Source organism: Eurosta solidaginis, chromosome 2 (assembly GCF_040869045.1).
Source record: "Eurosta solidaginis isolate ZX-2024a chromosome 2, ASM4086904v1, whole genome shotgun sequence".
Taxonomy (NCBI): Eukaryota; Metazoa; Arthropoda; class Insecta; order Diptera; family Tephritidae; genus Eurosta; species Eurosta solidaginis.
This window is the reverse complement of record NC_090320.1, coordinates 188,819,811-188,963,989: the sequence shown is the minus strand read 5'-3', so window position 1 is coordinate 188,963,989 and position 144,179 is coordinate 188,819,811. Positions and strand designations below refer to the sequence as shown.

The 144,179-nt window shown below is 36.9% G+C and overlaps 2 protein-coding genes across 8 annotated transcripts in view; both read left to right on the top strand.

Moving 5' to 3' along the window:
- The window catches only part of LOC137242493 (uncharacterized), an 11,021-nt gene extending 1,112 nt beyond the window's left edge, over nt 1-9,909 (top strand). For 2 of the 5 annotated variants that reach the window (XM_067769778.1, XM_067769775.1), the window contains exons 4-6: nt 1-143; nt 8,197-8,555; nt 8,615-9,909. The exon at nt 1-143 is cut by the window's left edge. Coding sequence is in view for 1 of the 5 variants with exons in the window: in XM_067769779.1 (XP_067625880.1) it covers nt 8,197-8,341 (145 nt within the window). In the remaining 4 variants the exon portion in view is untranslated. Of the gene's footprint in view, nt 509-8,196; nt 8,556-8,614 lie in introns of those variants that run through there. The other 3 variants (XM_067769776.1, XM_067769779.1, XM_067769777.1) reach the window with 3 other exon arrangements.
- A 23,840-nt stretch (nt 9,910-33,749) lies between these two features.
- On the top strand, nt 33,750-122,108 carry VhaSFD (V-type proton ATPase subunit VhaSFD). Of its 3 annotated transcripts, none has more exons than XM_067766609.1 (9): nt 33,750-33,870; nt 33,928-33,998; nt 34,074-34,552; nt 84,645-84,890; nt 92,379-92,513; nt 92,618-92,743; nt 92,881-93,317; nt 121,494-121,607; nt 121,818-122,108. In XM_067766609.1, the coding sequence occupies exons 2-9, from the start codon at nt 33,953-33,955 to the stop codon at nt 121,900-121,902; spliced, it is 1,668 nt and encodes a 555-aa protein (XP_067622710.1). In that variant the 5' UTR covers nt 33,750-33,870; nt 33,928-33,952; the 3' UTR covers nt 121,903-122,108. The 3 variants fall into 3 exon arrangements, with proteins under 3 accessions (XP_067622710.1, XP_067622712.1, XP_067622711.1); XM_067766610.1 differs by having other exon boundaries at nt 33,776-33,870; nt 33,936-33,998; XM_067766611.1 differs by lacking the exon at nt 84,645-84,890 and having other exon boundaries at nt 33,759-33,870.
- Nucleotides 122,109-144,179: the final 22,071 nt, after the last annotated feature.

Genomic DNA, 144,179 nt, shown 5'->3' with positions numbered 1-144,179 from the left:
TGAAACCCAAATGCTGGTGAAACCATTACAGGAATGTGAAAAAACATTTACGTATTCGCTGAAAAAAGCAAAAAGCAACTGTGGCTCGCCAGCTAAAAAGTTTATCAATGGAAAACCTACAGCTGTTGTAACAGGCACTAAAAGTATGCAGGCAAGAGTTTCTATTTTTATAATCATTTGTTGGAATAATCCTAAAGACCTTGTGAAGTCATACCATATCTCATTAAATATGTTGATGTTGTAGCGATAAAGACACTCGAAGGTTTTAGAGAGTGTTAACGATGTAGATGGTCCTTTTTCGGATATAGATGCGTACACTCCGGTAACAAGCACTATTATCCCCAGTGCATTAGGGGACTTAGAATATAGACGCGGCAGGTGTGCCTGTTGGAGGAGGCGACTAAAATACCAAATTGATTCAAGGGGTGGCCAGCGCAATATATAGATACTACAACCCAATTGTCAACTTCCCCTAAGCATGGTGCATCCTGTTTCTTTAACAACTGGAGCTCTGGCGACCTCATAGCATTTTGGTGGGGGGGGGGGGGTGAGAGGGCGGAATGGCCTTGAAGGTTTCATGCTGCTACTTTTAGCTCATCTTGATTGGATTGCCATTTGGAGGCGATAGTTTTTGAGCACAGTAGAGAATGAGGGCATACCCCAACTGCAAGTAATTAAAATAAAATCAACTTTAGCACTGGTTGTTGTTGTTGTTGTAACAGTGCTTCGCCCCATCCAATAGGTCTGACTAATCACAAATTGTCATCAATATCCTCTAACGGGAGTCCAAGGAAACTTGCTGTTTTAACAGGGGTGGACCATAAGGAAAGGGGTGTTAGAGGCGTTGGTTCCACATTACAATTAAAGAGATGGTTGGTGTCATGTGGGGACACATTGCAAGCGGGGCATACATTTTGTATGTCGGGGTTGATTCTGGACAGGTAAGAGTTTAATCTGTTACAGTATCCAGAACGAAGTTGAGCTAGAGTGACTCGATTTTCTCTGGGGAGTACGCGATCTTCCGCGAGTTTTGGGTACTATTCTTTGAGTACTGGATTCACCGGGCAATTCCTAGCATAAAGGTCCGACGCCTGTTTGTGTGGCAGCATTTTGGCAGGCCTGTATTTTCTTCCAGTGAGTAACCTTTAGGCTTGGCGACCATATCGGAGACGCGTACCATGCAAACGTCTATTTATATTTACCCCAAGTATTGCCGATTTATCGAATTATATTAAATGTTTGTTACAGCTCTGGATTTTCGTTACTAGTATTCGTGCTAGTGCATGCTCTCCAAGATGTAGATCCTGATCGAAAGTCACACCCAAAATTTTAAGGTGTAAGACAGTCGGTAGGGTAATGTCATATGGTCGATATTTGGCGCCGCCATGTCTTAAATAAGATCACCGATGATTTGGTTGGTTACAATATCAGGTTTCGCGAGGCGACAAAACTGGAGAGATTGGGGAGATAGCTGTTTATTTTATTACAAAGCTCCTCGGTGTAGGAAACAATAGCATAGGCGTAGAAGCAATAGTGACTCCTGGTGGTAAAGGTAGCTATTGATATGTAGAAGTTAAGCAGAAGTTTGAATATGAGTTTTTTTTTAAGTTATTGCAAAAAAAACGTTGAGGATTTTTAATATCTTATCAGGTACCTTCGTACATGTTTCTAAGAATGAAGAAAAAAACCTATTCAAACTTCGATATACTTTAACATACTGTTACGAATATTAGCAAAACTAAGGAGTGCTGCCAGCTCTAAGCCGATCTAAGCAGCGACGTGAATGCACATCAATAATTCAATCATTATGTATCTACATAAACGAATCAATAATTACGTCTACACATATGTACACATTCCGACGAGCAACATTTACATACAAGGCAGCGAGAGATGAGATGTCACACACCGATGAATTTACTTATACGCTTATGTGTGTGCGGGAGACTGTAAACTACAAACACATGCATATACCTTATCTGAGTTGCCACAAGGGAGAGCAATAATTTGTGCACGTAGTTGTGGCTGGCGATTTTGTAGCCGAAACAACTAGTAACTTCTGGAAATCGAAGAGCCTAGAAGTATGCAGCGTAAACTATAAAAGCGATGCAGGCGAGTAAGAAGAATTCAGTTTGATTTGAGTTGATCAGCAGTTACGACTAAGAAGATATCTAGCGAGCAATACCAGTATTATTTTGATTAGTGGAGTTTCATTTGAGCTATCAGTTTGGTTATTAAGCTATTCGTTGCACAGTTTGAGTGTTATTGTGAAGCATTTTAATAAAGGCCATTTTTCCATTATTCAATATTGGAGTTATTTATTCAACAGTTTAGCGATACGAACCTAGCAAAAGGGGCAAATAAGAGGATTTGCAGCAAATTCGTTACAATTGGTGTCAGAAGTCGGATTGTTGAATAAATTCCAGAGGACAACAAGGACATGGCAAAGTTCGGTGAATTGAAGATCCAGCAACTGAAAAAGGAGTTGGAGAACCGTGGATTAAATACAACCGGCAATAAGATCGAACTTCAAGCACGGCTACGAGAGGTAATGGAGTCGCAAGGAATTGATGTGGACGAGTTTGTCTTTTATCCTGATGGGGACGAAACAACAACAAAAATTGAAGAGAAAAACGAAACATCGCAGACAGTTACGAGCACAGACTTGAACATGATATTGGCTGCAATATCTGCACAAACATCGACAGTAGCATCAATGTCGTCGCAATTGGCATCCCAACTGGAAGCGCAAGAGACACGAATAACATCGAAGATGGAAGAACAGAAGACGTATATGATATCCCAACTGGAATCGCAGGAAACTCGTATAACATCACAATTGGAAGAGCAGAAGACATATATGGCATCCCAGCTGGAATCACATGAGACACGTATTTCAGAAATGTCGACACAGATTACATCAAAGATGGAAACACAACTGAAAGAACAAGAGGCACGTATATCATCAAAACTCGAAGCGCGTATGGACGAGAAAATAACGCAGTTTGAAGAAAAATTCGAGGCAGAGGTGGATGCGTTGAGAGGTCGTATACAGGAATTGCAACTTAATCGGCCGGCTGCTTCAGCGAGTAATCCAAAGGTAAAGACACCATCCTTTGACGGTTCTGTTCCTTTTCAGGTCTTTAAGCTACAGTTTGAGAAGACCGCAGCAGTGAACCAATGGAATGCTGAAGATAAAGTTGCAGCTTTGTTCGTGGCACTGAAAGGTCCTGCTGCCGAAATCTTACAGACTATTCCAGAGTACGAACGGAACAGTTATGACGCATTGATGGCTGCTGTAGAACGGCGATACGGAAGCGAACACAGGAAACAGATATTTCAAATAGAATTGCAAAACCGCTACCAAAAAGCTAACGAGACTTTGCAGGAGTTTGCTTCGGACATTGAAAGATTGGCTCATCTTGCAAATGCGGATGCACCCGTGGAATACACGGAAAGAGTGAAGATTCAGAGCTTTATAAATGGCATAAGGGACGTCGAAACGAAGCGAGCCACATACGCGAACCCAAAGCAAACATTTTCTGAAACGGTATCCCATGCATTGACTCAGGAAACGGCGTCATTATTGAGTAAACCAGCATACAAAGCTCATCGTGTGGAAGTAGAAAGGCCAGAGTGGGTAGATACAATTTTGGAAGCTCTGAAGGGATCACAACAGAAAAATGCCGGAGTTATGAAATGTTTCAAGTGCGGTAACCCAGGTCACATTGCACGTCATTGCAGTAGCAATTCCAATAGTTCCAACAATGTGGGTGGCCGTAAACGCAGAGCTGAAGGAGACGAGCAAATCTCCAAATCCACTCAATCGTTAAACTAAAGCGAGTCAGCCGCAAGGGGCGACAGCTGGCTCCCTCAATTGAATGCCCCATAATCTCTATCTCGCAAATTGGAAGAAGGTCAAGCAATCTTACTGTCGGAGGACATGTGGATGGAAAGGAACGTTTACTGACTGTAGATACGGGTGCATCCCATTCCATCATTCGATCAGATTTAGTCAACAAGAAGATAAGACCATTGCTTGGAGCAAGATTACGTACAGCCACGGGAGAGGACACCCAGGTAATTGGAGAAGTAGAATGTGAAGTAGCAATTGGGAACGTCTCGGTACTTCACAATTTTATAGTGGCAGGTATTGTTGATGAAATCATAATTGGAGTGGACTTCTTAATCAACCAAGGCATCAAGATCGATATGCAAAGTAAGATGATGCGATATAAGAACATGGATGTGCCACTTAATTTCGGCTACGAGAGAGGCTACAGCAGTAAACGAGTGCTGGTGGAAGAGAGTCAGCGAATACCACCAAAATCCGAAGCAGTCATCTGGGCAAAGGTTGATGGAGATTGTGGGACAAACAAATTGTGGGTTGTCGAAGCAGCAAACAAATCAGCACTAAACATACTTGTAGGAAAAACCCTGGCTATGACAAAACAAGATGGACGTATTCCGGTAAGAGTACTCAATGAGTTCAAGTCACCACTCAAACTGACTAAAGGAGCTATTTTGGGAAGATGCCAAGAGGCTGAAGTAGTTATTAACTGTGAACAGCTCCAGGAACACGTTTCAGCTAGTAATACTGATCTTTCAAATGACATCACGGCATGGACACAGGGGCTAGAGGAAGCATTTAAGAGTAAGGCAAAACAACTGCTCCTAAAGTACGCGAACATATTTGACCAGGATGATTCTAAACCAGGCCGCACCAACGTTGTGAAGCATCAAATTGACACTGGAGATGCGAGGCCGATCCGTCAAGCTCCACGTAGTGTTCCACTGGCGAAGCGGGAAGTTGTGAGTCAAATCATTCAAGAAATGAGCGACAGCGGCGTCATCGAACCATCAGCTAGTCCATGGAGCTCACCGGTAGTACTTGTAAAAAAGAAGGATGGGCAAATGAGGTTTTGCATGGACTACCGGAAGTTGAATGACGTAACGAAAAAGGATAGCTACCCATTGCCAAGAATTGATGACACTCTGGACTCGCTATCTGGTACGAAATGGTTTTCCACGCTGGACTTGAAAAGCGGCTACTGGCAAGTGGAGGTGAAGGAGGAAGATAAAGAGAAAACAGCCTTCAGTGTCGGTGATGGTCTTTGGCAATTTACAGTGATGCCTTTTGGACTTTGTAATGCACCAGCTACTTTTGAGAGACTCATGGACCAGGTACTGAAAGGACTACATTGGAAAACATGCTTGGTGTACCTGGACGACATCATCGTATTGGGCAAGAACTTTGATGAACATCTTAAGAACTTAGAGGAAGTTTTCCAGAGAATAGCTGGCGCTGGTCTGAAGTTGAGTCCCAAAAAGTGTGCGCTGTTTAAAAAGGAAGTCAATTATTTGGGTCACAAGGTAACGACAGAGGGCATCTGCACTGCGAACGAAAAAATAGATGCTGTACAGGATTGGCCAAGACCACAGAACCTACATGAATTGAGAAGTTTTCTTGGGCTGTGCACATATTACCGCCGATTTGTACCAAATTTTGCCAGCGTAGCCCATAGTCTCCACGAGCTAACAAGAAAAAACAAAGCTTTTGAATGGAAGAAGGAGCAAGAAGTGGCTTTCCAAACACTGAAGGAGCGTTTGTGCACTGCCCCAATGTTAGCATATCCGATTCCAGGAGCAACATTTATTCTAGATACAGATGCGAGTGGATATGCTATAGGAGGCGTTTTATCACAACTGGTCGATGGACAGGAGAAGGTAGTTGCATATTACAGCCGTTCGATTGGAAAACCAGAGAGGAACTACTGTGTTACGCGGAGAGAGCTGTTGGCATTGGTAGAGTGCATTAAACATTTTCACAAATACCTCTACGGCCAGCGATTCCGTGTCAGGACAGATCACGCAGCGTTGAAATGGCTTCTGCAGTTCCGTAATCCGGAAGGACAATTGGCACGGTGGATCGAGCGACTACAAAGCTATGACTTTTCCATTGAGCATCGAAAAGGTAGTACCCATGGAAATGCTGATGCAATGTCACGAAGACCATGTAGTTTAGAATGCAAGCACTGTTCAAAGGCCGAGGCTAGAGAAGACATTATAGATGTCCGGCTAATGACTATAACGTGTACGGATGAATGGGACAAGGAACAACTAAGAAAGTGTCAGCTAGAAGATACAGATCTGTCACATGTTATGCAAGGGCTCGAACGAAACGAAAGACCAAGCAGAGAGGATATGTCAGCAGAGAGTCCCATTGCGAAGTCATATTGGGCACAGTGGAACAGTTTGGAATTGATATCCGGTTGCTTGCATCGAGTATGGGAGAGTGAGGATGGTCAATGCAAGAAGAAACTGATAGTTGTTCCCAGAAAGAGGATTCCTGACGTGCTCAGCGAGTTGCACAATGGTCCAAGTGGAGGCCATCTTGGAATCACGAAGACACTCGAGAAAATTAAGCAGAGATTCTATTGGGTTGGTTGCCGTCAGTCGGTCACCGAGTGGATTGCCAATTGCGAGGTATGCAACAGAGCGAAAGGGCCCAAAACCCGAAGTCGTGGCCAGATGAAGCAGTATATTTCAGGTGCACCATTTGAAAGGATCGCCATGGATGTCGCAGGTCCATTTCCTACTAGCAACCGCGGAAACAAATACGTACTGGTGGTTATGGATTATTTCAGTAAATGGCCAGAGGTATACCCAATCTCAAACCAGGAAGCAGAAACAGTAGCAGAAGTGGTTAAAAACGAATGGGTTGCACGGTATGGTGTACCAATGGAGTTACATTCTGACCAAGGCAGGAATTTTGAATCAGCTGTGTTCCAAGAACTGTGCAAGAAGTTGGGCATTCGAAAAACACGGACAACTGCATTGCATCCTCAGTCCGATGGTATGGTGGAACGTTTCAATAGAACATTGGAGGAGCATTTAAGGAAAGTAGTCGACAAGTACCATAAGGACTGGGATACACACATATCATTATTCTTGATGGCCTACCGATCGGCAGTACATGACACAACGGGCCAAACTCCTGCAAAGGTAATTTTTGGCAATGACCTTCGACTGCCAGCTGATTTGAAGTATGGGATAGATGCCGATGCGGAGAGGAATGTCAAGAAATCCACTGATGTCTTAGAAGAAGAGCTGAGAGAGATACACGATCTGGTAAGGCAACGAGCAAAGATTATGAGTGACAAGATGAAAGCGAGGTACGATAAAGCAATTAATTCGGAAGGGTTTCAGGAAGGAGATTTGGTGCTGCTATACAACCCACAACGAAAAAAAGGTTTGTCCCCGAAATTGCAGTGTAACTGGGAAGGCCCATACAAAGTTGTAAAACGGATCAACGATGTAGTGTACCGCATACAAACCACTACCAAACCACGAACCAAAATGAAAGTGGTTCATTTGGAGAGATTAGCAGCGTTTAGATCGAGAGATTTGTCTGATCGGGACGATCAGACTTAGGTGGAGGGCAGTGTTACGAATATTAGCAAAACTAAGGAGTGCTGCCAGCTCTAAGCCGATCTAAGCAGCGACGTGAATGCACATCAATAATTCAATCATTATGTATCTACATAAACGAATCAATAATTACGTCTACACATATGTACACATTCCGACGAGCAACATTTACATACAAGGCAGCGAGAGATGAGATGTCACACACCGATGAATTTACTTATACGCTTATGTGTGTGCGGGAGACTGTAAACTACAAACACATGCATATACCTTATCTGAGTTGCCACAAGGGAGAGCAATAATTTGTGCACGTAGTTGTGGCTGGCGATTTTGTAGCCGAAACAACTAGTAACTTCTGGAAATCGAAGAGCCTAGAAGTATGCAGCGTAAACTATAAAAGCGATGCAGGCGAGTAAGAAGAATTCAGTTTGATTTGAGTTGATCAGCAGTTACGACTAAGAAGATATCTAGCGAGCAATACCAGTATTATTTTGATTAGTGGAGTTTCATTTGAGCTATCAGTTTGGTTATTAAGCTATTCGTTGCACAGTTTGAGTGTTATTGTGAAGCATTTTAATAAAGGCCATTTTTCCATTATTCAATATTGGAGTTATTTATTCAACAGTTTAGCGATACGAACCTAGCAAAAGGGGCAAATAAGAGGATTTGCAGCAAATTCGTTACAATACAGTAATTTACCCCATTTTGACACAACTATCATTTTTTGATTTTATTAAATTTTATAAAATGTTTCTTCCTCTACAGTTCAATTTACTTATTAGATGGTAAAGATGGCTTCGCATTATCTCCATCAGTAACTGTGACAAGGTGGCCACAGCGTGACTCGGAGCGTCTCTTCAATAGATCTCTAGTGGTGATGGTAACAGCAGAGAAACCCTACTGTTTATAAATGTTACACTTCAAAAAGAATCAAAATATCTGCCATTGCGTCTACGGCTCAAATACCCACAGTATATGAATGAATCGAACGCACCTAATTGTCTGCCTAACGGAGAGTATACATATTCATCAAATCGAAAATATTGCACCAAACCAACTGGGTCTGAATACTGAAACAGTACACATATTCAAAATCGATGAGGAGGCTGTGATGATGGTATAGGGTGAGTTGTTGAATAACATACGAAAACCACTTTAACCCATCTATATATTTGCATTACAGCTAAAGCTTTACAAACAGCAAAAATTGCTGGCGCCAAGCAATTGGAAAAGGCAGTGAAGCATTCATCACATTGTACGGATGGTGCAAAATTAGAAACTGCTTTTGTAACTGCTGCCACCGACACATCGGTCATCTCTACATCGCCGAGTAGCGGCTCGTCCGACTATCTATCGAAGACAGTATAATCATATCTTTTGCCAACAGAGGTTAGCGATGTGCTTGCACAGGAAAAGATTTCAATTAAACCCAATTAAGAGAGTTTATTTATTATTAAAGTACTTACTTTTCTTTATATCAACAGTATTAATTTAAGTTGCAATTTCATGTACATATATAATAAGGGATGTGATACGATTGCTGTCGGAATTAGATTTGAAACCAATCAATACTCCTGCTATGGGTTGCAGAATTATTGCCTGAATGATTAGATTTAGAACAATAATAAGTCTGACTCAATTACTAATCGTACATTTTTAAGTTCATCAATTACGACAGCAATCGGATTCCACGACACCTTTGAATATTCTTGATCTGAAAAAAAAAGAGTAAATCTAATCTGAATTTCTACTTAGCTTTAAGTTGTAGACTTAAATTGATTCAAATAATTGGAGTTTTTTCTGTTCGCTTGGAAAATATTTCAATTGGAAAAAAAAAACCAATAAGGCGAGTTTATTTATTATTAAAATAATTACTTTTCTTTATATGAACTGTATTAATTTAAGTTACAATTTCATGTAAATATATAATAAGGTATGTCGTGATCCGATTAGACTTGAAACCAATCAATACTCCTGCTAAGGGTTGCAGAATTATTGCTTGAATGATTAGATTTAGAACAATAATAAGTCTGACTCAATCACTAGTCCTACATTTTTAAGTTCATACTTTACTTTATTACTTTCAAATTCAATTACGACAGCAATCGGATTCAACGACACCTTTGAATATTCTTGATCTGAAAAAAAGAGTAAATCTAATCTGAATTTCTACTTAGCTTTAAGTTGTAAATTGATTCAAATAATTGGAGTTTTTTCTAAAGCTTAAAATTATTTTCTGTTCGCTTGGAAAAGATTTCAATTGGAAAACAAAAACCAATAAGACGAGTTTATTTATTATTAAAATAATTACTTTTCTTTATATGAACTGTATTAATTTAAGTTACAATTTTATATAAATATATAATAAGGTATGTCGTTATCCGATTGCTGTCGGAATTAGATTTGAAACCAATCAATACTGCTAAGGGTTGTAGAATTATTACTTGAATGATTAGATTTAGAACAATAATAAGTCTGACTCAATTACTAGTACATTTTAAGTTCATCAATTACGACAGCAATCGGATTCCACGACACCTTTGAATATTCTTGATCTGAAAAAAGAATAAACCTTATCTGAATTTCTACTAAGCTTTAAATTGTAGATTATTCAAATAATTGGAGTTTTTTCTAAAGGTTGAAATTATTTTCTTCTCGCTTAGAAAAGATTTTAATTGGAAAACAAAAACCAATTAAGCGAGTTTATTTATTATTAAGGCACTTCTTTTTTATATGAACTGTATTAATATAAGTTCCAATTTCATGTACATATATAAGGATATTGAAAATAATAATTATTGAAAATTAAATATTTTGGTTGATATTTTATTCATGTGGCTGCTCCAGGTAAAGTAAATCGGCAGGTAAAATTCAAGTTATATGGCGGTTATATAAATGGTAAAACCGCAGTAAACTTTATTGTCAAAAGACTCGAAAATGTAGAGTGAAATGACTGAAGAAATTACCGCCATTTGACGAGAATTGTGCCGTGTGTGAGCAGAACAGTGCTATGCTCAATCCTATAAGTGGGAGCGGAATGCACGATCACATTAATAGGAACGAAACGGAAAATTTAGTCACAAAAGTTCATCACGCCCATGCAAACGTGACTATGAATATAACCACTGCAGAAAGTCACTATGACCGTAAAATGACTAGTCAAATGACGTGGAGCGTTTTTGCAGGGAAGAGTACTTCAAGCTGAGTTGCATTTGATAGTTTAATAAAACTTTGTGGTATTTACAGATGAAATAATTGCATATATTTCCGCGAAAATAAGAATACTAGAAGATTTGTAGCCTGCAACAACGCGGAAACATACGGAAAACAATATTTATTTAAATTAAATCTAAAATATAGAGCGCCACACGTGTAACATGGAACATTTTCAATTCTAAGGCTGTTTACACAAATGCATAAGGCAAAATTATATAAACACTTTGGTCGCTTCAAAGTTTTTCGTATGGCGTTGTCAAAGCGTAGGTACGCAACCAAAGCATTTATGTAAATTTTTCGATACTTTGCCCGACAGATGAATTAATGAATGCAACACAACCAAAGCGTCTGCGTAAATCCGCCTTAATTTTTGTAGCTGTGAAAGTCCCCTGCAAATAAAATGGTGCTGTAAGTGCAAACAAATCAAACTCCTATATGACACTACTTTATTTTCTATGTATTTTTCTTGTATTTTCTCTTATATTTTTTGTCGAGGGAGCCAATAAGGTTTCAGTACTGGTGTAAGTGTGTGAACTATATTTAAAAAAACTAACGCAATACAAGAAAATACAACGTACCGTTCAAAAAACGCGAGTACTCTATAAATAATGTAAGGAATACTCCTTTGGGACTATAGGACTGCTCCAAATCTAAGTACATTCCAAAGTACTTTCACTGTAGGACTCCATGGAGCACCCACAGAGGATCATATGACAAAGTACTAAAGAGGAATTGTGTCGGACAAATTATCGAAGTGAATTTAATTTAAAATGAAAGTAAATGAAGAGGGGCAATACAACTTTTATATTTTATACTACGAATATTCTTATGGTATTTAGCATTTGCGTGAATAAAGAAACTAATATTTCTCTATCATACTATAGTATGTATACATAAAACCAGTGCGCTGTTGCATTTTATCAGAGTTGCCAAAGTAAAATTGTATTTTTAGTTATTTGCATGCAATATTTTACTTTTGGCAACTCTTTTCGATCGTCATCGTGTCGTGATCACTGTCGTTAAAAAACGAGCAATGATCGGCTGATGGTGGTCCGCAAACGCATTGCAAAGGAGTATTTTTAGAGTACTCCAACATGAAGAAAATGGAACACGTAATCCAACAATTTTTGCAGGGTAGTTCATTAAAAACAAACAAGCTAGTTTGTATTTCGATAGGGTTTTTTGACATTTGTCCGCTTTTTCTTTATTTTTTCTGACAAATGAAAATTTTGTTTTTAGTTTCAAAATTTTGTACATAAAAGCACAACTAAATTCAAAGTGTAAATTGTGTCTGCAAATGTGTGAGTTTTCAATAAATGTACATTTTTCAGTTTTTCATAGTTAAGGAATTGACCTGCAGATTCTTGTGTTACACAAATATAGTGAACTTGTGTACAGAAATTCAAATTAAAAAGTTTTTCACAATAATTTGGAAAACTACGTTTTCTCAGCTTTTTATACTTAAAGGAGTAACCCTCCGTAATAAATTAAACTTTTAATGAAAATCAATAACTCTGAACTGAACACTTTTCGCCCTGATATAAAATTAAAATGCTGTGGAACAGGAGCAACACTTTTGTGGCTACATAAACCATCCCTTCAAAAAACGCGAGTACTCCATAAATAATGTAAGGAATACTCCTTTGGGAGTATAGGATTATTCCAAAACTAATCTATATTCATACAAAAAATGTGCTCCAATTAACATTGCGATGTCCTAGGAGAGGAGTAGGTGATCCCACTCTCGCTTTGTTTTTGAGTATTCCATAGAGTACATACGTGAGAGTACTTTCCAAAGTACTTTCATTGTAGTACTCCATGGAGCACCCACAGAGGATCATATGCCAAAGTACTAAAGAGGAATTGTGTCGGAAATAATTATCGGAGTGAATTTAATTTAAAATGAAGGTAAATGAAGAAAGGCAATACAACTTTTATATTTTTTACTACGAATATTCTTATGTTATTTAGCATTTGCATGAATAAAAAAACTAATATTTGATGTATATTGGAACGATTTTCCGTCATCCCTTGTCAAATTTGGTTTTGAAACAAACCGGTTTCGGCGTTGTGCCATCGTCAGTGTCGATTTTCGTTCTCTACTAATATTTCTCTATACTATAGTATGCATACATAAAACCAGTGCGCGGTTGCCTTTTATCAGAGTTGCCATAGTAAAATTTTATTATCGGTTATTTGTATGCAATATTTTACTTTTGGCAACTCTCTTCGATCGTCATCGTGTCGTGATCACGGTCGTTAAAAAACGAGCTATGATCGGCTGATGGTGGTCCGCAAACGTATTGAAAAGGAGTATTGTTAGAGTACTCCGACATGAAGAAAATGGAACACGTAATCCAACAATTTTTGCAGGGATGTTTCAATCTTTTTCGTCTCTGCACAGAACCCTAATTGACCGTTTTAAACCGAAACAACAATGGCAACCCAGATTTTCCCGTTATGCCCACTTAAGCGAGTGCCTGTCAGAAAGAAGTCAACACACTTGTACTTGTACACTATGGGGCAATTCGCTAACTGTAAAATGTAAAGTTATTGAAAAATTATTTACACTTTAAATTTTCATGGGATTGTGTAAAGTGATGTATTGTGCACATTGTTTTGCTGAATGAGCGCTGAATTTAAAAGTCGCATGTCAGTGAGAAAATCTTTAACTAAAATTTATTCTGCAACAGTGCGTATGAGTTTTGAATGTAACTGTAGTGTACACTGGTTGCCAAGTAAACTCACGAATTTTTTACCAGTGAGTTTTTTTGATCACAGTTTGCTTTACCTAATCAGAATTTCAAAGCGTACACTATTTATTGTGTACACTTTAAAACACACAGATAGTGAAAATGGCCCAGGAGCTTCTTGACAGCCAGTGTACACTACTGTGACGTTCAAAACTCATACGCACTGTTGCATATTAAATTTTTTTTCATAGCGTTTGATTAAATATAGTTTACACACTTACACCAGTACTGAAGCCGTGGGAGTGGAGGGAGTGCGGCAAAAAATTTAAGCTAAAATACAAGAAAAAATACACGAAAATAAAGTAGTGTCATATAGGTATTATCAAAACTTTTAAAAGTTGCGACCTTATTAGGATAGGTCGATATGTAAGTAGGTTTTCCATAATTAAGGTACAGAGAAGCGCTACAGCATGTAGGTATTATTCATTACAATAAATCTGCAAATATATTTGCGTTTGCGTCTATCTTTTGTAACAATAACTATTATTTCAACAAATACTAAAACCTTTTCCCAATATGGAATTTATAAAGTGAAATGCGATGAGAAAAGGTTCTCTACTACTCTGTTTTAGGTTACTAAGTAATATATAATTTCCATATACTATGCATATGGGAAACAACTAGGAGCGTATTGGTTCGTTACCAATATGTAAGATATATTCTTTACTCTAGTATTTATTTCCATTTCCACAAACGTGGCAAATGGTTTATGAATATTTTTTGTATTAAAATAAATAATACATGTAGTATGTATTAAGATTAAAGTAGAAAACGTAATTCACGAAGTGTACATGTATATAACCAAGGCACCAACCAGCAGATTTTTCAAAACTACAGTTTTCTCAGATTCTGAACGAAATTTTTTTAATTTCAAATGACGTATAAATTTAATTGCTGAATTGTAATTCCAAGCAGTCTCGATTGAAAAGATTTTTAAATATCCAAAAAGGAATATTCCGGGTATTTCCCTGGTATTTACCTATAAAAATGGTATATACCCGGACAATCCCATCTCTACATACAACCTATTGTTCAGATAAGAGATTCATGGTACCAGCTATGTATCTCATCGTTCTCTATATACTACATATTGTGACGAATATTAGCATCACTATGCTGTTAGTAAATAATCACAACAACAAATACAGTAAGCAACCAAACTTGTGTACATGCACACACATAACTAGCAGCTCACATACACACATGTAGTCATCAGCCGAAGTTGTTCCTCTCACCGACACACGCATATAGCAAACTAACCAAGTATGCGATGCAACTGTTCTCGAACAGATTTCGCGAAATTACTAGACCTTAGGAGAAACACGCTTTTAGTGAGGTATAATTGTACTACTACCAAAGTCGTCTAAATAAAGACCATTTTGAAATACTGAATATTGGAGTTATTTATTCAACACTTCAGCGATTCGAACGTTAGTAGAAGGTGCAAAATAACACTGGTTTACAGCCAAAATGCACCAGAGACGCCATTATGAAATTTCTATGTAAAATCACCCCCTGATTCCGAAAATCCAAGGTTATTTTTAATTCTTGGTAACGTGTTTGAGATATTTACAAATAACCGTTTTTTTCAAAAAAAAAAAAAAAGAAAGGTCCACTTAATCATGTATATCTCAAGAACGACTTGAGCAATTCCACAACGTGAAGCTTTTAAACGGTAATAAAATTTGCTATAAACTGTGCATACAACACTTTTTGCTAGGCCCTGCAGATTCACAGATAACGAATAATCATTAGGGATTTTTTTGTAAAAACAAAATTTGTACTTTGCGAGGAAGGACCTCGAAAACTTTTTATTTTTTTGCAGATTTGTTTTTTTTTTCTCTCTAAGTTCTGTACTATTAGAAAAAAAATTTGCTTTCATTCAACAAATTGGATGGAATAATACAAAAGTTATAACCATTCAAGTAAATATATCCATTTATTACTTAAGTACCCTACTGGTACATATGTGTTAGTATTCGTATATCTATGATAACTAACAGGTAGATTTTCGAAGGGTTATTAGATACAAACAACTGTTAGTGTCGTTTTCTCAAACCCAGGTACTTTTCAAGCGAGAGCATATTTTTAAGGCAGACAGTGTTTTCTTTGTAGAAATAGGGGACCTTTTTGTAAAGGTAGGCTTGAATTTTTACTTGAACTAAGTATAAATAATAGTACATGCGCCTTGTTCCTTCATAATATATGTAGGGTTTTCAATAAAACACAACCGATTGCGTATGTAATTTGAATGTTTAATGGAATTCATTTCGTTTAAAAAACTGTACATTTGGATTTATTAACGTATTACTACGCGCCCATATTAGCGTACGGTCGTTCCGGTGGTTACATTAGAAAAAAAAAACTTAACTTAATCGCCGGTATTGTTTAAGCCTGCCAACCGACGCCTCGATATTACTTCGACCAGTTACAAGGTTATCACTTCTCTTTATTTTCGGCACCTTTTATCAAAGTTGCCGCCTTTAAGTATTTTACTCTCTTCTATTAATCCTACTCTTATTACTATTCCTACATATCTGCAAGGCTCGCTGGATACTGTTCTGTTTATAATTGCAGTTTATAAATCGTCATTTACTTAAAAATATAATATGAAGAAAAGGGTGCGAGAGTTTGATTGTGCAAATGATCCAGATATGTTGTTTCATCTGCGGTCAATTTATCGTTAAAAGAATGCGATGTGTGTTTTCAAATCCTTTGAAAGTTACATACTGTAAGTATTTTGGAATTGAGCCTAAAAACAATGAAAAACCATGGACACCGAATACTGTGTGGACCACATGTCGAGGCGAATTGATTTTATCGGAAACCGAAACAGAAAGGTGCGTTGTAAAAATTAGGAATTTGCTCCCTTTTAATGCATAGCTGACTAATTTCTGAAACTATCTATTTAGGCGACATATGAAATTTATTATACCAATGAAGTGGAGGGAACCAACTTGCCATTCAACGGACTGCTATATTTGTACTACAAAAGTACTTGGGGTTGAAAAGTCAAGAAAAGTAACCTATGCGAGCGTATCTACAGTGTCATTACCAGAACTAAATTCAACGGAAGCTACATTGTCAAAATCAAATTTAACTTTAGTTTCGAATCCAGTTTCATTGTCAACAGCAGTATCTGATTACGCGGCATCATGTTGTACTGGATTTGAACCGGAAAACGAGGGAAACTCTTTGTCACAAGCGCAACTCAATGATTGGATAAGGGATTTGGAATTGTGAAAGGAAAAGGCCGAACTACACGCCTCTCGTATGCAACAATTTACATTTGTTTCATCCGATGTTAAGGTAACATATTATAGAACTCGTCTTGAACAATTTTCCAAGTACTATACGAAGGAAGACAGTGTTTGTTACTGCAAAGACGTTGTTGGTCTATTCAAACAGCTTGGTGAACCATATCATTCAAAAGAGTGGCAATTGTTCACAGACGGCAATAAATTAAGTTTAAAGGCCGTGTTATTGCATATTGGCAACCAAAGGCCATCTATCCCGATCGCGCATAAGGTAAATACGAAGGAAACCTATGGGATAATGCAAAAATTGTTCAAATTAATCAAATACGAAGAACATGATTGGAAAATATGTGCCGATCTTAAAGTCGTTGGAATGCTATGTGGTCTAAAAGTGGATACCCAAAATACTGTTGCTTTCTATGCAAATGGGATAGCCGAGCTCGTCAAGACCACTACATCATAAAGGATTGGCCAGAACGAATCCAGTTTCAAGTTGGGGTGGATAACATAAAATACTCCCCACTTATAAAGAAGGAAAAAGTAATTCTACCTCCGCTCCACATCAAACTCGGCCTTATCAAAAACTTTGTCAAGGCTTTGGACAAAGAAGGCGAAGCTTTTCATCACTTGAAGACACCAGTGGAGGAAGCAGCGTGGGATTATTTTGAAAAGGTCGTTACTTCTTTTTTAGGCAAACCCAAAAGTCCTAACTACGAGATGATAATGAACGACTTAATCAAGAACTATGCGGAAATGGGTAAATAAAGACACATATTTAAGACCGTTTTCTCAGTTAACTATAAAACCTATCTGCCCGATAAACAAAAAATGTGTATTACAATTTTTAAATTTACATGAGACTATATAGCCCTAAATCTGAATTCATTGTCCAGTTCCGAACAAACAAGAAAGAGAAAAATGTAAACAAAAAATTTGTTCTGAATTGAAAGATAAATCCAGCCTAAGAAAATTATATACTAATGTGTCACCTATGTATTTATCTAATTTACTTTTTTGTTTTCTTTCAGGGGTAAATATGTCTTTAAAAATTCATTTTCTACACTCCCATCTAAATTTTTTACCGCAAAATCTTAGCGAAAGGTTTCACCAGCAAATGAAAATGATTGAAAGTCGGTATCAAGGATTCTGGGATATCGCTATGATGGGTGACTACTGTTGGTTTCTCATAAGAGAAACGGATCCTAATCTAAATAAGCATCAAAACAAGACACATAACTTTTTCAATTATAAAATAAGCTCATAGAGTTAAGACAGAATCGTATGTACATATGCTATTATTTGTAGGGTACTTAAGTTTTACTGTATGGATATATTTGTTTGAACTCTTATAACTTTTTTATTAGTTCATCGATTTTGTTGAATGAAAGCTTATTTTTTTTGTAATAAAATAGAGCTTGGAGAGAAAAAAAATCTGCAAAAAATAAAAAGTTTTCGAAATCCTTCCTCGCAGAGAAAATTTTTTTTTATATGTTTACAAAAAGAATTGAAAAAATTCGTAATGATTGTTCGTTATCTTTGAATTTGCAGGACCTAGCAAAAAGTGTTGTATGCACAGTATATCAGTTTATAGAAAATTGTATTACCTTTTAAAGGCTTCAAACCCTTTTGGAATGGCTCAATTCGGTTTTGAGATATATATACCCTTTTTTTTTTTTTTTTTTTTTTGAAAAAATGGTAATTCATAAATATCTCAAAAACGTTACCATAGACTTAAAAATAACCTTGACTTTCGGAATCAGGGGGTGATTTTACATAGGAATTCCATAATGGCGTCTCTGGCGCAGAAAAAAAGTTGGAATTTGTGATCCAGTGTAATCAGAAATACCCATAATTCATTACAATCGGTGTCAGAAGAGGAATTGTTGAATAAATTCCAGAGGACGACAAGGTCATGACCAAGTTGAGTGAATTGAAGATTCAGCAACTGAAAAAGTAGTTGGAAGCCCGTGGATTGAATACTACTGGCAATAAATCTGAGCTACAAACGCGAATAAAGGAAGCTATGGAATCGAAAGGAATCGACGTCGATGAATACAGTTTGGCAACTGTTGACACTAACGCGATACTAGCAGTGCTGGAGCAAATATCGTTACAAAAATCAACCGATATGCCAGCACAGCTCGAAGTACAGAAGACATATATGACATCACAACTGGAATCGCATGAGACACGTTTAACATCCAAGATGGAATCACAGGAGACACGACAATAGGCACGTTTTTCAGAAATTGCGTCATAAACAGCATCCAGGATTGAAGTACAGGAGGAACGTATATTCGAAATGTCGGGACAAATTTCAGCACAGGTATCATCAGATCTCTGCAAAACTTGAAGCTCGAAGGTAAAAACTCCATCTTATGATGGCTCTGTTCCTTCCCAGGTATTTAAGCTTCAACTTGAGAAGACGTCAGCAGTGAATAACTGGAATTCTGAAGATAAAGTTGCTGCACTGTTCGTGGCTTTGAAAAGGCCAGCAGCTGAAATTGTACAGACTATTACAGAGTACGAACGGAACATTTATGAAGCATTGATTTATGATGGCTGCTGTCGAGAGACGTTATGAAAGGACAGATATACCAAATTGAGTTGCAACACCGCAGGAGTTTGCGTCGAATGTTGAAAGATTGGCTCATCTCACCAATACGGACGCCTCCGTGGAATACACCCAGAGAGTTAAAATTCGGAGCTTTATAAATGGAATACGGGATGTCGAAACTAAAAGAGCTACATATGCGAATCCAAAACCAACATTTGCTGAAACGTTATCACATGCACTGACTCAGGAAACAGCACGCCGTGTGGAAGTAGAAAGGGCAGACTAGGTGAACACAATCTTGGAGGCACTGAAAGGATCGCAAAAGCGGAGTGAAAGAGTTAACAAATGCTTCAAATGTGGGAAGCCAGGTAAAATTGCGCGTCATTGCGGTATTGATCCTAGTGGTTCCAATAGCATGGGTGGTCTTAAGTACAAAGCTGGAGGAGTTGAGCAAGAGCGAGCCAGATGTAAATATCGAGAACTTGCTCCAGCTATTGAATGTCCTGTGATAATTGTATCACACATCGGAACGATGCTCTTATGCAAAGCCAATCTGCCAAGCTCAAGCTCTTCGAAGTATTTCAGTGGCCAAAGAACAGAGTGTGAGACAACGAACTATGATAATGAGTAGTAATATGAAACACAGGTACGACGAGAACAACAATTCGGAAGGTTTCTTGGAGAAAGATTTGGTACTGTTATGCAACCCTCGCCGGCGGAAAGGTATTCCATCAAAATTTAAGTGTAGCTGGGAAGGCCCGTACAAAGTTGTGAAGCGGATCAGAGATGTCATCTGCACGGATATAGCTAACTAACCAAGTATGCGATACAACTGTTCTCGAACAGATTTCGCGGAAATTACTAGACCTTAGGAGAAATGGTTGAACGAGAAAACCGAGAGTATAAAAGCAGTGCAAGCTGAGAAATCAGTAATCAGTTTTATTTTAACACGCTTTTAGTGAATTACGCGAGTAATTAAGTTGCGAAGTATAATTGTACCACTCCCAAAGTAGTCTAAATAAAGACCATTTTGAAATACTGAATATTGGAGTCATTTATTCAACAGTTCAGCGATTCGAACGTTAGTAGAAGGTGCATAAATAATCAGAAATATCCATAATTCGTTACAATATCTTATTCAGTAGATTATTTGGATATTACGAATCGGGTAAGATTATTGATCAGCTCCATTTATGAAAGTCTTCCGCACGACCTGTTCTTACTTGTTATATATAAATAGAAGCCAAGGTGGCACGTCAATGAAGTTTATATGTTGCCAACTTCCTAGGCCAAAAGGGGCAAATACAAAATTTCAGCCGGCGCACAGTGGCGCCTCTGCCGTTAAAGCACGGCAAAAATCAAAAAAATCATGAAAGCGTTCGCTGAATCAAATAGAGAACTTTCCAGGGATCAAGAATATATAACTGTTTTTTTCACAGAAGATTATCAGGTAGAGCCGCTCAAAATTTGCCATTTTTCAACATTGGGAAAAATTTGAAATTTTTCTTCTTTTTCGTTGTATTTAAAATAGTTTTGTGAGTAAATAAGGCGGCTGGTTGTCGTTTTCTTGTATAGAAATTAAAGATAATTTAATTTAGGATTGAAATAAAGAAAAAAATGTTTTTTTTTTTTGGTAAATGTTGGCGGATATACCTGTTTTTCGAAATACCTATTTTTAGGCCCTTTTTAAAATTTTGATGGAAAAAAAAATGTTTAAATATGTGCTCCGTCAAATTAACAGTACTTATTTGTGATATATTCAGTTACCTAAATTAATAAAGTCTACCTGCGTCCAGCTGCAACTTCACTTTTTACGTCAAATAAAATTAAACAACCTTGGGCATAAATACGCGCCTGAGCAGGTATATATAATTCAGTACGGCCGTAAGGTAATTTTTGTTATTGGAACTTGCTAATAACTAACATTTTTTTAGTTACGAATTGTATACCTGAAATTCATTTTAATAATTTGAGTAGGTATATAAAGCTATCCATCATACAATGCACATTGTCATTCGTCTTTTGGAGATTAAGGAACTAAGTATTCTGTTTACTTAAATAAAGTGAATAGTATTTTTAAATATAGTTACAGTTTAATATTTAGTCAGATACACTCGAAGCCAATTCTAATATGTATCTAGAAAACTCGAAACTATTTGCGGTGTTTAAATCTACAAAGTCAAGACGGGACTTCGTTGAGGTTATTATGAGAGAATTAGCGAGTGAACCAAGCATTAAAGAAAAGGAAGGCCTGGAAGAAAAAGTTGGTTTACAATACATTATGATAGAAAGAAAATGGAAGGACGTCTATCGTAACAATTCAAAATTTCTAAGTAAGCATGAAAAGTGGCTATCTGACAAAACTTTTTTGGACGAAGCAACGCCTAGCACGTCAACCAATCCAAGTAGAGGAAGACCAACAAAATCCATAGAATAGTGTTCTACCTACACAAGGAAAAGGAAGCTGTCTGATACCACAAAAGCTATGGCCACGACTCATCTTTCAGAACCACTGGCTATTAAATATAAAAAAGACAAAGATAACGTGAAGTCTCATATAACAGAAGCAGTTGCGGTAGCAAGTCCAGTGCGACTGATGAGGATCAAAAACAGCATTCCCACACCACCAAATGCGCTACCTAGGAAATACGCTCCCGAAGAAGCTTTGGCGCTGTTTATAGATCTCGGTTTAACGAAGAAAAAATATATTATATTGCGTAAGTCATTATTGCAAGGTAATGTCGATATTTGACCTGGATACAAAAAAATTACTCAAGCCAAGAAAGAAGCAGTTCCTCCAAGTCCCAAAATAACCGAAGTATCAGCTGAAATTGAGCTACAAAACTTAATGGATCATACGTCTACACGACTCCTTCAAAGTTTTACTGAAGAAAAGTTGAAATCACTGCCAAAGGAGCTAGCATTGATAACTAAGTGGGGCTGTGATGGATCATCATTACAAAGCGCATATAAACAAAGAATAAATGTAGACGATGAAACAATTACAGATAGTAATATGTTTATGGCTTCTATTGTTCCATTACGACTAAAAGATGAAGCTTCAGAATATTGGAAAAATCCATGTCCGTCATCAACTATATTGTGCCGCCCGATATTATTTAAATACGAGAAGGAGTCTTCGGAACTCATAAAAGCTACAGTGTGTGATATAAAACATCAAATTGCCAAATTAGAACCAACAATAATTGAAATTGAAGAGGGGAATGTTATTACAATAAAGCATGATTTTCTTCTAACAATGGTCGATGGAAAAGTTTTGAACTTAATAACAAATACGACATCTACAATGAAATGTCCAATTCGTAAGAAGAGCCAAAAGGACTTTGAAAATCTTGATGATTCCATAACTGACGAACTAAATTTTGAGTATGGAATATCTCCTTTGCATGCTAGGATAAGATGTATCGAATTTGTTTTGAAGCTGGCTTATACACTACCACAACAAGGAGAAGTTTTTGACGACAATACAACATGTAAGGAGAAACAAAACAGGAGAAAAAAAAGAATTCAGGATGCATTCTATAAAGAGATTGGCCTTAGAGTTGACTGTCCAAAGTATGGATACGGAAATACAAATGATGGTAACTCCTCAAGAAAATTTTTTGAAAACGATGAAGTGACTGTTCGCATAACAGGAGTTGATAGAGATATTGTGAAAAGATTGGGAGTAATTTTAAATATTTTAAACTGCCATGAACCAGTTAACGGACCCAAATTTGGAGAATATGCATCTAAAACTACAAAGTTGCTGGATCAAAAGTATCCTGAGAAGAAACTTACACCAACTGTACATAAAATTTTAGCGCATGGAAAAGATCTAATAGAGTAACAATGCTTACCATTAGGAGAATTGCCTGAAGAACCTCAAGAAGCTAAGAACAAGGACTACAAAGATATAGATGTATGAACACCTGCCAAGTATCACGAGTTAGACAAAACGAAGACCTTTTCAACATGTTAGCTATCTCTTCTGATCCAGTCATAGCATCTATGAGGTATGTAAGAACACAAAAAGATCTTACAGCTCAGAAATGGTTGCTTTGTTAGATATATGTTCCAGTGACGATGACTATGTTAAGATAAAATAAGTTTCTCAATTCTTATCACAACAATGAAGAAGAGATTTACTAATCAATTTTGTTACTTTATTGAAAAATAAGATATCTATGTACAATTTAATTTTTTATTTCAAATAAAAGAATTAATTACTTTAGTAATTTATAAATATATACTAAAAGTTTATCAAATTTGTTTTAAAGCTTAGGCATTTTGCCTTCAAAAGAGTATTAAATTTTTATAGAAATCAATACGTCTATCGAGTTTGGTTCAAATTGGTAAAGCGGTTACTAAGATCAAACTTTTTAGCATAAATGGGCAGTGCCACTCCCCTTTTCCAAAATTCGTTGGGTGTTTAATCTTTAGCTCAAAAAATTTCATTGAACCACTTTCAATAACTTTTAGTTATTAATAACATACATATTTGGCTGGTAAATTAAAAAAAAAAAACAAAAAGTAAAATTTTACGATGAATTTTGAAGCTCCCTGTTATTGTAGCTCCAAAAACGGCCTTTTGATTTTATAAGAGTATTGCCATTTAAAAGAAACAATACGTCTTTTGATTTTGGTAGTTATTGATTACGTGACTACTTAGATACAACTTTTTATCATAAGTGGGCAGTGCCACGCTATCTTATCGAAATCATTAGTTTATCTTATTTAATGCTTAAATACGTCATTATAAGACAAATCTAATTTTTTTTTTTTTTTCTAATAACATTTTGTTTTTGCATTTTTCGAAAAATTTTAGACTTTGACGAATTGTTTTGAAACACCCTGTATCTGTTTTTAACACACTAAAACTTCAAATAATTAGCTTTCATTTGCATTTTAAATTTTTAAAATATCTTCATTGGTTCAAGTTATGATTTTTGCAAAGAAAAAACTCAAAAGGCGCCACTGTGCGACGTTTAAATGTTTTTTCATAAATTGTGTGGGGAGGCACATTTTGTGAGTATGGTAACTAAATGTTTTTTGAAAATCATAGCGAAAAGCTAGCACAGAGCTCCACATTTTTCAGTGTGACGAAGTGAGTTTCAGTCAATGTAAATTCATACATGTGGCGAATGTTTGAAAAAAACCGTTCGCAAGAGTAAACAGCCTGGATCACCTGTTAAAACGCTGGTCGATTACTTAAATCATTTGCCCAAGAGCGTTTTTAAAAGATGTTTGTAGATGACTGGTACATTGCATTATTTGCATATTTTAAAATGTTTGCTTGACTAGCTGATCATATTTTCTCTATTAACTAGATTTCATAAATGAATATAAATATAAAGTCTTTTTTATTATACCCAGCTGTAATTGTACACAGGGTATTATAAATTTGATTGTTGGTTGTACAGGTATAAAGAAATCGAGATAGATATAGACTTCCATATATCAAAATCATCAGTATCGAAAAAAAACTTGATTGAGCCATGTCCATCCGTCCGTCTGTCCGTTAACACGATAAATTGAGTAAATATTGAGATATCTTCACCAAATTTGGTACACAAGTTTATCTGGACCCAGAATAGATTGGTATTGAAAATGAGCGGAATTGGATGATAACCACGCCCACTTTTATATATACAACATTTTGGAAAACACAAAAAACTTGATTATTTAGTAAATTATATACCTACACGTGTGCACTGATATTGAGATTCTTGATAAAAATTTGAAAAAAAAATTTGAAAAGGCGCGGCGCCGCCAACTTGTGATAAAATCAATTTTACAAATATTATTAATCATAAATTAAAAATTGTTAAACCTATCGCTACAAAATTCGGCAGAGAGGTTGCCTTTACTATAATGCTTTGAAGAAAAATTGATGAATTCGGTTAAGGACCACGCCCACTTTTATATTAAAGATTTTTAAAAGGGTCGCGGACGAATAAAATAAGCTATATCTTCGCAAAAAAGAGCTTTATATCAATGGTATTTCATCTCCCAAGTGGATTTATGACAATAAATAGGAAAAAATTCAAATTTTAGAAAATGGGGTGGCACAGGGGCGTAGCCAGAAAATTGCCTTGCGAGAGTTCAAAAAAAAAATAAAAAAATAAAAAAAATGTTGTCTTTAGCATTAACTTTAAAGTACGTGTATTTAGAATATGATATGAAAAAAGCTACATTAAAAACTCAAGCGCATGCGTTGGCTTTTCTTTGCCATTTCATCTAAAATTTCATCAACGGTAACAATTCGATCACGGTGGATGCTTAGTGATGCACAGCCATTCAATCGATTTTCACTCATCGTGTTTCTCAAATAGTTTTTAATCAGCCTAAGTGTTGAAAAAGATCTCTCGTTCGTTGACGTTGTTACTGGAAGCGTACACAAGATTTTAAACAACATGTGAACAATAGGAAAAGCCACATAATCACATTTCTGTAATATTAATCATAGATAAATTGATAAAAAAAAAACCGAAGTACATCCTTCAGGAATAAGTAGAATTCATACTTTTTGAGCCTATGCATGAGATCTAACGTATACGTATATAGAATTCAAAAGAAACTGATCGAGTAGAAAAAAATTTTATTTAAAAAAGTCATATCTACACGGAAAAAACACTAATATGTTTTTTACATTTTAAAATATGAAAAACACATTATTTTTCCATTTATCAAATAATTTGAATTTTACATTTTTGAAATGTGTTTTTGATATGAAAAAAAATGTAGATATTACATTATAATAATGTTTTTCCACATGGAAAATAATTCAAATTTGCATTATATTTCAAAGTAGGAAATGTGTACTTCGAAAAAATGCTGTAAATTTAACATTATTTAAATGTGGAGAATAAAATCAAAGCACGAGAATTAGTATCGTTTAGTTCGGCAAACAAAAAGAACCGTAAGCAATGTTTATATGTAGCTTATCGCCGGGACGTAAGGACAGAAGAATCATGCAAATATTCAGACGCATGGAGTTTTCATATTTGCCTTTTCATTCCGATGAATGTAATCGCGGTTGAGGCAAACGAGCAAACGCCTGAATTTTTGAACGGGCAGAAAAACTTAGCACCCGTGTTTGTATTCTTAATACTGGAATAACTAGGCGTCCTCATATACTCCAATTCAAGACTTTTGTATAATTTTCTGTAGGGCCCATATAGGTGCACTAGATTTTCATACTAAATTCGTTAAAAAAATTTACCATCACAGCAACCCATATCTAATATTCCGCTCCCTTTTTTGTTTCCCTGCGTCGCTTTCCACGACAGCAACCCCGGTAATTTTAACACTTCGTTCAGTGTCAAACTATTGTGGATAGAGTTGTGCTTTTTCGTTCATTTCAGAGATTCGAATCTTTCGTTCATTTTCTGATGAACGAACAAGTTGTTCTTTTTGTTCATCTGTTCTTTTTTTCAAGCAAATTTGATCACTGCTGCTCGCACCCGCGAAAAAAGCCAACAAGGTATAGATGGGGGTGTGTATGCAGCAATGCTTTGTGTACGTATATTTAAATGAGTAATGAATAAATAAGTTTATATATATGTATAATTAACTTCAAAAAAACTTACAAATTTTTGAAGATTCAGGAAATTGAAAGAGTACAGACACAAATTGTACATAAATATGAACTTTTCAAGTTTAATAAATGTAATAATTAGATTTTTACAAAACATGTTTTTCATAAATAGTCCATACATACATTGTTTTAGCAGTGCCACACACAAAGATGGCCACACATATCTTTAGTGTAAGTGGCATCGTCGACATTCGTGCTCACTGTGAATTTCTGCGTATATATGTATGTATGAATTTACAATGTTCGCGAACAAGAAGAGAGAAAGAATAACATTAGATAAAACGAACTAAAAGAACAAATGAACTAAAAGAACAAAAAGAACCGAAATCGAAGATCTAGTTCACTTGTTCAGTTGAGAGACCCGGTCAATTGAACAAGTTCAGAACGAAACGACCCAACTCTAATTGTGGAACTCAGTGGTACCTGCGTGGAACAATCGACGTGTCAAACGGCAGCATAGCGGAATAATACAGGTGGCAGCATGGTGACATACCTACAAATATAAATACAAATTCCATGTACTTTGTTTTTGTAAATTCGATGGACAAATGTCAAAATCGTACTGCGCCGGAAGTTGATGTATCAAATCAAATAAAAAAAGTTTGTAATCAGCTGTTCCATGCTGCCACCTTGTATCGTTGCGCCATGAACGGCAGTATGTTAGAAAGAGAAAGGAATTGTTTCCCTCTCATACATATCATACTTGTAAACCTGTTCTATGCGTACGGCATACGTATACGTATGTTACACACGTCGGTGGGTAACTACGGCTTGAGAGTGTCATGCTTTCGCACCACAAATCACACAAACAAGATTGCGCATTGCGGATGTAAACAAAAGATCAGGTGTTTTTTATGGGTAATTTTTACGTCATTTTCCTTTAGCTCTTGTTTTTTCCCTCTTTCTTTAATTCGCTCAAGCAGTGAAGTGTGAATCTACGTCAATGAAGCTATTTTGAACTCGTGAATGCGCAATCGCACAAATCACACACACAAGATTGCGCATGTAAAAAAAAGATCAACTGTTTTTTAAGAGCAATTTTTACGTAATTTTCTTTTAGCTCTTGGTTTTTTCTCTCTTTCATTCGCTGAAGCAGTCAAGGTGACGTAGGTGCGCAGAACGAAGCAATTTTGAACTCGTGAATGCGAAATCTTCAGTGTGTGATTTGTGATGCTTTCGTATAGAACACAAATCGCACAAACAAGATTGCGATTTGCGCATGTAAACAAAAGATCAGCTGTTTGTTAAAGGCAATTTTTACGTCATTTTCTTTTAGCTCTTGTTGTTTCTCTCTTTCTTTCATACGCTCAAGCAGTCAAGTGTGACGTAGATGCGCAGAACGAAGCAATTTTGAACTTGTGAATACGCAATCTTCTTTGGGTGATTTGTGGTATAGAATCACAAGCCACACATAGAAGATTGTGCATTCACGAGCATTGTGAATGATGACTAAGTGTGATATCTTATGTCAACTGCCTGACAGGATGTTTAATATGGCTACTTTTTAGCGTTTTGACAGAGTGTTCAATATGGCGCGCCTATCTTCAGCGGGTGATAGAAAGAGATACAGAATGAGATAGCGATAGGCAATTACAAATCAGGTGATCCAATCACTTTGGAATTTTGACGTCTATGCAGAAGATATCACACTTAGTTATCATTCACAATTTTCACGAGTTTAGAATTAGTTGGTTCTGCGTATCTACGTCACACTTGACTGCTTCAGCGAATGAAAGAAAGAGAGAAAAAACGAGAGCTAAAGGAAAATGACGTAAAAATTGCTCATAAAAAACAGCTGAACTAATGTTCACATGTACAATGCGCCACCTTCTTTAATTCCGTCATGGTATAGAATAACCAAAGTTTTGGTAGCATTGCTTCGCTTTGACGCTTCGACATTATTACATATAACCTCGTGTTCCAATGGTACATGAACCAGATATGGATAGAGATTTAACATGCAAAAGCAACAACAATGTGAAGCGTCTTGCCGCTATCTTCGCTTTGAATCCACCAAAGAGCTAACGTAAATAGCAGAGCTGTAAATTGTGCAATCATTTGAAATTTTAAATCATTGATTTAAGAATGCTTTTTCTTCATTCATTCATTCCTTGCTTAGAAATGTGGCTCAAAAGTCAACCCATTCATCATTCAGTAGTGGAAAAAAATAATGCACTCCTTAACTCATTCGAAGAAAGAATGAAGCAATTGAATGAAACACAATCATTTTTCAACACAGAATAAGCATTCAAATGAATGCAGCCTTTGCTGAGTGTGCACATACTTTTCTAGTACCAATCAATTATGAAAAATTTCGTACATGCACAAAACCCACTCAAATATCACATGGTTGCATTTAATTAAAGCCACTTCAAAATATCAACACGAACAATTATTTATTGTCCTGATGAGCAGTTTTTTCCATATTTAAATGACAATAAAGTACGAAGAAGTTAACTGGAAAATTATTCGTATTGAAATTTTTCTAAAAATTTAATAATAAAAAAAGCAAATTACAAATATTTCAACATCTCTGTTCCGAAAATTATTATCGTTATAAATAAGTGTTGCCAATATGCCATATAAAAGGCTTGCATTAAAAAGTACTAGCCTACATTTGCAAGTCCTCAATTGGTGACTAAACAATTGAAGAAAAGGCAATACATTATAAAAGCACTTAAGTTCCTCCATATATTCTTCCTAGCGGTAAAAGGTCAAATACTGTATCTATAATGGTTTGTGAGTTGCAAATTGCAATAGCATTATCCTATTTTCTAAGAAAAATATTCTTGTAAACACAGTAGTTTGTAATTACAGTCATTTAAAGTAGGCTCTATAGGTAGTTGTAGCTTTTTTGAAAGCAAGGAAATTAACTTTGAATAAAAATCTGCTCAAGTAAAATAGAATTCAACCAAAACAATTTCAATGTTTTAGCTATGCCGTGCAAATGAGCAGAGACTATTCTTAACCACTCGAGTCCTATATTTATATTCCGTCAAACACTGTTAAAATATCAGCAGTAAGAAAATTGTAATCCGATGGAGCCAGTCAATAACCTCTGACGAGTTTCTCCAAATGGAGCATTTTTTTGGCACAGATGAAGGAAAGCGGGGAAAGTGAATCAGGTGAATAGAAACGCCTGAATCACCGTAGGATGATGCCTTGAAAATATACATATGTTTATCGAAATTCTCGGAATTAGGAAGCTCCAGCGAAATCGCCGATGGACCTATGCACTTTAATGTATTTAAATGACTTAAACTTAATTATCTGTTTTTGTTATATTATCGACAAAAAATATCCACAATTTACTCTATTTGGTCAATGCACAATGTGTTCATTTACAAAATCCATTTTATAACAATAGCAAAATAAGTATGAACATTTTGACATATAGCAAGAAAGTAATGGATTGTCTTTGCGAAGTTTCAGTCATATTCGACTATATCTTCATGTCTTTTGAATACTTTATATAATCAAGAGCCCTATGGTTTTATGTAAGCGAGTTATCCGCGAGATTTACCTAAAAAGGAAACCAATCAACTCACAAGAGCCTGACATTTTTTGATCTCACACGATTAATTTAAAAAAAAAAATCAACCCAATTACGAAGTATACAAAATCTGCTATGAAGTGCTATTTCTTGTATGTCTTATGTTTGGACATCATGAAGATGATTTAAGACTTTCCTGGTTTATAATTAACTACTTGTTTGTTTTCGAAATGGTACCATCGCAATATACCAGTAAATGCTTTTTTCTTTTCAGTTGCTCTTAAGCAAACATAATAATTGATATTCAAAGCACTGGTTTACAGCCAAAATTCACCAGAGACGCCATTATGAAATTCCTATGTAAAATCGCCCCCTGATTTCGAAAATCAAGGTTATTTTTAATTCTATGGTAACGTTTTTGAGATATTTACGAATAACGGTTTTTTCAAAAAAAAAAAAAATAAAACATTTGATCAACTTAATCATATATATCTCAAGAACGAATTGAGCAATTCCAAAACGATTTGAAGCTTTTAAAAGGTAATAAAATTTTCTATAAACTCTGCATACACCACTTTTCGCTAGGCCCTGCACATTCAAAGATAACGAACAATCATTACGGATATTTTCCATTTTTTTTGTAAAAATATAAAAAAATGTGTACTTTGCGAGGAAGGATCTCGAAAACTTTTAATTATTTTTTTCCCTCTAAGCTCTTTTTTAATAAAAAAAAAAAATAAGCTTTCATTCAACAAAATCGATGGATTAAGACAAAGTTATAAGCATTCATGTAAATATTCCAATTTAATACTTAAGTACCCTACTAACACATATGTGTGAGTATTCGTATATCAGTTATTTTTTGCAGATTTTTTCGTTTTCCCTCTAAGCTCTGTTTTATTAGAAAAAACATAAGCTTTCATTCAACAAAATCGATGGACTAGTACAAAAGTTATAAGCATTCAAGTAAATGTATCCATTTAATACTTAGGTATCCTAATGGTACATATGTGTTAGTATTCGTATATCAGTTAGTTAGCGAATATTAACAGATATGTACCAGTAGGTACTTAAGTATTAAATGTATATATTTACTTGAATGCTTATAACTTTTATGTTAGTTCATCGATTTTGTTGAATGAAAGCTTATTTTTTTTTGTAACAAAACAGAGCTTAGAGAGAAAAAACAGATCTGCAAAAAAATAAAAAGTTTTCGAGATCCTTCCTCGCAAATTACAAATTTTTTTATATTTTCACAAAAAAAAAATGGAAAAAATCCGTAATGATTGTTCGTTCTCTTTGAATATACAAGGCCTAGCAAAAAGTGGTGTATGCACAGTTTATAGAAAATTTGATTACCTCTTAAAAGCTTCAAACCGTTTTGGAATTGCTCAATTCGTTCTTGAGATATATATCATTAAGTGGACCCAATTTTTTTTTCTTGAAAAAGCCGTTATTCGTAAATATCTCAAAAACGTGAATAATTAGAAGGGACTATTTTTCCTATTGACCAATTTTACGCATTTTTTGCACCCAACTCCTAAATTGATTAGCATATCTGATGGCAATGTAAGTATACAAAAAAATAACCTTGGGGAAAAAGTATTTAGTACTGAATGGAAAAAAAAGTGTGTATTAATTTCAAGTTTACATTCATTAAGGATTGAGAATGGTTCCTACATTCACACTCTATATTGAATTATATTTTACCAATCAATAACAAACACACTTTAGCTTTGAGTTAAAGTATTTTAAGCCATTCAGGAACGGAGATTTATAATATGCACCCAAAAATTCACAAATTTTTAAAAGAATGCTGAGAGAATGCACACTCAATTGATTAAATCTTTTCACAGCTCTGCCGTTGGATATTAAAGGTAAATTAAACTTCCTTAACCCCAACGCCATAGTCTTAACCATACCCATATCCATAACCATCTCCAATGTGATCGATTAATGGTGCCTTAACCTAAAAATCGTGAAAATTTCATAAAAGTGAAGAAAACGCAAAAATTACAAACGTATTCCACAAAAATTAAATCTCTTACTCATTACGTATCCAAAACAATGAATAAAATCTACAAATTAATGGTGCCTTAACCTAAAAATCGTGAAAATTTCATAAAAGTGAAGAAAACGCAAAAATTACAATCATATTCCACAAAAAGAAAGCTCTTAGTTATTACGTATCCAAAACAATGAATAAAATCTACAAAAAGTTATTAAATTCAGCAATTCAGTTATTTTTAGGTTATGGATATGGCGAAAAAACAAAAACCAATTGGTTGGCTAGGCTATGGTTATGGCGTTAGCGTTATGGTAACGCACCATTAATCGATTACATTGATTTCCATAAGCAGAGAGGATAGATATAATAAGAGACGTCATTTCAATTTTTATTTGACATTACAAATAAATTTCGCAAAAAGTATGAAATTACGTCTCTTATTCTAACTATCCTCTCTGCCATAAGGTAGGTTCGATCAGCTTTTTTATCTGGTTATGGTTTTATGGTTATAAGTCACCATTAATTGGCCCATTAGGGCTGACTACATTCACGACGGCGGTGTAACCGCCACAGCTGTCATATTATTTTTACACATGTTCATGGTTCAATTATGTACAGGTTGGCTCATCTCATCAGCTGATTTTATTTATGTCATTGCATGGTCGAAGGGATTGTCAAAAGGAGATGGCAAACTCAAAATGAAACCAACATATTGGCAACATTTTACTTACACATACAAAAACTGCTAAGTTTTATGTTTCCATTCCATATCATTCGGACCAACACCAATACACAGATTTTGACAATTTGAACAGACATATTTTGTTGCTTTACAGATGAGCCAACCTGTATATAGTTGAACCATGCACATGTTCTTATGAGCGTCGTTATTTTCGGCGCGACAGAGTAGCGCGAAAATCAATCACGAAAGCTGTTGTAGCCAGATTAAACCTAACTTTAATAATTCTATTTTTGGGAGGCGAAAGTGAGTGGCGTCCTTTTTATTTTGTCAATAAAAACTAAAATAGAAATAAATAACAGATAATAAAAGTTAAAATCATTCTTTTGGACATTTTTGAACATAATTAATATTATTTTCTAAATTTTTCGCTACTGTTTCCTGTAATTTTCATTGGTGGCTGCCGCTTTTAAAGTAATAAAAAGCCAATGCTACGGTTGTCATCAAGCTGTGATTTATTGTGGTTGTGGGCATTAGAAGCGGTGTTGAATGTGATCAGCCCTTTTACCTGAGCCGTCAAAAAAGTGACGGCTGTATTAGCTACATACCTTTTTATGCAACCCCACTAAATTGCTTAGTTCTGCGCAACTACGCCACAGTTGACTGCTTGAGCGAATGAAAGAAAGAGAGAAAAAACAAGAGCTAAAGGAAAATGACGTATGAATTGCTCATAAGAAACATCTGACCTTTTATTTACATGCGCAATCTTCTGTAATGATTTGTGATGCAACCCCATTTTTCTGGGTCTTGTGACTTAAGACAAAATTTTGTCAGCTGAATACTTTATTCCTGGGTAAAAGAAAAAGTGAAAAACTGGTAAGAAAATTTAAAAAAATCAATCGATTTTTAATATACATAATTCAATTTGTAAAGTATTTTAGAAACATCAATCAGCAAAATGGCAGACGTAAAAGATTTAATAAATTTGCCAGATGACAATATTGGTAAGTTTAAATCGTTAATGGAAATGAATTTTATGCAAAAGCTGGTCACAAATATAATAAGAATCACATTTTTAGATATGATTGCTGCCACTTCGGTCTTGCAACAGCAAGCTGCTGACATACGTACAAAGACCATTAATTGGGCTTCCTATATGCAATCACAGATGATATCACAAGAAGACTACAATGCTATTAGTGCTTTAGACACAGCTAAAGCAGCCTATCTTCAAAAGAACTCCGCTCAGGCAGTGAAAACTTTGTTAAACCTCCTTGCCCATGTCTCCAAAGATCAAACAATACAGTATATACTTGTAATGATTGATGACTTACTGCAAGAAGAACGTTCACGTGTCGACTATTTCCATGAATATGCTAAACACCACAAGGAGTGTGTCTGGGGACCTTTTCTTAACTTGCTAAACCGCCAGGATGGTTTTATCGTTAATATGTCATCCCGCATCTTAGCCAAATTGGCTTGTTGGGGTCACGAACTCATGCCTAAGTCGGATTTAAACTTTTATTTGCAATTTTTGAAGGACCAGCTGACTGTGAATGTAAGTATAAAACGCACGTTTACATATCTTCCTATGTTGGGATTATCGTCCCGTATTGATAGCTCTTGAGCACTTACTGTAGTTGTGAATGTATATGAATTTGATAATTTGCATTTCTCATATTTATTTCATCGATAATTCAAATCATTGGTCTTGGAAAGCATGTTTTTGTTAAAAATTTTGCATGCAAATTCGTATAAATCTGCTATCCCAAAAATAATACATCCTCCCTATTTATGGAAGTCGTAAGTTAATTTATTCAGTCTACAGACTAGGTACTACCTTATGTAAAGAGTAAATCAATCGAAGACTTGAATGTTTTTGTGGACACGGAAAAATAAGTATTTACTCTTGTTGATAGGTTATTTAATTCAGTGGGAGCGCGAAAGATTTGGCTTAAATTATAGTAATTGGCCCTACTAGCACACAAATAAAAAGGTACGATAGCGCTGAAGTTTATTTGCGGCACATTAAACGATATCTTACCCAGAAAAGTTGGACCGTCCTGCGAACCAACGACTAGGTCCTAGACAACCATAACCAAATGCACCGTTCTCCTCGTTTCCAGTGATTGCAGATGGGTAAATTTGCAACGAAAGGAATGAGATGGCAACGGATTTATTAAAACTCTATATATTAAACACGCACAGGAAAAATCACATGCAAGGTGATGTTGTTGTAGCGATAAGGTTGCTCCCCGAAGACTTTGGGGAGTGTTATCGATGTGATGGTCCTTTGCCGGATACAGATCCGACACGCTCCAGTAACAGCACCATTAAGGTGCTAGCCCGACCATCTCGGGAACGATTTATATGGCCACATTAAACCTTCAGGCCATCCCTCCCTCCCCACCCCCAAGTTCCATGAGGAGCATGGGGTCGCCAGAGCCTCGTCTGTTAGTAAAAAAGGATTCGCCGAGGATAAGCGATGTTGACAATTGGGTTTGGAGAAGCTATTTATTGCGCTGTCAACCTGAAGAGTTGCGCTACACAGCCCCTTGAATCTGCTATTTTAGTCGCCTCTTACGACAGGCATACCTACAGCTGGTATATTCTGATCCCCTAATCCGCTGGGGTCTCTGCAAGGTCATCTTCTGTAGATATATATAATCAGCTTTACTAAACCTTTTGCAACTGCATCTCTGATAAAATGGTGCTTTATATCAATATGTTTGGCTTTTCTTGATTAAAATGTATTCGTCATTACAATAAAGCCTCTATTGTCTTCAAATATTTCAACTGGTTGATTATTGACTTGTTGCAAATCATTCAGCAAACCATGTAACCAAATAGCCTATGTTACAGCCGAACTTAAGGCAACATCCTCTGATTCGCTTGAGGAGAGAGCAACAGTTACTTGTTTTTTGCTTGACCATGAAACAGTACACCCATATACTTAAAATATATATCCGCTAACTATCTGCGTCCGCAAATCCAATAAGAGGTTTATCTGAAGTTTTCTTAATTACCGATTTTGTGTCCTTTACTTCCTTTAAGATGTCTTAAAATCCTTTTAGGACATTACCAATGTCCTTCCGTTGGGTTTTGTCATGTATCCAACAGAAGAACAGACATTAGGTCTTGCGCCCATCATTATATACGTAAGGCTTCCCAACATTTCTTTATAAGGTTTATTGAGATTATCTGGCTCATTGTTTTGTAATAGCTGAAATCCTTTTTCCATTGGACTTTGTCAATACTTGCGCTTTCTGATAACTCAATATGATCGCTGAAATTTTCAATCTTTATGCCAAGGAAAAATTTCAGTTCTCCACAATCAGACATTTCAAATTTCTCGCTTAATGTTCTTTTTAATCATGAGGAAATCTCTTTTTCAGCAATAAGTAGATCATCAACATACATAATAATTATTAGGTAACAATCACTAGAAAATTTGTGTATAGGCAATAATCATGATTTGACCTTGTACAGCCAAGCTGCAGCAAGTATTTGTTATACTTCTGATTCCGACATCTTGGAGCTTGCTTTAACCCATAAAGAGATTTTCTGAGTTTGCACGCCTTACCTGACTCTGCCTCAACCCCTTCTGGCATTGCCATATACAAATCTTCATTCAAATCACCATGTAAAAAAGCAGTTTTTACATCTAGTTGGTGAAACAATAATTTTTCTTTGACACCAACTGCCACTACAACCCGTATCGTAGCGCAACTTTGATATCATCCTCATTTATTGCATTTTCAAATGAATCGTTGGCTTCTGCTTTTTCATGATCAGATTCAACCTGGCTTTCATCACATATTAAATTTTCAGAAATTGTAGTTGCATTACTTAAAACTCCATCTTCTATGAGGACGTCATTATCTTCATCCCCTTCCCGCTGATGGCTGCGTCTGATATACAATTGTTTCTTTTGTGTCTCCTTAGATATTTCTTTTTCAAACAGGAAAAAATTCTCGTCAAACTTTACGTCACGAGCAGTGAAAATTTTCTGCGCATTTATGTCCCAAAGTCGGTATCAATTTGGAGCATACCCAACCAAAAATTGTTTACGGCTTTTAAAATCTAATTTATGTCGTTTTTGACTAAACCAAAAATTCGCAATTTACTAACATCCGGCTTAGTACCATACCACATCTCCGAAGTCGTTATTGACTTATCCAATGATTTTGTATATTGTGTATTTGTATACACAGCCTCACACCACAGCCGTTTCGGCATATTGGCTTCAAACAATAACGATCTAACTTCTTCAACTAATGTTCTGTTGAAAGGTTCCGCAACACCATTTTGTTGAGGACTATACGTAACCAAGCCTCTTGTTTTTTTCGAACAATACTCCCGTCCTTGATCAACAATTAATTTCGAAATTGAAGCGTCGAATTTTGCTGATACTATTGCTTCGTACTCCTTCATTGACTTAAAAACGTCCGACTTTAATTGCATATACAAAAGTAAAATGTGTGTAATAATCAATGAACTTTAAGAAATATCTTGACCGATTCCATGCAACTGGATCGATTGGTCCACAAACATCTGAATGAATTCTCTCAAGTTTCCTCTTACTTCGTTCCTGATGTCCGTTAAATGGATCACGACTATGCTTTGCTTCTACACACACATCACAAAATTTGAGTTTCTCTGCTTTTAAGTGCAATCCCAATACCAGTTCTTTATTTACTATTTCATCAAATGCTCGCTGTCCAATGTGTCCAAAACGCTTGTGCCATAACTCAACTTTGTCTACGTTACACATAAATGCAAAGGCAAATTCCATATGTACTTCCATTTCATATAGTCCATCTCGTAAATACGCAGTTGCTATCAGTTCTCCATCTTTTATAATATTTGCTTTATTCTTGCAGAATATTACCTCCACAACGGCATTCATTAGTTTCCTCACTGATAGCAAATTGTTGCGCAACTCCGGGACATACAACACATCATTCATAAACAGTTTTACTTCTTTGTTACTTACTCCACTTATTTTTCCTGAATACTTTGCAATCAAGCACTGTCTTTAACAACATTTATGAATATTAAATTGTTCATTTTCAAAATATCTTGAAAATACCATTTCTCTTTCACCAAATGGTCACTTGCACCCGAATCCAATTTAAATTTATTTTTCCGATTGTCCTTTTCTTGGGTATCATTTCCCCCGTCCGCAACAAAGCAAATACCTTCAGTCCTATTTTTTTCGGAAGCACTCCTAGCTTCGATTGATTGCTTGGAATCTTTAGCTCTATGTGCAAATTTACCACATTTAAAACATTTGCCTTGGAATTTAACTTTTTTTTTGAAAATTTTCTTAGTAGAGAACGCTGTGTTCTGAATGTCATTACTTGACGATCCGGCATTTTTATTTCTTCAGCCAATATCCTTTCTTTAACAAAATTTAGATTCAATTTATCTTCGTTAAAGTTTTGTAATGCGGTTACCAGCGGATCATATTTTTCAGGTAATGTCAAGAAAAATTGAGCTAATAATTCATCTTCACTTACTACAGCGCCCGCGGTCTTCAACTGCCTGACAAGGTTTTCAAACAATAATGTGATTGCTACAGACTCGTCTTCTTTCATGCGAAGCGTTGCTAGCTGCTTTCGCACCAAAAGTTGGATTACAATCGATTTTTTAGCAAACACCATATTCAAATTTTCCCACATTTGTTTTGCTGTATTTTTGTCCGGGATATGGCCTAAGCAATCGTTATGCACAAATTCTACCAAGCGATCCTTAGCTCTCCTGTCTTTTTCCAAAAAATTCTGCCCTTTCGGTTGCATCTTTTGGAGGATTGTTTGTTAAAACTTCGGCTTAGTTTAGCGCTTCTAAATGCATGACCACTCTAAACTGCCAATTATCGAAGCCGATGACCACGAACTGCGAAATACCATTGTCTTTCAAGTCGCCCATAACCTATTAAAGTTCTAGGTATTTCGTAGTAAACGCAGTTAAAATTTATTACATAAAAAATATATTAAACACGCACAGGAAAAATCACGTAATGAAATGATATGACAATATATTTTCTCTAGTCAAAAATCAAAAAACAAAGATTGCTATAATTTCAACAGGATTATCAAAATGTATGGAGCATAAAGCAGAACGGACGAACTTTCTTCGCATTCTTTCTATTCTGGCCGTGTGTCGCTGTAAATGGGGTTACAAACATTGAAAGCATATAGTAGTTTAGATCGCACCAAAGATACATATAGAGCTTTCATGATATACGGATCCTTAAAGTCTGCGAAGGAAGGCATGGTTTCTGTAGGCCATTGGGGACACACTCCTCAAACAGGCGCCCTACCTTTATGCCAGGAATTGCCCGGTAAATCCAGTACTCAAAGAACAATACCCAAAACTTGCGAAAGAGGAACGCACACTCTCCAGGGAAACGCGAGTCACTCTAGCTCAACTTCGATTTGAATACTGTACTCTTACCTATCCAGAATCAACCCCGACATACAAAATGTAAGCCCTGTTTGCAATGTGTCCCCACATGACACCAACCATCTCTTTAATTGTAATGTGGAACCAGCGCCTCTAACACCCCTCTCATTATGGTCCACCCCTGTTGAAACAGCAAGTTTCCTTGGACTTCCGTTAGAGGATATTGATGACAATTTGTGATTGGTTGCACCTATTGGATGGTGCGAAGCACTGCTACAACAAAAACAACAACAACGCCTAGAACAACATATTCGGTAACTGACGCCAACAGGCCGCCTGAAATAGCATACGATGAAGAATAGGAACTAGTGGATTTCGAGAAAGACATAATTAAAGCTTTTAACATTTAGGAAAAGATTATTGGTGCGACTCCAATAAACCAGATTATTAAGATCATTTTGCAGAAGGCAGGAATCTGATGGGGCACAAATTCGATGGAAGAGCTTGAGATCGTCAGCATTTAGCAGAAAACTGGAGTTTTTGAAGCAGGAGGAGACCAAGAATGCTGACCAGATGTTGCGACAAATGGGCGGGATTTAAGATTTACGATTTTGACACAGAAGAGTCTACTCTTCTGGTAGCGTAAAAACACAGTGTAACCCAAAGCACTCAGTTTGTGTAAGGGGATCTGGTGAGAGACTTTGTTGAAGGCCTTCGAAAAGTCCGTGCATATAGCATTAATTTGAGATCCATCTTTGAATGTGGAGATACAAAAAAAAAATGCCAGGCTAGTAACAGTAGAGTGTCCGGCAACAAAACCATGGGTTCAACAATGGTCATTGACTATAAAAGATAGTTTCAGTTTTATGATTTTTTTTAAAAGTTTCGAACAAACAGTGAGTTTCGCAAAAGGCCAATAGATTGAAACAGACCTGTTAAATAGTGATTACTAATGAATGATTAGGCGTTCCATTGATTATTTTCTTCAAACGCCATTTAATGATTACTTGCCTTTACTGATCAATGATTACCTTTCAATTGATTAAAAAAATTATCAAAAAAAATCATGAATTTTTACAATTATTGAAAAATCAAAAATAATCAAAAGTCATCAAAAAAAACAAAATAAATTAAAAATAATCAAAAGTAATTGATGAATTGAATCAAAAGTAATTCATTATTTTTTATTTTTATTTTTTGATTATTTCACCCCACACACATTTGTATATATTCATTAATTTACTTTGAGATGGCATTCAAAACTAAAGTTTTATATAACTTTAAATAATGCCTTACTTTTCTTTCATTCAATTTCAATGTATTAATTTATGTGGCAATTTTATTTATGTAAACATGTAAAAATTATTGTTTGATTTGAAAGAAAATAAATAAATTCAATCTAAAAATCTAATCTAATCTATTTTTCCACTTTGCTGAAAGAAAAATTTTCATTTGTTGCATGCACGGGATAATTTCTACATACAAGTACATTTTAGGATGCAATAGTAAATCGTAAGCCCTTTGCGAGGCGTGTATATATTCGCAACACATAGGAGGGAAGTATATACACATGCGCATTATTACATTCATTATATAAAATAATAATGGTTTCATCCTTAAGTCAAGCCAATTTTGTTTTGTATCCAAAATTAATATATCCGCTATTTTGGATTAAGTTATGCACTGATTGTTTTGTAATCAAAGTTTATCATGTTGTTCGCTTTATTTTAGTAATATTGGTTTCATATCATCGCCAATATGTGATTGTTCTTCGTCCCATTTAGGGAGCTTTATCATAAATAAGCATTTTTTTGTTAGTATCTTTTGAACGACTCAAAATTTTTGTTTTCCGCCTTCGGATTATTAATATTGAGGTCAGGCCAAGTCTTTTAGGACACGTATTAGCAGTCGACCCCAGTTATAGACTTTTACAATATATATATATATATATATATATATATATATATATATATAAATAAATTTGGCCTACCTGCATACATTTTAAAAGGATTTTCCGTCTAACTCTGCCCTCCCCCTCTTCACTTTTTCCTAATCCTTTCATTCACTCCTCCCTCCGTCGTTTTCGCTTCATCTATCTCTATCTTCGTCTCATTCTATCTCTCTCTCAGTCTATCTCTTTTGTTCCAGTCCCAGTCCCACTCCGAGTCTCAGTCTCAGTCCTAGTCCTAACCCCAGTCCCAGTCCGCCTCTGGTCGGAAAAAAGGATCGTAAACACCAATATAGGCAAATTTATATACCAAATTTCAGGCAAATCAAATAGAACGTATGTAAATATGTATGTGGGTATTATTAATTCATGTCTCTATTTCGGCTTCGCATGCATATTTATCAGTTTTGCCAGGTTGATGCGGATAAATCGTATATCACAATGAAAATTACTTTAGAGCTCTCAGCAACAGCTTTCATTTGATATCCATATTACCCACACATTCTAGGGGTATCGGGGTCTACGTTTTGGCCTATATCTCGACACCCTAGTCACCCAGCGGTATAATATATTACTCTGTACTAAAGTACTCATCAACAGCTTTCATTTCATATCCATATTGTATAAACACTGTCTAGGCATTCACGGGCCCACGTTTTGGTCTATATCTCGAGACCCTGGTCACCCAGGGGTATGAATATTACCCTCTACTAAAGCACTCATCAACAGCTTTCATTTGTTATCCATATTCTATAAACACATTCTAGGGGTACCCTGGTCCACGTTTGAACAAAATCGACTGACGCATCTCTTCAAACACCGGCGACCAACTAAACACATTTGAGCCTTTCCTTTTATATATATAGATTTTTATTTTTCACACTTCACTATAATATTAAAATGAAATGCAGATATTCATTGCTTTTGAAGTTCGGCTTAAAAATTGCCCATGGAACAATTAAAGACCATTCTGAATTTAAAAAAAATTTCTGAGAAATCTGGGATATAACAACCTTTGGTTAGACAACTGATCATGATGATGAATGACAACTTAGAGGATCGCTCCAGTTGGAAGTGAAGCTATCAACCTAAGTAGTATTACTCATATATATTGTTTGAGCATATTGTTTTGTCGTAAAACAATACGCACTCCCCCGAAAGGTATTCGTCGGATACATCTATAGACACGATAATTTATAGGTAGGTATGTATGTACCCATATGCCTAGATAAGCGCTCATGATATACCGTTACATACACCAATGTACTTGTATGTACAAAATAATCAGTGCATAGCCATAACGTAATCCAAAATAGTGGTTATATTTATTTTGGATATAACAAAATTGGCTAGACTTAACGGAAACCATAAAGGATCATTGCTAAATGAAAGCTTTTGGACGCCTATGAATCCAAAATTTTTTTTACATATTATGCGCGTGTGTGTATACTTACCGGAGAATATGTTTAGATCAACGCTCATATACCATTCGCCTATATGTTGCATGTATACATTCGCCTCGATAAGCGCTTACGATTTACTATTGCATCCTAAAATGTACTTGTATGTAGAAATTATCCCGTGCATGCAACAAACGAGAATTTTTCTTTCAACAAAGCGGAAAAAAAATCAAAAAAAATCAAAAAAATTAAAAAAAAATTTTTTGATTACTTTTGATTATTATACTGAGTTGAGCAGAGCTCACAGAGTATATTAAGTTTGATTGGATAACGGTTGGTTGTACATATATAAAGAAATCGAGATAGATATAGACTTCCATATATCAAAATAATCAGGATCGAAAAAAAATTTGATTGAGCCATGTCCGTCCGTCCGTCCGTTAACACGATAACTTGAGTAAATTTTGAGGTATTTTGATAAAATTTTGTATGTAGGTTCCTGAGCACTCATCTCAGATCGCTATTTAAAATGAACGATATCGGACTATAACCACGTCCACTTTTTCGATATCGAAAATTTCGAAAAACCGAAAAAGTGCGATAATTCATTACAAAAGACAGATAAAGCGACGAAACTTGGTAGATGGGTTGAACTTATGACGCAGAATAGAAAATTAGTAAAATTTTGGACAATGGGCGTGGCACCGCCCACTTTTAAAAGAAGGTAATTTAAAACTTTTGCAAGCTGTAATTTGGCAGTCGTTGAAGATATCATGATGAAATTTGGCAGGAACGTTACTCCTATTACTATATGTATGCTTAATAAAAATTAGCGAAATCGGAGAAGGACCACGCCCACTTTAAAAAAAAATTTTTTTTAAAGTAAAATTGTAACAAAAAATTTAATATCTTTACAGTATATAAGTAAATTATGTCAACATTCAACTCCAGTAATGATATGGTGCAACAAAATACAAAAATAAAAGAAAATTTCAAAATGGGCGTGGCTCCGCCCTTTTTCATTTAATTTGTCTAGGATACTTTTAACGCCATAAGTCGAACAAAAATTAACCAATCCTTTTGAAATTTAGTGGGGGCATAGATTTTATGACGTTAACTGTTTTCTGTGAAAATGGACGAAATCGGTTGATGCCACGCCCAGTTTTTATACACAGTCGGTCGTCTGTCCTTCCGCATGGCCGTTAACACGATAACTTGAGCAAAAATCGACATATCTTTAATGAACTTAGTTCACGTGCTTACTTGAACTCACTTTATCTTGGTATGAAAAATGAACGAAATCCGACTATGACCACGCCCACTTTTTCGATATCGAAAATTACGAAAAATGTAAAAAAATGCCATAATTCTATACCAAATACGAAAAAAGGGATGAAACATGGTAAGGTAATTGGATTGTTTTATTGACACGAAATATAACTTTAGAAAAAACTTTATAAAATGGTTGTAACACCTACCATATTAAGTAGAAGAAAATGAAAAAGTTCTGCAGGGCGAAATAAAAAACCCTTAAAATCTTGGCAGATATTACATATATAAATAAATTAGCGGTATTCAACAGATGATGTTCTGGGTCACCCTGGTCCACATTTTGGTCGAAATCTGGAAAACGCCTTCACATATACAACTACCACCACTCCCTTTTAAAACTCTCATTAATACCTTTAATTTGATACCCATATCGTACAAACTCATTCTAGAGTCACCCCTGGTCCACCTTTATGGCGATATCTCGAAAAGGCGTCCACCTATAGAACTAAGCCCCACGCCCATTTAAAATACTCATTAACACCTTTCATTTGATACCCATATCGTACAAACATATTCTAAAGTCACCCCTGGTCCACCTTTATGGCGATATCTCGAAAAGGCGAACACCTATAGAACGAAGGCCCACTCCCTTTTAAAAATACTCATTAGCACCTTTCATTTGATACCCATATCGTACAAACAAAGTCTAGCGTCACCCCTGGTCCACCTTTATTGCGATACCTCGAAAAGGCGTCCACCTATAGAACTAAGGCCCACTCCCTTTTAAAATACTCATTAACTCCTTTATTTTGATACCCATATTGTACAAACAAATTCTAGGGTCACCCCTGGTCCACCTTTATGGCGATATCTCGAAACGGCGTCCACCTATGGAACTAATGATTACTCCCTTTTAGAATACTCATTAAACCTTTCATTTGATACCCATATCGTACAAACGCATTCTAGAGTCACCCCTGGTCCACCTTTTTGGCGATATCTCGAAAAGGCGACCACCTATACAACAACCACCACTCCCTTTTAAAACCATCATTAATACCTTTAATTTGATACCCATATCGTGCAAACACATTATAGAGTCCCCCTGGTCCACCTTTATGGCGATATTTCGAAACGGCATCCACCTATAGTACTAAGGCCCACTCCCTTTTAAAATACTCATTAACACCATTCGTTTGATGCCCATATTGTACAAACAAATTCTAGGGTCACCCCTGGTCCACCTTTGTGGCAATATCTCGAAACGGCGTCCACCTATGGAACTAAGGATTACTCCCTTTTAAAATACTCATTAACACCTTTCATTTGATACCAATATCGTACAAACGCATTCTAGAGTCAACCCTGATCCACCTTTATGGCTATATCCCTAAATGGCGTCCACCTATAGAACTATGACCCACTCCCTCATAAAATACTTATTAGTGCCTTTCAGGCAGGGTTTCCCTCGGTTCATTTTCCTACTTGGTTATTTTCCCTTATGTTGTCACCATAGCTCTCAACTGAGTATGCAATGTTCGGTTACACCCGAACTTAACCTTCCTTACTTGTTTTTGATTTTTTTTTTGATTTTTTTCAATAATCGGAAAAAATCACGATTTTTTTTGATTTTTTTCTAATGGTAATCAATTAGTAATTGCTTTTTTCGGAAAAGAATTGAAATAATCATTGACCATTAAAATAGGCATCTAATTAATTTATTACTAATGCTAATTCAAATTTAACAGGTCTGAAAACATCATTTTCAATGATTTTTGTTTTTTTGAAAATCGGAGTTATCGAAGTATAATGAGAGGGTACTCTGAGACACTTCAAATATTAAATTTTCGTCAACAAACACAAGATCAAGAATCCTAGAAAAAGCGTTAAATAAATTATAGATTTGGATAAGATCACAACTTAAAATACTATCAATGATATTAATTTCAGATGAGCGCGTATTGTTTGTAGGAGTTAAAATGCCATTTTTCTGTAGGTTCAGCCATGTGATATCCGGCATAGTATTATCTCTAAGAATACAAAAGTTAGCACCGTCATTAGTTTCGCAAAGGTTAACAATGTTTTCGATGTGAACACTAAATAGACTGTCACAACTGTTTGGCGGAATGTATGAACAGCAGATAAACGTAAAGCATGACGAGCCAAAGATTCGCACACACAACTGATCGATTAGAGAATCGCGAGGCAGTATTTCAAAGATTGAGGCACGTAGGCATATATTTACCGTCAATCAAAACGCCCCCACCTTTCCTCTGATCGATTTTGATATAATCTCTGTCTTTACGATACGTTACATGCAGCATTGGATCAAACAAATTTTTCATCGCAAAAATCCTCCCTGAGGCAAGTTTCGACGAGAACGTAAACATCGTAGTCTATCCGAGATGAGGATAATAGAACGTATGTCGACTTAAGACGCATGCCGCCTATGTATTTGGATATAAAGTTTCAATGATGTACCCACACTGTCAACTGAGTGGCCAAACGTTAGGATTTAAAATACTGTCATAGAGAGCCGTAGTGACACCGAGCTTGAATTTTATGCTATCCAACGGAACACCATTTTTACGGCAAGAAAGACGTTTGCGGTCGATACCAGCATGCTTCGAGACAAAATCTATGACATTTCGCTTGGGGACAGTAGGCTTGAAAGAAATGTCAGCTCCCGTTTTTCTAGCTACGGCTTCGCGCTCAGTGCTCGCATTGCAGCCAGTGGTTTGACAACCAATATTAATATTATTCTCATAGTCAGAATCATTAACAGAATCTACAAAATTCGTAGCACTGCTTGCTCGTTACAGCAGAATTTACAACAGCGGCAATGGCTGTATGCATAATGCTATTAGAGCGTTCAGCAGCATTGGCTTTGACCTATGCCCCTATTACGGTTTACAACTCAAGTTAGTTGGATTGTAATTAAAACAACTCAACTTTAAGAAAACTCAACTCCTGTTTGGTACTACGAACTACAACTTATTTCAGTTGAAGTTGAATTGATGTTGCCAACCTAAAAAAGTGATGATTTGACAGAAAAATTAACAGCTGATCAATTTGTGGTGGAAATTTAATCATTTGAAAAAGTGATTTTTTTATTAATAGCAAAATGATGAGCTTCTAATGAATTTATTTTGCAGATTTGTAAGTAATTTTCGGTTAAGTAAGGAAATATTTTGCTCCTTACTAAACAAAATGAAGGACCATTTCCGTAAACGCGTTCAGGGGACGGTTTTTAAAACGGTAGCTATCAAAAATGCTGTGGAAATGAATTTAGTGTTGGACTGGACAACATCTACAGTTATTAACCCTACTTCGCCCCACGAGTCACCGGGGTGACTTTTTCATATTCTCCCCTCAAAAAAACACATTTTTCATACATTTTTTTAACTCATTTACAACTGTTTTACAACGTATTTGGCCGACGAGTCACCGGGGTGACTATTTAATTATTTATAAAAAAACATATTTTTAATAAATTTTGTTAACTCATTTTCCGTAACATCCTAACTTAATGAATAGACAACTGTAACGGGTTCAATACTTTTATTCTTTTTCTGGCAGTCACCGGGGTGGTTGCGTCGGCCAAAAATAGGTGTAAAAATCGTCGGCCGAACTAGGGTTAAAGTGGTTTTAGATATGACTGAGGAGCATATTTTTACGAAATGGATTAAATCCCAAATGACTGCAGAGGAGCAAAGTGCTTCAAAAATCGCAGTTTACTCTAAAACAGGATTCCCAGGAGTACTGGTTAGTATAGATGGGACTCACGTTCGCATAATTTCACCTATTTTGGCTGGATCCGAACTGTGGCTTTCCTCGTCCAACTGAGGGATTTCCCCCCCATAAGGTTAAACAGTTTTTCAGTGTAATCCTTCTTGAAACCTTGTTTTTTCTATAAATGTGTACAAAATTGCTGATAATAGTTTGTTTAAATTTAAAAAAGGTTTAATTATTCGCTTTCCATTTTTTTAATTTTGATGTCACTTCTAACGGAATTTATGTAATATGTGTTCCAAATATGAGCCTAATCTGACCGCAAATGCAATTTTTTAGAATATCTCGATCCTTGCACCACCTAGCGGAGATTTTTTCATAAGTCGCTTTCTATTCATGTATGTATTATGTGTTCCAAATATGAGTCAAATATGACTACAAATACGATTTTTTGAAATAGTTCGATCCATGCGCCACCTATCGGAGTTTTTATCTTATTATTGCATTGTCATCGGGTTCTGAACTATATTCCAAGTTTCAGGCTTGTAGCTTATCGGGAGGTTACTTAAATTTTAATTACAAAATTCGTTCACAAGGGCCTGTCAGGTCAAGCTAAATAAAACCGTTTAAAAACGTAGTCCAGAGACTAAGAAAGAAAGAGAACGGGGAATGGTCACGTAATAGTGAGGATTCCCTTGATGTGCTTTTCGATTCACATTTTCCACAGAACTCACACTTCGATCACGGAGCGGGTATTGTCGGGCTTGGTGACCGATACCAAGATCGAATGGGCAGTGAAGACGAACTCTTAAGTCTAAATCTCTCTCTTAAGTCTCTTAAGTCAAAATAAAGTCTAAATCGCCGGGCCTAGATGGTATATAGATGGCCATGCTACAAGCTTCAATTGTCATAAGTGGAAAGTGCCTTCCAACGATTAGCTCTTTGATGGATCGGGCGCTTCGGGATATTCATATCTGGGCATCTAATATCGGGTTGACAGCCAACGCAGAGAAGACGGATATGGTCTTGTTTACTAAGACGTACAAGGTTCTAAATTGGACCAGGCCTAAGTTGGGAGGGGTAACCCTACAGGAGAAACCTTGCACAAAGTATCTAGGAATCATTCTATACAGTAAGATGTGGAAGCTAAACGTGGAGGAGAGGGTGAAAAAGGCCTCACGGCACTTTATGCATGTAAAAGAATGCTGGGGTGTACGTGGGGTTTATCGCCCCCCTCTTTCTCATTGGGTATTTACGGCAATTGTAAACCCTATCCTATACTAGACAGTAAAGCTGGGAACACAGCACTGTGCTGTATTGTTGTGTTAAATGTGCGACACGCACACCTATCGACTAATTTATAACACAGTGGCACACTCGATGGCACAAAGCTGAATGTGCATTGCCACTCAAACTGGTAAATGCTCATAACACCATAACACACTCGACAGCACGTAGAATGAGACCCAGACTGTAAGTGCACATACATACATAGTACCAGAGAGGATAGATATAATAAGAGACGTCATTTCATACTTTTTGCGAAATTTATTTGTAATGTCCCATTTGGGGGTAATTTTAAATTGCTTCTACACATTTTCATCAGGTATTTTTGATTGTTTTAAAGGATCGTATTAATTAAACAATTCATCCTCTTTCCAACAATCATAATATATATTAATATAAACTTCTTAAAAATGTGTAGAAGGCAATTTTCTAATACCCGCCAATCAGATATTTAAAAAAAAAATTGAAATGACGTCTCCTATTCTATCTATCCTCTCTGATAGTACATTGTGCTTGTGTGTTGATTACATGCATAATCTTGCCTGTGTATTAAGGCCGCGGCACAGTGACATATTTCATATAGATGCGTTTAATACAAGCTTATGCATTCCAATAGCATCGCCACAATCATCCAAGATGTTGCGTTCGTAAATTTGAAGGAATTTCAGGCTTGGCAGTTTAAGTTTATAACGCCTTGCCCATTTACATACAAAATTTCGCGAAGCACTGTTGTAATCATTCTCGCTATACAACAAAAATACTTGATAACATATTTTGTGTCGTATTCGATTGTTATATTGCAGTTTTTAATTGCGAAAAGTGTTAGAAAATTTACCAACCAGGGGAAAAATAATTTCACTTACAAAGTGTGCCAACACCCTTCGCCAAAGCAAATGTCAAATTCTTCTTATGATATGCTTGCAACAAAATTTGGGAGTTGGCTACTTTTCAATATCAGATGGCGCGAGTGTCGCTCATTCTACCGTTCTCCATTAAAATGCGTGCAATCTACTCATAATGCATAAGCTTTTGTTAAACTCATCTATATGAAAACTGTTTCATTTTTCGCTCTTTTTGGATTTTCGGTAGAATGATATATTCTACATTACGCCAAAAGTGTCAAAATAGAATATTGTTAGAGGTGAGTAATACCACGTTTCCACAGAACTCAAACTCCGTGTTTGCCAACCTTTTTATGCTAAATATCTCTTGGCAGAAATTGAATTTTTCATTTTCGCTTTAGAATTATTGATATTGAGGTTAAAACGTGTATTTCGATACCTCTCTATATTTTTTGGCATGTTTTAGCCGCCGAATGAATTAGGCAAACAAGGAGTTTGGGTTTGGTGGAAACGTAGTGTAACAGCACTGTGCTCTGTTATTTTGCCTACACTCATATCGATTTTCGATAATCAGCTGTAACAAAATTGTGTCAACACAGTGTGTTAACACTGCAAAGTGTGCCAGTGCTACTGTGTTAATACTCAAACAATAGTGTCATTACCCACCTATGGAGTTCTTGTTTGGTGGAAAGCCACACAAAAAAACCTACCTCAAACAAGTAAAGGTGTCTAAGTTCGGGAGTAACCGAACATTATATACTCAGCGTGAGCTTCAATTGTACATTTCATTTCAGATAAATTATTTTTCTACATAACACGTGGCACCGCCCGTTTAAAAAAAATGTCTCCCCACTTCCTTTACAATAAAACTTGATAAGTGAAATATCATTGATTCAAAACTATTTCTTGCTAAGTTATAGCTTATTATTCCAGTCTACGACCCTTTCAAACTTGTTTATATCTAAGTTGCTGTGGTCTTTAACCGATCCCATCCATTTTTACTAGAAATATTTTCTGCTATAAGGAAAATATGTGTACACAATTTCATTACGATATGTTAATTTTTCTTCGAGTTATGGCTCCCGAAACATATAAAATTGCTTAGTCATAACAGGGGCGGTGCCACACCCATATAAAAAAAATTTAGTGTTTTCCAATTTAATGTTATAATTCAATTTAGAAAGTAAAATTCTATTGATACAAACCTCTTTTTCGCTAAGACATAGCTTATTATTTTCGTCTACGACCCTTTTAAAAATCTTTTATATAAAAGTGGGCGTGGTCTTTAACCACTAGAAATATTTTCTGCTATAAGGAAAATATGTGTACACAATTTCATTACGATATGTTAATTTTTCTTCGAGTTATGGCTCCCGAAACATAGAAAATTGCTTAGTCATAAAAGGGGCGGTGCCACACCCATTTTCAAAAATTTTAGTGTTTTCCAATTTAATGTTATAATTCAATTTAGAAAGTAAAATTCTATTGATACAACGCTCTTTTTCGCTAAGATATAGCTTATTATTTTCGTCTACGACCCTTTTAAAAATCTTTTATATAAAAGTGGGTGTGATCCTAAGCCGATTTCGTTAATTTTTCTTCAAAGCATTCCTTATAGTAAAGGCAACATCTCCGCCAAATTTTGTTACGATAGGTTTAACGATTTTTGATTTATGATTAATAATATTTGTAAAATTGATTTTATCACAAGTGGGCTCAAGTTATCGTGTTAACGGACAGACGGACGGACGGACATGGATCAATCAAATTTTTTTCGATACTGATGATTTTGATGTATGGAAGTCTATATCTATCTCGATTCCTTTATACCTGTACAACCAACCGTTACCCAATCAAAGTTAATATACTCTGTGTGCAAAGCACTCTGAGTATAAAAATTAGAGGGGGTATGCAGACTATCAATGCTTAGCATTACGAGAGCCTTGAGAACTGAAAAATTTACACTTATTGCAAACTCATTTGCACACAAAATTTACACTTTAGATTTTCATGCGATTCTGTAAAGTATTGTGCACGTTCTTTTGCTGAATGAACGCTGAATGTAAAAGTCATATGTCAGAAAATGTTTATCAAACGCCATGAAAAAAAAAGTTATTCTACAACAGTGAGTATGAGTTTTAAATTTCACACTAGTGTACACTGGCTGTCAAGAAAACTCACGAAGTTTTTATCAGTGCGTTTTCCTGTTCACAGTTTGGTTTTACAGAATCTGAATTTCAAAGTTTACACAATTTCTTGTGTACCCTTTAAAACTCACAGATAGTGAAGAACATAGCGTTAACAATTGCAACGAGGCTCAGTGTCTCGGGGCAGCTTGAGGGCAGACCATACGGCATAGTAGGTTCCAAAGTAGTGGAAGGAGTAGGGTCTGCGGTATACTGTGCTGATACGGAAATAAACAGATCCTACAATCTGCCAAATCTCTGTACGTTTTCCAAGCGGAAGTATTAGCCGTAACCAAAGCAGCGAATAGGTTAAACTGCAGCCGTGTTAACTTTTATATTGACAGCCAAGCAGCAATTAAGGCAATAATCTCGCATAGCACAGCATCTAAAAGTGTGTTAGAGTGTAAACAATCCCTGGAAAGAATCGGAACGGGGAAAAGCATACATCTATATTAGGTCCCAGGGCATATGGGTATAGATGGGAATTGAAGTAGCTAAAAAAGGCGCATCCCTTGAAGCTAGCTCCGTTGACGTCCCAATTAGATTGGGCGGGATTAAGAGAAAGCGAGAGCTGCACATGATCGACCAAGCGGGAAAGACGTGGGTCCAAACGCCGGGCTGTAAAATGTCGAAGATAATCAGCCCAATTCTAAATATTCCCTCGGAATTTTGTTTTCGCGGATTTTTTTATTCCTGCAATTTTTTTCTCCTAGGGAGAACAATAATTGGGGAATAGCAATTTCGGATTTTCGAAGTCAACTGTTTTGTCAATTAAAATTTCGTTGAGCATTTCTTATTTTGTTTAAAAAAATGAAGTTTAATTATTGTTGCGAATTTGTTTGAAATTAAGAAATAAAGTATACTCAATGTACACTATTGCATTTCATATGGTATTCTCTGAAATGAGTAATGAATTGGTGCCACAGCAACATCAACAGAGGAGTATAAGAAGACGGCGGGATAACACAAATCCGTTGGAGCTGCCTGCTTGCATTCAGCAAAGCAATTTTCTGGCGGCTAAGTAGAGTTGCATTCGTCTTTCGTCATATGCCAAAATCTATTTAAGCCTGCTTTAAAAATCCTTGCGCAGTTTCGGGATGGCTGCATCAAATATACCAAGAACTCTTCCGTTGATTATAATATACTTTTCGACTTATAATAAACACAAATATGTACAAATAAGTGTTCTTTCTTAAAAATAAAATAATTAAAAAAATTGTTTAAGTTAAAATTATTATTTATTTATTGAAAACAATACTGACACGAAGTAATAATACTAAAAGCTAGAAAATAATTAGGTAGGTCCTATTGTAGTGTAAACAGCCAACAATTTAAGACCAAATATTTAAATCAGCTACCCTGTAACAAAAATAGTCTAAATGTTCATCAACACATAAAAAGCATTTTTCATTCTTGCTGACATAGCCATTCACACGATTTAATACAGGTGTGTGTACAACACACAACCAAACAAATTTGCATTCAAGCAAATTTGCGAACGTTGCATTTCCCACAGAAGTCACAACTCAACACAGGTGTGTAGGTACATATTTTTTATCAAGTTGTATGTAGGTATGTAAGTATGTATGCTTAAGGTAAATATGTATGTAAGTATGTAGGCTTAAATGTAAATATGTATGTAAGAATATGTTAAAATAATGTTGTATAAATAAGCTGACTACATTTGAATAAAAAAGCAATTAAGCATTGAGCTTTGATCACTCACAACGCAGTCTATTTTATTTCAAACCTTTTACACTATGTACTAGTCATCACACTCCTCATGAATCAATTAAATAAAAGCGTTGGACGCCTCAAATATCTATTGATAGCCATATATAAGGCCAACTGAACCTTAATAAGGTTATGTTACGCCTCACATTTTTAGAAATTTCACGTGCCCAACGCTTTTATTTAATTGTCTGATCAACGCCCTATATTGATGAGGAGTGTGATGACGAGTACCTAGGACCTACCTAATTATTTTCTAGCTTTTAGTATTATTATTACTTCATGTAAGTATTGTTTTCAATAAAACCGTTTAACTAAAAATATTTTTTAAATTATTTTATTTTCAAGTTTTTAGTCTTTATTTAATTGCCTATTCTTTCTCAATATATTTAGTTCATTTAGTGAGTCATTACTGCAAGGACTTTCCTGACAATTTGTAACAATCTAATTCCTCAATACATAATCCTTCCAAAGACTTTACTCGACTCTGCACTACGTATGCTTGTCCCTCCTTCAACTCCAAGATATTTTGATGTTATTTCTACCAGACTGTATGTAATATCTGTTCCAAATATGAGCCAAATGGGACATCGTAGGCCGCTTTCTATTCATGTATGTTTTATGTGTTCCAAATATGGACCAAATCGGACCACAAATACGCCTTTTTTGAATACCTCGATCTTTACGCCGCCTAGCGGCGATTTTTTTTCATAGGTCGCTTTCTATTCTCGTATGTATTATGTGTTCCAAATATGAGTCAAATCGGGCCACAAATACGATTTTTGTGAATATCTCGATCCTTGCACCACCTATCGGCGATTTTTCCCATAGGTCGTTTTCTATTCTTGTATGTATTATGTGTTCCAAATATGAACCAAATACGATTTTTGTGAATATCTCGATACTTGCGCCACCTAGCGGCATTTTTTTTGCATATGTCGTTTTCTATTCTCTTATTTATTATGTGTTCCAAATATGAGTCAAATCGGACCACAAATACGATTTTTGTGAATATATCGATCCTTGCGCCACCTAGCGGCATTTTTTTTGCATAGGTCGTTTTCTATTCTCTTATTTATTATGTGTTTCAAATATGAGCAAAATCGGACCACAAATACAATTTTTGTGAATATCTCGATCCTTGCGCCACCTAGCGGCGACTTTTTTCCATACGTCGCTTTCTATTCTTGTATGTATTATGTGTTCCAAATATGAGCCAAATCGGACCACAAATACGATTTTTGTGAGCTGAGCAGAGCTCACAGAGTATATTAACTTTGTTCGCCAAACGGTAATCCGTAACGGCATAAACTAATCGAGACAGATATAGACTTCTATATATCAAAATAATCTGGGCTAAAAAAAGAAATTCATTTAGCCATGTCCGTCCGTCCGTAAACACGACAACTTGAGTAAATTTTGAGGTACTGTAATTTGGCAGTCGTTGAAGATATCGTGATGAAATTTGGCAGGAACGTTACTCCTATTACTATATGTGTGCAAAGTAAAAATTAGCAAAATCGGGTGATGAACACGGCCACTTAAAAAAAAATTTTTTTTTTTTAAGTCAAAATTTAACAAAAAATTTAATATCTTTATAGTATATAAGTAAATTATGTCAACATTCAACTCCAGTAATGATATGGTTCAACAAAATACAAAAAAAAAGAAAATTTCAAAATGGGCGTGGCTCCGCCATTTTTCATTTAATTCGTCTAGAATACTTTTAGTGCCATAATGGGAACAAAAATTTACCAATCCTTGTGAAATTTGGAAGGGGCGTAGATTCTATGAAGATAACTGTTTTCTGTGAAAATATGCGAAATCGGTTGAAGCCATGCCTAGTTTTTATACACAGTCGACCGTCTGTCCTTCCGCTCGGCCGTTAACACGATAACTTGAGCAAAAGTCGATATATCTGTACTAAACTTAGTTCACGTACTTATCTGAACTCATTTTATCTTGGTATAAAAAATGGCCGAAATCCGACCATGACCACGCCCACTTTTTCGATACCGAAAATTACGAAAAATGAAAAAAGTGCCACAATCCTATACCAAATACGAAAAAATAGATGAAACATGGTAATTGGATTGGTTTATTGACGCAAAATATAATTTTAGAAAAAAGCTTTGTAAAATGGGTGTGACACCTATCATATTAAGTAGAAGAAAATGAAAAAGTTCTGCAGGGCGAAATCAAAAGCCCTTGGAATCTTGGCAGGGATACTGTTCGTGGTATTACATATATAAATAAATTAGCGGTACCCGACAGATGATGTTCTGGGTCACCCTGGTCCACATTTTGGTCGATATATCGAAAAGGCGTCCACCTATAGAGCTAAGGCGCACTCCCTTTTAAAATACTCATTAACACCTTTCATTTGATTCCCATATGGTCCACCTTTATGGCGATATCTCGAAGAGGCGTCCACCTATAGAACTAAGGCCCACTCCCTTTTAAAATAATCATTAACACCTTTCATTTGATACCCATATCGTACCAACACATTCTAGAGTCACCCCTGATCCACCTTTATGGCGATATGGAGTCCACCTATAGAACTATGGCCCACTCCCTTTTAAAATACTCTTTAATACCTTCCATTTGAAACTAAGGTCATACAAACACATTCCAGGGTTTCCCTAGGTTCATTTTGCTAAATAGTGGTTTTCCCTTATTTTGTCTCCAAAGCTCTCAGCTGAGTATGTAATGTTCGGTTACACCCGAACTTAGCCTTCCTTACATGTTTTCTTATTATTGCATTGTCATCGGGTTCTGAACTATGTTCCAAGTTTCAAGCTTGTAGCTTATCGGGAAGTTACTTAAATTTCAATTACAAAATTCGTGCCAGCCATCCAACCAGGCTGTCAAGTCGACCAAAACACTCCCCAAAACCCACAAAATATTTTTTTTTTTCAAAAAACTGTTGTAAAAATGTTGGCGATAACAGTCTTTTGAAAAATTTACCCTTTCGCCATTTTTTTTTGCAGGCTGGAAAATTATTTTTTTGGGTATGCGTAGTGGAACTTTTTTCCTGAGCCCAAATCCTATCGAAAAATCGATGGCGCGATATCGGTTAATAAATAGACCCAGTCTAGTATACATGTATATAGCTATATACATGTTTATGTGTGAGCATCATCATCTTCGCTCTTAGCTGATACATGTATGTGTGACTATTTTTCTTTCTTCTCGCTCTTAGCTGCTTATTACATGTACATACATATGTGAAATATTGCTATTTCCGTGTATGTGTTGCTACTTGCTTTGTTTCATTGTGTATTTATTTACTAGCAGCATAGTGACGCATCGAAACTGCCAACACTCGCCACAATATCACTCCCAGAGTTGCCTCATCTGTTGTTGTCATGGTCCATGCTTTTGCACCATATAGCAAACGAAGTATTTCACAGTTTCGAAATTATGACTGCCAACAGTGGCATGGTTACCAAAGGCCAAATGCGCTGACTCTTTGCTAGATGACTGCAGGTACTTCGTTTTGTCCTTATTCACCATCAAATCCATCTTTTACACTTCTTTTTCTAGTTTGGAGTAGGCAGAACTTAGGGCGCGGATGTTCAGGCCGATGATATCAATATTGTCAGCATATGAAAATAGGTGCACGCTTTTATAGAATATAGTTCCAGAGCGGTTAAGTTCTTTAGGTTGTATAATTTTCCCTAGTATCAAATTACAGAAATCGCACAAAATCGAATAGCTCCGCAGGCAATCTTACAGCGCCCGGCCTTGTTTTAAGTCTGGTTATTTCTATTCTGACTTCGTCATTAACATTAATTCCATCATCATCGATGACGGGATCGGGTTCATCGTCCCAGGGCGGTACATCGCTGTCTCCACTTTCTACTCTCTGGATTTTTATATTTAAGACTAGCAGACCCGGCAGACGTTGTTCTGCCCTAAATTTGGTATATCTGCATACATTTTTATAAGCTTTTTCCGTCTAACTCTGCCCTCGCCCCTCTACACTTTTTCCTGTATTCACTCCTTTGTATTCACTCCTCCCTCCGTATTTTTCGCTTCATCTATCTCCATCTTCGTCTCATTCTATCTCTTTCTCAGTCTCCTTCTCTCTTCTCTTCTCTCAAGTTTTTCGCATTCTTCTTCTTATTGCCAGTCCCAGAGGGTGGTACGTATTTTGTTCCAGCCCCTTTCCGAGTCTCAGTCCCAGTCCCACTCCGAGTCTCAGTCTCAGTCCTAATCCCAGTCCCAGGCCGTCTCTGGTCTACTTCCCGGGAAAAAACATCGTAAATACTAATATAGGCAAATTTATATACCAAATTTCAGGCAAATCGAATGGGACGTATGTAAATAGGTATGTGAGTATTATTAATTCATGTCTTTATTTCGGCTTCCCATGCATATTTATCAGTTTTGCCAGGTTGATGCGACTAAATCGAATATCACAATGAAAATTACTTAAAAGCTCTCAGCAACAGCTTTCATTTGATATCCAAAATACACACACATTCTAGGGGTATCCGGGTCCATGTTTTGGCCTATATCTCGAGACCCTAGTCACCAATAGGTATAAAAACTACCCTGTAGTAAAGTACTCATCAACAGTTTTCATTTGATATCCATGTTTTATAAACATTGTCTCGGGGTATCCGGGTCCACGTTTTGGCCTATATCTCGAAACCCAAGACACCCAGCGGTATAAAAAAATATCTGTAGTAAAGCACACATCAACAGCTTCAATTTGATATCCATAATGTAAAAGCGCATCATAGTGTTACCCTGATCCACGTTTTGGCCTATATCTCGAGACCCTAGTCACCAATAGGTATGAAAACTACCCTGTATTAAAGCACTCATCAACAGCTTTCATTTGATATCCATATTGTATAAACACATTCTAGGGTTGCCCGGGTCTACGTTTTGGCCTATATCTCGAGACCCTAGTCACCAATAGGCATGAAAACTACCCTGTACCAAAGCACTCATCAACTGCTTTCATTTGATATCCATATTGTATAAACATATTCTAGGGGTACCCGGGTCCACGTTTTGGCCTATATCTCGAGACCCTAGTCACCAAGAGGTATGAAAATACCCTGTACTAAAGCACTCATCAACAGCTTTCATCTGATATCCATATTGTATAAACACATTCTAGGGGTGCCCGGGTCCACGTTTTGGCCTATATCTCGAGACCCTAGTCACCATTAGGTATGAAAACTACCCTGTACTAAAGCACTCATCAGCAGCTTTCATTTGATATCCATATTGTATAAAAACATTCTAGGGGTGCCCGGGTCCACTTCTTGTCCTATATCTCGAGACCATAGTCACCAATATGTATCCTGGTCCACTTCCCGAAAGAAAAATTATCCGACATTTTATTCTAGATATAACGCTACCTACATCCAAATTTCAGGCAAATCAAACCATATATACGATAGTTTAGAATAAATCGGTCCCTGGTCCACTTCCCGAAAAAAAAACTTCACAAACACTCTCCGAGTTCCTACTAAGTTATCCTGAAAATTTGAATCGGCGAACTCGGCGTGGTAGTTTCGGAGTCCATAAGCCTCATACAAACATACAAACATACATACATCCTATTTTATATACATATATAGATGAATAAAAAGTTATGCGTTATTCAAAATATCCTGATTGATGATAATCGGTCATTCTTATTTTTGTAAATTTTGAGTAAAGAGTTGAGTTATTATTCATTATTTAAAAAATTTCAATTTTTATTCAGTTATTCAAAAATAAAAAAATAAACTCTCGAGATGCCCTGAAATTATACCCATATGCGTAACAAGTTCGCTTGTAGTTCTGATGCTTCTTATTGTAGTATTGAGATGATTTTGGGGAGTATTCCCAGGGTTTTTGGGGTAATTTCGGGGACACCCTCTGGATCCTCCCGGGGTCTTTCGGGGTTCATTTTGGGGTCATATCGGGACCCTCGGGGTCATTTGGGGGTCGTTCTGGGATGGTTTTGGGGACTCCATCGGGGTCATTTGTGGGTCATGCAGGGATATTTTTGGGGAATCCCTCGGGGTCATTTGGGGGTGATTCCGGGAGGGTTTTGGGGGCTTCTTCGGGGTCATGTTGGGGCCATTCCGGGATGGTTTTGGGGACTCCCTCGGGGTTATTTGTGGGTCATTCAGGGATCTTTTTGGGGACTCCCTCGGTGTCATTTGGAGGTCATTGAGGTATGGTTTTGGGGACTCCCCCGGGGTCATTTGTGGGCCATTCAAGGATCTTTTTGGGGACTCCCTCGGGGTCATTTGGGGTCGTTACGGGTTGGTTTTGAGGACTCCCTCGGGGTCATTCCGGGAACTTTTTGGGGACTCCCCGGGGCATTTGGGATCATTCCGGAATGGTTTTGGGGACTCCCTCGGGGTCATTCCGGGATGGTTTTGGGGACTCCTATATCTATATCTGACCCGGTAAGCGTTTCTTCAGGACCACTTTCGAGAACCAAGTCCGCTGAGCTCAAGAACCATTTTTTGAGCTTACTAGCTTCAACAACACCATTGTATGGTATTTGTGTGATCTGGCAACCGTCGACTTCGCGTACTAAATACCTGTCATGAGGTAGGACCCGTTCAATTACATAAGGCCCACGATATTTAGGATCTAATTTTTTGTTGGTGCCTGTCGTAGTGTACTGTGTCTAATAACTACGTAATCGCTTTTCTCATACTTTCCAGCAGGCCCATTACGTTTCAGAGAGTAGTTATGATTTGATTCTTGCGATTTGATTCTATTTTTTTGTGCGGCATCTCTCACCAAAGCTAAGTCACGCTCAACTACACTGTTACTCTCGTCTAAGTACTCAGTTACTTATTAGTTTCACCCCGCTGAGCGACGCCAAATAGGACGATAGAAGGTGTTGTTTTTGTTGTCATATGGGCAGTATTGTTTAGTATATATTCAGCGTTGCGCAACGTATGGGGCCAATCTGCTCATGTTTTTCACAAGATTTAGCCATTAGGGGAGTAAGGACACGGTTAACTCGTTCCACCTAACCATTCGCCTGCGGTGACGCGGTTGCATTCAGTATATGTTGTATTTTGTCGGGGTCGGCTATAGCTATCAAAGAAGTTTTGGAGTGCTGCGCATGACTCTTTAGAACTCGTAGTTGTTGCAGCGTACAACTTCGTAAACTTTGTAAAGCCGTCTATAACGACCAATATATACTTCTTTTTTGAGTTGATGGCACCATACATATTGACCATTTATATGTATGGTTTCAAAGGGGATGGGCGCTTTTGGAATATTAAATAAATTTCGTTTATTCGTTCGCATCGACTTTAAGCAGATACGGAAAAAATTATGAATACGAGTTTTCATCTGAGGAAACCAGTAGTGCTTTTTTATTCCAGCACAACACTTGTCTATACCTAAGTGTCCAATTTTTTCGTGTGTATATCTGATAACATTATTTACCATTTCATTTGGCACGTATAATCGACGAGTATTCGAGGGCGATATTTGGTAAACAACTTCGTCTCGAAGCTCATATTCATTACTTTCTTCAGTCTCTAATTTGGATCTAAGGCGGCAAATTTCAGGGTCACGACTCTGTGCTATTCGTAATTGAAAATCAATATCAAGGCCACTTACAGCACCAATATTCTCTATTCGACTTAATGCATCCACATGAGTCATTGATTTTCCAGGTCTGTGTTGTATTGTATAATTGTACTGTTCCAACTGAAGTGCCCAGCGAGAAATTTTCGCTGAACCATTTTCATTAGCTAATGATTTTGCCAATGCATCACAGTCAGTTACAATCTTAAATGGCCTACGATCGAAATATGTATGAAAGCGTCGTAATGCGTACACAACAGCAAGAGTTTCTAGTTCGTAACTGTGTAATTTACTTTCCGATACAGACGTAGTCTTTGAAAAAAAGCAATAGGGTGAAATTTTGAATCATCTTGTTTTTGCACCAAATCGCTTCGAGCTAGCATCGCAGTGTAATTCAGTATCTCGCCCTAGATCAAATATGGCTAAAATAGGTGGCTCTATGAGCTTTTGACGTAACGTAAGGAAGGCTTGGCGGCATTCTTCAGAAAAAATAAAAGGCGTATCTTTTTTAATAAGTTGAGTCAATGGGTAAGCAAGTTTTGAAAAGCCCGGCACAAAACGACGGAAGAACGAGAATAAACCAAGACATGTTTATAACTGCCTATGATTATTGGCATCGGATATTGCTGAATTGCTTCAATATGCCGATTGCTTGGCGAAATTCCGGAAGAGTTGGCTTTAAACCCTAGGTATTCTATCTCAGTTTGCGCGAATTTTCACTTTTTTTCAATTGAGTTCAAGACCGAAAGAACGAAGTCTTTTAATTGCCTTTACTACAGTGCGTAAGTAAGTTTCAAAATCCACAGAAGCTATCAAAATATCATTGTATACTACAACTAACCCAGCAGCAATTAGGTCACGTAAAACATTATTTACAAATCGCTGAAATACAGCAGCGCCATTTTTTAAGCCGAAAGGCATTCGTATATATTCGTATTGTCCATTAGGTGTCACAAAGGACGTATATTTAATTTAATCTTCGTGCATTCTCATCTGATTTTGAGGTCCATTAAGGTAAACAACTGCTTGCCACCCAAATGTTCTAAACAGTCTTCAGGTAATGGCAGGGGGTGATTGTATCTTACCGTTATCTTATTAAGAGGACGATAGTCGACACATTTTCTAATTTCACCCGATTTTTTGCGTATGGGTACGATTGCGGAAGCATGGGGCGTATACTATTTCTCGATAACAGGTCGTTAATAATTTCTTTGATTTCAATTCGTTCCTGATGCGAAAGGCGGCGGGGTCGGCGGTATATAGGGATATTCTTAGTAACCTCTATTTTCATGCAATAATTATCAGAACTGGAAGAATTTACCTCAGTTTCTTCATACGCATATTTAATAGCGGACCGAAACAAATGTAGTTGATCGGGACATAGCGAGGTATTTATATCGAATATATTATCTTCTTCTGAAGTAGTGTCAATGGCACACAAACTAGAAAAATAATTCGATGTTTCACAAATAGAGGTTTTCAGTAATTGTCATAGGGGCATCGAGCTCACAAACCGAACTTCCCGCTGACCTAAGTATGCCAAGAGATTTCAGCGTTTCTTTTAATGAAGTACTAACAACGATTTTGTTACACAAACTTTAAAGTGTATTTATTGAATAACAATGTTTGATTTTACTAATTTAATATTTGCCTTTTTGAAAAAATTGCGGCCGATAAGCAAAGGAATGAACAAAACTGTATCTGGTAATACAATCAGCTTTTGTTTGAATAGTTTATTACAAAGTTTAATAATGCATTCGGTTCTTCCATATGACTAAGTTCCTGGTTTCCCAGGCCGCGGTATATTGTCTTAGTTAATGAATTCTCATAAAATTGTGGTAAAACCGATCGCTGAACAAAGCATTTAGGGCTGCCGGAATCAAAAAGAGTGAAAACAATTTTAAACTTGGCACACTTAGGGTTAAAGTATCCGAAAGCAACACTTTCCATTTGCAAAGCCTCCAGTTGTTCAGCAACAGCAACAGCATCTGCATCCTTCCCATAAATTTGACCTACGCCTCCATTAGCAGCTGATTGATTGACAGCAATTCTTATACACGTGATCCCATCGGCCACAACGAGAACAAGAGCCATCAAGGCGCTTCGGCTTTGGGCATGCACTTTGATAGTGCCCAAAGCGAGAACAATTAAAACAACGAACTGAAGTGTCAGCCGAAGGTGCACTGGTAGACGAAGGGCATCAGATTTTGCCGGTGGCACAACATTTGCACTTGAAGAAGCAGCAGTAGAGCGACGGCTCAGAATTACAGCAGATTGACAAGAACGTAAGCGCTCGTAACGAACTACCAATGTCTTCAATTCACGTAAGGTGGTAGCACCATAGAGCATTGCAGCACTTGTATACACATCGCCGATCCCATTTATAATAAGGTCGATTAATTCAATTTCATCAATTTTAGCATGTGCAGCATTCTCGTGCATTTCTATGACATAGCGGTGTACTGTCTCCAATGGTCGCAGGCGTCGGTTCCGCAGTTGAGTATATACTTCATCTGTCGAATACTTCCGAACAAACTCTTCAATTAGTGCATCACGCAAAGTCTCGTAAGTGTGTGCGTTTATCGTCCGTAAAAATACTTTAGCTGTGCCACTTAACAAGCGGCGAATTCCCACAAAGCGTGCTCGGTCATCGAAGCGTAGAATTTGAAAGGCATCCTCCATATCTTCTTCAAATTTTAGCACATCGTAGGTATCGTCCCCATTGAATTGCTGAACCATAGACTCTATAACGTTCATATCCAGACGAATGATTGGTGCTGGCTGTGACACCATGCGAAGGTTACTAACTTCCTGTTGCAACAGAAGTTAATCTCGTTCATGTTTAAGACGATTAATTTGCTGAACGAGCGATGCATCAGGGTCAGCAGTTGATTGTGAAGTAGCTACATCAGGGCCACTTCGAAATTCATCGGCATCAGTAGGATTTTCCATTGGCATCAGTAGAATCTTGATTGGCATCAATATAATTTTCATTGCCATCGTTGGCGTTCTCTCTATATACGCTTCCAGTTTCTTTTAACATGGAATCAGTTGGCGTTGAGTTACCACCACAACTTGCATTAAATTGTTCTCGAATTTGGGATATAGTTGCTGTTGACGGCACATCAACTCCAAGACCTGTTAGAATGGTAATCATGTCTTCCTTCGATGTACGGTTCATTTTAAAAAAAATTTTAGGTCCTGTCCGCAGAATTGTAGTCGCGACTTTTCAAACGTTTTTATTTGAATAAACTAATGACGCCTTTCTTAACTAGTGTTGACATACGCTCATTAAAATTCCGATACTTTACGATACTTTTACATTAGTAGCTGAATTCAGTAAGCCGTCTCTAGTCACTATTAGAGACTATTTGGGGTGAAAATCACTTTTGAGACAATTTGCCATTCTGTAAGCTGTCTCGCGTCTCCAGCCTCACAAAAGCAATCACTAATTTGTGAGCTGGGCCGGGGCAGATCACAAACGTGAAAATTTCAGAAAAAGTATGAAAATTATTTGCGAAAAAGCTTTAAATATATTTTTTTTTATTCCTCAAATTAAAATAAGCATAGAAAAAATTAAAAAACAGAAAATACTTAAAAAAACATCGAACTCTATGTGGCGCCGCTGAGATTCGAACATACACACTTTGGGTTTTTCTATAGAATTTGTGAACGGCGTCTTAGCGAGCTCAGCCAAAACACCACTCAACATTGCGTTGACAAAATGCAATGCTATATTATTTGTTCAATGTATGAGTAAATTGTCATTTTGGTGAATTTCGTTGATATGGTGAATTGTTTTTGTGACTTTCGTTTACTGAATACCGAAATCATCTCAAGTCACAAAAATTGTCTCTAAAGGAAAATCTCAAATTTAGAGACTTGAGATGAGACTGAATTACAGAATTCAGCCGTAAGGCTAGTACACACGGTAAGCTAAGGGATAACTTAAGGGTCAGATACACTATGCGACATGGCAACATAATCATACACGGTTAGCCTACTGTACATGAGACGTAACTGTAATCTGTAATATACTACAGGGTGTATTTTCAGGGCATCTCGAGGGTTTATTTTATTTTGAATAACTGAATAAAAATTGAAATTTTATTGTTATTCCAAATTTTTTAAATAAGGAACAATAACTCAACTCTTTACTCAAAATTTACCAAAATAAGAATGACCGATTATCATCAATGAGAATATTTTGAATAACGAATTACTTTTTATTCATCAATCAAAAAATTTAAAATGATGAATAATTTTTTATTTTTTCGTCAATCGTTATTCAAATTTGTTGATAACGCACATCCCTCCTTGTATGTGCAATGCATATTATTCATACACATGGCTGTCATATATTTTTAACTTCAATCGACACCCTTGAATATTTGTATATCCGGTACTACATTGGTTACGGCTCAAGCTAACACCTACTGGAGCAACCCAAAATATGCAAAAAATAGCGATTTAAGGCGTTATAAAATGCTTAAAAATATGCATTTAAGGTTCCTGTAAGCCGTAAATATGTTTTTTTTTATTCAGAAAGTACTGGGTGGACAAGAAGTAATCAGCCTATGGGAAGTCGATATAACTTTTGCAAATGGCGCCAATTATCACTTCGGGTTTAATATTAATATTTTTGAAGTAAGCAAATACAATCTGGATAGACTGGTTTCCCCTTCATGAACGTGAAATATTCCTAAGGAAGCATTTCCACGTGGATTAGTCTCTTGTTTGTATTATTTGCACTGTTAGGCCAAATCACCCCATTTTAACCGATCCATACTTCTTTTTATGTTTTTTTAAGTTGAGCTTATGTGAATACAAACCTCAGACTCTTGAAGATAATTATTCGACAGGGATGATAGGACCTGTCGCCTAAGTTCTAGCAAGGGTGATGGAATCACCATAAAACTGGCCATCAACTCTGGCGGCGACCATTTAGCCGATTTAGCTTTCTTTGGTTTTACGTTGGTATCGGCAAATAAAAATTGGATATGAATACTTTTCATACATTTTCAAACTTTTTCTTGCTTACCCATTAGAGGTTTACGCCGATCACTTTATCGGCGGCGACGGCGTGGGCGGCGCGCCGACGTACGCCGGTGTTCTTACTTAAAAAAGCTTGATTTTTCTATTAAAAAAATAATATTTAGGAAAGGTTTTATTTGTATGTATTTAAGGAAATCAACATTTTGGCCATTTCGGAAACATCCGGGAGTTTTGCCTCAAAAACTCGCAGATCGTTCAAAAATTTTCAGGAGTAGCTCTTTGCGGAGGGATTGTTCCTCGCTTCGAACCTAACCACGGTATTTGGATTTGGTACTGCTGCGTCTGCTGAAAAGAAATATATATACATAAAATGGTCACACTTTTTTCTGTATATCTAGTGGAAAACGTAGTTTCAACTGGGGTTAACTCCTAATAATCGTGGCGAACACAATTTCTTTAAATCATTTGTGGCTCCTTGGCGGTCACGCACAAAGTCGACTTAAGGTTGCTATTAATGGTCTATTAATACTCATGACTCTCATGGCACAGGGCGTATACAGTTTTTTCGAGCTACAATTCCCGATGATTAAGAGCTACAATTCCCGATGTGCGCTACCAGTCGCTACCACGCCTCCTGACCTTCACACCATATGCCAGGACAGAAGCTATAGGACTGCGACTTCGAACTCATATGTACCTTCGTCGACGTCACTTTCCTAGAAGCTCTAGGTGTAGTTCCGAAGACTTTCTAACGGATGTTTTTGTCGCACTATGCTGCCGAGCTACACCAGAGAAGTCTAAGTGGATGTCAATGCGTAACTCATGGGTGAAAATCGTATAATCCTCGGCGCATGATAAAATTTTACAAGGACCCTGATTACAATTTTTAAAATGTAGACCAAAGTTTGCAGACTTTAGTGTTCACAACATTCATTTAAATAGTCTTCGTTAAATCAAAACGATAGTTTAGAATTGATGACTGCGTAGCTTCAGTTTTCAGACTAGTTCGACTGTCCTCTACGTTATGGTAGTAGCACACACGGTCATTAGTTCGACTTTCTTGGGAAAGCTTTTGTTTCACCACTTTGAGCGAAGGACAAAGCCTTACCTGGTAAATATATGTGCCTACGTATTCACATTTGTAAAAGGAGCCGTAACGTGTAGGTGATATTTAAACTTGGTTGATGAGCTATAATCAATGTGATTCACTCCAAAGGACTAATTTTGGATAGGGCCGCCAACTTTAGGAAATGTCAAACCGGAAGACTTGGGTGTTGTAGAATGAAGTGTGAAAATCAAAATTAACATTTGAGACGCTATTGTATAGTTTCGCAAATAAACAACAGATGTTTGAATGTAAGCCCAAGTGATTTTTCAAACCCTTCTCATACGTACATACATATATCCTCAACTTAAGTATGAGGTAAGAATCATTTCAAAGGAGTGTTTATGCCTCTAGAACCTACTAAAGGATTTTGATCACTGATTTCGCTTATTCCTTCAGTCAATCGCAATGTAAATTTTTTTTAAATCGGCACCTTTTTTGGGAAATTTGCTTTTTTAACAACTTGAGTACAATTTAAAAACATTTTCGCCTTGGGTAATTTTATTTGAATTCATTGTTCATTATTAATTTTTTGAAAAAAATAAGCAAATTGAGCATATAAATTTATTATAAAACTTTTCTTTTAGTATTTTGTTTGTTTTTGGTTATTGGGTGATGCAAAGTCCGTGTTAAGCTGACATCGAAAGCGCTTGTTATACTCAGTTGAGCAGAGCTCACAGAGTATATTAACTTTGATTGGATAACGGTTGGTTGTACAGGTATAAAGGAATCGAGATAGATATAGACTTCCATATATCAAAATCATCAGTATCGAAAAAAAATTCTATTGAGCCATGTCCGTCCGTCTGTCCGTTAACACGATAACTTGAGTAAATTTCGAGGTATCTTGATGAAATTTGGTATGTAGGTTCACGGGCACTCATCTCAGATCGCTATTTAAAATGAACGATATCGGACAATAACCACGCCCACTTTTTCGATATCGAAAATTTCGAAAAATCGAAAAAGTGCGATAATTCATTACCAAACAAGGATTAAGCGATGAAACTTGGTAGGTGAGTTGAACTTATGACGCAGAATAGAAAACTAGTAAAATTTTGGACAATGGGCGTGGCACCGCCCACTTTTAAAAGAAGGTAATTTAGAAGTTTTGCAAGCTGTAATTTGGCAGTCGTTGAAGATATCATGATGAAATTTGGCAGGAACTTTACTCTTATTACTATATGTCTGCTTAATAAAAATTAGCAAAATCGGAGAACGACCACGCCCACTTTTAAAAAAAAAAATTTTTTTAATTCAAATTTTAAAAGAAAAGTTAATATCTTTACAGTATATAAGTAAATTATGTCAACATTCAACTCCAGTAATGATATGTTGCAACAAAATACAAAAATAAAAGAAAATTTCAAAATGGGATTGGCTCCGCCCTTTTTCATTTAATTTGTCTAGGATAATTTTAATGCCATAAGTCGAACAAAAATTTACCAATCCTTGTGAAATTCGGTAGAGGATTAGATTCTAGGACGATAACTGTTTTCTGTGAAAAGGGGCGAAATCGGTTGAAGCAACGCCCAGTTTTTATACACAGTCGACCGTCTGTCCTTCCGCTCGGCCGTTAACACGATAACTTGAGCAAAAATCGATATATCTTTACTAAACTCAGTTAACGTACTTATCTGAACTCACTTTGTATTGGTGTAAAAAATGGCCGAAATCCGACTATGAACACGCCCACTTTTTCGATATCGAAAATTACGAAAAATGAAAAAAATGCCATAATTATATACCAAATACGAAAAAAGGGATGAAACATGGTAACTGTATTGGTCTATTGACGCAAAATATAACTTTAGAAAAAAACTTGGTAAAATGGGTGGGACACCTACCATATTAAGTAGAAGAAAATGAAAAAGTTTTGCAGGGCGAAATCAAAATCCCTTGGAATCTTGGAAGGAATACTGTTCGTGGTATTACATATATAAATAAATTAGCGGTACCCGACAGATGATGTTCTGGATCACCCTGGTCCACATTTTGGTCGATATCTCGAAAACGCCTTCACATATACAACTAAGGGCCACTCCCTTTTAAAACCCTCATTAATACCTTTAATTTGATACCCATATCGTACAAACACATTCTAGAGTCACCCCTGGTCCACGTTTATGGCGATATCTTGAAAAGGCGTCCACATATAGAACTAAGGCCCACTTCTTTTTAAAATACTCATTAACACCTTTCATTTGATACCCATATCGTACAAAAAAATTCTAGAGTCACCCCTGGCCCACCTTTATGGCGATATCTCGAAAAGGCATCCACCTATAGAACTAAGGCCCACTCCCTTTTAAAATACTCATTAACACCTTTCATTTGATACCCATATCGTACAAACAAATTCTAGAGTCACCCCTGGTCCACCTTTATGGCGATATGTTGAAAAGGCGTCCACCTATAGAACTAAGGCCCACGCCCTTTTAAAATACTCATTAACACCTTTCATTTGATACCCATATCGTACAAACGCATTCTAGAGTCACCCCTGGTCCACGTTTATGGCGATATCCCGAAAAGGCGTCCACCCATACAACTAAGGCCCACTCCCTTTTAAAACATTTATTAACACCTTTCGTTTGATACCCATATTGTACAAACGCATTCTAGAGTCAACCCTGGTCCTCTTTTGTAACGATATTCCGAAAAGGCGTCCACCTATAGAACTAAGGCCCACTCCCTTTTAAAATACTCATTAACACCTTTCATTTGATACCCATATAGTACAAACAAATTCTATAGTCACCCCTGGTCCACCTTTATGGCGATATCTCGAAAAGGCGTTCACATATAGAACTAAGGCCCACTCATTTTTAAAATACTCATTAACACCTTTCATTTGATACCCATATCGTACACAAAAATTCTAGAGTCACCCCTGGCCCACCTTTATGGCGATATCTTTGAAAGGCATCCACCTATAGAACTAAGGCCCACTCCCTTTTAAAATACTCATTAACACCTTTCATTTGATACCCATATCGTACAAACAAATTCTAGAGTCACCCCTGGTCCGCCTTTATGGCGATATGTTGAAAAGGCGTCCACCTATAGAACTAAGGCCCACTCCGTTTTAAAACACTTATTAACACCTTTTCGTATATTGTACAAACGCATTCTAGAGTCAACCCTGGTCCACTTTTATAACGATGTTCCGAAAAGGCGTCCACCTATAGAACTAAGGCCCACTCCCTTTTAAAATACTCATTAACACCTTTCATTTGATACCCATATAGTACAAACAAATTCTATAGTCACCCCTGGTCCACCTTTATGGCGATATCTCGAAAAGGCGTCCACATATAGAACTAAGGCCCACGCCCTCTTAAAATACTCATTAACACCTTTCATTTGATACTCATATCGTACAAACAAATTCTAGAGTCACCCCTGGTCTATCTTTATGGCGATATCTCGAAAAGGCGTCCATCTATAGAACTTAGGCCCACACCCTTTTAAAATTATCATTAACACATTTCATTTGATACCCATATCGTACAAACAAATTTTAGAGTCATGCCTGGTCCACCTTTATGGCGATATCCCTAAATGGCGTCCATCTAGAGAACTATGGCCCACTTCCTTTAAAATACTCTTTAATACCTTCCATTTGATACACATGTCATACAAACACATTCCAGGGTTACCCTAGGTTCTTTTTACAACATGGTGATTTTTTTTTTTGAGTATGTAATGTTCGGTTACACCCGAACTTAGCCTTCCTTACTTGTTTTTCTAATAACTTATGAACAGTTAGAGTTAAATTTCGCAATTAGTTTCTTATAACTGGCAGTGATACGCATCCGTTGATACCACTTTCGACCATATCCGACCAATTTTCGACATGAACAATAAATGGCCTAAACAATCATAAACGAGTAGAAAATATAGTAACGCGCCGGACGGCGCTGCCGCCGCCGCCGCGCCGATATTTTTGACATTCGGCGGCGGCGTGCGAAAAACGACTAAAATCGGCGGCGGCGGCGGCTTTTATCGGCGGCGTATATCTATATTCCCATAACTTTACCTTAATGTACAAAGGCCATTTTGTTGTATTATTAAAACTCATATTTTAGCTCTTACTGCTAGAAATAACCAAGAAATACAAATATTCATGCAAAATATGCTTATAAATAAGTATTAATTGCGAGATATGCAAAAATATGCATTAATGCTGACATATGCTATTTAAACTATAGCTACAACTTCATATTTTTTGTGAAATGTATTCGTATTTGATTGATTTAGTGGTTACGAGACATACACACATTTCCGTTGCATTCTGTTTATCACATTCTAAAATTTTCTGCCTGGGTGTTACTTTTCAGGCTGGTTTTATGTAGAGACACAAATTTCGAAACGATACTTCACCATATCCATACTTTTGACATACTTGATACTTTTATAACGGTATTTTTTGGCATCTAGTATTTCGAGCAGTATCGTATCGAATTTTGGGTAAAAGGTGGGCATACATGCAAGATAAGAGCTAATCGATCAAATAACAAAAAAATTCTGAATTTACTTCCTAATTTCTTTCACGAATCGCAACTAATTTCGCGCTGAAGAATTTTCAATATTTTGCCACTTTCTAATTTGCTTCGCGAATCTGAACAAATTGTGCGCTGAAGAATATTCAGTTATTTTATTCAGAAAACAGTCATTCTTGTGCCGGATTGACACAGAAAGTTTGCTCAGTGCTTCGCTTTGACAGTTTGTATAGATTGGGTGCGGTATTTCTACAAAAAGTTTTTGAAACGTAAAACGAATCGAAAAAGTTGAGAGATCTTCTGGCAAAGTGACGCTCTTGGCAGAACGGTCTTTTTAAATCCGACCTTATTGCAACAGGTATTTTAAAGCCTTCCGCGATTTACAACCAGATTGACTGAATTTTGTGTGTGTTAGTGCAGTCGGGTGGCTTCGTGACACACGTATTTGTTGTCGGCTACACGTTGATGAAAATCAAAAATTTTTGATTGTTTCGTTTGACGCTAGCTTATTTGATAGTCGCGGGGTGTGATTGACAAAACGCAGTGTTGTATTTAGTTTGTGTCGACATTCAAAATGAACAAGTGCGCGGAAGAACAGCAATTCATATTAAAATTTATTGAAAATTATCAATGTTTAGCAGCTTTATGGAATGAAAAGCTTTTATTATTATTTAATAAAATTTTTATTAATTTTTTTATTATTTAATAAAACTGCTGTAGTTGCAAGTAAAAAAAAGTCATCATCCGATGACGGCATATTCACGTCCGAACGCTACGGTTTCTCAATGCAAATGTTGATTGATGGCTTTTTATTTGATAGTCGCGGGGCAAGCGTCAAATACCCGACACGCACACATACAAAAACTCAGTCAATCTGGTTGTAAATCGCGGAAGGCTTTTACACAGCCAAAGAGATATTGAAATCTTATTTCCGGGTTAATTATTGATGTACATTTGTCTTGTCAATTTAGTATCCATACATTAAGTATCGAGTCTTCTTGATTCGATACTATCGTGTAACCGATAATTGTAGGGCGATACTTGATATGATGTCATGTTTGCATTCGATGTCATGTTCTTTGTTTTATAACATAGAACTCATTGTATTTAAACAAATCTTAAAATTTAATTAAAACTATTTTTTGTTGTTTTCCCACAATTATAATTTGAAAAATTAATTAAAAGTTTTTTATGTCGTATTCCAACTAGGCGTCTGTATGATTCCATCCAAAACAGCAAACAAATAATTTGTAATAAATTTGAATTAAGGAGTTCGACTTAAAATATTTTTGAATATAAATCATATATGTAATACTCCTATATTGTCACACTTATGCTGCTACAATCACAAAAATTTTATAGGCTGTCTTGTTTTGATTTCGAATTCAAAACACATTGCGAGCATTTTCTATTAGCAATATAGGAGTATTACATATATGATATAAATGATATAATAATCGCAATAAATATCCAAATGAGGTGAAAACAAATAAAATGAATCTGGCAAAAAAATTTTTTGGGCAGAGTTATGACGCAATAAACCCAGACAGATGAAGTCATTATTACAAAATGGAGGCGTATTTGACAATACTCGCTTCTTGACTTATCTGCAGCATTGATTTTTTTAGTACACAACAAAACACTACTTTAATGCCTTTCTGAGATATGAAGTAACGTGCAGGAAAACAACGCCTGCGGTCTGTATTTCCTTTTGCGGGACGGTTTACTTTCTTTTCCTGAGTGGAAATGGAAAAGTTTTAGTCAGCGCAACTGAATAGCTGGATCTCCAGAGCATATGATTGTCCACAACTAAGGAATATGGAAACAGACTTTTGACGTCAATGTGATGATTGACGACCTTGAGCGATGTCATGAAATCTCGGAGGAGTATCTGGGAGACTTGTAATACGAAAGCTAGGGGTCGGCGGTCCCGAGACCCAACATTTATCTATGTAGACGAAGCGTTAAAAGGTAGGTTCCTTGAGCAGAAAATGGTGGCTAGCATAAAAGTAAAAAGCAGCAAAGGTTTTACATCAACGGTGCTTAAAAAATCAGAGCTTATAGAAATTCATTGATGGCAAAAAAGAAATACATATGTGGCCTGTCAAAACTTTTTTTAAACAGCTCTGGCTGAGCCTAGAAATGTTATGACAAACATGAAATTGCCGTAGATCAAACCCGACAGACATGGTTACGACTTTATCTATCTACCTGCCTCTCTGGCTAACCCTTTTCATATTCTCTTATTTCCTCTCCACTCTTCATTTTCTAGTTTACCTTAATCGGCCCATTCAACTTCCCTATCCCCTTCTTCCGTAAATCTTCCCGTTTTTATTCTTACTCTTCCTGTAAATCTCTTTTTTTACTAATTTCTCTGAAGCCATTATCCTTATTCTTACTTTTGCTCTCTTTGCACAATAGATCTGCACAAAGGTCGCAGTGCTTCCAGACCTATCAATAATATTTTTACTCTCACTCTCCCTCTTCCTCTAAAGTACTAAAAAAATGGCAAAATAGTACTAAAACTTGTCCCTTCCTAATACTTTAAAACTCATGACCGGGTTATGAGGGCCGTCAAATTTTTCTTGTTGTACTACTGAGATCACCTGCCTAGTTTTATTGCGTCATGGGCTGAATATTTTTAAACAAATCAACAATTGCATTAAACTGAAATCATTGTTTAATAAGGCAGGATACCCAACCCTTTGTTTGTAACAATTTCCCTTTTAACTGCTGCAAAGTGGATTTCATACAGCCCTGATATATGTACATACATACACATCACGCGATACCTTTGCAGGGTGTGGTAAAAGCTGTGCACTCATCAGTTATTTGGAAAGACCAATCGTATTTCACAGCTCAATGGGATGAAAAAACAAAAAAACTAAACCCGAACACAAAATATCCAGACTTAAGAGCTCGAAAATCTTCCCGTTCCAGAAGGCGGTCTTCGTAGAAATTCCATAGTTGCGGTAGCCGATTTGGAAGGGATTTTGAAATTTAGGACTTCCAACTCCAGCCTCCCCTCTGGGTAATATGAGGAATACACTCCTGCTCACGTATATTTGCATAGCATTACTAGAAACCCGGGAAATAATAATGAACATCTGAAGCCTGAAGAATTTGACGTGCTTTCAGTGAATTTGTAGATGTTGAAGCATATTTTTCATACAATAATGCCACTTGAGTTATTATCAGTCCAGAAAAATAACTCCCAAACTTTGCCATGTTCCCTCTTGTCACTAATTTCATCTTACAAAACACGCGCGAGGTCTAAATTAGATAAAGCATCGTTCACTTTAAATCTGTTTTGCCGTTTTGAGCCACTGTGATTCTTTAAATTAGTGGTTAGGTGATTATTCATTAGTAATACGCCACAATATCTTAATTTGAAGGAAAAAATAAATAAATGTAAGGCGCGATAACCTCCGAAGAGATCTAAGGCCGAGCTTCTCTTCCAATTTGCGTCGTGCTCCTCTTGCTTTTCCCTACAAATTGGTCGGACGGGACCTACATGTTTTATGCCGACTCCGAACGGCATCTGGAAGACAGATGAGTTTTCACTGAGAGCTTTTCATGGCAGAAATACACCCGGAGCGCTTGCCAAACACTGCCGAGGGGCGACCCCGCTTAGAAAAATTTTCTTCTAATTGAAAAACCTTATTTCTAAAATTTTGATGTTGCTTTGCCCGGGGTGTGTACCCAGGACATACGGTGTGGTAGGCGGAGCACGCTACCATCACACCACGGTGGCCGCCATTTGAAGGCAACCATGTAAAAAAATACTTTACGAGTTCGAAACATAAACATTCCTCAAGTTTACGCCAACTCGAAGTATATTGTACTGTACTAGATGTCAAAATACACCCATCTTTGATATGTAAATCGTAGGAGTTTGCCTCTCAAAACCAGTGTTGCCAAAACTTTTTCAGAAAAAAGACTAGATTGACAAAAAAAAAAGCTAAAAAAGGCTAAATAAAAATTTTCTATGCGCTTTATTAATTTTTTTCATAAGACATAACAGAATTAAAATTTTAAATACATTTTTACTCCAGTTTTATTTATTTATTTAATTCGATATTCGACATTCGATACTAATGCAATTATACAAGTCGTTATAGTACGACAATAATACAAAATAGTCTATTACTTTTATTCTATTTCGGCCTTTATTTTGTAAATTTTTATAAAAACTTTTTCCGAGCTCTAGGCCATGTATATGTAAATTGAAACACCAAAAATACTTATTTTACATATAAATTGTATATTTGTCAAATTTATTTTTATCGATATTTTGATTTCAAACTGAAATCATCTTCAGAACTGAAAAGCATATAAAAACAAAAACATATTGTAACGAATTTACTTGCAAATCCTCTTATTTGCCCTTTTGCTAGGTTCGTATCGCTAAACTGTTGAATAAATAACTCCAATATTGAATAATGGAAAAATGGCCTTTATTGAAGTACTTCACAATAACACTCAAACTGTGCAACGAATAGCTTAATAACCAAACTTAAGCTATCAGTTGAAACTGACTTTCAAAATAATACTGCTATTGCTCGCTAGATATCGTCTTAGTCGTAACTGCTTGACAACTCAAATCAAACTGAAACTCCAGTGCCTCTACAATTGCCGCCTTTTATACTCTTTGATTTCAATCTTCGCATCTTCTAGGCGCTTCCAGGATCTACTAGTCCAGCAGCTCTCAAACTTCTCAGCTGTAACTACAATTGCACAATTTTATAGTTTTTCTCATTGCATACTTATAGGAGTATCTCAGATATATGCATGTGTTTGTGCATTGATTCTCCGCTGCTCGTATACGTACATGGTACATATATGTAGACGCAGTTATTGTTTCGTTTATGTAGATACATAATGATTGAATTATTGATGTGCATTCACGTCACTGCTTAGTATCGGCTTAGAGACGATAGCATCGCTCAGTGCTGCTAACATTCGTTACACTACCCTCCACCTAAGTCTGATCGTCCCGATCAGACAAATCTCTCGTTCTAAACGCTGCTAGCATCGCCAAATGTACCACTCTTCTATTTCGTGGTTTCCCAATTGTTTGTATGCGGTAGATGGCATCACTGATCGTCTTCACAACTCTGTACGGGCCTTCCCAACTGCACCGATATTTGGATGGAACACCTTTCCGCCGGTGAGGGCTGTATAGCAGTACCAAATCTCCCTCCCGGAAACCTTCCGAATTATTTTCCTTGTCGTACCTGTGTTCCATCTTACTACTCATTATTCTGGATCGTTCTCTCGCACTCTGTTGCTTGGCCAATGAAGAACTACTTTGTAGAGCTTGTTCTTGACGGATTGGCTTCACATACTCAGTATCGTTCCGACGTTTCCCAACAGAAGTGCGCGCTGGCTTGAAACCATCCTTGCATTCTTTCTGAAAAATTATTTCAGTCATTTTAGTGCATCCATTAGGGTTTGTCGATGCCGGTCTTTTTCTCGCAAATACTTTTAATTTCGCTTTATTTGGCACATTCGATTCATCAACCTTTCCTTTTGACTTTTGTGGCCTTTGTCGAGTCTTCTCCACCAGCACTCGCTTACTGTTGAACCCTTTTTCCAAACTGAAGTTAAGTGGCACATCTTGGTTCTCATAATGCATCACCCTTCTCTGCATATCGATCTTGATGTCATGGTCAACCAAGAAATCCACTCCCAATATAACTTCATCAACAATCTCCGCCACAACGAATTTGTGTAAAACCATGACCTTCCCAATTAAGACTTCACAGATCACTTCTCCCCGGACTTGGTTATACTCGCCAGTGACCGTACGCAACCTCGCTCCAGATAACGGTTTTACTCTCATGTTGACCAAGTCAGATCGGATCAAGGAATGAGATGCGCCCGTATCTACAGTCAGTACACGCTCCTGCCATCCACATTCCCTCTGACGGTAAGACTGCTTGATTTCCTTCCAATTTGCGACACAGATATCACAGGACATTCAATAGCCGGGGAAAGTTTTCGTTCTTTACATCCGACACGCTCTTGTTCATTTCCTCCAGCTTTGCGTTTACGGCCACCCCCATTGTTGGAACTATTAGGACCAAGATCGCAATGACGTGCAATATGACCGGACTTCCCGCATTTGAAGCATTTGCTAACTTTTTCACTCCGCTTTTGCGATCCTTTCAGCGCCTCCAATATTGCGTCTACCCACTCTGGCCTTTCTACTTCCACACGGCGTGCTTTGAAAACTGGCTTACACAGAAGCGACGCTGTTTCCTGAATCAGAGCTTGTGACACCGTTTCAGCAAATGTCAGCTTTGGGTTTGCGTATGTAGCTTGCTTCGTTTCCACGTCCCGTATGCCATTTATAAAACTCTGGATTTTTACCCTCTCAGTGTATTCCACGGGTGCGTCCGCATTTGCGAGATGAGCCAACCTTTCAACATCCGAGGCAAACTCCTGCAAATTCTCATTCGCTCTTTGGTGACGGTTTTGCAACTCAGTTTGGAATATCTGTTTCCTATGCTCGCTTCCATAACGTCTCTCGACAGCGGCCATCAACGCTTCATAGTTGTTCCGCTCTCCTTCGGGAATCGTCTGTAGGATTTCGGCTGCTGGCCCTTTCAATGCCACAAACAGGGCTGCAACTTTATCTTCAGCATTCCAGTTGTTCGCTGCCGACGTCTTCTCAAATTGGAGCTTAAATACCTGGAATGGAACAGAACCATCAAACGTTGGGGATTTTACCTTCAGAGTAGCCGTTGAAGTGATTGGACGGTTCAATTGTAACTCCTGAATCCGATCTTTCAAAGCATCTATCTCGGCCTCCATTTTATCTTGTCGACTACTGAACCCTTCCTGAAACTGCGTTAGTTTCTCTTCCATACGCGATTCTAGTTGTGCAGAGATCTGCGATGATACCTGTGCTGAAATGTGTGTCGATATTTCTGATATACGTGCCTCTTGTGCTTCAATTTTAGATGTTATTTCTGACGACATTTCTGAGATACGTGTCTCCTGTGATTGAATCTTCGCTGTTATACGGTTCTCCTGTGATTCTAGTTGTTTTTCCATCTTGGATGTTATGCGTGTCTCTTGGGATTCCATCTGTGATGACATATACGTTTTCTGTTCTTCCAGTTGTGATGACATGGTGGTGGATATTTGTGATGACATTTCTGTTATACGTGCCTCTTGCGCTTCTATCTTGGATGTTACTGTCGATGTTTGAGCAGTTATTGCAGCCAATGTCATGTTCAAGTCTGTGCTGGTAATTGTCTGCGATGTTTCGTTTTTCTCTTCAATTTTTGTTGTCACCTCGCCATCAAGGTGAAAGACATACTCTTCCACATCAATTCCTTCTAATTCCATTGCCTCTCGTAGTCGTGCCTGAAGTTCGAGTTTAGCGCCGGTTGTATTCAATCCACGGTTCTCCAACTCCTTCTTCAGTTGCGGGATCTTCAATTCACTTAACTTTGCCATGTCCTTGTTGTCTTCTGGAATTTATTCAACAATTCCTCTTCTGACACGAATTGTACCGAATTTACTTGCAAATCCTCTTATTTGCCCTTTTGCTAGGTTCGTATCGCTAAACTGTTGAATAAATAACTCCAATATTGAAAAATGGAAAAATGGCCTTTAAAACTGTGCAACGAATAGCTTAATAACCAAACTGATAGCTTAAATGAAACTGACTTTCAAAATAATACTGCTATTGCTCGCTAGATATCGTCTTAGTCGTAACTGCTTGACAACTCAAATCAAACTGAAACTCCAGTGCCTCTACAATTGCCGCCTTTTATACTCTTTGATTTCAATCTTCGCATCTTCTAGGCGCTTCCAGAATCTACTAGTCCAGCAGCTCTCAAACTTCTCAGCTGCAACAAAAATGCACAATTTTATAGTTTTTCTTATTGCATACTTATAGGAGTATCTCAGATATATGCATGTGTTTGTGCATTGATTCTCCGCTGCTCGTATACGTACATGGTACATATATGTAGACGCAGTTATTGTTTCGTTTATTTAGATACATAATGATTGAATTATTGATGTGCATTCACGTCACTGCTTAGCATCGGCTTAGAGACGATAGCATCGCTCAGTGCTGCTAACATTCGTTACAATATTAACACATAAAACATAACAACATTCCATAATTTTGAACTTACACTCTTGAGTGCACCTGATCGACTAATTTAACAAATCTTGAAATAATCAAGTACAAGGGAAAACGATAAACAAAAAAGGTAATAATCTAAAGAACCGTAATAATAAACAAATTTTTACATAAACATCAATACGTTAAATAATAAGCAGTAAGTAGCGCTCAGCACATTAGCGTTGGGACAGCATGTTTGGAACAACACTCTTCTCACGAGGAATTGTATTTGTTGTAATCAATCGACGTTAGGCTGCCGCGCAGCCTTCTACATCTGCCTTAAAATTTATTCTTTGATCTCTTGGTGTATTGATAATATGAAGCATTTCTAATGTGTATCTTTTGTTGTAATGCCTCTCTTGTTGAATTATTGCTACGTTGTTTAAATCTGGAGAGTGCCTAGTTACTATGCAATGTTGGGTCAAAGCTGTTTTATTATCATTAGCGTGGTCCCGATTTTTGATATTTGATTTATGCGCGGAAATCCTTGTCTTTAATTTTGATTTTGTAGTCCCGACATATACTTTATTGCATACTTGGGACCCGTCGCCGTTACATGGAATTTGGTATATTACGTCAGATTTCTCGTATTTTTCGATTTTGTCCTTTGTGTTGCTAAAAATTTGTTGTACGGTATTGTTGTAAGTGAAGGCCATTTGGAATTTTTCGTGGTCATACATATTTTAGCCTGTTCGACAGTCCAGGGACATATACGGACGTTTTATATATTTTATTTCTATTATTATTTATTCGATTGGTACTTGATTTTTCAAAATAATCGCGGATATACCTTTTATAAGATATATCGGAAAGTCGTTGTTTTTAAGCATTTTTACAATAATTTCTATATTTTTATTATGGTATATTTCATTACTGATGGTCAGCCCCCTTCGAATAAAATTTTTTGCTGTGTTTACTATAGTTGGTTTGCTATGTTTCGAGTGGAAATTAATCAATCTGCCTGACGATGTAGGCTTTTTATACCAGTCAAAGTATAGTTTTTTGTATTTTCTTATCACCAAAGTGTCTAAAAATGGTAACTGGCCATCCTTTTCAATTTCATGGGTAAACTTCATTGATTTGTTATAACTGTTTAAGTTCGTCAGCATATCCTCTACAGCATCAATTTTTACGATGGCGAACAGATCGTCGACGTATTTAGGTAAAAAGTGGGGTTTATTAGGATAGTCTTCCTCGAATTTACTCAGCAATTCTTCCATTACTAAGTCTGCAATGATAGGTGATGCTGGTGACCCCATTGGCATTCCCGACCGCTTTTCATATATTTTATTTTTTGATTTGAAATATCGGTTTTCTTTAATGCAAAATCTCACAATTTCCAAAAACAATTCTTTACTAATACTAGTATGGGCTTTTAATTGGTTCCATTTAGATGCTATAATATCCAAAGCATGGTCGACGAGAATGCTGAGAGACAAGGAAACCACATCGAACGAAATCAGACATTCATCGTCATCTATATAAGTATCTTTTACCTTGTTTTTGAATTCTACCGAATCTCGAATCTTCGAAGTTTTGGTTAGGTTTTTGAGGACATTAACAACATATTGGCATAACTTATAAGACGGGGAGTTGACAGACGAACATATAGGATGCTGGGGCACGCCTTCCTTATGAATCTTGTGAAGACCATATAACCTTGGAGCGTTTGCCGTTTTACTTATTAGACGATATTTCTCCTTCAAATCAATTATTTTATTTTTAAATAGTTTCTCAACTATTTCGTTATTTTTATCCTGTAACCTATTGGTAGGGTCACGTTTTAGTACGCGATAAGCCGAAATATCATTCACGATTCGTTGTACTTTCTTGTCGTAGTCTGATTTGTCCATCAGAACTGTGACATTCCCTTTGTCCGCATTCAAAACTAATACATTTTTATTTTCTTTGAGAAAAGTTTTCGTTTCGTGTAGTGTGTCTAAAATAAACCTGTCCCGCACGTTGTTTTTGAATTGTTTAGGTGATCTCTTATTAATGTGGTTGTTGTTGTTGTTGTTGTTGTTGTTGTAGTTGTAGTTGTAGCGACACCGTTGCTCCCCGAAGGTTTAGGGAGTGATCGATGTGATGGTCCTTTGCCGTTTACAGATCCGGTACGCTCCGGTAACACAGCATCATTAAGGTGCTGGCCCGACCATCTCGGGAACGATTTATATGGCCACATTAAACCTTCAGGCCAATCCGGTATTTTAGTCGCCTCTTACGACAGGCATACCTACCGCGGGTATATTCTAACCCCCTGACCCGCTGGGTTATTAATGTGGTAAAATTGTTCCGCTCAATTTCTTGCTCTTCTTTCTCTTTAATAGTCTGTATACAGTCCTCTCCGTCAGCTATCAGTTTAAATAGTGGGAACTTATCATTGGTTGTTGGTAACGATAACTTTGGACCTAAGGAGAGTAGCCACTGAGTGTCTGTCGGTATGTTTGTGTTCGTCGTATTACAAAGCCATTCCGGTACGCTTTGGATATTAAGCGATCGTTTTTGAACGTCTTTAAGTCCCTCGAATTTGTTGGTTTGTGTGTTCTTTACTTTCGTTTCTAAAATATGTGTTAAGGTTTTCTCACTTTCGAAAAATGCGCTCGCGTCTTCCGTATCAAGTTTTTGTTATAATTTATTTCTTATGCTATTTACCTCATTTTCTTTCAGCTTCCGTAGTTCATGCTTTGCTCTGATAATAATATTCAAAAGTTTGCTTTGTACTGGGTACAGTTAACAGCTGTTTCTCGCTATTTCTTTTTTGATACATAAGCCACCTTTTATAGGCGGGGTCACATATGTATATTATAGAAGAAAAAGATATATAACCATACAACCGATTGTTTAGATAAAAGGGTTTTCGTATTTTGTTCCTCATTTGAACAACTAGAAGCTTCAAATTTTACCAGATATTTACATATGTATATGGCATACGTTATTGTCTGAGAAATCGTCAAGATCGTTCAAATATATAATATATGGGACATACAGCTGATTGTTCAGAATGAATTTTTAAAATTTCATCAGATTGCTGTACAGCTACATTAATGAAAGGTATGAGGTCTTCGGCTGTGCCTTTTATACCGGAAAAGGCGCAACCGATTTCGATGCAATTTTGACGTTGGGTTGGGTCCTCCGTGTAGCTTAACTCTGTAAGTAAACCACTTAAACGAATTTGACCTTCCAAGAAATAGCATCACCTGGCGCTAGTTGAAGATTCCAAGGCAAATTTGAACGCTAATTTTTGAATATTAGTGCTTAAATCTTTTAAAATTGTAAATATATAAATAATTTTGTCTGTTCAGAGAACTTGCATGTTTTTTTCAGCATGGGTATAAAACGTTTAATGCATCGATTTAAAAAAAAAATAATTTTATATTTATGTGTTTATTAATGGCTCTAAAAACTATTAGGAAAACTAAGAATCTTGTGCAAAAATGCAAATATTATGGGTGTGTGCTTGCCCACAAAAAGTTCCTAGTACCATAAAAACTGAAGAAAGCTTTAGAAAAAGTTTTTCCAAATGCGGTCCGTCCCGTCATAGTTTTGCTATGTAAAGCTTTTTAACAAAAAATTACCTGCTCTAATAGATGCCGCATATTGGGTATTTTGTAAACAAAACTGTTCCAATTGACAACGGATATGAGGAAAATCAAATAGGTATAGGCAGAGGTATTGACAGTATATCGGTAAACTAAGATTTTTCACCACGTTTGTCTCACTCATTTTACAATTAAAAGAAAAGTATTTTCAAAATCGTCTTTAAAAACTCTATAATTTTTAGTAAACTCTCATCGGAGAATAATTGCACTTTTCGTTTGATCTGTCGAATCGTTGCTGATTAATTTGATTTTGGGGAAGTTTTTCAGAATAAAAGCTGTAGGTTCCACTAGTTATTAGAAAATATTGGAGAAAAAGTCACTCCGGGTAACACTTCTCGGAACTTTAGACAAACATCTTTCGGTGGGTTGTCACAAATAAGTTACAGCTAAGTGCTTGATCGTACATTGAGGAAACGGTGTTTACTGCACAAGATTCTGCACATTTTACATTTAAATCTTGAATTTTACTAACAAAATTTTCGTAGAGTGCTATGCTATGAAATATGAAAATATTCAAAATAAGATTTAAAGCATCAAAATACCATCTGAGCATTATCGAAGATCATTCCGAAAAAGCACTTTTAACAGCATTTGCACCAATGCCTTAAGTTCAGACTTGAGACATACCAACCTCACACGTACCACATCTACCAGCACAACACTGACGCCATGGAGATCAGTTCGTTGTTAATAACATTACGGTTCAAACAAAAACATAATTCAATATCTAATGAACTCTTTTTGCTTAAATTTGTATCGAGCACACTATTTACATACACATAATTACATACACACACACACAATGCACAATTGGATGCACTACATACATACATGCATTCATATTTGGCAAATTGAACACATGATCACAAACAAAATCGTCACAATACTTATGTTACATGCTGTACTCAAAAATTAGGGCGAGGCGTTCATAAAAGAACAAGCTACGCTAGCTCAGCGAGTGCAAACAATTGTGGTGCATCAACATGGACACGGGCATGGACATGGGCATGGTAAAGATCAGCAATCGTCCAAGAACAACAATCAATATAGTCCTAATATTGCACAACAGCAGCAAATGAATCATCTAATGAAAGGCGAAAGATATCGCGAAATGACAGTAGAACAACAAAATGCTAATACCGATGGCTGGGTTCCTATTCCGGTAGAGTGAATTGTTTCTCTATTAATATTTCTATCGAAAAATTAAAAGAGAGCACGAATTATAGTTAAAAATTTAGTATGTGTGTGTGATATTAGTGGGTTAAATTATAAGGCATTTTTTATGCGAGTGCGTGTGTGACCTAAGAAACAAACAAAGCTTAAATTATCTAAAGGAAAGCTAGATTTACCCTTTTTTTGAAATTAAATTTGTTTTACCTTCCCCTAACTCGAAACCTGTCGAGTTCAAAGAAGTTTTGACTGCTTATAAACTATCTTTGTTAAATATAACACTAATTAAATGTAGATTATTTTATTATTTCTGTATTTTAGCACTACACTCGTTTTACAATATTAGATATAAGTAGAGATAATTTGCAAATTAAAATTTTTGCTTTTTTTACATACATATATTTAAAAATTTTATAATTAGTTAAATGATAACAATACTAACATTTTTCCTTTAACAGTATGTTGTCAGATAAATTAGAAAGGCTATAATATTACATGCATATCTAGGTATATAATCATAAGAAACCATTTAGCCAGTGCAGTATACTTACAAGAACTACGATCTGTAGTGAGAGTCATTAACTTTTTTAACGACATTCTCCATTTCGCTTTATTTGCGAATTGACAACTATAACGAATTTGGTATTCAGCAACGATTTTTTTATAGATATTCTTTTAATTGTGATCAACTTTTGTCGCTAAATCAAAGAAAAATACTGTTACGAATATTAGCAAAACTAAGGGGGTCATTATGTATCTACATAAACGAAACAATAATTGCGTCTACACATATGTACCATGTACGTACACGGGCAGCGGAGAGTCAATGCACAAACACATGCATATATCTGAGATACTCCTGAAAGTATGCAATGAGAAAAGCTATAAAATTGTGCAATTGTAGTTACAGCTGAGAAGTTTGAGAGCTGGTGGACTAGTAGATTCTGGAAGCGCCTAGAAGATGCGAACGTTGAAATCAAAGAGTATAAAAGGCAACAAGTGTAGAGGCGCTGAAATTCAGTTTGATTTGAGATTTCGATTAAGACGCTATCTAGCGAGCAAGAGCAGTATTTTTTTGAATAGTAGAGTTTCATTTGAGCTATCAATCAGTTTGGTTATTAAGCAATCTATTCGTTGCACAGTTTGAGCGTTATTGTGAAGTACTTTAATAAAGGCCATTTTGCATTATTACATATTGGAGTTATTTATTCAACAGTTTAGTGATTAGAACTTAGCAGAGGGTTGCAAATAAGAGGATTTGCAAGCAAATTCGTTACAATACTTTAACGAAATAACGCAATCGATATAGTTAAAAAAAAAACGCATTGTTAAAAGTTGGTAAATTTGAATACTGTAGTGCGTTTCCGTAAAAATTATCGATTATAGTGACATAAACACTAGCAGAATTTAATCGTTTATTATTAAAGGGGTAAACCTTTGGGAAAAAATCACATTTTGATATACATAGCAACTTTTTATGGACATCTGTTTATTTTTGAAACGCCACATATGTACTACGCCACTTACGTCAAGTTTTTCAGTACTTGGTTCAGTTAAGCTTAAATTGAGTTTATTAAAACTCTAGTCAAATTTAAACTCCTATTAAACTTTATAGCAGTTTTTCAGTTACCAATTAAGGCCGCCTCTGGGGGAGGCTTTTTTGTATGTCAACGCCAGTTTTTCATTATCTATATAATTTGTAGATATGGTAACAGCAGGCTCTTGTTAACACATTCGACGTCATAGCCGAGGGAAAAAACACTGTAATCAAATAAACAAAAATTATTAATGAAAATACTGTATATAAATAAATAAATTCATTATCACTTTGATGACTTTCGTCAGAGGAAATAGTAGTTTTTTTATATATTGTTAGAAAAGTGTAAATTTTGAATAAGAAAGCAAACAGCTGATAGGTTAACTAGTAAGACATCGATTCCCGGTAATCCTAATCCCAAATTGTCATTTTCAAATCCCGAAATCACGGGATTGCAAAAGATTTTCGGAATTCGATGCCTTATAAACTAGAGTTTAACCCTGGCAGATTGGTCGCTTAGGCTCAGCTTTGAACTGAGTTAAAGTTTACTTAATGTAATAAGTTTAAGTATAATTAAACTGACAAACTGAGTCGACCTTGTACTGAAAAACCGCGCCTTAGCATTTAGAAGATTATTTTTTAACAAAAATCACTTTAATGAGGCTTCCATTTTCAAACGTTTTTATTTAGCTTGACTCTGTCTAGCGTACAGAATTTTGTAATTTAAATTTAAGTAACTTCCCGATAAGCTACAAGCTTGAATATGGTTCAGAACTCGATGATTATGCAATAATAAGAAAAAAAAAATAATAAAAGAAAAATTTTAAGTTAAACGGTTTTATTGAAAACCATACTTACATTAAGTAATAATACTACTAAGACATAGAAAATAATTGGGTAGGTCCTAGGTACTAGTCATCACACTCCTCATCCGACAAATTAATAAAAGCGTTGGGCGCGTGAAATTTCTAAAAACATGAGGCGTAGCATAACCTGATTAAGGTTCAGTTGGTCTTACTTATACATATATGAAAATATGATTCGTAAAGATATGAGCGGTTGGCTATCAATAGAAATTTTACACGACCCACAGAAGATACTGGCTTCGATTCCCGGGCAAAGCAATATCAAAAATTTAGAAACAATTTTTTTCAATTAGAAACGTCTTTCTAATTGGGGTCGCCCCTCAGCAGTGATTTGGCAAACACTCCAAGTATATTTCTGCCACGAAAAGCTTCTCAGTGAAAACAAATCTGCCTTGCAGATGCCGTTCGGAGTCGGTGTTAAACATGTAGATTTCGTCCCGCCAATTTGTAGCAAAAATTAAAAGGAGCACGACGCAAGTCTGAAGAGAAGCCCGGCCTAAAATCTCTTCGGAGGTTATCGCGCCTTGCATTTATTTTTTTATGAACTTTATGGTATACATAGAGCTCATATTTTATCCTTCGCTGTTTCCACTATAGTTTTATTTGACGTTTTATTTTTCATATTTAAAAATGAATCAAATGGGACACATGCATAGTTCGTGATTTCTTCTCGAACACAAGCGAGAATTTCGAGACCAGAGAAATCGAAAACTCGTATTCTTGCGAAATTCTCGCATCTCGAAATACTCGTAAATCTCGCGAGCATCTCGACATTCGATTTAGTCACTATATTGACAGCATTTATACACTTTGGTTTTTTTGTTGATTATATTGCCTTTCCAATGCTACTTTCCTCAAAATATATTAATGTTTTTGTTCTTAATATTTTTATTTTTTACCGAGAATTTAAGAACTTGGCTTCTCGCGAGATTCTCGAATGTCGAAATACTCGTAGTGTCCGCGAGTTTCTCGACACTCAATCTATTCGCTAAATTGGCAGTATTCTATGCACTTCAGTGTTTTTTACTCGTAGTGTTGTAGAAAATCTCGTTTGTGCTCCAGAAGAAATCGTAAGCTGTATATGTATAAAACAACCAATGCATCGATAAAAGTGAATGTCGAGAATCTTGCGAGAAACCGAGACTCGCGACAAATATTTTCTCGAACAAGTTTGAGAAATCGCAAGCTCTAATGCATAGTTTCAATCTTAATGAAGTTTTTCAGCCACAACAAAATTTATATTTTCAATTAAACATACTTCTTCACATGTTCTACAAAGCAAAAACATATCTGAATCGTGATTCAATCACAAGAGGTGTTGTTTCTTTGCGATTTTGCGAAAAATATTAGTAATAGAAATAGGAAGCAATTAGTTTACAAATACCCGATAAGTACTGAACTGCACAATTCCTTAAAACAATTTTGTTAATTTTATGATGAATTTATTAACTATGTCATGATTTATTAGTGTGGCCGAACATAGGTAATTTTATGAAAAGTACGGACACCAAGGAATCGTGCACTTTCGTAAACCAATGAACATACGAAACCTAAACTAATTCAAAGTTCATCGATCAACGTCAAAAGTTCGACTAGTAAATCGATTCACATAAAAATGTCATTAGTAAACAATGAAGATGTCATAACGAAATGTAATCATTGATAATGTTAACTTATTCATTCCTTATGTTCGGAACATTCGCCTCCATTTAAGAATTTGTGGGACCGTTTTATATTTGGAATGTTATTCTAAATAAACGGTTTATCCGGAACACTTCCATGAATACTTAATGAATGAATACTCCCTGTGTAGTAGGACCGCACAAAAGTTTAACTCTTCTGTCGAAGTCAAGGTCGGAATATGAAGTTCTAAGACAATAAGCCATTTTCTTTTATTTATTTTTGTCAGTTCATTGCGGCTGCTGAGTAGAGTATCACCCCATGTCGTCTGCGAGTTCAAAATCGTCGTATCCCAAAATATTTTTCAAAAATTTCCCATTTCATAATTTTTCATAAAAAGGCCCTATGTCAGAATTAGGTTGACAAACGCCTTTTCTCAGAATGCTTTTCATTAACTCTCTCTTATGACAAAATGCATTGAACTTGTGCTCAGCTAGGGAGTTTTTGAAACAAATTTTGTATTTTCGAATCAAATTTTGACGTACGGCATTCTTCAAACAAATTCTGAAAGAATGACCACATCAACACAACTCTATCGATTCACGAAATATTTAGTAGAAAATGAATTATTTCCTCCATACCCTGTTGGCTTTTACAAATTTATTATCACTACTAATATATGTACTACTACTACTAAATTTCTACTACAATTTTCGCTGAAGGGGATTGAATTATTCCCAGTTACTTCGTAAAGGCAACAAACCTCTAGTTATTGATTCATGTATCGGAATACTGTATTTTGATACATTTTTTGTTTTATTCACGTTTGGATTGGAATTTTAACTTCAAAACCTTCAAAAACCATCTGTGATCCACAAAATGAATTTAGTAAAGTGTGATTGACGGTTGAATATTATTCTCTTGTAAGGGACTATTATGTCCAACAAGTGTAAACAAATGAATTAACTCTATGAGGTGCATGTAGTATTTTATTTTATTACTTCTGTTTTTTTTTTTTTTTGCATTTTACTTTGTGTGTCAGCATTATTTATGTCTACAAAGAAAAGAATATGAGAACTTTAAAAGCCGACCGTAATTATTTCAATAAAACCTACCACACAAGTAAGATTTAAAATCTGACATTATATTAAAAGAGTATTTTGTTAGAAAAACTTATCAGTTTACAAACTGTTTACGCCATTTTTTTATTTAATATTAAAGATTTCTTCCCACTTCTAGTACAACTTTTTGTTGGGAGTTTTAAGTTTATACACCTAACCTCCTCCAGCCTTACTTCCATGTTTTTCCTTTGAAAACTGGTTTCGAAAGGGCTTTCTGTTTGAGTTTCCCTTAACTGTGCCCAACATTAAGGACTCGGTTGAATTCAGTTCGAATGTAATCAGCTCTTGGATACAACCGAGCACGTTTGAAAATACTCAGATCTGAAGGACATCTGATAAAATCTGTTTTCTTAAAATTGTTTTCGGAAAGGCGAGATAAATTTGTTAATACAACCCCATACCTTTCTACACATCGCTTCCGTCTTTGTTCGCAAGCTGGCATTTTGAAAAAAAAAAAATTAAGAGACTAGTTTGCTGCCCTCGTTGTTGTTAACCGCATCGCAATCTTCATACCTTGTGCTCCTTTTCATACTACTACCTTCTATGATCTAAACGGAATTGTAAGAGCCTTACAGCTTCCCAATTGTCAATCTCACCTACCCGAGGGAATCTTGTTACAAATAAGAAAGAAATATTTAGCTGGCGAGATTCTGACGACCCCAAGTTCCTCATGGAACTAGAGGTGGGTGGGCGGGGATGGTCAGGCTTATACTTTAAGGATGCTTGGAACATACTGATTCTATGTTCGGAAAAGGAACATTAACATCGAAAACACTCTTCAAAACCTTCGGAGAGTGTCTTTCTCGATACAAAAACCTTGGCTTGCAAGCTACAGAATATTATAAGTGACATGTACCCTACTGTTCTTGGCGTGTTCCTACAGCAAATGATGGTGTTTTATTCAAAAATAAATGCTATCTTTCACAAATTTAAAACTTAAAAATTTTGAAAAATTTTGTCAAAAGGTTAAGCTTCTTTTCTTTTTGACATAATAGCAGGCATGCTTAACGAACGAAACGATATCATTTCGTTACGATAATCAACGTTAATAAACGAAACGAAGTCATTTCGTTTCGTTTATTAACGTTAAGAACGCCAAATTAACGTTAATTTGACGATCTTAACGTTAATAAACGAAACGAAGTGACTTCGTTTCGTTTATTAACGTTGATTATCGTAACGAAATGATATCATTTCGTTCGTTAAGCATGCCTGCATAATAGTCCGGTTCTTAATGAGAGAACTGTCAAAATCAATCACACTTTGATCATCTCTGAACATGATGGAATTAATATTCAGGTGTTTTCATCCCGTTGACGTTTTCCCTTATTCTGACAATTTCGATATGCATAATTTAGAGGTTGCCTATCATACCGATCTGCCTTTGAGTTCTACTATGATCGTAGTAGATTTTACTATACGTTTAGAAATATAATATTATAACGATATAAGCCGTTACTAGAATTGTTTAGCCAAACAGATTAACGTAACTTTATATTCTCTAACAGAATATAGACAAAATTTTGAAGAAAACTAATTTATTTAAAGAATATTTACGAAAAATTAAGCAATCCAAATTTTATACTTTGAAATACACGTAAATACTGGCATTTAGAGCTGCCGAAAAAGTGAGGTTATGTTGTTGACATCACCTTTATTGTTACATCATGAGCTATGAATTTAAAAACTGCTCCTACCTTAAAAGATTTTCCTCTAAAAAAATTACACGACCATATCTATTTTAGGCTTCCATGCATTAAATTTCATAATGACTGAAGATTTAACTCAAATCTTCTGCGTTTCAAGATTTAATTTTGTATGATAAAATAGAATGCCTAAATCTCGAATAGAGCTCTAAGTGGAAATATGCTACTACCCAGATATGAATATAGTGCACAAAGGGCCAAAGGCATCGCCGGCTAGGTCATTGCAGTACAAAAATACCCTAAGCTGTATCGCTACCCACAAAGTCTCAAACTATAGCAAAGGTTACACAGATATGTTTTTTTTAATTTTATGGGTCCTGGGTTGAAGTATTTATTTTATAAATAGATATATGTATATTTCAATAAAAAATAATGAATTTTGGAAATTAGATGCGATTTAAAATATATTTCACAATAGTTTTACTAAGCTGGCGCTATTTAGCACACTTGGTAACCAATCTGTATTTTAAAATTAGGCTGCTGCTAAGTAGTTAAGTAGTGCTTCCAAAGTAAAAATGAAAATAGTTGTTTCCAAAGTTCCAACTAATCACACTAATATATTTATTGTCACCTTCATTGACTGCTCTTTTTAATAACTTTTTCTGTCGTGATAACTAAATCAATATACAGGCAAATGAATATATCCAATCAGTGGCTCGCTGTCTTCAAATGATGCTTCGTATTGATGAATATCGCTTTGCCTTTGTTTCGGTGGATGGTATTAGTACATTGATCAGCATTCTTTCATCGCGTGTTAATTTCCAGGTAATTTTTGTTTTTTCAAAAGAAAACCATATTGCTAAATAAATAAAATGTGATGATTATATTACTAAAATAAAATTGATTCATTGTGGTTATTTTGCTTCCAGGTGCAATACCAATTAGTGTTCTGTTTGTGGGTGCTCACTTTCAATCCACTTTTGGCTTCTAAAATGAACAAATTCAGCGTTATTCCTATATTGGCTGATATCCTAAATGACTGTGCTAAAGAAAAGGTATGTATGACGTTCAATGAAAAAGAATGAGGCAAGTTACTGAATCTCGGGAAAGCCTTGTAAGCAAATCACACGAATTACGAGCTTTACGCCGCGTTTACCGATTTAACTGATTGCGTTTTTCTTTTTTCCCATAGGTTACCCGTATAATTTTAGCCGTTTTTCGCAATCTAATCGAGAAACCAACTGATCCCCAAGTAGCCAAGGAGCATTGTATTGCAATGGTCCAGTGCAAGGTTCTGAAACAGTTATCAATTTTAGAGCAACGTCGGTTCGATGATGAAGATATTTCGGCTGATGTGGAATTTCTCACCGAAAAATTGCAAAGTTCTGTGCAGGATTTGAGTTCATTTGATGAATATGCTACGGAGTTGCGTAGCGCACGTCTTGAATGGTCACCAGTACACAAATCGCCGAAATTCTGGAGAGAAAATGCTCATCGTTTGAATGAGAAAAATTACGAACTATTGCGCATTCTAGTACATTTGCTGGAGACATCGAAGGACCACATAATCCTATCAGTGGCTTGTTTCGATATTGGTGAATATGTTCGTCACTATCCAAGAGGCAAACAGTAAGTTTCTACTTAGCAGCACTTTTATGTAAAAGCAAACGGGAAAACCTCTGTAGAAGAGATAAAATATTGACGGTCGTATGGATTTTGATTTTATATGAGTTGTTTAAAATGTTTCATAATCAAATTAGATTTAGGGTTTTTAAGATATGGTTTAACGTGTGTGTTCTAAGATAAACAATCTGTAGTGGAAAAAATTAAGAAAATACTAAGGCCCTTTTTTTCAGTACAAGTTCAGTTGTCAGTTAAACTACGCTTAAACTTATTCTGCAGTTTTTCAGTCTACTTTAACTGCAGTTTATGCTGAGCTTAAGCGGCCGATCTGGCAGGATTAACTCTAGTTTACCTATCGTTGTTGTTGTTGTGTTGGGGAGTGTTATCTATGTTGATGGTCCTTTGGCGGATGCATATCCGGTACGTTCCGTTACCAAGCCCGACCATCTCGGGAACGATTTGTTATGGTCACATGCGACCTTCTAGGCCCATCCCGCCCTCCCACCCCCTAGATCCATGAGGAGTTCGGCGTCGCCAGAGCTTCGGCTGTTAATAAAAACAGGATTCGTCACGGATAGGTGAGGTTGACAATTTGGTTAGGAGAAGCTATATATTGCGCTGGCAATCTGAAAGGGCTGCGCTACACAACCCCTTGAATCTATTTGGTATTTTAGTCGACTCTTACGACAGGCATACCTACCGCGGGTATATTCTAAACCTCTGGCCCGCTGGGAGAACCTATCGTGATTTGTGTTCGTTCGACATGGCGTTGAATATACCCAACAAGCATTTGGGTTTGAGTACCATTAGAGCTCATGTTGATAACAAGCATACCTCTAAAATGCCAAGAGTTGTTACGAAACAGTGGCTCAACTTGAGAATCAGAGTGTACTCAGCAAAAGAGGGAATTTTTTTAAAGCAAAAAGTGCTATTACTTAAGTTGAAAAAAATTATAGTTCCCAACTTGTGGTTCTTTAACTGGACTCAAATGTAAGATTCCAACAGTATTTTCACAAAAACAAAATTAAATAAATGTATTATTTATTTTTGACAAATTACCCTTAATCAGATGTTTATTTCTCACAATAAATAGCTGTTGGCTTTGGTGGTACCACTTTTGAGATTTTCTTCAACTTCACCTCAACTCGATATCCAATGTAGGATATCAACTGGAGAAATATGTTGGATATTCATTTCAGAGCTGTACATTTCTCAAAATCTCTCAAAGGTTGGATAATAATTTGAAAATGCTTAAGACGTTGGAGATCAATTCGACAACTATAAATTTTACAAAATGTCTGAATGGTTGGATAGTTATTGGAGAATTAAGTTGGATATCAATTTGTTATATGGTTTAAGAATAACTAGATAATGATGTTGGATATCACCTCCAGAACTATATATATATTTGGCTGGAAGAATATCTTTTAAATGTTTGTTGGGTAAGCAAAATCCAGGTGTTGTCGTATCTACAAATTATGTAGATAATAAAAACCACTGTTGCCGTACAAAAAAGCCTACCCCAAAGGCGGCCTTAAACTGTGACTAAAAACCTGCTCAGTAGTTTAACTGGAGTTTAAATTCGACTAGAGTTTAAGAAAACTTAGTTTAAGCTTAGCTTAACCAACTACTGACAAACCTAATAGTCCTGAGCACGTAAGCCTTTCCAACTGAATCCTTCTGAGCTGCTTCTATTTTTATTGCAAATGGTGAACATGTCAATTTCGCATTAAATATATATTTTTTAGGGTGCTGACTGACTGGGCCAGTGGAAGAATTGTAGGACAACTGTCATTCAGTTCTATACGTATTTTACAACCAATACAACCAACTGTAACCAATTAGGCTGTTAGAAATCAATATTTTGGTCATGCAATTTTGATATGACTTCAGTGATAATTTAAATGTTCTCTCCTTCGATTTAATTTTTGAATAGCTTCTTATAAGCACTGAAGAAAGTGAAAAATATAAACCTACAAAGAGTGATTTGTGAAGTTACATAAAATAGAAGTGGTTTCCTACCTATTAAACGTGCTCAACCGTTTCTTCCTACAGCTCGCACTTCCTACACCTGCTGTTACTGACGAGGCCTAACTTATAAGCATGTGAAGCCAGAAGGCAGTGTCCAGTTAGTATGCCCATCGTGAGCCTTAAGTTTTCTCTCTTCTGTAGTCGTTTCAGCTAGTGTTTTACCCCCCCCCCCCCCCCCCCCCCCCCCCCCTTTGCCAACTCATGCACCTTTTCGTAATCTTCTATTCCTTTATGACCGGAAAGCCGGTATAGATGTATGGTCCGATGCTTCTTTGCATTCCAGAACACTTCTTTATGAAGAACTTTGTGCTATTATTGCCCTAATTGCCGTCTGACTATCAATATATATATATTGACGCGACTGCAGCTTAAGCTAAGCACACTTCCTGCTGAGAGACGCTGAAGTAAGCTGGCAGCCTGTCGGGTCTACTTATTTTTGGATCGACACAGTAAACAGCAGACCCCTTCCATTAACTTGGAACCATCCGTATACACATGCATAGTATTTATTTATTTCATTTATTCGAAACTCTGAACTGTCGAATAAATAATATATTATATTAAATATAGCAAAACGTTTATTTTTTCAGACTACTACAACTATCGCGTACTTCACTAATAGGGTGTTTAAATCAAACTGATTGATTATTCCTCAGCTTGCTTTTATACTCTCTGTTGCCTGGCTCGCATATTTCGCCAAGGGTAAAGACTTTTCACGAACAACCTTTTTGGAACAGCTGCTTACTTATTTCTCCTTTATGTATCTGGTATATACTTGTGTCTTCCAATTATATGCGTATGTATGAGTGAGTAATAATTTCTGCTCTTAAGTGATGGCTACATATGTGTATGTGAAATAATGTCGTCGTTTCCAGCTTCCCTGTTTACATGCATGTGTGGCTACTTGCTTTGATGTTTACTTACACACATGTGTTGTTTGATTTGCTGTTGTTTTGCATTTATTTACTACCAGCACAGTGACGCAAAGAAATTGCCAACATTCGCGACAGTATGTTCTGCCATTTCTGTATCTTGACACCAAACCTTCGGCTCAATTGTGGCCCCAAGACCTTTCGAAGCTCAGGCACGGTACCATATATTCCGTTTGCCCGATATTGGATGACGCTATACTGCTATGGTCATATGGCCTGCACTGAAGCTGCCCAGAGGCCTTAAACCTTGTTGCAGATGCTTTTTGACCATTAGGTCTGCAGGCGAGATGTGTAGAATGGCGTACAATGCTGCTGTTGGGGTAGTTTTTAGGGCTCTCGTTATGCTAATCATTGATACTCTCCACACCTCCTCAATTGCCGCGGATACTTTGGGCTATATTCTTCTTGTAGGGTTACCCCTCCGAGCTTAGGCTTAGTCCAATTAGGGACCTTGTATTTCCTAGTAAATAATACTATGTCGGTTTTTTCCGCGTTGGCGGTTAACCCGACTCCAGATGCCTGATCCATCAGAGAGCTGATTTTTGCTAGGCATCTGCCGCTTATGATGACTGAAACGTCATCTGTATATGCCGTAAGTTTGATTGGTCCTCCGTCAAACTGCCTAAGCAATTTGTTTATAACCAGTGTCCACAGCATTGGTGATAGATCCCTACCCTGCGGCGTTCCTCTATTACAGATGCCTTCGATAGACCCCATTGCGATGTGATCATCCTGCAGCTTTACATGGGGCCGATCTAGTTTGTTAAAGCTAGATGAACTTAAATCGAGTTGAGACTGTGTATGAGTGCTTTTTCGAGACCTTGCTGAAAGCTCCGGCTATGTCCTAGGGCATATTGATTTGTTCATTCTCCCCATATTTAATACTGGACCGCTGAGCCCGCCCTGTCGGGCAGGTGGTCATACGACCAGCTGAATGACTCAATATATTATTTTAATATGGAGGATGAGAAAAGGGAGGACTGAGTCGCAAGCCAAGGAAGACAAAACCACATTAAGCGATGCGTTGGACTCGGGGAGCGAGAGAAGTGGAGAGTCAATGAGCTCCGTGTTGGAAAAGCATACCAATGCAAACGGAGAAGAGAGCTCTGCCGCAGTACCGTGCAGCACTAAGAATTGTTCAACGCTTGGGAGCAGTGGTCCACCCAGCAGGACTGGTGCAACGGTGTGGAGATGAAAGGCACGAACGCGCGGTTTGAGGTGGAGAGCTCTGTCGCAGTACCGTGCAGCACTAAGAATTGTTTAACGCTTGGGAGCAGTGGTCGACCCAGCAGGACTGGTGCAACGGTGTGAAGATGAAAGGTACGAATACGCGGTTTGAGGTGGTGGATCAGGTGGGGGTTACAGACGGCAAATAAACGAGCAGGCGGAGGATAAACCTCCAACCCAGTAAAGTGAAGTCGAGCGAACCCCTACCCCTTGAGGAGAGTTCGTTAGACGTGGCGCTGCCTCAGGAGCCATGAGTCTCATCGGGGAGAAAGGTTTCTGGGCACAGCGCGCAAACGGAAGGAATGGTGCAAGCTGCAGTCATGGTAAGGAAGCTGCATTCATATATGCTGCCTTATTACACTACTGAGGAACTCGCAATGGGCAATACTGCGGAGGCACAACCCGTAGAGTGCAAGATGCGTGGGGAGGAGGAGATTCCGAGTCGTTATTTTCTTCCATCCTCCAAATTAATTTGCAGATAGCCAACGGGGGAAGTGTCCCTACATATGTTGGTCAAACATCCAGCAATGTTATTGATATTACATTAAGCTCTGGACGTCATATGAAGGTATGATTGGATGGTTCTTGCTAGACCATCCTCGATCATCCCCATAAAGAAGGTAGACAAGGAACCCCTAGTCTAACGAATTGGACGATATTCCAGAAACTTGTGGAAACAAAACTCGGACAATCCAAAGAGGTTAGAAATGTGGAGGAACTGGAGGAGTCCAATGATTTCCTAAAAAAGACGCTTATGACTGCGTATAATAGATGTTGCCCTCTAAGAAGATTTAGAGGAAAAGCAAAGCCGCCATGGTGGAGCAATGAGCTGAGTCTTCTTAGAAGACAGGTAAAAGAAATGTGCAAGCTAGCAAAGGCCGGGAAAGGGAAGGGCGCTGGGATGTGTATAGGGATCTGTTGAGGATATACAAGCGTGAAATTTTCAGGGCGAAGAGAGTCTCATGAAAAAAATCCTGTGCAGACATCAAGTGCTCCAGCGGTTAAGGAAAGTCCAAGTAAGGGGGAACATAGTCCAGGGACTAATAAGGAAAGAGGACGGGGAATGGTCACGTAATAGTTAGGAGTCCCTTGAGGTGCTTTTCGACACGCATATACCATCGGGAGATGATTCAGAATAGCCAGCAAACAGCACTTAAACTTCGATCTCGGAACGGGTAGTGCCGGGGTTGGTGACCTGTACCAAGATCAAATGCGCGGTGAAAACTTTTGTAAGTTAAAATCACGGGGCCCAGATGATATTGCAAATAGAGCGGTCGAGGAATGGCCTAAAATACAATTTTATTGGTGCATAAGCCTGAAGCATGTTCCGCACTCTTGGAGAACTGTTCATGTAGCTGTAGCCCAACAACTACAGACCCATAACATCATTTCTACTCAAAACCTTTGAGAGGCTGATCGATGTGTACATAAAGTACAACGTTGATGGAAAGCTGCTGTCCAGAAAATAACATGCTGGGGTTTATCGCCCTCTATCTCTCAGTGGATATTTATAAAGATTCTAAAGACTATCCTATACTATGGAGTCAGTGGACAGCCACAAAACTTCACATCAATGCGTAGCATTACGGGAGCCCTGAAAACAACCCCGACGGCTGCACTGTACGTCATTGTGCACTTTCCAAATGTAGACCTGGTTGCGATAGCGTTAACAACTGTAACGAGGCTCAGTACTTCGGGCAGCTTGCCATACGGGCAAAGAAGTGCCTAGAGCGTCATCAATTACTGGACGAACAGACTACGTATCTGCGCTTCGAAGCGGCTCTTAGAGCCACAATAGAGGTGGATGGTTGGCACAAGGGTGCCCAAATGGCGGACGAGGCGATACACGTGTACACCGATAGTACCAAAGTAGTGGAAGGAGTAGGGTCTGTGGTATACTGTGCTGATCTGGAAATAAACAGATTCTACAAGCTGCCAGATCTCTATAGCTTTTTTCAGGCGGGAAAAAAGCCCTAACCAAACCAGTAAAAATACTGGAAGCAAATAGCTTAAGCTGCAGACGCGTCAACTTTTAAATTGGCAGCCAAGCAGCAATTAAGGCAATAATCTCGCATATCACAGCATCTAAAAGTATGTTGAAGTGTAAGAAATCCCTGAAATGAATCGGGATAGGGGGAAGCATTCATATATATTGGGTACCAGGGCATATGGAAATAGATGGGAATGAAAAAGCGGATGAACTAGCTAAAAATGGCACATCCCTCGAAAATTGCTTTGTAGACGTCCCAATTAGACTGGTCGAGATTAAAGGAAGGCACATGATCGACCAATCGGGAAAGGCGCGACCCAAGCACGGGGCTGTAAAGTGTCGAAGATCATGTGAAGATCTTACAACCTTGGACTAATAAAGTTACTGTTATTGATATTAGAGAAAAAATGCAAAGTTTACAAACGGCGGTACTCTGAGTGTTTGTCCGTAAACAAGTTCAGCAGGAGAACACTTTACATCTTCTTTAATGGAAGTTCGTAAGCCAAAAAGAATAAATGATAAAATTTCAGACCAATTAACAGAATTATTTGATGCTATAATTGCTGCTTTTAAAGTTCTATGAAATCTCTCTATCATGCCATTTGCTTGGGAATGATAGGGAGATGTGTGCATTTTATGAGAGCCTAATAATTTAGTTAATTCTGTAAAAAATGTTGAAGTGAATTGTGAACCTTGGTCTACTGTAATATTTAATGGAATACCGAGTCGCGGTATGTAATTTTAAATAAAAGTTGTTGCTATAGTATTTGTTGAAATATGTTTCACTTCTTCATCATCTAGCTCCTCGTGAGCTGAGCATTAAACTCGAATCTGCAACATTCATACTTCATACTGTTGTAAAGGCAGATGCCTTTAACCACTCAGCCATATGAATGCCCCGCCGCTCGCTTTGCAATTGGTCTCTAAGTATTGCCTTTTTATTGCTATTCCTTTTATTCACCATTTAGGTACATACTAATTCTGTATGTTATTTAATCCTAATTGTGTGGAATGTTTTAGGCGCACTTTGAAAGCTTGATAACATTTTTTTTTTTTTGGATTTTTACAATAACAATTGTATAAAGCAATTTGAGCATGTCTCGCTAATTGTATACAGACGATAAAAAAGTTACTTTTATCATTAAAAAGAGAGGACTCATGACGGGAATTCTGACTGAACACTGCCTTCTGGCGTCGCATCCTTTAAATTATGCTTGGTCAGTGATAGCAGATGTAGGAAGGGCGGGTTGAAGGAGGAAATTAACGCGCACCCTTTGTGCGCATGCCCATGTCCGCATAAGCTAATGCTGAAGCTATTAGGAGTGATACAGCTGTCAGATCTAGAAGCAGCAAGTGACATAAGTGCTTCTAGATTTCAAAGAGTAAGGAGTTATTTTATAACATAGGTCCTGGGTTTTGATAGGGATTTTCAATTTGGTCGTTAAACAAACTTCTCTCAAATTTCTCAACTGCACAAATACATACAAAATGTTAAAAATAAATGTATTATCAAAATACAGTTGTTTTTAAGGAAAATGCCGTTCGAGCTGCTTTTAATTTGAAATTTTCACCACATGATAACCAATGAAGTTAGCGTACTCCTGGTGCATATTGTAACAAATTTTATGAAACTCCGCTTATTTTACACCTTTTGCAAACGTTCGAATCGCTAAATTGTCGAATAAATAACTCCAATATTCAGTAATGAAAAATGGTCTTTATTAGATTACTTTGGGAGTAGTACAATTATAATTCACTTCGCAACTGATAGCGTATTTAAATCTTACTGATTACTCAGCTTATGCTGCTTTTATACTCTCTGTTTTCTCGTTCATCCATTTCTCCGAAGGTCTAGTCATTTCGCGAAACTGCTTGATTTCCAGCCATATATGTACATGTATATTTGTAGTTTATAGTCTATCGCATAGCCATGTGCGTGTGTATATGTAAGTACTACTTCGGCTGATGATTACATATGTTTGCGAGTATCTCTTCGTTGCCTTGTATGTACATATGTGTGTAAATGATGATTGAGTGGCAGCTTACTTTATTGTTGTTGTGCCTTTATTTACTTAGTATCAGATTAGTGATGTATCACTAATATTCGTCACAATATATTCGGGACTTTATTCCAAACAATTTTTAATATTTTGACAGCTGAGCAAATATGTATACAATAATGACGCGATAAAACCAGACAAGTCCTTATTTCAAAGATTTATTTCGTTTTTCTGAGTGGAAACTAAGGAATATGGAAACAGACTTGGATGCTTGTGAAACGAAAGCTAGGGATCGGCTGTACACGGTACCGAGACCCAAAATTTATATATGTAAACGAAGTGTTAAGTGATAGGTCCATTGAGCAGAGAAAGGTGGCTAGCCTAAAAATATAAACCGGAAGAGGTTTTACAACTTCCGAATCCCGAGCTAATAGATATTCATTGATGAAAAAAATGAAATATGTGGCTTTTTTTACAGCTCTGGATGATCCTGAAGACGTTTAGACATACTTGAAATAGCCGTATGATCAAGCCCGACAGAATGGTTCCGACTTTCTCTATCTATCCACCTGCCTCTCCTCTGGTTAACCCTTTTCAACCGCTCTTATTTTCTCTCCACTCTGAAAATATATAAAATAAATCGGCCCATTCAACTTCCCCATTATATCAACATTCAGATTGATATTTTTAAAAATTATTTATTTGATGTTTGAAGCTAAAAATTTATTAAATCAAAAATTTTCATTTACAAAACTAATGCGATTACAAAATATTTAAAATTTAAAGTATAAAATACAAAGTTGATAATTGTATAACAAATAATAAGCACTATATTTACTCCCCCTCCCAAAAAAAAAAATAATAATGTAACAGATAATTATTAATTAAGATTAGAAGTAACTTTTTTTGGTTTTTTGTGTGTAAGTGTATTTGAATCTGTGTATGTTAGAATGATTGCTGGTTTGAGTAAGTCTATTTAAAAAGGTTTAACAGTGTTTCCGTATTGAATTTCAAATGTTTTATGATGTTTAGAGATAACTTTGAAAGCTCCTTCACACTGAAAGAAATGGTGCTAGTAAAATCAACAAATCGGTTCTGTTGCTCTTGACTTAACGGAGATTCGGTGAAATTGATCGAATTATGGTTAATTCGACCGAGTTCTTTGTCTAGCGAACAAATTGGTTTAGTCATTTCAACAGAAGAGAAATTGCCGCTCTTAAGTTAACAAAGTTTTGTAAAATTGACAGATTCCTAATCAATCTAACAGATTTTTCTGTTAAAACAACTGATCTTACAGGTCATTTCAACGGCGATCAACTGTCAATACATGAGCAAATTTCAAAGAGAATTTTACGCTCACTGCGCTCTGTACTTTGTACTTATGACGGTGGTGCCACTTAAAAAAAAAACACCAAAATAAGAAAACCATCAAATCAAAAACACACAAATTGGGAAAACAATAAAAAACTTCAAGTTTTTACGAAAATTAAACTTGCCGAATTACATGTAAAGTTACTCCAGTGGTGAATTACCTTCCTGCGATTTGATTCTTTACTTTTCTATAACCTACAAGTTCTCTTTCTAAAATGTTACCTCAAACATTTATACTACAAGTTTTGTGCGAAACAATCAAGTCTGGCAACTACATGCAAAAGACGAAATAGAGAATGAGCTGAGCTGCAACTGAAAGAATTGAGAATCAATTTTGTGACTACTATTTTCATTTCTATATTCATATGTAGCAGGCATGGGTATTTATGTATTCACATATTTACGTATTTATATGGCGGCCGCCGTGGTGTGATGGTAGCGGGCTCCGCCTACCACACCGAAGATCCTGGGTTCACACCCCGGGAAAAGCAACATCAAAATTTTGTAAACAAGCTTTTTCAATTAGAAGAAAAATTTTCTAAGCGGAGTCGCCCCTCGGCAGTGTTCGGCAAGCACTCTCGAGTGTATTTCTGCCATGAAATGCTCTCAGTGAAAACTCATATGCCTTGCAGATGCCGTTCGGAGTCGGCATAAAACAAGTAGGTCGCGTCCCGCCAATTTGTAAGAAAGAAGAAGACAAGTTCGGCCTAAAATCTCTTCGGAGGTTATCGCTCCGTACATTTATTTATTTATATGGCAACATAGTACTTTCATACATAGCTGTCGCAACAACTTTTTTTTTGTTCATTTGACTACTAAAACGGTCAACTACGAATCAACGATTTGTGCGCAATTAATTCAACATCTTGTTGCGATGGATAAAAATTGACAGAAATTTCGGTTGAATTGACCCATGTTTCGGTTGATTTTACCAGTCTTTTTCTTTCAGTGCATATGGTGCTTCTAAATTAGATTTACGAAGAACTTTAACAAGAACATATTCACAACTTTCTAAATTTTTTGGAACAAAATAGTTTTCTTTATTATGATGAAAAACTTTTGAACGAATAAGCGAAAAATATTCTCTTGTGAAGAGTTTCATTAGAAAAATTATTTTCATTATTATTGTGGAAACAATTAATTCGTCACATACTCTGGGTGTTTGTCCGTAAACAAGTTCAGCAGAAGAACACTTTAAATCTTCTTTAATGGAAGTTCGTAACCCAAGAAGAATAAATGGTAAAATTTCAGACCAATGAACAGAATTATTTGATGCTATAATTGATGCTTTTAAAGTTCTATGAAATCTCTCTATCATGCCATTGGCTTGGGGATGATAGGGAGATGTGTGAATTTTATGAGAACCTAACACTTTAGTTAATTCAGTAAAAAAAAATTAAAGTGAATTGTGAACTTTGGTCTACTGTAATATTTAATGGAATACACAATCGCGGTGTGTAATTTTGAATAAAAGTTGTTTCTATAGTATTGGTTGAAATATCTATAAGTGGATAAGCTTCTGGCCAACGTGAGTATCTGTCAGTAATTGTTAAAATGTAACGATTTTCATTTGAAACTGGAAGAGGGCCGACAATATCCATATGGATATGTTCAAAACGAACAGATGGAATTTGAATTTTTTCAATAGGAGATTTTGTATATCTTGAAATTTTGGATTTCTGACAACTAATGCAAGAAGAAGTCGAGTCATTAATCTCTTTACGCATGTTTTCCCAACAATATTTTGTTTGAATGAGTCTTCTTGTAGTACGAATGCTTGGATGTGAAAGAGAATGAGTTTTGTTAAAAATATTTTTTCTCATAGAGAGCGGAACGTACGGACGAAAAGATTTTTGAGAAATATCACACCAAATGTTTAAACTAATAATTGGAATGTTAATTTCTTTTTTAATTTATTTTTAGAATTTGAATTAGACATGAGATCTAGTAAACTATCGTCAGTTAGTTCTTTATGTAAAGTCTGTAAATCGATATCTTATGTAAAAATTGAATTAACAAAATTAAAAATAAATGTAAGGCGCGATAATCTCCGAAGAGATTTTAGGCCGAGCTTCTCTTCCAATTTGCGTCGTGCTCCTTTTTAATTTTTCCTACAAATTGGCGGGATGGGACATACTTGTTTTATGCCGACTCCGCAAGGCATCTGCGAGGCAGATGAGTTTTCACTGAGAGCTTTTCATGGCAGAAATATACACGGAGTGCCTTCCAAACACTGCCGAGGGACGACCCCGCTTAGAAAATTTTTTTTCTAATTGAAAGACCTTATTTCTAAAATTTTGATGTTGCTTTGCCCGGGGTGTGAACCCAGGGCATTCGGTGTGGTAGGCGGAGCACGCTACCATCACACCACGGTGGCCTTTGATGGTTGAATTAACTTCTGGAATACGGGAAAGTGTATCTGCAACTATGTTGTCTTTTCCGCGTATGTATTGTATATCATTTGTAAATTGAGCAATATATTCAAGATGACGTAGTTGACAAGGAGAACATGAGTTAAACGTTTATGATCAGTATAAATTGTAAAAATTCTACCTTCAAGAAAATGTTTAAAATGTTTAACCGAAATATAGATTGCCAAAAGTTCACGATCAAATGTTGAATAATTTATTTCTGTTGGAGTTAGTTTTCTTGAAAAATAAGCTAATGGTTCTAATATATTATTGCTAGTTTGTTGTAAAACTGTTCCAATAACAACATTTGTTGCGTCTACAACTAATGATAATGTACCATTTTTGTCGAGATGTGTAAGTAAAGTATTTTTAGCAAAAAGTTTTTTAACATTTTCGAAATCTGTTGTGGTTTCATTTGTCCAATTTGATTTGTTAGCATTTCATGTAAAGGACTAAGTTCTGTTGCTAACATTTGTATGTATCTGTGGTAGTGCCATGCCTAAACATTTTTGCAATTTCTTAATAGAAACAGGTTTTTCAAAATTAGTGATGACTTCAATACGTTCTAAAGAAGGTCTAATACCTTGAGAAGAAATTTCGTAACTGAGAAAATCTAATTTAGTTACTCCAAAGATACATTTATTCGGTTTAATATTTAAATTATATTTTTCAAGTCTTTGAAATACAGATTTTAAATGTTCAATATGTTGAACTTCATTATCACTAGCAACAAGTATGTCATCAATGTAAACAAAAACAAAATCTAAACCTGAAAATACTTCGTTAATAAAACGTTGAAATGTTTGAGCACTGTTTCGAAGACCAAATGGCATACGTATAAACTCAAACATGCCAAATGGAGTAGTAATTGCTGTTTTGTGAATATCTTCTTCTGCAATTGGAATTTGGTGATATGCACGAACAAGATCAATTTTTGAAAAAATTCGTTTATTTTTTAAATCGATACCAATCATTTGGTTCTTTTTTAGGAACGCGACGAAGAGGATAGGCAATGGAAATTCAAATTTAGCTTTAGCAATTTTAAGCTTGATTGGATCAAGACGTCTGGGTTTCGAAAATGGTAACGCACCTTTTGTTTCTATCCAGTGAACCGTGTGGTGTTTCACTTCTTTAGTGTAATCTGGTTCACAGGTAATACACGGAAATTCATTAAGTAATTTTGAAAACTTATTTTCGATAATATGAATTTTGAGTGAGAAAATATCAGAAAATCCAGAAGACCTAGAAACCCTAATTTTTGTTGTAGAGTCCATAATTTCTTTATTTTTTATATGAACAATAATTCCAAATTTCTCTATAAAGTTTGCTCCTAAAGTAGGTGTATAATATTTGCGATAACAAAGGGAAATTCAAAATCTCTTCTTAAACCTAAATCAATTTTAAGAAGTTTTGTACCGAAAGTTTCGATTGAAGAACCGTTAGCTGCAGTTAATGAAAGATCTGAATCTCTTTTGTAAATTTTGAATTTTGAAAAAGGAATAACAGATACAACTGCGCCGGTACCAATAAGAAAATTAAGTTTGTTAAATTTATCAAATATGAATAGGCGACGAGCAGGTTTTGATATAGTTCCATTATCCGCCACCGTCAAAATGGAGCGTTTCAATTTAAATTTTGTTCAGAATTTGAATCACGATTTTGATTAAAATTGCATGGAGGTATGCATTTAAAAGCATTATTCTTAAATTTTTGGTGATACCAACAAATATTTGTTTGTGAACTAAATTACGATTGTTTGAAAAATTTCTGGATCTCGAGGAATTTCGTGATTTAGATCTATTTCTTTCTTTTAGATCTTGAACGGATTTGTAATTGATTAATATCATTAGAAATTTTATTTAAATTTTGATAAATAGACGTAGTTAATTCAGTTAAATTTTTAACGTATTGTTGTAAAATATTATTATTTATACTCGAAACTATGGGCGATTTGGAAGAATGAGGTTTGTTGATTAAATCAAAAAGTTTGTCAGCCAAAATAACAATTTTATCTCTGTTTTGATTATTACTGGAAGTCAAATGAATTTGTATTTATTGCGGCAATTTACGAATTCACAATTTTTTTTTTTTTTAATTTAAAGAGTAATTCTTGGCTAACAATGGAGTTAGACCTGTAAGTGATTTCATAAATCTGAATAATTCAGATGGTGAACGATCACCAAGTTCAGTTTTTGAAAATAATTCTTCTAATCTTTTTTCTTCAGTAAGAGAAAATCTTTCGCATAAAATCTTTTTAATTGTATTATATTTATTGAAAAGAGGAGGGTTAATAACATCTAAAATTTAATTTGATAATTTTGATTGAGCTTTAGGCCAGATTATTGAATAAAACTTCTTTTTTAGTAGTATTCAAAATATATTTATTTTTCGATATTTCGACTTCAATCTGAAGTCATCATCAAGAATCTACGAAAAGAAAACAATTAACATTTTTAAACATACATTTTCGTAGCAAAAATACGACTTACACATATGGATATGTATGATCGACTGAACAGAAATTATGACAACATAATTTTAGTAAAAACAAAAGAGCGAAAAATATAAATAAAGATAAATCAAAAACTCCCGCGAATATAAACAATTTCATGTACCGCAAGTGTAAACAAAAAACATATGTATACAATAAAAAATGTGTCAACAAAAGTTAAAAATATATATATATATATATGTATGTATGTACGTATTTAATGTATGTTATGCTCTCAGCATTGCTAGAGTTATTGTTCCAGCTTAAGTTTAGTGAGTGTGCTTAACTGACAGCAGCGTGATGTTGTTGTTTTAAGACCAAATTTCTGTAGGTTTGTGCACAATGGTCTACATCTGATTTAAAATTCATTTTTATATCATTAGGGGTGTTCAAAATGTGTAAGGTTTCTAAAATGAAGCGCTTATTATAATGTTTTTCATGTTCCAGAATGGTTACGTTTTCAAAATCTGGATAGTGTCCCGTGTCTTTGCAATGCGCAGCCAATGCTGTCTTGTTTTCTGGATTATTATTTCTCAATTTAATATTCGATTTGTGGGCGGAAAGCCTAGTCTTTAGTTTAAGTTTAGTTGTCCCTACATATACTTGTTCGCATACGTGGGACCCGTCGCCGTTGCATGGAATTTTGTACACCACGTTGGATTTCTCATGATTTGGTATTTTGTCCTTTAAATTACTATAAATTGGTCGTAGAGTGTTGTTGTAAGTAAACGCGATTTCATATTTCTCTTTGTCATATAAATTTGAACCCTTGATTCTTTCAGACACTCCCGGGATATATGTCATTGATTTATAAATTTTATCACCTTTCTCGGTTGTATTATTATTGGCGTTCGCTGTGTGATGTTTGTGAATCAGTTTGTTTATAAGGGACCTGGGAAAAGAATTTTGTTCCAGGGTTTTTCTAATTATGGCTATGTTTTTGTTGTGAAACATCTTATCACTTATGTTAAGAACCCTTCTTATAAAATTTTTCGCTGTGTTCAAAATAGTGTTGGGTGCGTGTTTGGAATTATAATTGATAAGTCTACCCGAAGCTGTTTGTTTTTTATACCAATCAATGTATAACTTATTATTATTTTTAATTATTAATGTGTCAAGGTAGGGAAGTCTGTTGTTTTTCTCCACTTCCATAGTAAATCGTATGGATTTGTAATATGTATTAAGTAGTTTAAGCATGTTTTCCATTTCGCTCGTTTTGACGATGGCAAATAAGTCGTCAACGTATTTGGTTAGCAATCGGGGTTTGCTTTTTGATTCCATCTCGAATCTTGTTAGCAGTTCATCTAAAACAATGTCAGCTATCACTGGGGAGGCTGGAGATCCCATTGGCATGCCTGATCGTTGTTCGTAAATTTTGTCGTTGTATTTAAAATATCTATTGTCCCTCACGCAAAATTTTAATATGTTCATGAATAATTCTTTTGTTAAACTTGTGTGCTCTTTAATGTCAGTCCACCTGGAGGCAATGATGTCGATAGCCGCATCCACGGGAATGCTGGGAAACAAAGAAACCACGTCAAATGACACCAAACTCTCATCATCGTAAATGTATGTGTCTTTAACTTTTTCTTTGAACTCTGTGGAATCTTTGACATTGTATTTCGAAGATTTTGTAATATTTTTAAGTATACGGACTACATATTTACACAAGTTATAGGAAGGGGACCCGATGGATGAGCAAATCGGGCGCAACGGTCTGCCATCTTTATGGATTTTTGGTAAACCATAAATCCTAGGAGGATTTGCAACTTTGGAAATTAGGAAATTCTTTTCTTTTTCTTCTATGTGGCCATTTTTAAACATTTTCATTACTAATTCATTGTTTTTGTCCTGTAGCTTTGTTGTGGGATCTCTTTTTAGAACCCTGTAATCAGAAATATTGTTCACAATAATTTGCATTTTCCTCGTATAATCATTTTTCTCCATCGCTACAGTGACATTGCCCTTATCCGCATTGAGTATCAGAATTTGTTTGTTGTTTTTGAGAAACTTTTTTGTAGAGTGTAAAGTCCCGCACATGAATTTGTCAAGAAATGAGTGTGTACTCTTTTTCATGTGTTCTTGTATCAATACCGTGAAATTGTTTCTTTCGATTTCTTGCCTTTCTTTGTTTTGCACGGTTTGGATAATATTTTCTCCGTCGGCTATACATTTGAAAAGGGGGAATTTTTCTTTTTCTAATGGTAAAACATGTTTAGGACCTAGAGATAAAAGCCATTGTGTGTCTTTGGGGATGTCTAAAGATGTTGTGTTGCAAAAATATTCTGGTACCGCCCTAATGTTGTACTTTTCTTTTTCTTTCTCTCTTAAGTTTTCGTATTTAATAATTTGTGTATTTCTCACTTTTTTGCTAAGATTATTTATTAGGAAATCCTCGCTCTCAAAGAATGCCGCTGAGTGATACAGGTCGAGGTTTAGTGTTATTTCTGCTTTTTCTAAAATTTAAGATATAGTATCTCGTTGAAGGGTAACTAGAACATTTTGAAATTTTAAATTATCATTAGTGATATTACTAATTTCAAATTATCCTTCAACAAGTAAAAACCAGGCATCAGGACATTCTTGCCAAAACTGGGGTAATTGATTAATATAGCATTTTCAGGTCAAATGAAACTTTTTTCAGGTCAAATGAAACTTTTTTCATTTTAAATGAAACTTTTTTCATTTCAAGTGAAACTTTTTTCAAGTCAAATGAAACTACTTTTTTCATTTCAAAGGAACCTTTTTTCATTTTAAATGAAAATTTTTTTCATTTCAAAGGAACCTTTTTTCATTTTAAATGAAAATTTTTTCATTTCAAATGAAACTTTTTTCAAGTCAAATGAAACCATACTACTAAGGTAATTGTCAATATATATATATCGTAGTTTATAACGCTATTTATCAAATTTTTCTTTAAGACAACTATTTCTAATTAGCCACATTGAAGGCAAAATTTTTGCTTAAAATTTCTTTGTGAATTTAAGCTGCAGTTAAGGTCGGCTTAGTTTAACCTTGCCTTTTGATCGTTTCAATTTTTTAATAGATAAAGTAGCAGGGTTATACGCTAGGCAACTTATATACTACAGTTTAACCACCCACTGAAAAAAACACCTATATTTTTTACTTGTATCTACTCGTCTTATATATAAAGCACATTCTTCTTCTACATATACTTCGTTAATAACGTAGGAATAAAGCAACGCAGAGAACAAATAGAAGGAGCCAAAGAGCATGATGTGAGAGTATTTTCTATTCACTGTCTGACACCAACTAACACATCGGTTGGATCCTCTGTATTATGCTTTTCTCTTTGACCAACGTCTTACCAAACAGCATAGAACGATAGCAAGGTAGTGAGAGAAACATTAATTTTACCAACTATATAGTAGAGCATGTGGACTGTGGAGAGATCTGTTTTAACTATGCTGTAAAACATAACGTTAAAAAGTGATATTTTCTACTCTATGGCGTAGTTACATTGCATTGTTCATACGTATACCCTGTCCGACCCAAAAGCGTCCGCTAAAAACGTTGGTATACATGAAAATTATGCAATCAAATGAAAATTTTATAGGGTTCATAGTGTTTAATGTAGAGTTGTGCTTTTTCGTTCATTTCAGAGATTCGTATCTTTCGTTCTTTTTCTGATGAACGATGGCGGCCTCCGTGGTGTGATGGTAGCGTGCTCCGCCTATCACACCGTATGCCCTGGGTTCAACTCCCGGGCAAAGCAACATCAAAATTTTAGAAATAAGATTTTTCAATTAGAAGAAAAATTTTTCTAAGCGGGGTCGCCCCTCGGCAGTGTCTGGCAAGCGCTCCGATTGTATTTCTGCCATGAAAATCTCTCAGTGAAAACTCATCTGCCTTGCAGATGCCGTTCGGAGTCGGCATAAAACATGTAGGTCCCGTCCGGCCAATTTGTAGGGAAAAATCAAGAGGAGCACGACGCAAATTGGAAGAGAAGCTCGGCCTTAGATCTCTTCGGAGGTTATCGCGCCTTATATTTATTTTTTTTTTTATAATTAAGTTCAAAGAAAAAAGTTACAAATTTTGGAAGATCCAGGAAATTGAAAGAGTACAGACACAAATTGTAAATATGAACTTTTCAAGTTTAATAAATGTAATAATTTCTTACAAAACATGTTTTTCATAAATAGTCCATACATATATTGTTGTAGCAGTGCCACACACAAAGATGACTAGACATATCTTTAGTGTAAGTGGCATCATCGACATTCGTGCTCACTGTGAATTTCTGCGTATGTATGTATGAATTTACGTATGTATGTTCGCGAACGAGATGAGAGAAAGAATAACATTAGATAAAACGAACTAAAAGAACAAATGAACTAAAAGAACAAATTGAACCGAAATCGAAGATCTAGTTCACTTGTTCAGTTGAGAGACCCGGTCAATTGAACAAGTTCAGAACGAAACGACCCAACTCTAGTTTAATGTGACAAAGTGTACCAAATCGATGGTACCGATTTTCTATGTAATTAATGGTGTAATTTTTGTAAATTTTATTTATTTTTCATTTGTAATTTTGTCAACCACCACATCTAAAAATATTACGCCCCTGATGATGCCTAGGAAATTTGGCGAAACGTTGGGCCGTAACTTAATCTCCGAAAATTTTTTTAGTAGTTCATGAAAAAACCCTTAAAAATCAAAGTCAAAAAAGTAAAAAAAAAAAATGAAATTTCGCAGGCTCGAAAATTATTTGTTTGGGTATGCGTAGTGAAACTTTTTTTCCTGACCCCAAATCCTATCGAAAAATCGATGGCGCGATATTTGTTAATAAATCGACCCATTCTAAGATATATATTCTAAGTATTACATTTAAATACAATATACAATGAAAAATAATGGAATAAAAACAAATATATATGTTTTCAAAGGCCCAAACGAGTGAAGTGCAATGTAACTACGCCGTAGAGTAGAAAGGATCACTTTTTACGGTTATGTTTTTCAGCATAGTTAAAAAAGATCTCTCCACAGTCCACATGCTCTACTATATAGTTGGTAAAAGTAATGTTTCTCTCAATACCTTGCTATCGTTCTATGTTGTTTGGTAAGACGTTGGTCAAAGAGAAAAGCATAATACAGAGGATTCAACCGATGTGTTAGTTGGTGTCAGACAGTGAATAGGAAATACGCTCACATCATGCCCTTTGGTTCTTTCTATTTGTTCTCTAGATTGCTTTATTCCTACGTTATTAACGAAGTATATGTAAAAGAAGAATGTGCTTCATATATAAGAGGAGTAGATACAAGTAAAAAATATAGGTGCTTATTTTCAGTGGGTGGTTAAACTGTAGTATATAAGTTGCTTAGCGTATAACCCTGCTACTTTATCTATTAAAAAATTGAAACGATCAAAAGGCAAGGTTAAACTAAGCCGACCTTAACTGCAGCTTAAATTCACAAAGAAAATTTAGGCAAAACTTTTACCTTCAATATGGTTAATTAGAAATAGTTGGCTTAAAGAAAAATTTGATAAATAGCGTTATAAAGTACGATATAAATATATTGACAATTACCTTAGTAGTATGGTTTCATTTGACTTGAAAAAGTTTCATTTGAAATGAGAAAAGTTTCATTTAAAATGAAAAAAGCTTCATTTAAAATGAAAAAAGGTTCATTTAAAATGAAAAAAGGTTCATTTGAAATGAAAAAAGTTTCATTTGAAATGAAAAAAGTTTCATTTGATCTGAAAATGCTATATCAGCGCCTTACTGGCAACAATCGCATTATATTAGGCGATTTCAATGCCCATCACGATCTATGGCATTCAAACTTGCGGGTGGACAATAGGGGTGAGATGTTGGCGGATCAAATAGAAGAAACGACGTTCTGCACAATAAACGGAGACGCCCCACACGTATGGTAGGAAGCTGTCACAGTTCGCCGGATATTTCAATCGTGAGCGCAGAACTCGTAAACTGTGTCAACTGGCAGCCGATGGTAACATTGGTATCCGACCACCTGCCTATACTTATTTCGCTCGAGCGTTCCGCCGACTTCTTCGCCACAGAAAAAAGCACTTTCATTAACTTTAAAAAAGGAAAGTGGGACGAATACAAATCCTTTACAGACAACCGCTTTGCTGCCCTCCCTATCCCGACTGATGCCCGCCAAGGGGAGCATGCTTTGCGCAAGGTCATTGAATCCGCCTCGGCTCGTTTCATTCCCGCCGGTAGAATTCATGAAATTCGGGCTCACTCCCCGGCGGAGGCCGCAAGTTTATCGAGAGAACGTGACCTTATAAGACAGCTCGATCCCGGCGACCCCCAAATAAGGGATATAAACCAACGCATCAGATTGCTTGTGGATGAACACAAGCGGGCGAAATGGGAGCACCGGATTCAACCGATGTGTTAGTTGGTGTCAGACAGTGAATAGGAAATACGCTCACATCATGCCCTTTGGTTCTTTCTAAGTGGTTGTAACCTCTCTGCCGGTGTAGGTAAACTTTGGTCCACCGTAAAGTCCCTATCGAATCCGTCTAGCAACAATGACAAAGTTTCCACCGCCTTCGGCGATAAAGTGCTGTCGGACGTAAAAAAGGCGCGAGCGCTTTCGGCCGACAATATATAATGCATTCTACGGTCGACAAAGATAGACGGAAGGCCAACAGACACGCACATAAACATAAATTCAACGCGTCACCAATTACCATCACCGTCAAAGAGGTTGAGGATGCCATCGGTCATGCTAAACCATCCAAAGCAGTGGGCCCAGACGGCATAGCCATGCCGATGCTTAAAAGCCTAGGAAAAGAGGGTTTCAAATATTTAGCACATGTCTTCAACCTGTCTCTTTCCACCTTTGTCATACCCGAAAAATGGCCAAGGTGGTCCCGCTACTAAAGCCTGGGAAACCAGCTAACATAGGAGAGTCATAGCTCCCGATATCTCTCCTATCGCCAGTAGCAAGACGCTGGAGCCATTTTGCTCCCCCACTTCAAAGGAAATTTGCAGCTAGCCTGTCATCAGCATGGCTTCAGAAAACTCCATAGCACCACCACCGCGCTAAATGCCATCAGCACCTAGATCAATTGCGGTTTAAATCAAAACCCCCACCATATAACAGTACTCGTTGCGCTAGACCTATCAAAAGCTTTTGATACGGTCAACCATGGCACGTTACTACAATACCTGGAAGGGTCTACCCTTCCCCCATGTCTTAAAAGGTGGACCGCAAATTATCTGGGTGGTCGGCAGGCATCGGTGCAATTTAGAAATGAAACATCAAAACCAAGAATTAAACAGGTGGTGCCACAGGCTGGTGTCCTATCCCCACTTTTGTTTAATTTCTACATATCTAAGCTACCTTCACCACCAGAAGGAGTTACTATTGTTTCCTACGCCGATGACTGCACAATAATGGCCACAGGCCCAGGCCCAAAGATCGATGAGCTTTGCAACAGAATAAACGGCTACCTCCCTGATCTCCAGTTGTTTGCCTCGCGAAACCTGGCATTATCACCTACTAAATCCTCCGCGACCTTATTTACAACATGGACGTCCCAAATGTCCACCATTTTGAACATCCACGTCGATGGCACTACGCTACCGACTGTCCTACACCCCAAAATCTTGGGTGTGACGTTTGATCAGGATCTACATTTTGGTGACCACGCAGCCGCAATTGTACCGAAAATCCTCAAATCCTATGCTGGCAGTACTTGGGGAAAAGACAAAGAAACGCTCATTACCACATACAAAGCAATTGGCTAGCCGATTGCATGCTACGCGTCCCCTATATGGTCGCCAAGCCTAAAAATTACCCACTGGAAGAAGCTACAGGCCTGCAAAAATACTGCTCTCAGAACCGCCACGGGCTGTCTTCTTATGTCCCCAGAACACCATCTACATAATGAGGCGAGAATACTCCCCATCAGGGAGAGAAATGAGATGCTAACCAAACAGTTCCTGTTGAATACCCAGAAACCTGGGCATCCCAACAGACTTCTGATTGATGAGCCAACACCGTCTAGGGACTTAAGGAGTCATCTCCGTAAGCATTTTGAGGAAATACGGCACATGAGAACTCAGCCGTATGAAGCAAAAAAACACAAGCAGGTCCTTGGTGAACTCCACAAATAGGCATCGGACCTTTATGCCAGGAATTGCCCGATGAATCCAGTACTCTAGAACAGTACCCAAATCTTGCGGAAGAGGAACGCATACTCCACAGGGAAACGCGAGTCACTCTGGCTCAACTTCGTTCTGGATACTGTAACAGGTTAAACTCTTACATATCCAGAATCAACCCCGACATACAAAATGTATGCCCCGCTTGCAATGTGTCCCCACATGACACCAACCATCTCTTTAATTGTAATGTGGAACCAACGCCTCTAACACCCCTTTCATTATGGTCCACCCCTGTTGAAACAGCAAGTTTCCTTGGACTCCCGTTAGAGGATATTGATGACAATTTGTGATTGGTCGCAACTATTAGGTGGGGCGAAGCACTGCTACGACAACAACAACAACAAAGGCAGATTAGTTATTGAATTATTTGTAAAATCAAGCCGTATTGGATTTTTTAAAGAGCGAAATTTTATCCGGTATTTTCGTAATTTTGTTATCGCGTAAATTGAGAATTATATATGTAGTTCAGCAGGATCGTTAATATATCAACATTCAGATTGATATTTACAAAACCATTTATTTGATGTTTGAAGTTAAAAATTTATTAAATCAAAAATTTTCATTTTGATATATCCAAAATTTTCATTTACAAAGCTAATGCGATTACAAAATATTTAAAATTTAAAGTATAAAATACAAAGTTAATAATTTTATAACAAGTAATAAACATTATACCCGTCCCTTTCATTCTTCCGTAAATCTTCCAGTTTTTCCTCTTGCTCCTTCTGCTCTTGCTCATATCCAAGTCTAACTATCACTATTAATCTTATTCTTATTCTTATTCTTCCTGTAAACCTCTTTTTACTGCTGTCTTTCAAACTATTGCTCTTATTCTCACTTTTACTCTCACTCTCCCTCTTCCTCTTGTTTTCTTTCATGTTCCCTTTTCCAATGTAGAGTTTTGCTTTTTTCAACAAATTACATAACTAAGGTAGTGAAAAAGTAGCAAAATAATACCAAAAATTGTCCCTCCCTACTACTTTAAATGTCATGACCGTATTTTGAGGGCCGTCAAAAATTTTGTTTTTGTTCTACTGAGATCTCCTGTCTGGTTTTATTGCGTCATGTATACAATATTGAATTCAAAATTATATTTTGTAAAGTGTATTTCCTCAAAGAAAGTTTCTAACAAATCTGAGATGCGTGACGTGTCCAACTTAAGCAACCAAAAAACCTTTTTGCTAAAAAATAATTAGGTTCACATAACTTTTTATTCAATTCTATGTTATAAATATGCTTTTCGTTCTTGTTTTCAATAACTTCCACCCGTCCATACGGAGGTAAGAATAAAAAATATAGTTTTAAAGGTACGAACGTTAATTTTAATTAATCGAATATTCGAATAGTTGCACGTTGTGTATTATTCGAATAACCGCTGCTTAGCGACTATTCGAATGTTGAAATATACATAAATAAACTCTAAGCATAAAAACTCAATATTTTCCATTTTAAACCATTGTTTGTGTTTGCTTCTTCAGAGCAGCAGTAGCAACGAAAAATATGCTCTGCTACTGCTCCGGCTCTGAATATGTATAGATTATTGAATAGAGCCATTGCACTGATAGTAATGCTCGGGCAAGGCTATGAGCTACGTCTTGATTTAGAGCGCAGAAGATAGCAAAATAATAACTACGAACTATATGCTTTTTGTAGCAGAGCGGTAAGATGGCTTCCGTCATCATTTCGGGAAGGTTTTAAAGACTATTTCGTTCTTATTTTGGATGGTTTAAGGATATATTGAGGGTCATATTGGGATGATTGTAGAACTGTTGAGATCATTTGGGAGCTTTTTCTTGGTTCTTCTGGGACTATTTCGATGTCGTTTTGTGGTAATTTCCTAATCATCTTGGACACTCTTTTCCCGGGGTCAATTAAGGATAACTTCGGGGATCGATGAAATACATTTTTTTGAGTTTCATTTAACTTTTTCGAGAAATCGGTGGTCAAAGCTCTCATTTCAGCAAATCGTCACTCATCATATCTCGCGCACTTTTCAATGTAGAAAGATCAGATATGACACGGAAGTCTACTATTTTTTAAGCTAAACATATTTGCGATGACCACAAATAGGTCCCCAAAATTTCGATTTTTGACCTTTTTGACTTAGCAAAACATTGATTTTTTCCAAAAGTTTTGTATGCTTACTAATGTATTTCTCACCGGAATCGGAAAGTTCGGAAAATTTTAATTGGGAACACCATTTTTGAAACATTTTATTCCAAGATTTCAATATCTACTAATCTATGAAATTGACAAAGATTCAACAAAGAAGAAATATTTGTACATGCACGACGTATACATACTTACATAATCGATTATTCTATTAATAAAATTATTTGAATATTTTTAATAGCCCTAGTTAGCATTCACTAACAGTAAAGTGAAAAATTACCTTAAACTGAACTTCGTTAGATTTCCTTGCATTTTTCTGAAATAAAGTATAAGTATGGGTGAGGCATTCGCTAAAACGGAACATTTCTCTTAAAAAATAATTATTGCAAAGAAACTTCAATAAAAACAAGTAAGGAAGGCTAAGTTCGGGTGTAACCGAACATTACATACCCAGCTGAGAGCTTTGGAGACAAAATAAGAGAAAATCACCATTTAGCCAAATGAACCTAGGGTAACCCCGGAATGTGTTTGTATGACATGGGTTTCAAATGGAAGGTATTAAAGAATATTTTAAAAGGGAGTGCGGCATAGTTCTATAGGTGGACGCTATTTCGGGATATCGCCATAAAGGTGGACCAGGGGTGACTCTAGAATGTGTGTTGTACGATATGGGTATCAAATGAAAGGTGTTAATGAGTATTTTAAAAGGGAGTGGGCCTTTGTTCTATAGGTGGACGCCTTTTCGAGATATCGCTATAAAGGTGGATCAGGGGTGACTCTAGAATGTGTTTGTGCGATATGGGTATCAAATTAAAGGTATTATTAAGGGTTTTAAAAGGGAGTGACCCTTAGTTGTATATGTGAAGGCGTTTTCGAGATATCGACCAAAATGTGGATCAGGGTGACCCAGAACATCATCTGTCGGTACCGCTAATTTATATATATATGTCATATGTATTACTGCCAAGATTCCAAGGGCCTTTGATTTCGTCCTGCAGAACTTTTTCATTTTCTTCTATTTAATATGGTAGGTGTCACACGCATTTTACAAAGATTTTCTAAAGTTATATTTTGCGTCAATAAAACAATCCAATTACCATGTTTCATCTCTTTTTTCATATTTGGTACAGAATTATGTCATTTTTTTTTTTTATTTTTCGTAATTTTCGATATCGAAAAAGTGGGTGTGGTCATAGTCGGATTTCGGCTATTTTTATACCAAGATAAAGTGAGTTCAGATAAGTACGTGAACTAAGTTTAGTAAAGATATATCAATTTTTGCTCAAGTTATCGGGTTAACGCCGAGCGGAAGCACAGACGGTCGGCTTATGGTCTTAAATGAAAAAGGGCGGAGCTACGCCCATTTTGAAATTTTCTTTTATTTTTGTATTTTGTTGCACCATATCATTACTGGAGTTGAATGTTGACTTAATTCACTTATATACTTTAAAGATATTAAATTTTTTGTTAAAATTTGCCTTTAAAAATTTTTTTTCTTAAAGTGGGCGTGTTCGTCATCCGATTTTGCTAATTTTTATTTAGCACACATATAGTAATAGGAGTAACGTACCTGCCAAATTTCATCATGATATCTTCAACGACTGCGAAATTACAGCTTGTAGTGGCACGCCCATTGTCAAAAATTTTACTAATTTTCTATTTTGTGTCATAAGGTCAACGCACCTACCAAGTTTCATCGCTTTATCCCTCTTTGGTAATGAATTATCGCACTTTTTCGGTTTTTCGAAATTTTCGATATCGAAAAAGTGGACGTGGTTGTATTCCGATTTAGTTCATTTTAAATAGTGATCTGAGATGAGCGCCCAGGAACCTACATACCAAATTTCATCAAGATACCTCAAAATTTACTCAAGTTATCGTGTTTACGGAGTGACGGACGGACATGGCTAAATGAATTTCTTTTTTCGCCCAGATCATTTTGATATATAGAAGTCTATATCTATCTCGATTAGTTTATGCCGTTACGGATTACCGTTATGCGAACAAAGTTAATATACACTGAGCTCTGCTCAGCTGAGTATAATTAAGAAATAAGTAAAAGAGGTTTACACTAAAACTTTCAGCCATTTTTATTGTAGCTGTAATTTGGCAACGCAGTATACTCTACGGAAATGATAATAAGTTATGTTATTTTATCTAATAAAAGATAAAAACTTCGATTCGGAAACATTTCTTTTGCGCTAGCGGTTGACCGAACCTCCGGCGGAAATACCCACTTTGAAGTCGTCGATCACCAATTTTGTAGGTCATATGATTCCTCAGTTGCTTATCTCAATGACATTAAGATGACATGAAAATAAAACTGGTACTATTAAACAAATTTTTTGTATTAAATTGAATTACTAACTCCCAAAGTCACCCCTCTCAAATATTGTTAAGGTTAGTTAACCGAGTCCGCTCACAAGGATTCAGCTTGATACTATTAAAAAAATAAGACTTACAATATTTGGTGGACTTGTATAGATTATTTCATCTTCAAGGTCTACTCCCTAAATGTTTCTTTCCTTCGGCACGTACCGACAACCGCAGTCGAGAAAGGGATGACGAACATAGTCCAAAAAGACGTTACTAGTTCGAAATTGTCAGGTAGAAACTGACCTCTCCATGTGACCGCTTTAAGTCGAAGACTAGGTCCCCTTCCAGTTTCCTGCAGCCTCTCAGCACTATAGCTGTTGCCAAAAAAATATCCGCCTACTTCTTCCCAGAGGTGGTAAATTTAAACCTTTGCGAGATCCGTGGGGTAAGTTAGCGGTCCTCTGCGTTAGGCCGAGGTGTTAACTTCTTGGAACATGCAACATTTTACTGCATTCGCTTCATTGAATCGCACTATACAAGAGTATAGAGGTCGGAAAGTGACACCGATCCATGGTGTGCTCTGCATTTTATCCTCACCATGTGTTTGTATGTAAACTATGCGGAATTTAAAAAGTGCCTCAACATGGCAAGAAGACAGGAGGCATCTTGTAAAATTGTTTACGTGTTCAAGACATTTTTTACGTTCAGCGTGACATTGAAGAATATAGGTTTTTGTGGCACACATTTTGGCTTTTCTTACAGCTTGTCTCAATGACTGCTATCAACAGGTGTTTTAGGAGACTTTCCATCACCTTCCCTGTTCGCAAGAATCAGTAATCACTCCAAGTCCATTAACAACCTCAGGAGTCAGTTCACACGCATTGTAAGTAAACTAGAGATAGGGCGAAATATATTTAGAAACAACTAAACGGGCGCACATGCGCAAATTTTAAAATTGAATACGAAAAGTGAAGACTTTCATTAATAGTGTTAACAGCATGTACTTGAAATGCATTTTAGACCTAATAACGAAGGGAACAATTACTGCAAGACTTGAGCCACAATGGCCTCGCTAAACATACACATGTACATATATATATCAAATAATTAAACTTATTTCGTTTTTATTTTAGCGTTCTTGAGCAATTGGGTGGCAAACAAATTGTAATGCAACTTTTAGCCCATGAAGATCCGAATGTACGTTATGAGGCTCTCTTAGCTGTACAGAAATTAATGGTGCATAATTGGTAAGACTACTGCCATATATGTGTTTCCTGATTATTATGAATATAACTCATTTTGAATCATCAATCAAAATAATCAAATCACATTAAGAGCATTATCAAATCCTCATTTACAATCAAATAAAACCCATCAATGAAATTATCAAGTCGATTTAAATATTTGAACTTTAAATTTAATAAGTTTCACATCACTTTTAAAATCAATTTCTGTAGGGAATACTTGGGTAAGCAGTTGGAAAAGGAGAGTGAAAATCAGCCCCAGAAAGGAGGTTCAGCGCCAATCAGTGGCAAAGCTTAAATATTTTAATAAATGTGCATTCGCTTGTTTAAAATATTCTGATATGAATATTAGTGTATTTAGTCGGTAAAGAAAATGTTGATTGTACTAATAAGAATTTTTATTTGTTGTTATTCTGAAATAAATCAATATTAAATTGTATTATGAACGCTTAAACACAACAACGGAAATACTAAATAAAAGCTTTTAAAGCTGATAACACTAAATGTGAATAGTTGTAAATTTTTTCATCATTCCATTTTATTTTATTATTATTTACAAGTTGTTATTGTTAAACATTTTAAATCATATATGCAGAGCTGCTCAACCTCTATACACTTAAAGCACTTTTGTTTTTGTTTTGCCCTGAATCCAAGGCGAATTCAGTACCAGGTGTTGTTATCCCAACAGCTGATTGCTTCTTCTTGATTATTTTCCATACAAAGCCTTGTACAACAATATGTCAGTTTCTTTTGGCTTGACATTCTTCTGCATGGCGAATTGATTGTATTCGCTTTGCCATCATCTTGTATATATTCGACTTACCCTGAATCATAGGCACAGATACAAATTTACACTTCAAATATAAAAAAAAAAAAAAAAATCCAAAGCACCCCCGTATGCCCTCACATATATTTTAAATTCATATGGAATTGTTTGATTTTCATATGTAAGTGCAAAGCAAAAGCACTTTCATATTATGAACGAGCATTTCGGTATAAAAAACAAATTTACACTAACAAATGGACAGCTAAAAATTATTCAAAACTATTATGGCACTGAAAAAACTTTGTATTCAAAATTGATTTATTGAGAAAATTAAAATACGCTTTTATTTTGATATTATGTTAATGGTTAAAAGTCATGATAAGTTGCATGTACGCGAGTTAAGTATGTACTTTCGATTTTAAATAAAACAATATACTTTATTTGTATCTATATGTACTTTAATGAATTCTAAACTGAAGTTCATATGCTTCAGTGTAATAGAAGACTAACTTATTTCTATGCTTAATCGTCTATTTATATGCTCTGGTTTCTTTTGTTTAGTGGCTGCTGATAATGTTCAAAAAAAGGATCTTGCTGATAATGTTTAAGTAGAAATCTTATCTATGCTTACAATGGTTGAATATGAATCTTTTGTTCGCTGATAATATTTTATTTGGTTTTGTTTATGTTTTGTTTATGTTTGTATTTGGTTTATGTTTAAATAGAAATCTTATCTTTGCTTACAATGTTTTGGTTTCTGACAATGGTTAATAGATAGATAGACAATGTTTAAAGAGGACCATACTTTTTATGTAAACTACTGATTCTATATCATACATGGGATGATGTTATCGGTACAGTAGTGTATTTTCTTTTGCACTAACTCGCGTCTTGAGATGTTCGAAAGCCGGGGTCGCAAAATTTAGTATTTCGCAAATTCTTCAAAGGTCCAACATGAAGTACTTTTTCGTGGTCTCAACCACTTCTGAGTTAAGGCTCGAGCAGTTGCTAAAACTTTTGCATCGAACTAGATTAGATAGTAATGAAGCGAACTCGTTCAAATATTGTATTTGGACTAAAATTTGGGTCGCCAGAAACATCGATTCAAAATTAAAAAAAAGGGGCGTGACTCCGACCTTATTAGACGTAGTTTTAACCACAACTCCGAAGCTTTAACTCCGGTAATAATTCACGTATCGTAAAAAATTGGTGGAGGTGATCTGAATGCCATATTAATGACTGAGTGAAGTTGTTGTACTGGATTTTCAGAATTAAGTTTAATTGCTCTTGAGTATTGTGAAAATTGAGCTTTTTGAACATTTAAAAATTTAATTTCTTACTAAAAAAAATGTGAGTGTATATACAATTTTGTACATGTATTGTGATTTGCACTTCAATATAAAAAATTGTGGACAGCACTGCATATGTGTATTACTTTATTAATCGGTCAAAAAAATTTTAAAGTTTTTTCATCTCTTATTGCTATAGTTTCGATTTGGCATTTCAATGCTGTTGGGTGCTACACTATGTAAATCGTAAACTACATACATACATACGTATATGTATATTGAACTACCAAAACTTTTCAAACAAAAAATTACGAAGCAAATGTATTACATTGTAATGAACATAATAAAAATATTTTTAAAGCATGTAAAATTTAAAATCATATTTGCGATTGTATATATGGCGATGGGAACGGAGTTTTAATGAGTTTTGTTAAAAAAATTTGTTTTTTAATTGTAACTTAAGTTATAATAATAATTATCAATTGTGCAATCAATTTCAGTTGCAAGAGGACATTATTGGTAAATTGGTTATCGGAATATTATGTAACCGAAAGCCGGTATGTACCTACCAGTTCGTGAACCCGCGATTCTGGCATGCACGGTTAAAAAAATAAATACATGCAAAGCGCGAAATAGGCCGAGTTTTCCTTCCAACTTGAGTCCTGCTCCTTTTTAGTTCTTTATACAAATTGACGGGAAATGTTTTACGTGGACGTCGAACGGCATCTGCAAGGCAGATGAGTTTTCACTGAGAAGCTTTTCATGGCAGAAATACACTTGGAGTATTTGCCAAATCACTGCTAATTGAAAAATGTATTTCCAAGTTTGATGTTTCTCGGGAATTGAACCCAGGATCTTCGGTCAATCAAAAATTTAGGAACAAGATTTTTCAATTAGAAGAAAATTGTCCAAAGCAGGGTCGCCCCTCGGCAGTGTTTGGCAAGCACTCCGAGGGTATTTCTGCCATGTAAAGCTCTCAGTGAAAACTCATCTGCCGTTCGGAGTTGACATAAACCCAGTAGGTTCCGTCCCGCCAATTTGTAGGAAGAATTAAAAAGGAGCACGACGCAAAGTGAAAGAGAAGCTCGACCTAAAATCTCATCGGAGGTTATCGCGCCTTACATTTATTAATTTTTTAATTTTTTACGTGTATACCTATACATGTGTAGTCCACACTGAGACCTATATACACATGTGAGGGAGAGTTGGTGGACTAACGAGCGTAGAGTTAGTTGAGATATAGCAGTTGAACAGTGTAGTTGTTAAGAGTCGACCAAAGTAACATATCATATCCAAACACAAGTTATTTAAATATATTATAAAAGCACATAATAGCCGTGTTTTTTTACAAGCCGTGTACGTTTACGTTTGCGAGTAAAAAAACGCTTATCCTCGCTTAGATAATGCTTAGGAGACCCATCTAGCGGCAGTGGATAAATAAATAGCTACAGGACAGGGTGTACCTAAAATCGGAGACACAAGCCTCTGGTGGCCATAATGTATAACATATAGCTGAATCAGTTGCGATGAATAGTGGGCACACACCATTTTTAGAGGTCATAAACAGAATTAGTGTTGAGGTGAAACATAGACACATATTTCAGTTACATCTGAGTATAATGCGTATTGAAATTTAGTAGTAAAAATTTTATGCGCAGCAATTCAGAGGTGTATTTAAAGTTTGGCGCTTAACAGTCCATATAAAGTTTAAACGTAAACGCCTATAGATGTAAATAAAATAATTTAAAAAAAATTTAAGTTAAACTTTTTTATTGAAAACAATACTTAAATGAAGTAATAATAATACTAAAAGCTAGAAAATAATTAGGTAGGTCCTAGGGTACTAGCCATCACACTCCTCATCAATATAGGGCGTTGATCAGACAATTAAACAAAAGCATTGGTCACGTGAAATTTCTAAAAATGTGAGGCGTAGCATAACCTTATTAAAGTTCAGTTGGTCTTATATATGGCTATCAATAGAAATTTGAGGCGTCCAACGCTTTTATTTAATTGATCAACGCCCTAGATTGATGAGGAGTGTGATGACTAGTACCTAGGACCTACCTAATTATTTTCTAGCTTTTAGTATTATTATTACCTCATGTAGTGTATTGTTTTCAATGAAACCGTTTAACTAAAAATTTTTTTAAATTATTTTATTTTCAAGGTTTTAGTCTTTATTTAATTGCCTCATTCTATTTAGTTCATTTAGTGACTCATTATTACACGGACTCTTTCTGACAATTTGTTACAATCTAAGTCCTCAATACGTATGCTTGTCTCTCCTCGAACTCCAAAATATTTTGATGTCACTTCTACCGGACTATATGTAATATGTATTTGTTCCATCATAGGTCGCTTTCTATTCATGTCTGTATTATGTGTTCCAAATATGAGCAAAATCGGACCACAAATACGATTTTTGTGAATATCTCGATCCTTGCGCCACCTAGCGGCGATTTTTTCATAGGTCTCTTTCTATTCTTGTATGTGTTATGTGTTCCAAATATGAGCCAAATCGGACACAAATAAGATTTTTTGAATAACTCGATCCTTGCGCTACCTAGCGGCGATTTTTTTTTCATAGGTCGCTTTCTATTCATGTATGTATTATGTGTTCCAAATATGAGCCCAATCGGACAACAAATACAATTTTTTTGAATATCTCGATCCGTGCGCCACCTAGCGGCGATTTTTTTCATAGCTCGCTTTCTATTCATGTATGTATTATGTGTTCCAAATATGAACCAAATCGGACCACAAATACGATTTTTTGAAATATTTCGATCCATGCGCCACCTATCGGAGTTTTTATTTCTTATTATTGCATTGTCATCGGGTTCTGAACTATATTCCAAGTTTCAAACCTGTAGCCTATTGGGAAGTCACTTAAATTTCAATTACAAAGTTCGTTCACAACGGCCGTGCAGCCGTGCGGCCGGCCTGTCAAGTCAAGCTAAATAAAACCGTTTAAAAAAACACAGCTAATATTTGTATACTCGTTATGGCATAGCATAGATAACAGGTGAGTTATTACAGTGGCGACGAGGATAGGATGCGGAGGACTGAAGTTAAAAAAAAAGATTAGCAGAAAATTCAGCAATTGGAAGTAACGGCAGTTGCGACCATTTTCGTGTGGCGTGGGTTACTCTCCAATGGGAACATACTCGCGCAATTTATGCTATTAATAGACAAACGGATAAAATGCTATTTGTATTTTATACCATTTGGTAGTAAATAACTAATGTTCCATTGCAGATTTGTAACACATTGAATTGTCGTCATACAAAGATAAACGAAGTGGCTGCTACGGAAAGTAAATCAAAAGATAAATCTTAAAGTGCTGGATTAAATTTCGACTTTTGAGCGAACCCATAGGAATCGAACGAATTAAAGTAAACAAAGCCATTTTGATTATTTAACCAATTAAGAGAGTCGAATTAAATTTCGCCTGAAAACAAAGTGGAGGTGACGAATTAAATTTTGTCAGCGGTACAAGCACAAAAGAAACTAAATATACGAATTGGGAGAACCCATAAATCATAAGTATAGTGAAATTGCGAATTTAATTTGGCATATGATTTGTTTTCTCCACAAAATTATTGCTAAACGAAATGACCGAAATTCGTCCTTCGCAGTGCGACAGTATTGACAAATTAATACGCTCAGAATGCGAGAAATGGCACAGGTCCCTCTGAAGATATAAATTACGGAGTGAAGAAGAAGAATAAATTGTTGCATGTGTGGGGTCCGCAGTTGCAAGAAGTGGCTTTTAATATTCCGGGGCTTTGGTTGTATCCGATGGGGAAGTAAACGTATCTAAAGCTTTAGTAGACAAACTAAACGATTATTTTCACCAAAGCGCAACTCTACTTTTGAGAGGCATTTCGAAGCTTGTCCCCTACCGAAGGTGAAAATTTTAGCAAATACTTGTTGCGTCTATATATATTGGCGGCCACCGTGGTGTGATGGTAGCGTGCTCCGCCTACCACACCGGACGCCCTGGGTTCAAACCCCTGGCAAAGCAACATCAAAAGTTTTAGAAATAAGGTTTTTCAATTAGAAGAAACGTTCCAAGCGGGGTCGCCCCTGGGCAGTGTTTGGCAAGCGCTCCGGGTGTATTTCTGCCATGAAAAGCTCTCAGTGAAAACTCATCTGCCTTGCAGATGCCGTTCGGAGTCGGCATAAAATCATGTAGGTCCCGTCCGGCCAATTTATAGGGAAAATCAAGAGGAGCACGACGCAAATTGGAAGAGAAGCTCGGCCTTAGATCTTAGATCTTCGGAGGTTATCGCGCCTTACATTTATTTTTTTTTATGTTGCGTCTAAGACATCAAGTGTCTGAGTGAGAATTTGGCACAACTACGTCGGAAATTGTCAAAATTTGTCTAAAGGATAAAATAATTGTCTCTTGGGCTCCTATTGAGTTGAAAAGAAAACTGCTAGAGAAAGAAGAGAACCTCGATTAAATAGTTGAATCCTGCCAAATCTTTGAGCATATCGACAATCGGGCTCCATGTGCACAAAAGCAAACGAAGAAAAAATCAACAGTATTGCAACTAAAACATTTGGTAATCATGAAAGGGATGAGTGTAGTAGGTGCGGACAAAAAGGTCATGGGGCCAAGGACTCAAAGTGTCCAGCAAGGAGTCTAAAGTGTAAGAAATGTGGCATGGTTGGACATGTTGCAAGAAAATAAAGCGTAAATTCAGTGGAAATGTACAAGTCCGAGAGGAGCGCAAATTCTGCGTATAGCAGAAACCAGAAAATGGGCGTGATAGCGGAGTTTGTTTCAGCAGAGATAGCTAGCGATTTCCCTTTAAAAATGCTAAGAAACCATCTGGCACGTCAATCTTTATAGAAAAAGACCTAACTGGAGAGAAGCAGCAGCATAAAAAAGTACTGCTCCAATTGAAAAAGGATCTTCTGAAGCTGGATCGTTCGCACAAGATTAGAAAAATGAATGGCGTTTAACGTAGATATAGTTTTAATGTGCGATGGAAAACAAGCTGAGGTTTTGCTTCGAAGCCTCTATGGCGGAAACCTTCGTAAAGTAGATATTGCATATGATAGAATTTAAAGTAAGACTATCACAAAAAGCTAAGATTTTTATGTAGTAGCTATTTAAGTGTAAATCAGCTCTTGCCGACATGTGTTTTAAATGATGACACTGTATTGAGCTCTACAGAAGCCCAAAAAAATCTTTCCGTTCCATCGTACAATATAGCTAATCTGAATAGTAAATTTAAATTTGGTAATGCATTTACTTATATCCTAAGTTTTGATATATTCTTTTTATTTGAAACGCATGTTTTGGCTGAGGATAGATCGAAGTTCTTTCACCTTTTTAAAGAGTACCAGCTGCACTGGATTGATGCAACGAAAGCGCATAATGCTGGGCTTGCTAGCGGTGGTTGCTTTTTTGGCTTTAAAAAATGCATCGAATCGCGCTATAGTCTAAAATTTATTACAAAACACGGTTGCACATATTTGTCTGTATGTTTAAGTGACGTCGTCTTTTGATTTCTACTGCAATATTTGAACTGTACGCGCGAATACTGATTTAGAAGCTCTCCAGCATTTCCTTGACAACCTTAGACCGAGCTCATTTTGCGTTGTTGTCAAGTAGTGCAAAAAGAAACGATATCTGCCTTTGCGAGTGTGCGTGAGACACGTACATCCAAAGATTCGGTAGTAGATAATAAAGGCAGACGAATACTTAGTTTGGCTGAAGACTTAGGTGAGGTTATTTCAAACGGAAGGGGTGATGGTGATTTTACTTTTTGCGGTGGAGTTGGCCGCACAGTGATTGATTATGTTTAGAGATGGGATTGTACCGGGTATTTACCATTTTTATGGGTAAATATCAGGAAAATATCCGAAATATTTCTTTTTTGTATCTTTTTTTGGACATTTAAAAATCATTTGAATCGAAACTGCTTGGAATTACAATTGATCAATTCTCGTTTTAATTTTGAACAAACAACCCAGCAAAAATTTGGAGTCAACAATTAGTTCGAAAGGAGTCCAAATTTTGGATCATTATGAACTCATTTAGGAGCCTAAGGTTAATACGATATAACTTCTAGCAGGCTCATAAGCATATGGCCTCATATACTGCTAATTTTGAGTTCGTTAATGAAAATATTTCAGAGTTTTTAGAATTCTTTACACATATCCGAAGCGGAAAAAATAGGGGAGAAAATTGTTGTCATAAAGCATACATGAGGATAAGGAAGAAATGAAATTAGTATTAATTGAACAAAATTTTTATTTAGAACAAATTGCGGCAGAAAAATGTTTGTGTTTTTATTCCGGAGCTGCATAGTTTACTAATTTTAATATTATTCGTCTGTTCATAATTTCATCAATTTAATTCATAACATACTCTTAGGTGATAGCATTTTTGAGGCTGATATTTTTCACATATTTCGGACTCATATTGGACTCCAGAACTGTTCGCGCTTCGAAAATGTTTATAGGGTACACATATTTATGCAAACAAAGTTCATGCCCATGGCGCTAATAATTTAAGAATCCGAAACGAGTCCAAAATAAGTGGGAAATGTAGGAATCACAAAAGTTATCATTTATTAAATATTTATTTTTGTCAAAGCGAGTTTGGAACAAATTTAATACTTTGTTACGACAATTTTTCATCGCTTCCCAAGGCAGTCTGTTCTATGTACCGGAGCGACTCGGGATTTTTCCCGACCAAGGAATGTCATTTCAGTGTAACCCCATTTAATTTGTTGCGTCCCTCCAACAAATTGTTATCCTCCCAGCAGCTCCTTGCAGCGGGACTGCTCCATATTCTCTTGCTCCGTTAAGGTATTGAACCCAATCCGGGTCCGTCTCCTGACCCAAGTCCTGAGAAATGGTTTTGCTGCATCTGCCGGAAAATAATCTTTAGGACTCTTGTCAGTCTGTCTCGTGTAAGGGATGGTTGCATCGGCCAGGTTGTTCTGAGCTAGATCCAAAAACCAGACGTCTACGTAACTTCTATAAATCTTTTGTGGCTCCTTGCAGTTGACGCCCTAGGACGTCCCGTAGTCTGCGCCTTAGCGCCCCCGCTACCTTCCAGCAGCCCCGCTGCTCAGCAAGCCACAAGTACCCGCTGCTGCTCGCGCCCCACGGCGCCACCAACTCACATGGCTGCTCCCACTCATACCTACAATCTCCGTAGTAGAGTCGGGAGCAATGCCGAGCATCAGCCCCTGCCTCCGTCTTCTCCTCCCCTCTTTTCCGGCAGCAATTGTGTAGGTCAGGGAAACAGACTTAGTCCCTACCTCCCTTTGCACCGTTTGCCAGCACAGAATATATATGTTTGCGACATACGCCCAATGCAGCTCCTGCCATGGACGGTGCCACTTTCCTAGATGTTCTGGTCTCCGCGACGGCAACCCCCCGACGGTTTGGCCGCATACCCAAATACACCGGGTATCCCAATGCTTACCCAAGGACGTCCAGTCTATGGGCCACAACAGCAGTGGCGTCCTACCCTTCCACAACCCAGGCGTAGTCACCCGTCACTTACTCCCAGAGTGACGACGTCTCCCCCTATGCACTTCAGAATTCTGTAATTGAACTGTAATGGATTAACTGGGAAGATCACAGAGATGGTCGATTTCATGAAGCGGCACAACATCCGCATTGCTGCGATTCAAGAGACTAAACTCACAGCAAGATCTGCACTGCAGACCTGTTCTGGGTATAATGTCCACAGAAAAGATCGCGAGAGCAGAAATGGAGGCGGCCTCGCGTTTATCATACACCACTCTGCGCAATATCATATATGTGATCCCGACATCGACCGCAGGGGCAGTGTCTTAGAACGTCAAGGGTTATCTGTCCGGTCAGGCGATGCAAACCTAGAAATCATAAACATCTACATCCCTCCTGCCACCTGTTGCCCCAGTGGATACCGCCCTAATATCAGCGCCTTACTCACTGGCAACAATCTCATTGTCTTAGGCGATTTCAATGCCCATCACGATCTATGGCATTCAAACTTGCGGGCGGACAGTAGGGGTGAGATGTTGGCGGATCAAATTGAAGAAACGACGTTCTGCACAATAAACGGAGACGCCCCACACGTATGGTAGGAAGCTGTCACAGTTCGTCGGATATTTCAATCGTGAGCGCAGAACTCGTAAACTGCGTCAACTGGCAGCCGATGGTAACATTGGCATCCGACCACTTGCCTATACTTATTTCGCTCGATCGTTCCGTCGACTTCATCGTCGCAGAAAAACGCACTTTCATTAACTTCAAAAAAAAAGGAAAGTGGGACGAATACAAATCCTTTACAGACAACCGCTTTGCTGCCCTCCCTATCCCAACTGATGCCCGCCAAGGGGAGCGTGCTTTCCGCAAGGTCATTGAATCCGCCTCGGCTCGCTTCATTCCCGCCGGTAGAATTCCCGAAATTCGGCCCACTTCCCGACGGAGGACGCAAGTTTAGTGAGAGAACGTGACCTTATAAGACAGCTCGATCCCGGCGACCCACAAATAAGGGATATAAACCAACGCATTAGATTGCTTGTGGATGAACACAAGCGGGCGAAATGGGAGGAGCACCTAAGCGGTTGTAACCTCTCTGCCGGTGTAGGTAAATTGGTCCACCGTAAAGTCCCTATCGAATCCGTCTAAGCACAATGACAAAGTTTGCATCGCCTTTGGCGATAAAGTGCTGTCAGATGCGAAAAAATGCGTGAGCGCAAATTTGCAGCTAGCCTGTCATCAGCATGGCTTCAGAAAACTCCATAGCACCACCACCGCGCTAAATGCCATCAGCACCCAGATAAATTGCGGCTTAAATCAAAACCCCCACAATAGAACAGCACTCGTTGCGCTATACCTATCAAAAGCTTTTGATAAGGTCAATCATCGCACGTTACTGCAAGACATGGAAGGGTCTACCCTTCCCCCATGTCTTAAAAGGTGGACCGCAAATTATCTGGGTGGTCGGCAGGCATCGGTGCAATTTAGAAATGAAACATTAAAACCAAGAATGATTAAACAAGGGGTGCCACAGGGTGGTGTCCTATCCCCACTTTTGTTTAATTTCTACATATCTAAGCTACCTTCGCCTCCAGAAGGAGTCACTATCGTTTCCTACGCCGATGACTGCACAATAATGGCCACAGGCCTAGGCCCACAGATCGATGAACCTTGCAACAGAATAAAAGGCTACCTCCCTGATCTCTCCAGTTTTTTCGCCTCGCGAAACCTGGCATTATCACCGACTAAATTCTCCGCGACCTTATTTACAACATGGACGTCCCAAATGTCGACCATTTTGAACAATCACGTCGATGGCACTGCGTTACCGACTGTCCTACACCCCAAAATCTTGGGTGTGACGTTTGATCAGGATCTACATTTTGCTGAGCACGCAGCTGCAATTGTACCAAAAATCCAGAGCCGTAATAAAATCCTCAATCCCTTGCTGGCAGTACTTGGGGAAAAGACAAAGAAACGCTCATTACCACATACAAAGCAATTGGCCAGCCGATTGCATGCTACATGTCCCCTATATGGTCGCCAAGCCTAAAAATTACCCACTGGAAGAAGCTACAGGCCTGCCAAAATACTGCCTCAGAACCGCCACGGGCTGTCTTCTTATGTCCCCAGAACACCATCTACATAATGAGGCGGGAATACTCCCCATCAGGGAGAGAAATGAGATGCTAACCAAACAGTTCCTGTGGAATACCCAGAAACCTGGGCATCCCAACGGATATCTGATTGATGAGCCAACACCGCCTAGGGACTTAAGGAGTCATCTCCGTGAGCATTTTGAGGAAATACGGCACCTGAGAACTCAGCCGTATGAAGCAAAAAAACACAAGGAGGTCCTTGGTAAACTGCACAAACAGGCGTCGGACCTTTATGCCGGAAATTGCCCTGTGAATCCAGTACTCAAAGAACAGTACCCAAAACTTGCGGAAGAGGAACGCATACTTCCCAGGAAAACGCGAGTCACTCTGGCTCAACTTCCTTCTGGATACTGTAACAGGTTAAACTCTTACCTATCAAGAATCAACCCCGACATACAAAATGTATGCTCCGCTTGCAATGTGTCCCCACATGACACCAACCATCTCTTTAATTGTAATGTGGAACCAACGCCTCTAACACCCCTTTCATTATGGTCCACCCCTGTTGAAACAGCAAGTTTCCTTGGACTCCCGTTAGAGGATATTGATGGCAATTTGTGATTGGTCGCAACTATTAGGTGGGGCGAAGCACTGCTACAACAACAACAACAACAACAATTTTTCATTTCAATAACAAATTAATTAAATTTGCATATTATTATTAAATCCTGATGAAGACGAGAATATGCGTCGAAACGAGTTGATTGAAATGAAAAAATAGATTCTATTGAGATAAATCGGCCGAAAGGCTCCAAAGAAAACAAAAAAAAGTTTGCATATTATTGTTACTCCTGATTTTCTTTTTATACTCAGTGTGCTTTGCACACAGAGTATATTAACTTTGATTGGATAACGGTTGGTTGTACAGGTATAAAGGAATCGAGATATAGACTTCCATATATCAAAATCATCAGTATCGAAAAAAAAATTTGATTGAGCCATGTCCGCCTGTCCGTCTCTCCGTTAACACGATAACTTGAGTAAATTTTGAGGTATCTTGATGAAATTTGGTGTGTAGGTTCCTGGGCACTCATCTCAGATCGCTATTTAAAATGAACGATATCGGACTATAGCCACGCCCACTTTTTCGATTTCGAAAAACGGAACAAGTGCGATAATTCATTACCAACGACGGATAAAGCGGAGAAACTTGGTAGGTGGGTGACCTTATGACGCAGAATAGAAAATTAGTAACATTTTGGACAATGGGCGTGGCACCGCCCACTTTTAAAAGAAGGTAATTTAAAAGTTATGCAAGCTGTAATTTGGTAGTCGTTGAAGATATCGTGATGAAATTTGGCACGAACGTTACTACTATTACTATATATGTGCTAAATAAAAATTAGCAAAATCGGATGAAGAGCACGCCCACTTAAAAAAAACAATTTTTTTAAGTCAAATTTTAACAAAAAATTGAATATATTTACAGTATATATGTAAATTATGTCAACATTCAACTCCAGTAATGATATGATGCATTAAAATACAAAAATAAAAGAAAATTTCAAAATGGGAGTGGCTACGCCCTTTTTCATTTAATTTGTCTAGAATACTTTTAATGCCATAAGTCGAACAAAAATTTACTAATCCATGTGAAATTTGGTAGGGGCTTACACAGTCGACCGTCTGTCCTTCCGCTCCATTCATTTCATACACATATCGTACAAACACATTCTAGAGTCCCCCTGGTCCACCTTTTGGGCGATATCTCGAAAAGGCGTCCACCAATAGAACTAAGGCCCACCCCCTTTTAAAATACTCACTAACACCTGTCATTTGATACCCATATCGTACAAACTTAGCCTTCCTTACTTGTTTTGTATTAACGTCGCCGTTTTCCGCTCATGGACCCTTCTCCACATTTTTAATGTGCCACCAAACTGCCGCGCTTTGTCCTCGTGTATCGAGCCATATATGCCCCCAGTAAGCGCTGACGATGTCTAATAAATGGCCAAATAGTTGTGATATAATCAAAGTTCATTAGAGTTAAAATTGACACCGCAGAGTTTCAGTAAAAAATAAATATGGCTATCTTAATTATATTATAGCTAAGTCTTACTCTATGCTGGCTTTTGTCAGACGTTTCAGCTCAGATTTATCGGATTCGTATACCTTAAGAACTCTCTTTACCTCACTAGTGCGCTCGAGACTTGAATATGGCGTCCGTATTATTACTGTCATATAAGTCGTTTGGAGAGAGTTCAGAAAGTCTTTATAAAGTACGCTCTGCGCCCCCTTCATTTTGATCTTCCTGTTCCGGCTTATGAAACTAGATGTATGCTTATTGATCTCAAGACATTAAATTGTAGGAGAACCTTCCTATCTCTCACTTTCATTTAATATCTGGGGTGGTTGACTGCCCCTTTTTACTTGAACGTATATTCTTTCTTATTCCTAATATTTGTTTAAGGAATCATGCCACATTTTACGTTGGGCTGGCGAGGACCAATCATGCGGCCAATGCTCCTGTTGTTAGAGCTCTAAAAGAGTTTAACTTGCTCCAAAATTCTTCAGTTTTGGAATTCTCCTCCTGTGAAAATAGATTTCAAATGCTACTGAATGACCTGTTAAATTACTTGGTAGTCTATCTTTACCTGTAACTAGTCTGTAAGAAATGTAATAATTTCAAGACTAAATAAATATTATTATTATTATAATAATAATTATTATTATTAATATTGAACACCTTTTAAGATTCATATCGGACTCTTATTTAGGCTCATATGATATGTATATTGTAACGAATTTTGGGAAATTCCACTTATTTGCAACCTTCTGCTAACGTTCGAATCGCTAAACTGTCGAATAAATAACTCCTATATTCTGTATTGCAAAATGGTCTTTAACATACTACTTTGAGAGTAGAACAATTATACTTCACAATTATACTTCACTTCGCAACTAATAGCGTGTTAAAATCAAACTGATTACTGATTCCTCAGCTTGCGCTGCTTTTATACTCTCGGTTTTCTCGTTCTCCCATTTCTCCTAAGGTCTAGTTATTTCGCGAAAATGTGTTCGAGAACAATTGTTACCATGTATATTTGTAGTTTATGTTTTTCTTATAGCCATATGTGTGTGTGTGAGTAGCAACTTCGGCTGATGACTACATCTGTGTGGGTATGAGATATCTCTTCGTTGCTTTGTGCATAGCTAGCTTTAATGTATACATGTACATAAGAGTGGATGCTTCATGTTTTTGGTGTTGTGATTATTTTACTAATAGCATAGTGATGGTAATATTCGTCACACTGCCCTCCACCTAAGTCGGATCGTCCCGAATTTTCTGATCTAAACGCTGCCAGCCTTTCCAAATGAACCACTTTGAGTTTGTGGTTTGCCAATGGGTTTTATACGGTAAACTACATCGTTGATCCGTTCTACAGCTTTGTATGGGCCTTCCCAATTACACTGCAATTTCGGAGACAACCCTTTTTTTCGTTGTGGGTTGTGTAACAGCACCAAATCTCCTTCTCGAAAACCTTCCGAATTAGTTTCTTTATCGTATCTGGCTTTCCGCTTGTCACTCATAATCTTGGTTCGTTGCCTTACAAGATCGTGTATTTCCCCCATCTCTTCCTCCAAGACACCAGTGTATTTCTTGGCATTTCTCTCCGCATCGGCATTTATCCCAAATTTCAAATCAGCTGGCAGTCGAAGGTCATTGCCAAAAATTACCTTTGCGGGAGTTTGACCCGTTGTCTCGTGAACTGCCGATCCGTAAGCCATCAAGAATACAGATATGTGTGTATCCCACTCCCTTTGGAACTTGTCCACCACTTTCCTTAAGTGCTCCTCTAAGTTCTATTGAATATTTCCACCATACCATCGGACTGAGGATGCAATGCAGTTCGTGTTTTTCGAATGCCCAATGTCTTACACATTTCAAAATTCCTGCCTTGGTCAGAATGTTACTCCATTGGTACACCATACCTTGCAACCCAATTATTTGAAACACTTCTGCTACTGTTTCCGCTTCCTGATTTGGAATTGGGTATACCTCTGGTCATATGCTGAAATAATCCATAACCACCAGTACATATTTGTTTCCGCGGTTGCTAGTAGGAAATGGACCTGCGACATCCATAGCGATCCTTTCAAATGGTGCACCTGTGTTATATTGCTTCATATGGCCAAGACCCGAACTTGGGCCCTTTCGCTCTGCTGCAAACCTCGCAGTTGGTAATCCATTCAGTGACCGACTGACGGCAACCAACCCAATAGAACTGTGCTTAATTTTCTCGAGCGCCTTCGTGATTCCAAGACGACCTCCACTTGGACCATTATGTAGCTCGTTGAGAACGTCAAGAATCCTCTTCCTGGGACCAATTATCAGTTTCCTCTTACATTGACCATCCTCACTCTACCATACTCGATGCAAGCAACCGGATATCAATTCTAAGCTGTTCCACTGTGCCCAATATGACTTCGCAGTAGGACTCTTCGCTGACATCTCCTCTCTGTTTGGTCTTTCGTTTCGTTCGAGCCCTTGCATAACAGATGACAGATCTGTATCTTCTATCTGATACTTCCTTAGTTCTTCCTTGTCCCATTCATCCGTACACGCTATAGTCATTAGCCGGACATCTATAATATCTTCCTTAGGCTCAGCTTTTGAAAGTGTTTGCATTCCAAACTACATGGTCTTTGTGACATTGCATCAGCATTTCCATGGGTACTACCTTTTCGATGCTCAATGGAAAAGTCATAGCTTTGTAGTCGCTCGATCCACCGTGCCAATTGACCTTCTGGATTACGGAACTGCAGAAGCCATTTCAACGCTGCGTGATCGGTCCTGACGCGGAATCGCTGCCCGTAGAGTTACTTGTGAAAATGTTTAATTCACTCGGCTTATGCCAACAGCTCTCTACGTGTAACGCAATAGTTCCTCTCTGGTTTTCCAATTGATCGGCTGTAATATGCAAATACCTTCTCCTGTCCATCGACCAGTTGTGATAAAACGCCTCCTATAGCATATCCGCTCGCATCTGTATCTAGAATAAACGTTGCTCCTGGAATCGGATAGGCCAACATTGGGGCAGTGCACACACGCTCTTTTAATGTTTGGAAAACCACTTCTTGCTCCTTCTTCCATGCAAAAGCTTTATTTTTTCTTGTAAGCTCGTGGAGGCTATGGGCTACGCTGGCAAAGTTTGGTACAAATCGGCGGTAATATGTGCACAGCTCAAGGAAACTTCTCAAGTCATGCAGGTTCTGTGGTATTGGTCAATCCTTTACAGCTATCTTTTCATTTGCAGTTCTTTGTGACCCATATAACTTAGTTCCTTTTTAAACAGAGAACTGTTTTTGGGATTAAGTTTCAGACCAGCACCAGCTATTCTTTGGAAAACCTCCTCCAAGTTCTTCAGATGTTCTTCAAAGTTCTCTCCCAATACGATGATGTCGTCTAGGTACACTAAGCATGTTTTCTAATGTAGTCATATCAGTACCTGATTCATGAGCCTCTCAAAAGTAGCTGGTGCATTACATAGTCCAAAGAGCATTACTGAAAACTGCCATATTACTGTGGCCATATAAATCGTTCCCGAGATGGTCGGGCTAGCACCTTAATAAAAAAAAATAAATGTAAGGCGCGATAACCTCCGAAGAGATCTAAGGCCGAGCTTCTCTTCTAATTTGCGTCGTGCTCCTCTTGATTTTCCCTACAAATTGGCCGGACGGGACCTACATGTTTTATGCCGACTCCGAACGGCATCTGCAAAGCAGATGAGTTTTCACTGAGAGCTTTTCATGGCAGAAATACACCCGGAGTGCCTGCCAAACACTGCCGAGGGGCGACCCCGCTTAGAAAAATTTTCTTCTAATTGAAAAATCTTATTTCTAAAATTTTGATGTTGCTTTGCCCGGGAGTTGAACCCAGGGCATACGGTGTCATAGGCGGAGCACGCTACCCATCACACCACGGTGGCCGCCTTAATGGTGCTATGTTACCGGAGCGTACCGGATCTGTATCCGGCAAAGGACCATCACACAAAGCCTTCGGGGAGTAACCTTATCGCTACAACAACAACAACAACCAAAACCCAATTCTCCCAGTTTGGCATTTCATTAAGTTGGCGGCCCTATCCCCAACAAGTCCCTTCGAGTGAATCATCATGATTATAGCCTATGCAAATAAAAATACAAGGCGCAGTAACCTCCGAAGAGATTATATGCCGAGCTTCTCTTCGAATTTGCGTCGTACTCCTTTTAATTTTTCACACAAATTGGATGTTTTACGCCGACTACGAACGTCTCCTGTTACAAATGTGAGTATGTAGGCACATATATTCACCAGGTGAAGCTCTGACCTTCCCAAGACGTTGCAAAGTGGTAAAGCCAAAGCTTTACCAAGACAGTAGAATAAGTGACCGGGTGTGCTACTACCCTAACGTAGTGGACAGGCGAAGTAGTCGGAAAACTGAAGTTACGAAGTCAACCAAAATGAATGCTTATATCATAGGCCGGAAAAAACCTTTTGGACTGAGCATAAAACCATAAACATTTTTCAACCTAAATTTGGCCGACTTTCGCTTTAAAATATCGTTTTGGTTTTACAAAGGCTATTGAAATCAATGTTTCGAACACGAATGTCTGCAAATTTTTAAATCAGGGCCCTTTACAGTTTTAGCACAAAGAAGTACAGCGCCCATTTTGCAAATTAAACAAAATTTGGGAAAATCCTGATTGTTTTGCAGCTTCTGTTAAAGTTCGAATCTCTGAACTGTCGAATAAATAACTCAAATACTCAGTAAAGCAAAATTTATTTACACCAGTTGACAGTAAGAGTTCACATTTACAATACTCGCATGGTTCAATTATGTACAGGTTGGATCATCTCATCAGCTGATTTTATTTATGTCATTGCATGGTCGAAGGGATTGTCAAAAGGAGATGGCAAACTCAAAATGAAACCAACACATTGGCAACATTTTACTTACACATACAAAAACTGCTAAGTTTTATGTTTCCATTCCATACCATTCGCAGCAACACCAATACACAGATTTTGACAATTTGAACAGACATATTTTGTTGCTTTACAGATGAGCCAACCTGTATATAGTTGAACCATGCAATACTCGCTTATTATAATTCATAGCGGAACGATACAGGGTGGCAGCATGGTGACATACCTACAAACATAAATAAAAATTTCATGTACTTTGTTTTTGTAAATTCGATGGACAAATGTCAAAATCGTACTACGCCGGAAGTTGATGTATCAAATGAAATAAAAAAAGTTTAAAATCAGCTGTCCCATGCTGCCACCTTGCATCGTTGCGCCATGTTATAATTATAACGTTTTAAAATCAAATTGATTCCATATTCCTCAGCTTGCGCTGCTTTTTCATTTCATTTCATTTATTTATTGACAGTATTAGCACAATAAGATCGCGTATGATCTTTTATAGTGCAACAAAGGTTACATATTAATGAGTATAATTTTTTAAAACTAAAAAATTAAAAATGTATATATTATTCCATACAAAATTTTAGAAAACATGTAAGCATGTAAGAAAAAAGTAATAAAAGTGTTAATATATAAGTTTAACAAGAATTGTGACAAGGACATTTAGCAACTAGACTAATAAGTAGCTAAACTCACATTCTAATTTGTATAAACCTTACCAAAGAAAGAAAATATAACATTCTTAAGGTTGCTTCTACTTAAGCTATAGCGAACCGAGTTGGGGATAGAGTTCCAAATGCGGATAGCATTGACAAAGAAAAGTCTTGCAGAGTTTAGATAATTATAGCTGGGCACGATCAAGTCATTTATGCGGGCAGATCTAGAGAATATTAGCTTGTTATATAAATAAGTAGGCATTTTATCAGCAATCACACGACACAAAAATATAGTTTCTTGCCTTAAGATACTCAGGTATTTCACACCCCAAGAGACTTGTTCGCCACGCTGATATATGATCATACTTAGCCAACCCGAAGACATACCGCGTGACATGATTAAAGGCGACATCAATCTTGTGCTCCGATTTTGAATCCAATTTGCTGTATATACATTCCGAATAGCAGATAATTAGTAGTATTAGTTGTATAGCAAGCCGCTTCCTAATTCCAAGTGGGGCGAAGAGGGCACACATTCGTAGATTACGTAGAGTGTAGTAAACTTTACTGATAACAGCGTTAATATGATCATCACAAGAGAGACTAGAGTTAATAACAACCCCCAGATTCTTTACTTTAGACACGTACTTAAGGCACTTATTATTGATGTATAAAGCTGGTAGATTTGATGAGTTAGTTTGCCTTGTAGATATAGGTAGCACATACGATTTATCACTATTAAGGGAAAGATAATTTGTTTGCGCCCAAGACGAAATAGCTGACAAATCACTATTAAACTTGGCACAAAGTTCAGAAACTTGCGCACGTGTTCCAGACATATAAAGTTGTATATCATCTGCATAAGCATGCATTTGAGCATACATGCAGGTGGTAAATATGTCATTAATAAATAGGCTAAATAATAACGGTCCAAGTATAGAACCTTGGGGGACACCATTAGATAACATCTTAAGACTAGAGACTTGCGATCCCACCTTCACTCGTTGCGCTCTACCACCCAAGTAACTCCTCATCAGACCTAAAGCAGAGTCCCCAAAATCAAAATAAGACTTTAGCTTCATGCATAACAACGTGGTTGACAGAATCAAACGCTTTGGAAAAGTCGAGCAGACACACCATTGTTATCTTTTTACTGTCATAGGGGGCCCGAATGTCATCCAAGATTTTGATTATTGCAGTGGAACAGCTATGCTTTGCTCTAAATCCAGACTGTAATGGGGAAAGTAGATTGAACTTGTCAATATAAGCATGAATCTGTTCTGATAACAAGCTCTCAAAGGTCTTCGACAACGCAGGTAGAATGCTTATGGGACGAAAATCACTTAGACGGCAGGCGGACTTATTTTTAGCTACAGGAAGGACAGATGCGATCTTCCAGACATCAGGAAAGCACGAGGTTGTGAAGCAGTGGTTGATAATATGGGTCAGGGCTGGCAGTATCTGTGGAAGAACAAATTTATAAATTTTACAAGAATACCATCTTCACCAATAGCATTTGAGCGTATCTTATAAATGCATCTCACCACATCATGCTCCGGCACAGCACAAAATTCAAATTTCTGAGAAAAAGTAAGAGGACAATGTATCGTGTGGGTGATTGGGTCATTGGAAGAGGTAGCAACATTAACGAATACTGCATTCAGATCTTCAGGGTCGAGCGAGCAATCAGGATTGTTTTTAACATGTACACGAAGACTTTTCAAGTTACGCCAAAAAACATTATTAGGAAGTTCACAATTTAACATTTTTCGAAAGTATGCCTGCTTCTCATGTTTTATAGTTGCAGTAGCTACATTCCGTATATTCGTATATGAACGCCAGTTTATATCAGTGCGATTCCGTTTCCATACTGCATAGGCTTTGTTACGTTTACAGATTATGTCACGAGCAGTTTTGTTGAACCATGGGCAAGGTCGAGATTTTCTCTGAACTGTGCGAATCGGTGCATGAGCATTATAAAAAGATAACAATATATTATTTAAAAAGTTTAGCTTGTCATTTACCGATGGCAAGCACCAGCAATAAGTCCAGTCAACAGACATATCAGTACTCAAGTTGTTAAAATTGATCGAGCGATAGTCAGAAAAACTTGAAGGAACCGAAACTAAATTGCCATGATTAAAAGTAATGTCAAAGGAACAGAAAATTAAATCATGGTTAGACACAAACGAAATTTGGTCGAACTTTAAGACAGAAGACAAATCAGACACAATGAAATAATCTAGTAGACTAGGACAACAATTATTCCCATATCTAGTCGGTACAGAGGAATTTACTAAAGAAAGACCAACACTAGACATGTCATCTACAAGACGGGAGCTATACATATCACGGGATATTTACATTAAAATCACCACATACTATTATTTCCTCATAATCAACAGCTACTACAGACAACGTATTAAAGAAATCATTTACACTAAAACATCTATTGGGATTGTACACACATGACAAGAGGACTTTAGACAGGGGATTGGACACCTGAACCAACAGGTTCTCAGTTGTAACTCCGCCTGAATGGGATACCATGCTCGTTTTTAGATATTTTTACAGTACATGGCTACCCCACCACCCTTTTTATTCATATACACTGCACTTTCGTCCTGGCTTCCCTCAAGTCAGGCGTAGTCACCCGTACTTACCCCCAGGGTGACGACGTCTCCCCCGTTGCACTTCAGCATACTGCAGTTAAACTGTAATGGGTTAACAGGGAAGATCACGGAGATAGTTGGTTTTATGAAGCAACATAACATACGCATTGCAGCGATCCAAGAGACCAAACAGGACTCCCGTTAGAGGATATTGATGAAAATTTGTGATCGGTCGCAGCTATTAGGTGGGGCGAAACATTGCTACAACAACAACAACAACAACCAAAATAACAACAACAACAACAACCAAAATAACAACAACAACAACAACCAAACTCACAACAGCAACAACAACCAAACTCACAGCATCTTCTGCTTTGCAGACCTGTTCTGGATATACCTTCCACAGAAAAGATCGCGAGAGCGGAAATGGGACGGTTTCGCGTTTATCACCCACCACTCAGTGCACTATAATCTATTTGATCCCGACATCGGGCGCAGGGGCAGTGTCCTGGAACGTCAAGGAATATCCGCCAGGTCAGGCGATGTAAATTTAGAAATCAACATCTACATCCCCCCTGTCACCTGTTGCCCCAGTGGATACTGCTCTGACGCATCACTCACTGGCGATAATCGAATTACCTTAGGCGATTTCAATGCCCACCATGATCTAC

Bases quoted from the DNA above. Each gene is read 5' to 3' on its own strand.
- VhaSFD (XM_067766609.1), top strand. From the start codon at position 33,953: ATGGCAGACGTAAAAGATTTAATAAATTTGCCAGATGACAATATTG. The intron at 33,999-34,073 runs GTAAGTTTAAAT...TCACATTTTTAG, and splicing joins TTTGCCAGATGACAATATTG to ATATGATTGCTGCCACTTCG. The intron at 92,514-92,617 runs GTAATTTTTGTT...TTTTGCTTCCAG, and splicing joins CATCGCGTGTTAATTTCCAG to GTGCAATACCAATTAGTGTT.